This window comes from Sciurus vulgaris, assembly GCF_902686455.1.
Source record: "Sciurus vulgaris genome assembly, chromosome: 8".
NCBI classification, from domain to species: Eukaryota; Metazoa; Chordata; class Mammalia; order Rodentia; family Sciuridae; genus Sciurus; species Sciurus vulgaris.
The window spans coordinates 29,719,977-29,842,248 of record NC_136468.1 but is presented as its reverse complement, the minus strand read 5'-3'; the positions used below and the strand labels follow the sequence as shown (position 1 = coordinate 29,842,248).

The 122,272-nt window shown below is 36.4% G+C and overlaps 1 protein-coding gene across 1 annotated transcript; it reads left to right on the top strand.

Moving 5' to 3' along the window:
* Nucleotides 1–14,524: 14,524 nt before the first annotated feature.
* HYAL4 (hyaluronidase 4) lies at nt 14,525–99,495 on the top strand (the record flags this gene model as incomplete). The annotated part of the gene is given in 9 exon segments (XM_079150374.1): nt 14,525–14,850; nt 63,924–64,874; nt 66,907–66,996; nt 73,563–73,968; nt 73,971–74,001; nt 79,158–79,191; nt 91,292–92,293; nt 97,436–97,525; nt 99,094–99,495. Coding segments are annotated over 8 exon segments (2,976 nt in total). The 5' UTR covers nt 14,525–14,850; nt 63,924–63,953.
* Between the last annotated feature and the right edge of the window lie 22,777 nt (nt 99,496–122,272).

Sequence of the window (122,272 nt, the reverse complement as noted above, 5' to 3'; positions counted from 1 at the left end):
AAAAAAGTAACCAAAAAAAACCTATTTATAAAATTTAAAATTGGGTTTAGAAAGGTAGTAAACTGTAAGCCTGGGGTTCTCTCTGAATAACACAGCTAACAAAATAAATCCAAAAGTTAAATCAGTTTGTCTTTTTTAAAAATGCAGCTTTTACCAGTTGAAAGCACAGTGACAGCAGAAAGCATTACACATTCTTGAGAAATCACAGAAATTAGAACTTTTTTTCTATTTTCTTTTTTTCCTTGGGAGTGGGTACCAGCAATTGAATTCAGGGGCATCCGATGACTGAGCCATATCTGTGGCCCTTATTTTTTAAATTTTATTTAGAGGTAGGGTCTCAATTTGAACTTGGCAATCCTCCTGCCTCAGCATCCTAAGCCATCTTTTCAAATCTGTCAACTATAGTACCAAAAGCATAGGCTTCAGATAGGCCCAGATTGAACTTATGCCTCTCAATCTTGTGGACTTGAGATATGTTGCTTTTATCTGAAAATTGAAATAGTTTCTATTTTATAAAGGTATAGTATAAATAGGAATAGTCATACCTACTTCAAAGTTGCAAGATAGATGGCCATAACATATACCTGGTACATCATGGCTACTCAAGCTGTAGTTGTCTGTCATTTAACATCCTTGCCTGTGATTTGTTCTGCATTTTCTTACGTAAAAATCAAGAGTTGAGTTGCACTATGTATTTTTTTAACTTTGTTCTATCTAAGCCTTGTTATTCAAAAACTGTCCTCAAATTTAAAACTACATAATTCTCCAGATATGTGTTAGTGAATTTGGAGCATAATCTCTTAGTAAAATTTCCAGTTAGGCTATATGTTATGACAAATCAGCTATATGTATATCCCAGTATGTCAAGATAACAAAGCTTTTTTAATATTGTAAATCTAGAAATGTAATCCTATTAGATTGTAATCAATAAAAATTCAGGGGCTAGAAAAGTAGTTAAGTGCTAGAGCATGTGATTAGAATCTGTGAATTCCTGGGTTCAATCCCAGCATAAAAAAAAAAAAAAGTGGAATTCACTTAGGTGTTTTCCTATTTGGAAAAAGGAAAATTATGTTAGATTTAGTCTACTGTCTTGCCTAAACCTATCCCTCCTCCTTCCTTTCATTCTTCTTTGTCTAATGTACTAAACTTCTCTTCTTCCTCCCACACCCTTTATTGTGGTTTATCTTCCAAATATCAGCAAAAACATTCAACCTTTGGTTTTTTAGGATTGGCTTATTTCACTTAGCGTGGTAGTCTCCAGATCCATCCATTTACTGGCAAGTGTCATAAAGTTTTTCTTTATGGCTGAGTAATAGTCCATTGTGTGTATATATACCACCATTTCTTTATCCATTTCTTTATCTGTTGAGGGGCATCATGGCTTAACTATTGTGAACTGTGCTGCTATGAACATTAATGTGGCTGTATCACTGCATTATGCAGATTTTAAAGCCTTTAGCTATGTGCCATGAAGTTGGATACTAGGTCAAATGGTGGTTCCATTCCAAGTTTTTTGAGGAATCTCCATACTGCTTTCCAGAAAGGTTGCACCAATAAGATACTTGGGAGTCAATCTAACAAAGGAGGTGAAAGACCTCTACAATGCAAACTACACCAACATTAAAGAAAGAAATTGAAGAAGAACTTAGAAGATGAAAAGACATTCCATGTTCTTGGATAGGCAGAATCAATACTGTCAAAATGGTCACACTACGTAAAGTGCTATACAGATTTAATGCAGTTCCTAATAAAATTACAATGTCATTCTTCATAGAAGTAGAAAAAGCAGTCATGAAATTCATTTGGAAAAATAAGAGACCCAGAAGAACCAAAGTAATCCTTAGAAAAGTGAAGCATGAGACATCACAATACCAGACCTTAAATTATACTACAGGGCTATAGTAATATACTACAGGGCATAGTATTGGCACAAAAACAGGCATGAAGACCAATGGAACAATACAGAAGACACAGAGAGACAAATCCACAATTAATAGCAGTTATCTCATAGTAGATAAGGTTGCCATAAACATACATGGAGAAAAGATAGCCTCTTCAACAAATGATGCTAGGAGAACTGAAAATCCATATATAGTAGAATGAAAGTTAACCCTTAATCATCTCTATGTGGATCAAAGACTTAGGGATTAGACCAGAAACCCTGCACATTTTAGAAGAAAATGTAGGCCCACACTTAAACATATTGGCACAGGAACTGACTTCCTGAACAAGACTCCTAAGGCACCAGAAATAAAATTTAAAAATCAATAAATGGGACGGCATCAAACTAAAAAACTTCTTCACAGCAAAAGAAACAAGAATGTGAAGAGAGCCTGCAGAATGGAAGAAAATCTTTGCCACCCGCACCTCATATAGGGTATTAATTTCTAGGACATACAAAGAACTCAAGAATTTTAATACCAAAAAGTACAAATAATCCAATCAATAAATGGGCAAAGGAACTGAACAGGTATTTCACAGCAGAAGAAATACAAAGGGTCAACAAATACATGAAAAAAATGTTCAAATTGTTAGAGAAATGCAAATTAAAACTACACTGAGATTTCATCTCACTCATGTCAGAATGGCAATTATGAAGAATGCAAGTAACAAATTGTTGTCAGGGATATGGGGAAAGTGAATGCTTTCATATGTCGTTGGTGGGACTGTGATTTTTTCTGTTAGAAATGAAAACTTTTTGAACTTGCAGACCACCAAACTATTTTGAAAGTTAAATAGAGGTGGAAGAATGCTGTGGGGAAAAAAGAAGCTATGAGATGAGAGGTGAAGGACTAAGGTATGCACTGCAGAGTCTATTCCATGCCAAGAACAATTGAGTTCCAATCATTTTACAACCTTTTATTAGCCTAGACTATTTATTATTGGAATTGTATTCTTTCTTTCAAAAAGTTTCAAGTTTTGTCCAAGTGCAGCTTTATATTTGCTCTTCTTCTTCTCTTTCCTTTAGACTTGAAGGCTGAAAATTATGGCCATGAAAGACTTTTTTTCCTCAAGCCCCAAATACCTAGTTTTTTCTCAGAATTTTAAAGAGAGTACTTTGTTCATAAAAATCACAATTTAAGTTTTTGTCTTCCACGCTTTTTGCTTTTCTCTGGCCCTTTTCCAACTTCTTGATATTCATAAAATATGAAAAATGTAAACGTGAATATTTTTCTGGAAATATGATTTCCTTACTTGTTTGAGATTTTCCTCCTTACCATGCATAAAGGATAGTATTTTTCGACAATGCATCCTGAGATCTGTAAATACTGTGTTTCAAAAATTTAGCAAGTCCTTTCTGCCTTTCATTCTCGATAGCATATCCTCTCTTTAAGCTGAACACTAGACATCTTTCACTCTGTTTTCTTTGGCATTTTCTTATCTCAAATTCTTTTTGCCCAGTTTGAGAGATTGGATTTGATCCAGGAGCATTCTATTTCTCTTCAAATGAGAAGTTAAAGAGAAGTTTTTAAGTTTTTAAGCAAGGTTTAAAAGACTAGAGTTTTTATCTTCATGTATACATATAAAAATACATGTTCTGTATAAAAATTATTAAAATACAACAAAGGAAAAGACATTCCTTTTAATTTCTTTTATTTAGCTTTCCTTGCCACAAGTAGAATCTATTCTTGTCCTTTTATTTTCTTCTTTCTTTGCTATAATCCTCTAAGGTGAAGCCCTCATTTTGACAGAAAACATTAAGGGTAGCTTATTTATGGGAGAGTGGGCATATTACCAGATGCATTCCCTGCTATTAGCATTATACTTCTCAAATTTCTCTTGTCCTAGTCCTCTGTTATTCATTTTCTTTACAAATGTCATTGATTTTGTACTGTTATAAGTCCTCTGTTCCCCTTCCTAACGTTAATAATTTAAAATGTAGTGACACCCGTCCCTGTGGGGGAACATGAAAGTAATGGCACACCAGGATCTATGGCATTCAGCAGCCATTGTCGGCATAATTATCGGTACAGACCTACTGCTTGGCTATGGCAGATTGAATTATAGAGACAGAATAGCAGCAAATCTGGATACTGCAGGGGTGGCGAATGTCATTTCTCTCAGGCAACCTCCAAGTGTCCTGGTTTTAAAATGTTCACCTTGTAAAATAGCTCTGCACGTTTTTATGTAAATGTTGCATTTTAGCAGTGCTTAAGAGAATTTGTCCTAGTACATGTTCTTCCAAGCTAAATGTTGAATGCTTTATTTTTCACCAACAAAAATCTTGAAAAGTAAGCAAACTATATTTTTCTCCCTCTCCCTTTTAAATTCAACTTGACTGCAAGGCCCTTTGGCAGGGGTGGAGGTTGGGAGGCTTTCTCTTTAAGAATGGATAAGCTTAGTTACAACCCATTTAGATTCTAAAGATGTTCAATGTTAGTGGGAAATTGAATTCTTATTCATGCTAATGAATTACCAGTTATAGTTAATTAAAACTATATGGCCTAGTCTCCAGATACCTAATACACACCTTTCCAGATACTGAGTGGAAAAGCTATGGATGTTATTGTTCCCAAGATGCTTCTTACTGGTACTCTGCTGCTCTTTAACTTTAATGAATATTCAGTACATCTTAGTTTAATTATTCCAAATGAGAGAGGAGAAACATTGGCTTCTCTGTTGTAGTGTGCTCAAGGTTAACTTATAGGTGAGTAGGCAACTTGGACACTTGGGATAATTTGAAGATGCCACATATCCCCACTATTTCACTGATAGTATTGCTGTTAAGGATATAGTCTCCTCTGCCACATTACACTTCTAAAATCAATTTGTATTTTATAAAATTGATGAATTCACATAATTTTAAAAATTGCACTGTACTGCAGAACTTAACATGAGATAAAACAAATCTCAAGCTCTTTTCTCTACCCTGACTTACTCTCCTCACAGACATTTACTTTGAACTTTAAAATGTTTTTTTCTGGTGTTTATAGGTATATTCCTAAATAATATGCCAAGTTGCTGTTTACTGACTGATCAATTTAAAGTGTTACCTATTATCTCCCTTAAACTACCACTTCATTTCTCTTCCCCAAACATAGTAATAGAATGATGTGTTAAATCATTATCACACAAAAATGTGTTATTCACTGAATCAAGATTATTTTACATTCTTTTGAACTTTGTTATTATGTTCCTCTCAATAATTCCTCAAATTTTCTTCTAATTTTAAAAAATGACTATGAAATCACTCGCCATAGTTAATGTGGAAAATAAGATCCATCCGCTATGGTTTCATAATAATCTGGACTGTGTCTAGATTTCTGCTGTTTAGAATTTTCTTCAGTTACTATTCTTGGATTTCCCTTTATCTCCTTTGTGTATTGGACCCTCTGTTTCTTGAGACTTATATTATCTATCTTGGTTTATTCCCTCGTTTTGGTAGTATACATTGTTCACTGGATTCCTAAGAAAAACTGCATAGAAAATCAACTCTTTGAGACCTTGTGTATCACAAAATATGCTATTTGAATCTTTCCCTTGACTGATGGTTTAACAGTGTATAATACTTCAGGTTAAATATCAGCTTTCTTCAAAATTTTAAGGTGTTATTCCATTGGTTTCTAATTTTAAGCATCACTGTTGTAATCTGACATTCTGATCAGATCCTTTGTGCTATAATTTGTATCCTGACTGACAAAGGCCCATGTGTTGAAAACTTGGTCCCAAGCCCGTGGTGCTATTGGGAAGTAATGAAAACTTTCAGAGGTAATGTCTAGTGAAAGGAAGTTATGTCATTGGGGGCATGCCCTTGGAGGGTATAATGGGATCCCAGTCCCTCCTCTTCTTTCCAGGAACCATTAGGTGACTAGGCCTCCTTTTGTATATTCCTACCATGACATACTGTGCCAATATATACCCAAAACAACAAGGTCAAGTGACCTTGGACTGGACCTTTTGAAACTGTGAGCTAAAATAAACTTTTTCCCTCATTAAGTTATCTCAGGCATTTTGTTACAGTAACAGAAAACTGACTAACACACTTTATATGTGACTTTATTATCTCTGAAAAATTTTAGGATATTTTGTTTGTAGAATTCTGAAATTTGATGATATACAATTATGGAATCTTTTTCCATTTATCATACTCTATTCCATAGGCCCTTTAAATCTAAAAAGTCATATCCTTTAGTATTGGAAGTTTTGCTTATGTTATTTTCTTATCATTTTATTCCCTCCATTTTTTCTCTTCTTTTTCTGGAATGCCTTTTGGTCAAATTTCAGACTTCCTATTCATCCTCTATCCAGCTAAAAACTACATGAATAGGAAGTCTGAAATTTGACCAAAAGGCATTCCAGAAAAAGAAGAGATATGAATTACAGCTGTTGTCATCTTTGGGCATAGGCCACTGCTAAAGTTGGGAACTGAAACTAGAATTTCTCCTGAGCTTCTAAAAGCGAAATGTTTCTGCTGCTGCCCTTGCAGAATGGTTCCCTGGACCACCTACTTCATCACTTTATGTGCTTTGACATTACAGTTACCTATGGATGTGTCTAGTTAGACAAAGGCCACAGACTTGTGTCCCAGCTTCCAGAGAGCTTGAGATTTCATGTTCATTTTTAGGGATCTGTATTTTAATAAGTCAAAAATTCCCTGAATATAGGAAGTATATTCAAAAGTTACTCAACAGCTTGTTAATTCAGCTGGGGACAGTTGGAACTCCAGGTCAGTGGATAACTAGGGGGGAGGACTTTTGAAGAAAAAAATAATAATATAGATTATCAAACCTGAATAATACTTGCTTTCCAATTTTATGAAGATGATGATATTCTGTGTACTGCATTACTGGGTACTATATGCATAAAACAACTGTAAAACTATCTCTAGGAAGTAAGTGGTCTTATTTATTTCATTTTTTTTTGTTCCCATACAAAGTCTTTCATATGAACTAACAATGGCTTCCCCCACATTAATTATGTTACTTCTCATTGGAAAGTTAGTAATGGTCAAATGAATTCATATTATAAGTTCATGAATTTGCATGTTATTTATCTATGAATAGTTTTTTAGTTGATCTATTAAAGAAAATTAAAGTCATTTTAACATATCATAAGATATTATCAAACCCAAAGATGCAGGTTTTTTTATTTGCAAATTATAATTACTTTTTAAATATTCATTTTCTTCATTAGCCTAAAGACTCTCAGAGAGCTGATAGCATACTTTATTCATTTTATATCTTGTTATGAACATTGAACCTATACAATATTCAATGTATACTTGTAGACCAAATGACCATTCTGATTCAATGAAAATTATGTGAATATTTTTTTCATCACGTACAAAATTAGGCACACTTTCAGAAATCAAGTCGAGAACCTATAGTCTTGTTCAAACTCTTCTACACAGTACTAAGTATGTGGTATTCCTAGAGCTCCTGGAGAGAAACTATATACACAGGATCTGCAGTAGGATCAGGAGTATAGACTATCAGGTTGGATAATCTATATTATTATACACCCACAGTAGGAACAGGAGCAGGTGGTGTGACCAAAAGCAACAGAAAGGAATGACTGACCTCCACCTAATTAATTCGTCTAGCAAATTAATTTGAATTGAGAGGATGAAGGGATTGTTTCTTGATCAAATTTAGGGATTGAGGGGTCCAGTCAAACAGGAAAAATGTGGGTATGTTGTTAGGGCTTTCTGGGAATAATAGTTTAGCATAATGTGATTGTTAGAACAGTAAACCAAGGTTTGACTTGGAATTGGAAATTCTGGAAGCATCTAGAAGCAAGTTCAATACCCAGGAGTACTAGAAATGGAAGTAAAAGAACCAGAAAAAAAAGTCAATAGACTACCAGCCCACCCAGGAGCTTGGAAAATGGACCAGTAGCACTGAAAGTATGGTTTCCTAGCAGCATTAGCATTACCTACTTATTAGAAATGCAAATTCTCAGGTGCCACTCTTGACCAGAATCAAAATTTAACTCCAGGGGTTAAATTCATCAGTCTGTCTGTTAACTTCTAGGTGATTCTGATGAACTGAACTCTGGAACTCTGAGAGGACATCCAATGGATTGAATTTAGTTTACCAACAACAACAACCACCATCTTCCTCCCCAAGCACGTAAAGCATATCACATTACATCAACTATATCTAAATCACATTAATGTGGGGGGAAGGGAACCCATAATGAACCACTCCTCAGTCTAAGACCTAGATAGGGTAGAATCTGTAGGTGAAATGCCTGAGTTGTTCACATCATGCAAAACAGTTGCTAAATGTGCACAGGGATTCTAATCCAAGTCCTGATGGTAACTAGTCATGTAATCTTAGTAAAGTGATTCAACCTCTGTATGTTACTGTTATTCATTTGTGAAATGAAAGGAAAGAATTAATGTTTGCTGAAGTTGTTTTCAGCTCAAAATTACAACCAATTCCATTTTTTAATTTAATAAACAGGGCAATTTAAAAAGCAATGGGTAAAAAGTACTGCATAACAGAATATAAACAATGCTATATTTTTACTATTACAAATACCTTTTGGCAGCATGAAAATGAACATATAAGCTTTCTAAGTTTTACTATTGGAAGAGGTGTGGTAACAATTACAATCCACTAAACATAAAAATCCTTGTTTTAATTACTTCAGAGTAGAAGAAATGGGTAGTTGGTGGCTGTGATGTCATGGAATTATTGACCTAGTATGTATCATTTATATTCTAAACTAAATTGCATGATTCTTGATAATTAGTCATGATTCTCAATTTCTTGTGACTGCAGGTTAGCATAATTAGTTGTTTATTTTATTTATAATAGGTAAAAAAAAAAGGTTAAACACTAAAATCACTTAGCCAGCCAGTGTTCATGTTAGAACAAGTTCCTTATTCCTTTTTCAGGATTCAGTCATCTCAATATCTTTATTTAGAAACAATGTGTTAGATCTGGCAGAGCCCTTAGCAATTATGTCATTCAAACTACTCATTCACCTATATCTAAAAATGGAAAAGGCAAAAATGGATAAAAGAATATATAGATATATTTGGTTTATAACATAGCAATAACGGTTGATTAAATGTGTCTAAAATTTTCACTAAGAGGCAGAGTAATGTATTGACAATAATGCGGACAGTTAAGTCAAGCAGACCTGGGCTGAAGACCAGTTCTAAATTGCCAAAATTACCTAACTGCACAGTACCTGTTTTCCCATCTGTGCAATGGAAATAAAACCTATCTCACATGATTACTGTGGGAAATAATGTTGTAATAATGTATGTATTGCACTTGCTATGAAGCCTGGCACAGAATGGTTACTCAGTGAATAGTAACTATTACTACTAACTAGAACTAAAGCCTCACAGGTCTCCCAAATGCAAAATTTTCAAGAAAGCTAAGTCAAACCCTCAGCCATATTCATGTGTATTATAAACATAAAAGCCTGTATAACCTGAAGACCCTGTAGAAAGTCGAACAAATTTTAAAACTAATTTCCTTATTGTTTTCTCAGTTCTTGAAATATTATTTCCCCAAATTTTGCTATCTCTTCAGCAATTACAAATTTTAATGTTATTTTAAGATTTGCTCCCTAAATCCAAATACTAGATTACTGAGTATAATTTGTTGTTCAGTTTTTTTTATTATTTTTTAAATTTTTTACAGACTGCATTTTTATTCATTGTACACAAATGGGTTACATCATTTCATTTCTATAGTTGTACACAATGTAGATTCATACCATTTGTGTAATCATACATGTACATAGGGCAATGATGTCTGTCTCATTCCACCATTTTTCATACCCCCTCCCTCTCATTTCCCTCTACGTAATCTAAAGTTCCTCCATTCTTCTCTCACCCTCCCACCCCCACACTCCCATTATATATCATCATTTACTTATCAGGAAAAACATTCAGCCTTTGATTTTTTGAGATTGACTTATTTCCCTTAGCATGATATTCTCCAATTCCATCCATTTATTTGCAAATGCCATAATATTATTCTTCTTAAAGGCTGAATAATATTCCATTGTGTATATATACCACAGTTTCTTTATCCATTCATCTGTTGAAGGGCATCTAGGGTGGTTCCACAATCTAAAGCTATTGTGAATTGAGCTGCTATAAACATTGATGTGGCTGCGTTACTATAGTATGCTGATTTTAAGTCCTTTGAGTATAAATCAAGGAGTGGGATAACTGGGTCAAAAGGTGGGTCCATTCTAAGTTTCTGAGGATTATCCACACTGCTTTCCAGAATGGCTGCACCAATTTGCAATGTAAAAATGTGCCTCTTTCCCCACATCCAAGCCAACATCTATTATTGTTTGTGTTCTTGATAATAACCATTCTAATTGGAGTAAGATGAAATCTTAGAGTTGTTTTAATTTGCATTTCTCTAATTAATAGAAATGTTGAACACTTTTTCATGTATTTACTAATTGCCTGTATGTCTTCTTCTGTAAAGTGTCTGTCCAGTTCCTTGGCCTATTTATTGATTGGGTTCTTTGTATTTTTGGTGTAAAATTTTTTAAGTTCTTTATAAATTTTGGAGATAAGAGCTCTATCTGAAGTGCGTGTGGAAAAAATTTTCTCCCACTCTGTAGTCTCTCTCTTCACATTCTTGATTGCATCCTTTGCTGAGAAAAAGCTTTTTAGTTTGAGTCCATCCCATTTATTGATTCTTGCTTTGATTTCTTGTGCTTTGGGAGTCTTGTTAAGGAAGTCTAATCCTAAGCCAACATGATGAGGATTCAGAACTAATTTGTCTTATATTTGGTCTCTGGTCTCTGGTCTAATTCTTTAAGTCCTTGATCCATTTTGAGTTGAGTTTTGTGTAGGGTAAGAGATAGAGGTTTAATTTCATTTTACTACATATGGATTTCCAGTTTTCCCAGCACCATTTGTTGAACAGGATATTTTTTCTCCATTGTATGTTTTTGGTTCCTTTGTCTAGTATGAGGTGACTATTTATTTGGGTTCATCTCTGTGTCTTCTATTCTGTATCATTGGTCTGCCTCTCTATTTTGGTGCCAATACCATGCCATTTTTGTTACTATTGCTTTGTACTATTTTTGTACTATTGCTTTTCTATGAGGAATGTCATTGAGATTTTAATTGGAATTGCATTGAATCTGTATAATGTCTTTGGTAGAATGGCCATTTTGACAATATTAATTCTGCCTATCCAAGAACATGGGAGATCTTTCCATTCTCTAAGGTTTTCTTCAATTTCTTTCTGTAGTGTTCTGGAGTTTTCATTGTAGAGGTCTTTCACCTCTTTTGTTAGATTGATTCCCAAGGTTTTTTTTTTTTTTTTTTTTTTTTTTTTTTTTTTTTTTTTTTTTTGAGGCTATTGTGAATGGAGTGGTTTTCCTAATTTCTCTTTCAGAGTATTTATCACTTATGAATAGAAATGTGTTAGATATATGTATATTGATTTTATATCCTGATACTTTACTCAATTCATTTATTAGTTCTAGAAGTTTTCTGGTGGAGTTTTTTGAAACCTCTAAATATAAAATCATGTCATCGGCAAACAGTGACAGCTTGAGTTCTTCTTTTCCTATTCGTATTCCTTTAATTTCTTTGGTCTGTCTAATTGCTCTGGCTAATGTTTCAAGGACAATGTTGAATAGAAGTGGTGAAAGAGGGCATCCCTGTCTTGTTGCAGATTTTAGAGAGAATGCTTTCAGTTTTTCTCTATTAAGAATGATGTTGGCCATGGGCTTAGCATACATAGCCTTTACAATGTTGAGGTATGTTCCTACTGTCCCTATTTTTTCTAGTGTTTTAAGCTTGAAGGGGTGCTGTATTTTATCAAACACTTGCTCAGCATCTATTGAAATAATCATATGGTTCTTAACTTTAAGTCTATTGATGTGATGAATTACATTTATTGATTTTGGATGTTGAACCAACCTTGCATCCCTGGGATAAACCCCATTTGATCATGGTGCACAATCTTTTTAATATGTTTTTGTATGTGATTTGCCAGAATTTTGTTATGGATTTTTGCATGTACATTCATCGGGGATATTGGTCTAAAGTTTTCTTTCCTTGATGCATCTTTCTCTGGCTTTGGTATCAGAGTGATACTAGCTTCATAGAATGAGTTTGGAAGGGTTCCCTCCTTTTCTATTTCCTGGAAAGCTTTGAGAAATATTGGTATTAGTTCCTCTTTAAAGATCTTGTAGAATTCAGCTGAGAATCCATCTGGTCCTGGGCTTTTCTTGGTTGGTAGACTTTTGATGGCTTCTTCTATTTCAGTGTTTGAAATTGATCTGTTTAAATTGTGTACATCTGTTGTTTAGATTATTAATGTTTTTCTCTATAATCTGTTTGTCCTTCACTAGAGTTTGAAAAATAAAAATCACAAATTCATACTTGTACTAGATCTGGTTCCCTAGAAGTAGAATCTGAGACAGGGATTCAGGAATAAATGACTTACTAGCAATTCTTCAGAAAATAGAAGGGAATGAGAGAAGCTGAAGGGGAAATTGACGTGCAAATAATATGGACTCTGAATTCTTGCCCAGCCTGATCCACAGACAAAGCTAGGGGCATAAATCCCTCCATAGAAATATCATCTTGAGGCAAGAGGATCAGCCTTTTTTATATGTCACTGATATTACACACTCAGATTTTGGAGGCAGAGGAAGGAGAATTTTGGTGGTGGCTCCAATTAGCAAAGGCAATGCCCTATCTCAGGAGAAGGCAGCACCTGTGAGCCATTGGCAGGAAACTCTCCCAGCAATTGCGAAATGGGTTCTTGGACTGGTTAAGGGGATGGAGGTGGGACAGCAGCAGCAGCTTCTTCAATTGAAAGGCTTCTAAATGCATTCGTGCCTTTGTATTCACTGTATGCCAAAGAATTTCTGGACTTATATGAGTAGAAATATAGTTTACACTCTGTCAGTCGAGTTGTGGGCTGTGGCACTCTGAGGGGACACCTTTTGCTAATTACTTCAAATGTGACAACCCTAAACTGCAAGTGAAGGGCTCCAGCAATTTGTGCTCAGCAGTACATGAAAGGCAATGCCAGCCAACATTTAGGGAAAAATAACACCTGAATACAAACTGTCCTTTCGTCAAAGTCCAATTATTATATTTGTCTCTGCTTAGTCATCTCTGAATCTTGATTTCATTGCTATCAGGAATAAATAAAAACCGATCTTCTGTTCCTGAAACACTGCAGGTTTCTATTCAGTTTCAATTCTTGCATTCAATTCTAACACTGTAATGCCTAAGACTTCAGAGAAGCTTGGACATCAAAACCCCTCGAGGGTTATATTGATCAGGGTAAATCTAGGAAATTAGAGGATACTTAAAGTATTTAAAACAGAATGAATTTAATCCAGGAATTTATTTTCAGAGGCAAGACAATATTGGAAAGTCAAGAGACCATGAACAAACTCGGAGATCAGCAGTAGAAGAAAGTCACTACAAGCTTGAGGCTGGAGGACCAAAGGGAGAAGGTGCAACCAGAGTCACCTAGCAGAAGCTGGAAGCACAGCCAGTCAATTCAGTGGAACCTGGAAAAAGAGATGTACTCAAGGAAGAGAGAAGGGAGAAACTTCCTAATTGTCTTTTTCCACTCCTCCAGTGTCCTGCCAGTGCCTCTTGCTGGCTCAAACCTGCTGGAAGCCAGCAGAATTGGGAGCTAGGAACTGTGCATTGTAGGAGACAGGCCCCCTACAACACAGAACACAGCAGAAGGGTTATAAAGTGTTTTGAAGGCAAGTAAACAAGGACAGGTAGAATAATATTTGCTAACACAACCTTAGCAGGCTATATTTGGTCTTCTAAGTTTCCAGTGTCTGCATATCATTAAGAGCTAGCAGCACATGTGTCCCAACTCCAAATTCATTTCCTCATGCCTGTACCTTTCCCATTCAGTTTCTGTTTATGACTAGCTGTAAAATTATTGGCTGATAACAATTCAGTATATGATCTTTACTGTTCCATATTTTCCTGTAACAGATACCTACTCTTCTTCAAAGCTGATGTCCATGATTTCAAGAAGTAGTGCCCACATTTATATTTTGTGACCTTGCCCTCAGCCCATGGAAGAGTGGACCAAGAATGAGTACCTAATCTCAGCTGGACCAACTAAATTGGTCTTCTGAACTGGAAATCTTATATTTCTTAGATGTTATTTAATGCTAACTGCATTAGGTCACAATATGTAGACTTGCAAGAATGCAGGATGGCCATGTTCTCTACACACAAAAGAAAAGAAAAAATTGCAGAAAAAAAGCAAATGAAGTGTTCTTAGGGAGAGAAGCAAAGCTGAAAGATCTTGCCCTCAGCCCAGCCAGGGAAGGAGATTCACGAAGAGTAGCCTGTGGACCTGACAGCTTTCCAGTCCTGAACAGACTTTCAGGAAGCTCAGTCTCATTCCTTCTGTTGGATTCTGAGAAATACTACAGCATCCTATGTAAATTCCTCTTTTGTGGATTTTTCCAGGGGTTTTCTGTTATCTACAAGTAAACGGTCCCTACTGAGATAACATTTTAACTAATTTGAACAAGTAATTTAAAAATTAAATTACATACTCATTTTCTCACATTTCCATTTTTTTCCTCTTTCAAAATAGTTAGGAAGACACAGACAGTGGAATACTGGTGCTTTTTTCTCCTTGAAACTCTTGGTACTTAAACTCTTGTGTTATGTTCTGTTAGGCTTTGAATCGATGAGAAAGGAAAGCTCTAAGAAGCATCAGAACTGACTTGGCATGTTGACTCAGTTCCTGCGTGACGATGGTATTTACATGCGTGCGCATTAAAGTGCTGACACTCATGAGAAGAATGTCACTCTGTCACAATTTCCTGTTTTAATGCAAGTCCAGGCAACATCTCAGTCTTCTTCAGGCTTTCCCAGCAGCACTGGATTTACCGTGTCATAAGGTACAGCCTGAATTTGCTGGTCGGTTTTCTTTAGCTCTTGGCTCCACTCCAAGATGGACCAAGTTTATGATAATCAGAAAAAGGTTAGAAAAATGCACTTAATTGGTTCTATACCATAACCATCCAAACAGGCCCATCAAACCTCATTCTTATTGGAAAGACATGGAAGGAATACCAATATGCCCCTTCTTTTGAAGGAGATATATTTATGTGTCTCAGGACACAGAACCCCCAGAAATGTTCCTGAGGTACCAATCTCCTGTATTTGATGCTATTTATAGCCTATATCTCCCTGGCAATCATTTGTCTGACCAAGAACCAAATATACTTCCTATTTCTATTCTACAGATCATTTAAAACACGATGTTATTTTAGGCAGTGAACTAGTATGATATCAAGTGGAATAGGAAGATGATCTAGGGGAGCCAAACTCTGCTTGAAAAGAGAACCGACCTGACATGGATGTCTCACAATATCCTTTCAACAAATGCCTTTCTCCTTTAGATAGTGCAGGTCAGTTTCTGTTGTTTGCAACTGGAAAATCTAGATGATGCTGAAATTTGTACCATGAAAATTTCAGGCAATAAATCTTCAGGAAAATTAAGTTATTTGGAATGGGTTATCTAGTTGTGATGAAGTAAGAAAATCTTGACATGTGAAACTAGTATCAGTCAACAGGGAATTGCTTTATTTCCTCTGTTTATGAGAATCTAGAACCTACAGAGATTCTAGAAAGCTTTAGGGCAGGAATCAGCAAAGAGCAGAGTTGAGTTGCAACAGAAACTTTATGATCCACAAAGCCTCAAATATTCTCTGGCTTTTTACAGAGTTTCTCATCCCTTGCTTTAGGTAATTGCATAAGTTTCTGCCATCAAATAATAAAAGTATGAGGAATTCAAGAATTTAGAGATAACATTAGATAGACTAACCAGGAAGAATGACAAATTCTAATCTGTAGATTCTTGCCTCAGAGTACAGCTTGATATTCAGGGACATTCTATGATAATTCTTTTTTAAAATTTTTTAAAATTTGTTTTAATTAGTTATACATGACAGTACAATGCACTTTGATACATCATATATAATGGAGTATAATTTCTCTTCCTTCTGGTTATATGTGATTTAGAATCCCACCAGTCATATATGTACATGGGGTAATAAAGTCTGATCCATTCTACTGTCCTTCCTACCCCCATACTCCCTCCCCTCCCTTCAATCCCCTCTACCTCATCTAGAGTAACTCTATTCTTCCCTAGCCATTACCCCCATTGTGAATTAGCATTTGAGTATCCCAGAAAACATTTGGCTTTTGGTATTTTGGAATTGGCCCTGCTTGATAATAACGTAGTGTCCTTTTTCACATATTGCTTAATTCTGCTTTCAATATTCTGCTATGGATTTTTGTGTCCATGGCACATTGGTCTAAGAGGATAGATCTATTTTACCAGTGATACTGACTAAAGTTTTTTCTGATGTCGGTTTCCCAGATTTCCAAGTAATTCCAGTTCTGGCATGCTTTGATATCCCATTATTTCATGTTGAACTTCCTTATAACCACTATTCCAAGTGAACATCTCTCCCATGATTGGATCTGCCTTATGAAACAACTTTTCCATGGCCCCTGAAGTTGCATCCACCACTGACTGGTTCCTGTTTATTCCCAGTGGTGATTTATTTCTACTTAGACCCCAGGCACTCCTGTCTTCCCTATTCTTCTGCAGATAGCAGTCTGCCAGCATGGGATTTAGAAATCCTTTGAAAGCCTAGGGGATTCTTCAAATGACAATAAAAGTAACTCCAGCACCTGGTACATCTGGCATCTCTGTGCCCACTGAGTCATATCACTGCCATTCCTAGAGTCTTCTCCATTGCCATGCTCTGAATTCCTCTCTATCCTTGCTCTTTCAGTGATTCATGTTTTTTCCTTCCCTTTTTCTTTTTTCTTTTCTTTTCTTTTCTTTTTTTTTTTTTTTTTTTTGGTGCTGGGGTTTGAAACCAGGGCCTGATGCTTTCAAGGCAAGCACTCTACCAACTGGGCCATATCCCCAGCCCTTTCCTTCCCTTTTATATCATTTTTTTCCTCCATTGACTCTTTGTGATCAATGTATAATATGCTCAAATATCTTTTAAATTAAAATGAAAGTTATTTTCATTGGTACAAATAAGCAATTAAAATAAGTAAATGAATTAATAATCTACTTCGTTTAATTACTAACTTGAATCTTGCTTCTCCACAGAGAAGCTTCTAAAGAGTGACATGCCCTCATTATTTCCATTTTTTCTCCTTTGTCTATCATTAAGCAAGCAATATGAGCTTATTTTCACCCCTAACATTTCAATGACTAAGGGCACCAATGACTTAGTAATTAATAAGTCCCTGAAAACATGTGAATTTTTAGTGATGTAATATATTGGCAGAATTTGACATCTTCTTCTTTGCAGTCTCCACTATTCATCAATTTGGTGTCTATCTCTGCGTTGTATATGATCATTCACTTTGTTTTCTCTGTGGCTCTGCATCTTAAATATTGATTTCACCCAAAGTGTTATCATTTTTTTTCTCTTTTTTGACTTTGAATATAATAAGGGAGGTCCCCAAAAGATTTAGGGATTAGGTTAATATGTTAATACTATTCATTAGAATAGTATTACTGAGTACCTATTGTATATCAGACACCTTATTCAATGGTTTGGATACATTCTTATTTAATATAATTCTTTCTGGTTTATAAGAGGTATTACTAACAGCACTTTCCAAATGTCAACAACGGGTAGGTCAGCAAGAGAACAATCCAAATTTGGATCTTTTGAAAGCAGAACATATACCTTTATTGATGACACTAATGCTAGTGATTTTTATTGACATCTTTGTGATTCCCAAGTCTCTTTCCAGGCCTTTCTCCTGAGGCCTAGGACTATAGCTGCCAATGATAAGCTCTTCAAAGTCATCATGAATCTAAACTTTTGATCTTTGTTCCAAATCTTTCCTTATCCGGTGTTCTCTATTTTAGTGAATAATGAATATATCCACATACTGTTTTACAATTAGAAACCTTAAAATAATTCTGTTCTCCTGTCCCTCACACCGTTCTTGGCCTCTAATCTACAACCATCACAAACTGTCAAATTTACCTCCATTTAGTCCTCTACCTTTACCTCTTTTCAATCTCTTATTCTGGTGCCTTGCATCAAACTTTGCTGATCACCTAACTAGTCTCCTTGTTTTCAGTCTCCTTACCCTGCTCCCAAATCATCCTACACTTTTTGGCAGTATGCAAATCAGAATCTGATCCTGTTACCATCCCTAAGAACAATTCTTTAGCAGCTCCCCATTGCATTCAAGAAAAGATTTAATTCTTACCATGACATGTAAGGCCCTTTGATATCTATCTATTCCAACCTCCCCAGACTCTTTCTCTGCTAACTGCTACGTCAGCCCCCCAAACCCTCACTCTTAACCCACATCAGTACTTGCAGTTGTTGGAACAGGCCACTTTTCCTTACACTTTATTCCCTCTGCTTGGAGTGTCCCCTCTTTTGTTTCCCCTGGTTTGTCTGTGAGGCAAGCTTTCCTTCAATAATTAGGTCAAGTATTTACCACTTTTTGATACTTCCTCTGAATTTCCCAGAGGAGGTCACTCTATTTTCCTCTGTGCTGCCTTCTGCAACTTGCATGTGCTTCCATAACAGCTTCAAGTCAATTAAACTTATTTGTGTTGAATTGCTCCCTCATTTTACTGTAAGGAGATGGATACTGTATTTTTAAAGTATATGCCTCTGTGTGTGTACTTTTGATGAATAGGATCTGCCACTGCCTAGCACAGATTCTCAATAAGAATTCTGACTAATGATTAAAGAAACATACTAGGAAAGAAGAGAGGGGACAAAGGAAAGATGCTCAGAATTCCAAGAAACTACTCTGATTCCTTGTGGCTTTCTATCTCTTCTGCTAAATAATCTTGAGTCTCCCAACGTTAAAACTTTAAATCATGGCTGAGGCTTCTGTTCTCACCTATTTGGATATAAATATCAGTTATTCTCTGCAGTCAGTTAAGTCCCTTCAAAATTCTCTTCCTGGAAGTTCTTTTGGAAGCTTACCATCTTTCTCTACAATCTTGTTGCCTTTTCACTGACTCTCCTGATCCATAATAACGTCATAAGCAAAGAAAACAATATTTCTCTTGAAAATGTCAATGACTCTTAATGATGGAAATATATTCTATAGTGATGCCATATTGTCCAGGAACAATAGATATATTTCAATATTCTGTCTAAATATATTTCCGTTGCAAAAATGCAATATTAAATACTTAGAAGCTTTTTATTTTGAATATTGTATTCAATGTTCAAAAAAATGACCAATTTCTTAAGGAAAGATAAATATTTCTGGAGGTTTTTGTATTTTAATTCTTTTGAATTAGCAAAGCTATAAGAGATAAATAAAGAAAATAAATTGTTAGTCTGAAGGTGAAGAAAGTAACTGAGAGTAACTTTCTTGTTTTCTAAGCAATTAGAGGCAAGGTAGGTAAGAGGGTTCATGGCAGTGCAAATAAGGAGAAAAATTGACAGTATACAATTGACTGTGTCATAGGGACTTCTGCAAGTGTTTAAAGCATAACTACTCATAAGGTGGAGAATTCACAGTTTTGGGTAGTATTGGATATCTATTGATTCTATTGGAAATGTGGTAGAAAGGGACTTATGATCTGTTATTCTAAGAATTTGCCCTTACTTCCCTTCTTAGTTTTCATAAATTTCTCAGAAATAATCTCTGCTAATGAAGTGGGTTGTCTTTTAAAAATCAACCCTATAGAAGGTAAATATTTATTCGATAAAAGAAAAAGTAACCTTCAAATATTTCACTTATCAAAAACAATGAGTCAAAGAACAACTGCTTTTACAATCTATCTTTCCTGGTGAGAATTTCTTCAACCAATTCACTCCAGGGCAGGTCTTTATCTTAGTTTTCACATTTATTTAAACCAAGGCTATGACTGAAACAACTTTATACCTAAAAATAGCAAACAATATACTCTTCCTGCTTCCTTAGGAAGGCAAAACATTGTCCCAAGGACATTTATTCTCTACATGTGTTTACCCTCTGAAAATGCTCTATCACTCTCTCCTGCCGTGTAAGCTTCATTCGTTATCATTTTACTCTTCCTTAAGCGATTTTAGTTTCCTTCCCAGGATTTGCCTTACAAGGCAGACTCCTGATTTTTCTCTCCTTTGCCTCTTCTTCTTCTTTATATTACTTATTATTTTGGTAGTAGCTAGATTCTTATTTTCCCTGTCTTTAATTTTTGTTTCTATAATTCCAAATTGAAAAGACCAATTGCACTTGGATTTCTAACAACTTATAATCTGGGGGATATTGTGTTGATATGGTGCCTAATATGAAAAGTTTCTAATTGTTGTTGCTGGAAAACTCTTTGAATTACAAAAAAAGCCTTTCCTTTTTGTCATCAATAATGGTTTATTCCTTTGATTTTCAAAGCATCTGAATCTGCCCTCATTTATCAATATGGAACACCAGTATTCTAAGTTCTCTGCAGACAGCATAAACCCTAATTGTTTTCTATTCAGCTACTTTCAAAACCCAGGAAGAGATGAAGGATTTACAAGCATTTTCAATGAAACACTCTAGATTGAAACCCCTAAGTTATTTTTTATTAAATTAGGTCCCTGAAAAGCTGCATGGTTGTACTGTGTTAAGTCTCTGAAAGGACCAAATACACTAAGATATATTTTTAAAACTCTTGACTTTAACAGAAGATTGCTGCAAGATTTAAAAAAATAAGGAATTCACTTTCATACTGATTGTTTGATCTGATTATAAAACTATTACTAAGGGTATTTTTCTTAAGCAATGTAAGTTACTAATCTCTCTATAAAATGAGATATTGCTTTTGGAATTTAGTTGCAGAAAATGAGAGGCTTTCCAGAAGCATTGGCATGATCTTTTTTCCCTGATGATAGTTAAAAAGTGCTGTATTTTTCCCTCATTGCTTGCCCCACCCTTGGCTGCTAGGATACTCAAAGCAAAATCTGATGCACAATCACATCAATTATGTCAATGCTTTCAAAATGTTGGACATTTTTATATTAACTTCAAAATGCTTACTGTATCTTCATACTTCCAGAAGAAAAATTTATATTCTACTTTTAATCAGATTACTTTTTTCCTTTAACATCTTTTACAAAGATTACTTGGATTTGATGTGCCAGTGTCATTTTAAACTTATATTAAAACAATAAACTATTAAAATAAAAAATTGTTATTTGTGTACTATTTAACATGTTTCATATACTTTCAGTGGACCATATAGAACATATGTTAGAAAATATTAAGTTACATTAACCTTCAGGATGAATTTGTTCTATCCCTTTATATTTCATTTCATTTTTTTATTTGAAAATTCTTTGTGTATGTCTTTTGTTGCCTGAAGGGACTTGTAACTGTAGTTGGCAGAAATCTAAGTGCAACTAGTTTATGTTTAAAAAAAGTAAATTGAAAGTATTGGTTTGCATATTTGAAAAGTACAAGGAACACCTCTTCAGGATTAGCCAGCTCCAAGCTCAATGACTTCAGAAGGTCTCAACTATTTATTCCTCACCTTTCAGCTTTATCCTATGTAACTGGGATTCTTGGGCAGACTCTCTCCATGTGCTGGCTTCCTGCAGCTCCAGGGTTTATCACCAACTGCTTGGCAATACTTTCAAAGAAAAAACAAAACAAAACAAAAAAAGCTTGCTCTTTTCCCTAATTAGAGCAAAGGGCTTAAGTCTGGCTTTCATTGCCCTGAACAAGGTCACATGACCATTACTGATGCAATCGTTGTGGCATGGCATGGGCAATGTTCTGATTGGTAGTGTCTGGGTCACACGCCTTGGGAAAATGGGTTAGTTCCACCTACATCATGTATATTAATAGTAGGGTGAATAGTTTTCTAAAGTAAAAAGAGGCTGTGGTTACCAGAAGTAGGAAAAATGAGTGCCAGATAATAAAATTACCAGGTGTATATCACAAAGTCAGACTGCCAGATTTAGGGAAAAATAAATAATTAAAGCAGGGCACCCAGGTATGATTAAAATTCAAATAAACAATTAGTGATTTTTACTAGAAGTATGTTTTATGCACTATTTGGTACAGTTTATATTAAAAATTATTTATTACTTATCTGAAATTCAACTGGATATTCTATGGTTTATCTGATAACCCTACCATAATTGTATATAAATAAATTCAATTAAAAAGAATAAAACTTGTAAAATTGACTTTAATGGAAGAGGATAATAAGTAATCTCATATTAGCCACTTAATCCATTCAGAATCATAGGTGATATAAATATCACTACAGTAAAAATAAATAGCATGTTTATGACCAAATTTCCATTAACAACAACAATTTAATCTCAGTTAATTCAAGCAACTTGTCTTTATTTTGTTTTCATAAGTTTGGTTGATATGATTATCTATGTCTTACAGTTTTTGGTTTGTTCATCTGATAAAGACCTAGCTTGTTAAGATATTTCCACTGGTTTAGCATTCCTGAATATGTAAAACTAGATTAGGACATTTAGTTACATATATTGGGCCATGGCTGCCACAGTATTTGCTTGTCTCAGGATGTTTTATACTTACGTCACCTGATAGACTCCTGTAAGGCTGGCAGATTCATCACCGTGTACTGTGTATCTACACCACCCTCATTTTAATAATAATGTCAACTTCAGTTGACATTTGAGGACTGTCAGTCCAGGAATCTGCCCTCTTTGAACATGTAGGCATGTGACACAGCTCAGGTCAAGCAAACAATTCCTCCCTGAAATTTGAGTTTGAAGAGGAGTTGCTTTGGAAACAAAAAAGGAATTGATTCATTCTGATGTTGACTACCTGAGAAGACTGTCCATGAACTCATTTTGGCAAGATCCTAGGCAAACAAGACAGTTCTCATATTTATTCTAAGATTTATACAGGCCTCTCTATCCTTTTACTAATTTCCTTTTTACATGCTGCAGTCTGTTTTTGTTCTTAGAAACCCACAAACCTTTCTAAGTAGATGTCATATCATTTTGACATTTTAAATTGTATTTCTCATGTCAACCTAAGCATCTACCAATACTGTAGTAGAATTTCTAAGATAAAGTTACAGTGAGAGAAACACAAATAATGACTTTATTGTCTATATCTATTTAGTCCTTGTTTTCCCCTTTCCTAAGGAGAACAATGCATTCAAGTAAGAGGGTCTTCCTTACTTAACCTCTCTTACATCCTCAATTATCTATTATGTTCACATACAGTGTAAGGCTCTTGGAAGGATATAATGTTAAGAACATAGTTTGGGATTTTCGAGAGTCAATAAAGCAAGCTGGGTTCCATAGCAAGTCAGCTCTGTGATGGACTTAAGTGGTCAGGTTTTGTACAGGAGCGTTTAGGGAATCTATACCTATGAAAGAGAGGGAAAGGAAGCAGGAAGGAGCAAGAAAAAGGAAAAGTTGAATTGTGGAGCAGACCCAGCAATAGTTTTGGGCCACCCTGGAGAACCTGGTGCTAAGAGGGTCTTTCACAAGGTGGGGTCAATTGGCCATTGAGGAGAGTTGCCAAGACCTTCACCGAGATGGCTCTCTACAGAGGGAGCAATCCTGATGGCACTGGAAGTTGAAGGCTGTCTGCCAAACAGTCCTTCAATTAGCTGGGATAACAAGTTCTGCCAGGAGCCAGGTGATGTATCACAACATCCACTACAGTTAACCATCCATTGCAAAAGATTATGAGATGCAAACATCTGTCTTTATAATTTATACAGTTCATTTGCAGATGATCTCATAGAGAAATAATAGCTGTCTCAAACCCACAAGGGAAATAGATTGAAAAAACAAATAAGCAAAAAACCAGCCACCTGCCTATATAAGGCAAACTGTGAAATGAAGACTAGGTGTTTAGGAAAAAAAAAAAAAAACCAGTTATTAAAGAGACAGGGTCTTATAATACTAAAAGTTAGGCAGAACATAATATCAGAACAAAGGATAACTGTTTAAACTGAATAAATAGAACTAAAAACAATTCATTGCATTGTTCTTATTTATCTCATTTCGTCATGAACAAGAGAAAAGTTTGTCACCAAGAGTTTGTGTACTAGCATTTGGAAATCATTGCTCTAAGTGGAATGTTAAAAAAAAAAAAAAAAAAAAAAAAAAAGATAAAAAGCCACAGTGGATGTTCCAGGGACAACTTTGTACAAAGCGTGACATTGAAGCTGGACAGTTCTGGGAAGACAGGTAGCAGCATGAGTCAGGGAGGAGATTTCTGGTTGAATAGAGACCTTGGACAAAGGCATAGAGATTGGGATGAGCAGGGTGTGATCACGTGCTGAAGCAGAGTACTTCTGTTCAGGAGGGACTTAGTCATGCACAGGAGACTAATGACTAATTGAGAATTGGAACTAGATACTCTGACATCTAGAGGTGTCAAATCCGAAGACTGAGTACTTGTAACATGAAGACTGAAGTTTTTATAGGTACACTCTTCACACACACAAGCACACATCTTCATCTCATCTTAGTGGTGGGAATGAGTAAGCGGAATGTGACTTGTGGAATGGTAAATAAAACAAGTGGTAGGTAAGGTATCCTGGGGACAGATTTATAGAAACTTGGCGTAAAGCCAAGCTCTGCCTAAGAAAGTCATTTGGTGCTTTCTGCCTCCAGTGAGAAGGAATCCAGTAGGGTGGGCAGATCAAGGACACAGAGGGCTGCTTGCCAAGCAAAGGGCAACCAAGCTGATAGCTGATGTTGCAGTGAAGGAACTGGATCTGATGGCAGACTAAAGCACACCTGTGACAAAGAACTGTTGGTACCAACTATCGATGACACATCATGAAGTCTCCAAAGACTCACCATTGTCTTGTTTTGGCTTTCTTTATTTCCAATGCCATTGAAATGTGTATTCCCTAAGTAGAATAGTTTTATGATGGTTCAAGTCTACTCTTGCTTAGGAAGCTACTGGCAGTCTTTAAATTTCTTTCCTGATTCCTGATCAGATTTTTTTACTCACTTCTTTTCATTTTACTGTCAGTTGAGATGCTTGCTGTTAATGCAACAAATTGTCCCTGTGCCCTTACTTAAGTACCTGTTTGGGCTGGATATATAGCTCAGTTGGCAGAGTGTTTGCCTAGCAAGCACAAGTCCCTGGGTTCAATCCCCCGCCGCACCATTAAAAAAAAAGAATAAGAAAAACTGATTTATCTGATCTGAGCCTATTTTTTAAAAATTAGGCGTTTACTATTTCAGTTAATTCCTATTTACGAATAATAAGTTTGCTCCACTATTCTCATTCTTTGCCTCTTTTCGATGGAAGAGTAAAACAAGTATATATTGATCACTACTTAAAATCCCATTGTTTTAAAATTTTGTATAAGTTTTTACTAATTAAATTTTAATACTAGTTGTAAAGAGAACAACTACAATGTTCTTAGATACTTTGGGGATAAATATCCCATAGAATGTTTTTATGTAAAGTGCATTTCTTACATAGTATTAGCTTTCAACAATTCGGTTTCACCTTGAGGGGTGTGTGTGTGTGTGTGTGTGTGTGTGTATTGCATTTGTGGTATGTGTGTGGAATGTGTGTGTATGGCATGTATGTGTGATGCATGTGTGGTGTGTGTGGGGGTAATGTTGCATGTGGGATGTGTGTGGTGTGTACATGGGGTGCATGTATGTTATGTGTGGTATGTGTGAGTGATGTGTATGTGTGGTATGTGTGGTGCATATGTAGTGAGTGTATGTGGGATGTGTGGGGTGTGTGTGAGTGGCCTGTATATGTGGTGTGTGTGATGTCTGTGTATGTGTATGTGTTGTGTATGTGTGGTGTGTGTGGTGTGTGGTGTCTCTATGTGTGTGATGTGTATGAGTGGTGTGTGTGTGTGAAGTGTGGTGTGTAACATGGGGTGCATGTATGTTATGTGTGGTATGTGTGGTGTGTATGTAGTGTGTGTATGTGGGATGTGTGGGGTGTGTGTGAGTGGCCTGTATATGTGGTGTGTGTGATGTCTATGTATACGTATGTGGTGTGTATGTGTGGTGTGTGTGGTGTCTCTATGTGGTGATGTGTATGAGTGATATGTGTGTGTGATGTGTGGTGTGTGTGTGTGGTGTTTTTGTATGATGTGGTGTGTGTGGTGTGTGGAGTGTATGTGTGGTGTGTATGTATGATGTGTATGTGGTGTATGTGTGCAAAGTGTATGTATGATGTGGTTTGTGTGTGGTGTCTGTGGAGTGTGTGTGTGGTGTGTATATATGATGTGGGGTGTGTGTGTGTGTGTGTGTGTGTGTGTGTGTGTGTTGTGGGTCGGGGGCGTGGGTTTTCTTTATAGCAATCAACTCTTCCTTTAAGTCATAGCTTTACTCTTTGCTTTATTGAAATCCCTCAAATTCATGATTCAGAACTCAAAGAATTCTCAACTTAGATGGAATTTTTGGCAGTGTTCATGCTGTTTTATTCTCTCCCCTCAAGTTCCCTACTTCTTTTGAGACAGGGTCTCACCATGTTGCTGAGGCTGGTCTCAAACTCATGGGCTTGAATGATTCTCCCGCCTCTAACTTCCAAATGGTGGGGACTACAGGTGTGTGTCACAGTGCTGCCTGCTTTCTGATGAATAGATTCATTTAGTCTAGCAGTTGGTCGGTCAGTCAGTAAATCCATATTCATCCATTCACTCACCAACTATTTGTCTTGCACTCTGCTGTGCCTGGCGATCTCCAAGGCAGGGGGAATCAAGAGTGAATGAGGCTGTCTCACACACCCAGTCTTTGCCCCTGTGTTTCACTCGGGTGCTTCCATGCCTCCACCTCAGTCACCAAATCCTGTTAATTTCACCTCTTCTTCCTGCTAAATCTTTCCCTTGCTGCTGTCATCAGTCTTCATTACCATCATTCTAAATCAGATGCCTAATTGGGATAACTATGAATGCTAATTAATGAATCTCTCTTCTTCCTCTGATTCACAATCAAAGCTGCAGTCGCAGGATCTTCCTGAAATGCAAATTAGATTTTGTACAAGCTACAAGTCGCATCTTCCGTTCCCCTCTTGATGTGCTCCTGAACATTGACATTCCTCAAGGACCTTCCGGATCTGTTCATACAGATGTAACTTGCCTCATCTCCTGGTACTTCCTCCCTGCAATTCTTCAGTTCCTGGAACATGTGTGCCCTCTCACCATGGGGTCTTCTGACTCCCTTTCCCTCTGACTCTTCACTTCAACATTCTTTATCTCCCACCTCCTTCATCGCTTTTCCCCCTAGTTAATTCCAACTCATACTTCATGTCTACCTTAGGTCTCACCTCTTCAGGAGACATTCTCTGGGTTAGGTTTCTCTTCTAGGTATGCCTTTACTGCAGACAGTACTAAAATGATCTCTCCTCTTGTTTCTGGGTCTCTCCAGAAGCAAGTAGAGGGCAGGGAAAATGTCTTTTCTGCTCTGTGTTCCTATAACCTAGTTTACTGCTTGTTACATTGAAGGTCCTAAATGAGCACTTGAATGAATGAATGATTAAACAAGAGAACAGTTGTTTTAGTTAGATTTTCATTGCTGTGACCAAAATACCTGACAAGAACAATCTGGAGGAGGAAAAATTTATTTTGACCCGGAATTTCAGAGGTTCAGTTCATGCTCAGCTTACTCCATAGCTCTGGGAATGAGGTGAGGCAGAACATTACCTTGGAAGGGTGTGGTGGAAGAAAGCAGCTCAGGACATGGCAACCAGGAAGGAGAGAGAGAGAGAGAGAGAGAGAGAGAGAGAGTGTGCTCCACCAGGGTCAAAATATAAACCCCAAAGTCATGCCCTCAGTGACCTGCTTCCCCAAGGCACACCCTACCTGCCTATAGTTATCAGCCAGTTAATTCATTATCAGTGGACTAATCCATTGATTAGGTTATACTTCCCATAATTTAATCAATCACCTCCAAAAAATTCTAGCATTGTTTCACATATGAGTTTTTGGAGGGATACCTCATATCTTAAACCATAACAACAATTCATCAATTATTTTAAGAAAATACTTAATAAGTTACTTAAAATGCCACAAGAGTCCAAATTCTGTATCACATACCAAAGCTATACATAAAAAAATGACCAACGATTTTGTTGTTAGTCCTTAATCACATCTAGAATAAGACAAAAATATTGTAAATTAGGTGTTCTCGTCATGAATAAAGTGCGGAGTGCAGCTAATTTGTGGCAGGGACTTCAATTTAACCTCTTTGATTTTTATCTCTGGATTTTGCTTTGTCCTTTTTTTCTCCCCCCCCCCCACTAGATAAATTGCCAAAATAGCCCCCCTACCTTTGGTTCATCATTGTCCTGATGAATCTAAAATAGCAAACTTTCTTAGGCAACTAGTGAAATGGTACATACAGTGAACCAGAAATGGGAAGACCTGCAGTTATATGGAAAAATAGAGACCACATATATCTTAAGTTTGTAGGCTTGTACTGGTCAGGTCATTTTGTTCATCTGGAATTGAGCCTGAAGCGTTCTCCCAGACACAATATTTAGCCGTCTGTAATCTTTTTTAAATAGGATTTAATTTGCAAATTTTCAATTTGTATAAAGTTTCAAGAAAATATCTGTACTACATAAAGTAAGCTATATCTCCATATATCTCTGAGTTATCTTAACTTGTATGTAATTCTTATATGTTGGAGCTCTCTGTTTCAAACTGGACAAGGTCCACTGTCAGGACACAGGCATTATTGTGCATCTTTTAGAAACTGGTGGGACAAGCCTAAGGAGATTCTGATTTCCATGAGTTGATTAGCAGGCAGAGCTTCGTTTTGGGCTACAAGAAGTCTAAAGAAGTGTTGTGCATGAGAGTCAATGAGCTAGAAACAATTTTTAATCCTTAAGCTGCACATTTGAGATGTCCTGGGAGACATGGTCTCTGTCAGTAATGATGCATTCCTACAAGTGGTTTCTCAGTCAAAGTTGGTGGAAGGATTGGTTGTGGCCACATAGGAAAGAGGCCCCTTGTCGCTGGCTCTTTGTGGTACAAAATCCGTGGATATTTGTCACCGCTTGCAGCAACAACTTGCATGGGTCTTATGGGTGGTGGACTGGAAACTGAGCTACTTCTTTCTCTTTAGTGCACTGCTTTCTTGCTTGTTTATAGAGGATAGAGGAAATGAGGTTTACTTGCTTTGAGAGGAGAGAGAGAGAGACTTTGCTTATCAGAGAGAAAGAGACTTTGCTTAAGAGAGACTTTGAGAGAAGGGCAGGCTTTGCTTAGAGCTTAGAGGAAGAGAGACTTGCTACACCTCACTTAAGGTCTGCTTCTTCTTACTGGTGTGTCCTGCATCCTGTGAACTAAGGGTGTGTCTACCTAAGGTGCTTTAGTGATGCATCTCAGTTCTCCATTCTGCGATCTGCCTTCCGCCGCTGCCCCTACTCGCTGCTTCTATAGGCTAGCTACTTCCTTTCTTCTGGCTGCTGCTGCGTGTGTTTTGCTGCTTCGTGTGTCTCATTCTGCTTACGCTTATATCACCTCCAGGAGGTGGAGAGCAGGGCCACGCCTCTTATGCAAAGATTAGCAAGACGATAGATGGAGCAGGCACAATTAGGAGTGCTTGAGAACACATGCGCATACATTGTGTGCGTGGACGATAAATCACATGAGTGTGCTTCTGTCAATTAACCTCCTGGCTGCCGATGTGATCAGGCTCCGCCCTGGCGCGGTCAACATGGCATAGCCCCCAACAGCCCCTGGAGACTCTGAAAAAATATTTGTAGTGGATGGATATTGTACAACACAGTATTACCCCCCACGAAGTACAAAGGAGGACATAAGCTTGTCAAATTTGAGTAGTTAAGAAGCAAAAGTTCATTTGTATCCCCAAGATGATAAGACAAGGAGAAACTGGGATTAAACTTATAAAAGGACTGTATGAGTTTCTAAGTCAGACCGTCATTGTGTTATTTTTATGAGAGAAGTTCTCCCACCGTAGTTTACACTTGCTCTGTGCAAAGAGTAGTCATTGGCCACATGTGTGTTGAATACTTGAATTGAGATGTGCTTTAAGAGTAAAATGTATGCCATATTTCTGAGACTTAGAAAAAAAAAGGAAAGTTTTAATAATTTCTAAACTGATTAAACTTTGAAATAATATTTTGAATATATTGGGTTAAATACAATGTATTACTAAAATTAACTATACATTTTACTATGTTTCATGTGGCTATTAGAAAATTAAAATTTATACATGTGACATGTACTATACTTTTTTGTATAGGACTGACTGATACTTAACATTTGGGCATTAAGTCATACGCCACTTGTTTTCCTTTTTAATTTGTGCTTACAAATTTTTTGGTTTGATAAAATTATGACCTACTTATGAATAGGTTCTGTGTTTCTATTTTTTATTTTTTCAGGTGCTTAAAGCACTGTTAGTGCTTAATAAATTTCACTGTATACTTGTTGACTTGAATTTATTAAAGAAGTTTTATTTCCATAAAACTCTGAGTCAATTTTAGATTGTGTCCTAGATAAGTGTTTTGACTATAAACGGAACTTTATATTGTTATAAAAAGTATTCAGTTCAGAAAATGTGCTAATGAGTAACAGAATTATATTAATTCTATCATGTCATATTTCTATCTCTTGATTTTACATGTTTAAAATGGGAAATTGTAAGTTATCAGAGAAATTTCTTCATTAATGTTATTGCTATTTCTATAAGCATTTGTTAATTTTTGTAACTAGGAAAAATATTAGCAGAATTTCCAAACTTCCAAATTATTAGTTTTTATTTTGAACTACTTATTTTGAAATAATTGTTCTAGAGAAGACTGAGAAGAACAGCATAAAAACTTCTGTATACTTTTCAGGGAAATTCATCACCTATTCTATTATGACCACGTTTACTTTATTAATCCATATCTATCAATCTGTATACCTATCTTCCTATCTACTTATATATCTTCATATGGCTAATTTTTTCATAAGGTACTTAAAAGGTAGTTGCAGACATTAGACTTCTATGTCCCAAAATATATTAGTGTTTCTTAAGAATGAGGATATTCACTTACGAAATTATAATGCAATGTTCAAAGTTTATGGCAGAAGAACCTGCTTACTCATGGCAGCAAAGAGAGAGACAGGAAAGAGCTGGCATCTCAATATCTGTTTTAAGGGCACTCTCTTCCTGCAATGACCTAACTTCCACTAGGTTACAACTCCTAAAAAAGATCCACCTCCTCCCAATAGTGCCATTGACTGGCTATTAAACTTTTAGCATATGGGCCTGTGGGTGACATTTAAGATCCAAACCATAGCAATTTTTTATATTGATTATATGTTGAAATAACAATATTAAGAACATTTTGAATTAGGATATTATTAAAATTTATTCCACTTGCTATTTTAAAAAATTTTAAGGTGGCTACTAGACCAAGTAAAATTACATTGTGGTTCTCCACTGTGTTTCTATGGACAGAACTAGTTCTAGAACTTTGGTTATTTTATAAGTGGTTATTCTTTTATGAAGCTTCCCCCCAGGCTTGCCTCCAAGCCTGAGATAATTGATGCCTTTCCACAGTTCAAATCACTTACAATGTGGTCAGCAACCATAATATAAAACAGAGAAGAGATTTTCAATCTATGCAGTCTTAGCATTTTGTCTAGAGTGACTTTCAGGCAAGAAGATAACATTCTTTAACTTTCATCCTAATTGCTAAGTGAGAATTCCATTGTGTATTTTTCTTTCTCAGTGGTATAAACTTATTATTCAAATTATACAGTTTTAGGAAAAGAGCTGCAGAAATGGTGAGGACCCTTGAGTTAGAAAAACAAAAATATGTCATTATGTTTAACAGTTTTGCAATCTTTCTATTGCTATTATTAACATAAATACTAATATTAAATGTGGAGTAATAAAATAGTTTTATCCCTTGATAATATTAATGCAGATTTTTGTTTTCAGTCTGTTTCAAAGAAAACTAGTCCCATAGGAGTATGGTTACTTTACCCCTTGGTGTGTCTGGCACAATCCCAGTTTATCCCTGACACCCTGGCATAATTATTAACAGGTCTCCCTTTCACTTCCCTAAGTGACCCAGTTTGGGCCATAAATTATATGACCACCCTTTCTAAGATACTGCAGGATGACAGAATGCCTTGGTTAAATGAGTTTGGGAAATTAATCATATTCCATTACTCACCTAGAAATTTATAACACATATTAGCATAAAAAATGTCATATAATAGATATATGTAATTTAGTTTAAGTCAATGTTTCCTAAATTTATTTCATGGTGAAACAATTTTTTCCCTTGCAGTACATATCAACACCCCAAAGAACACAGTAGTTAATCTATACACAAAAATTTTCAAGATCAAATTTCTGGCTAATAGGTTTCTACCTTAGGAAGAGGAGGTACAATTTTTTTTTCTTCTCATTATATAAGTAAATATATAACCATTGCTTATTAAACTTGCTAGAGTGTAGCAGTGATGTGAACAGACACCTGATTAAGGAAATGTTTTTCTTTAATTCATGATCAGGAACTCTGAGTTTTTGCTCTGAAATTAAGAATTAATTCAATTAGCATCAATAAATATTCATTCTATGTCTCCTATACATCACCCCGGAGCTAGTACTGATGATGCAAAAATCAATTAGATATGATCTTTATCTTCGAGTTGCACATAAATTGGTTTGCCTCCTCTGTGTAGGGACTTTGTTCCTATTTTTTGGTTGATTAGTTGTTCATAATTGCATTCCCAATTCTTACCACATTGCTGACTATCTATAAATGGCAGTGAGTTAATCTATTGGTAGAGGACACCTGACTAGAATAGATATAAACCAAGTGCAGTTAAGACTCAAGGCTCAAGAAGCCTTTCCATCTGTGGTGGTGGGAATGCTCAGACTTCAGAAGAGTCTGGCCTTGGGATCTCTGGGTGGCCAGAGGAAGGTTTGCCTGGAGGGCAGGCACGTGACTTAGGGCAGCTCAAGCGCAGGGCCAATGCCCAGGCTGCAGAAGGTACCCAGGTCGAAGGGATGCAAGCTATGCACAGGCCACTCAAGACACTGTGCATCCAAGATCCATCACTTGTGTATCACAGCCCAAACCTAGGTGAAGAGAATCCTGTTAAAAAACAGACGAATCCTGCTGGAAAATAACACCAAGCTGAAGGCAGAAGCAAGAAGTTCCTGGCTGATCAGGATAGGCCAGCAGGTCTAAGACTCAGGCCAGCCATAAGAACCCGGCCACAACTGCAGGACTATCCAAGGAGAAAGAGATCAAGAAGGAAAGCTCCCCTGTCGGGCCTGTACCTAGTGGTCTCAGTGATTACGTGGGCCAATCAATGAAATACAACAGGTCTTTATCTGCCAAACCAAACCAAGCCAACAACAGAACACAGAGAGCAAATTGCTCGATTCTCCCCAGGGTCACTGAAAAAGATTTCCCCGAGGAGGTGCTAGATGAGTGGAGCCTTGAAGGAAACGGAAATGCTTGCACAAGGAAGAGATAGCAGACAAGTTCAAGTCAGCCCCTGTTCTGTGCCGCTGGGGGCAGTGAAGTGACAGAGGCAAACAGAAGTTTAAAGGCAATTGGGAATCACATGTAAAGGTCTTTTAAATGTTATTTAAGAAGATTGGTAAAATGAGTTATGATTTTAACTACCATGACTTTGTGACCAGGGTCACATGTCATACATTCTTTTCATACTGAACAGCTAACTCATTAAGAGCCTAAAGAGAAACTTCCATAGGTGTGTTATACCTGTACCAAAGAAATAAAGCATGCTGAATCACCACTCTGCACAATAGCTTTTGGACACTCCCTTTCAATAAAATGATTGTCAGAAACTATTTGAGCAAGAACTTCCGTCAGAAAGTACTCAGCCTCTGTGTGTGTGTGTGTGTGTGTGTGTGTGTGTATGTGTGTGCGCGCGTGTGAGTGTGTTCAATAGCAACAGAATCTTTTTGTAAATGGGAATTTAATTCTTTGCTACAAATATTCTTTGTTTTAGTATACTAAATAATTTCCCGGGTATTTTAAAGTATGTCCAGTTTTTTTTTTTTAAACATTTAGATTTCAGGCTATTTATGAAAATAAAATATATGAATGAGTTCGAACTGTTTCTAATTTGCAGAACAGTCAAATTTAGCATGGGCCGTGTGTACAACATAACAGCAACATCATAAACAGTTTTTAAAATTCTTGGAATGCAGATAATCTACATTTTTGCTTTTTTGTCAGTGAGAAGCTGCTCAGTTCAACTAGAAAATGTGACATAAACCACAAACTGACCTCACTTAGTGACTAGCCAAAGGAAAACAGAAGCTTAGAGGCTTCACAGCTGCTGACAGAGAGTCCTTGGAAAGAATTATTTTGGAATATTCTTACTGTTGCTAAATATGGGAATTAGAGAGGTCAGAAATAGGAAACCCAGAAGAAAACAAGCCTGTCAGCATTCAAAACTGATTACTAGGAAACTACTTTGTGGTTAAAAATCCACAGGATTTCAACAACTTTATTTAGTAATGTTTATCTGAAAGGACTTTCATTGTGTGTATTTTGCTACAAATAAATTTGCTTACCTTAAGTCTCTGATGAACTTTACAAACCACATGTGCTTCGATTTGCATTTGCCACTTTTCATGATGGCTACTAACTCCATTGAAAGCAAGAAGTCTTCCAGGATGTGGGAAGTCTTGGCAGTCCCGTGGTCAGAATATGTACTTTTTGCTCTTGTGAATGTACATATCTTAGAATAAATCAGATACTGAGCTGTGACCTCACCAATTAGCAAATAGAAGCCTGTTAATTGTGCTGAGTTCCAAATATTGAGTAAAGCAAAGGAGAAGTGGTGTTTTACTATCCTAAACCAATTGGGTAATTTATTTTCATTATTTCATTTGCTTTAGTACTTGCACCATAAACATTTATTGAAAAATTAAATGTTGATTTCTTTCAACAAACCAGAAAACTCTCACTGGGATTAGATAACAACTGTACCTGCTATGTGGAGTAGACGGTATATGAGTTGAGATTCAGAGGACATAGCCTCACATTCTTACTTATTTATTCTCTAATCAACCTGTCTAAGGCAGGTTAATTTCTGCAGCCTCAGTTTCATGATCTTTAAATTGGGAATGATGATACCTGTGTTGCAATTGTGTGAGGATCAAGAGAGATTGTACTTGCCAAAGTATTCATTGAAACAGTAATGTACTGTACTGCTTCTTTTCTCATCCCTTCCACAACATCTTTATTTCCCCTTTGCTTCTTGAAGTTCCTTGAATTCAGAGCTGGATGAAGGTGTGGGACACATGGACAGTTCAGCTGGATTCCAGTCTATGAAAGTGCTACACAGCCCTGGATGCATTGAATATATGTTGCCAGCTAATTCAGACTTTGATCTACGATCCATGGCAAAGTATAAATTTTCAGTTCCATTCCTGTCAAAAGGGGTAAGCCCTTGAGCAAAAATGAAAATATAAAACAATACCCTCTTTGCTAAAATCACCTTTTTGAGCTTTCTTGTGCACAAGCAGACAAAAACTTAAGGTCCAACAGAATACAGGCCATAACACTACTGAGTGGGAACACGATTCATCTTTATATTTAAAACTTTAATCTCCAAATATGTTTCCAGGGAAGTGGTCACATTTTTTATTTTCAGAGAACTGACTATGCTTTGGCCAATAGAAATCAATCAGTAATTTGTTCCTATGCAAAATTTTTTATTAATATAATTTTTCATATTCTCTAAGAAAATGCTCAACACATAATTTTGGTTCAGAGAGGTGCAGGATTGTTTGCTTTCCAGTGATGATCAGGTTTTCTTGCACTCGCTGATTTTTCGTGCATTTCGTCCTCCACACCGTTCTTACTCTACTTTGTCCTTACTCTTCCTTCTGTCCTTACTCTACTTTGTTTAATCTTCATCTTTTGAATCAATTAAAAAAAGCAATTCTTTATCATATCATCCTTTCTCCTTATTTCCAAACAGGGAGTTATACTCTTCTAAGATATCAACTTTTTTTTAAACCAAAGTAAAACAAATAGAATATTTAAAGTATATATCAGTTTTAAGACAGGTTCCCACTGAAAGACCCTAAGTGACTAATAAATTTTAAAATCAAGAAAATGTGTTGTGGCTGTCTTCTATGTAAAACTCCAGCACAAAGCATCTTCTCTAGTTTAGATTTATTTTACTAGGTCTTTATTTATGGATTGATAACTATTTGAACTATAAGGGGTTATGAATTTGGTGTATTAGACTTTCATGAGGCAAAAGTTGTATTACTGTATTTTGAAAACTCAGAATATGTCTTGCTCTGAACTCCCTTGTCAACATGTCTGGTGTTAATTACTAGAGAGCTGATTATTACTTGTTTGGCTTTGTTCAAATTTCCCAGGGGCAATATATAGCTGATACTGTATCATCATGGAGGAAGGGATTATTGATTTTGAGTTTGTTCTAGTTGCCTCATTGTCGTACCAGTTGCTCAAGTCCAGGTGACCTATTTGAAGGTAGGCTTTTCCTTGCTTGTACAGTACTCTTATGCATACTCAATGCAGCCTGGCATTCTCCACGAATCACAATGCCAAAACAATAGGGACCAAGTCACCGGCCCCTTAATGCATTTCTGGAGGTCCTCCATCTGTCAGTTTTTTTTGCGGTGCTAGGGATTGAACCCAGGGCATTGTGCATGCAAGGCAAGCACTCTACCAACTGAGCTATATCCCCAGCCCACCTGTTGGGTTTTTGAATGAGAATGAGACCTCTGAGTCCCTAACCACCTCAAGAAATCGCCAGACCTTCAGCAAGCAGCTGTAGTGGGCTCTGGTAAAAACTATGATTTATCACGCCAGTAATCCCAGAAATTTAGGAGGCTGAGGTAGGAGAATCACGAGTTCAAGGCCAGCCTCAGCAACTTAGTGAGGCCCTAAGCAACTCAGTGAGAACCTGTTTCAAAAATAAAAAAAATTAAAAAAGAGTCACAGATGTGGGTAAGCATCTGTGCGTTCAATCCTTGGTACCAAGAAAAAAAAAATTAAATCTCCTCTAGGACCCTTAGGACTGAGTTACTTCCCTCCTCAATTCCAAATAATAATCTCCATCCACTCTCCTTCTGAGATGAGAAAATACAAGCTTCCTCAATGGGCCCAAACCTGAAACAGTTGAGCCTTCTTTTTCTGAAGAGTTTTGTGTTTATTGAGTTGAAGAGGGGTAATTACCTATAAAGAGAGAATAAACTTTACCCTTTCAGGTGCAAGACAGGAAAATAGATCATATATTTTACCACAGTGAGTCAACAGCAGGGCAAACCAAAATAGCATTGACTAACAATCAGGACTTACCAGCTAGCTGGTTTGGTGTGTTTGGCCACTTCCTCCCAGCAGACACTGCTCTTCTTGAGAAAGAAGCTATTTCTTTGTAGCTGAGTACCCAGCAGTCAACACAGTATGTCATTTGCCAAAAAATATTAGCTGAATGTACGGAATATATTGTGGATTCTTTTTTTTTTTTTTTTTTCTTATATAATTATTCTCGTCATAGGAACTTGTAGATGAATGAAACTGTAAAACTAGTTGAACTGAACTCAAGAACACCTTTGTTCTCCAATCGTGACATGTCCATCCATTTTTCCCCAGATGTACAAGAAATATAGGCTATCAAACATGCCAAATTGGAATTTTAAAATTCTGGGATGTAAAATTGATCCTGGTTATGCTTTGTTCCCCTGAGAAGTTGTTCTGTCTTTTTTTTTTTTTTTTTTTTTTTTAGTGTAGCACTGTGTCTATTCACATATTGTGAAGTTAGTAAACTGTTCTGAATTTAGATGAAGAGTACACACTGTTCATTGAGTGCACAGAAATAACTTTGAAAGTGAAATGTTTGATGGGTACACAGATCCTTGTACTTTGCTTTTGTTACATGTTTAACAGTTGGTTTATATCACTGATAAATATCAAGAACATTTCATGTGAGTACCAGGAAGTTCCTGGGTTACTGTGAAGTTACCAGTGTACATTTCAAAGCCCGTGCTGTTTTATTACCTCTGTTCATAAAATTTCCTCAGTTAAAATGTCATTTTAAGATCATTTTAAGCCAATGCTCAACTCAGTTTTTGGCTAGCTAAAGCCCTATACTGCTATTTTAATCCCTTTGGTACCTAATCAATATTCACCAGACTACTACCACACAATAGATTATAGTCACTCTGATAGAAATTACTTATAGAACTTCTTATGGCACCAATTAAGGTAAAGAGCATAAACTTTGGAGACTGAAATGACTCATGAAGTTTATTCATTCAGCACATATTTATCAAGACCTTCAGCAAGCAGCTATAGTGGGCTCTGGTAAAAACTATGATTTATCAGTAAATGCTACCCTCCAAGGGATTATTATTTCTAGAGGTAGAAACAGCACAAAACACAAATAACTATAATTCAGGACAGGAGGTGAGGAGCAGCATGAGAGGTGCAGAGCTCAGAAGAGGTAGTGACCATGTTCAACCAGAGGAATTGGGCATCGTAGCTTAGAGGGGTCGTTGAGCCGTGCCTTAGAGAATGGGCTCTAGCCTTCTTGGACAAAGGATGATTGGGAGAGCAGGTTTTGTGATGCAAGGAACAGCTTGAGTGAAGACCCACACTCAGACCACCACAGGCAAGTCGGCCACCCCAGACAGCGGTGAAGAGGCTTATGTCATCAGATTTCCTACTTAGGTATAGTATTAAATGTGCAAACTTCATTGTGATAATAGAAGGCATTATAATGAAGCACATGTTCTATTATTTGCTACTTCATAAATATTTGAAGATTGACCAACAGAAAATATATTGAGAGTAAAATAATACATTTTGAAGTCCTTTTGATTGTTTTCCACATTTTTCTTATTAATCGAAGTTCTTACTTCAGGACAACTGTTGTACTAGTGTTCTCAGAAGTAATGAATCAAATATATACACATATACACATATGTATATACTCTGTGTGTGTGTGTGTGTGTGGTGTGTGTGTGGTGTGTGGTGGTGGTGTGTGTGTGTTATTGGTCAGACAGAGAATGAATGAGAACCAGAGTAAGAGAGGGAGAAGGATTGAAAGACTTTAAGGAACTGGATCCCGTGATTGTGGGGGCCGGTAAGTCTGGAATTTGGAGGACTGGTGAGTAGGCTAGAGATTCTGGTAAGGGGTCTGCATCACAGTCTTGATTCTGAAGCAGTCTGGAGACAGAATTCCTTCTTTGGAGGGGACCTCAGTCTTTTTTCTTAGACCTTTGGCTGATTGGATGAAGAGAAATCTACTTTACTCAAAGTCTACTGATTTTAATGTAAATATTATCTTAAAAAAACTCCTCTCACAACAGCATGTAGACTGATGTTTGACAGAGAGCTGGGAAAAATATTCTAGTTGAATGGACACATGAAATTAATCCTCACAGCTATTATGAATTGTAAAGACATGATACTAATAAAGAGGAGGAAACACTAAAATCTTTCATTTATTCATAGCTCATTATGTTTTGTAAGCATACATGCATATACAACATTAAAGAAAGGACCATATTACTACCACAGGTTTTATTTTATTTTTAAATTTTATCAACAGGCTTTAAATGGCATATCAGAGGTACAGAGAAATTAACAGTCTTGAAGTTTTGGAGTCAGAAGGGGGCACAGCTGGTATCAGAATTAGAACTGATATGTTCTGACATGTTATCTCAGGATCTTTTCATTGATTCACCCAAAATTCTGAGAGTATTTATTATTTGCAATTCTGGAAACTTAGTGCAAGGTACCTTTATTTATATATGTTCTATCTATCCAACTAATTTGAATACATACCTGTGTATGAATAGCTCTATTATGTCACACTTTTAATTGAATATCAATGAGTTTTTTTAAAGAGGGAATTCTGTTAGACATCCTGTTTATGCTGGGTAATAATTTGCTTATGTAGTTTGTGGTGACAAACAGTTTGAATAGTATTCAAGGTACATGAATGAGCTGTGTTGCAGAAATTTTCATGAAGCTGAAAAGTTTGAAGGCCTGAATTATTCATATTTAGAAAAGCTTATGAGCTGTGTGAACATAGACAAGTTGCTCAATTAAGGTCTGAGTTCTTTATCTGTAAAAGGAGGATGATAATAAAACTTGAGTAATGTGTTATGTGAGTAGCAACTGAGTTATTGTCTGTAGAAAGGTATGACTAGCTCCTTGGCATTCAAGATGCAACAGATGTCATGTTGCTTTTTCTAAATGAAACTATAAGTTGCAATGCACCAAGGTCAACAATAAATTCCATAGGAGCTGAGGTTATCCTCTTTGAAGCTTACAAAATTCCTGGATCTTATATACTCCTAAGAAAATGGGAGGGAGCCTCGTTCTTGGTCCATAGGAGTGGCCTTTTCCCTTTTGGCTCCATTTGATGTTATATACCAGGTCACTTTATACACAGCCTTCATAAAGGTGAATGGCAGCTCAGTTTTCTAAATGCTTATTAGTAGTTGGACACTGCTCCTTTGAAAGACTCCTTGGGAGAAAGGAGAAAGTCTCCTTCGGAGGGCTAACATGATAATCCCTCAAAATGTATCTCTCTGATGACTGCTTAGTCACAAATGTCTTCCACAAAATACCCAAGACACAGCGTTTTATGGCCAGTTAACTCTCACCTGCACCTAAGCATTCGTTCTCCCATGAGGACTTGCTATCTCCAGAATGTTGCGTCCAAGAACTTGCAGAAATTCAGAATGTCCCCATGTTTCTATCAGTAGAACCAACTCCAGGGTTGGACACAGTCCCAGAACTTCCATTTTTATCCTTTTGGGAGAGTTCAGTTTATTTATTCATTGCCTGATGGCTTTGAAATGAGTCCTATTAACTCTCACTGTGGATGAGGGAAATCCAGACATCCAGGGCTTAAAACCCTGGCATTGTTCTCTCACCGAAGAAAGAACAACAGGAAAAAAAAAAAAAAAAAAAAAAATCAAAATACTAACAAATTTCTGAGTAAATCATACTATTGCACAAGGAAATCACAAAGCATATAGCAACTGCTCTATTTACATGCTTTTTATCACTATTATTTGCAACATTATAAAGGTGTCTTGGTTATGCTCCGTGAAATCTTCTATATCTTGAGAAGCTTTAAGGTATGGAAGAAAGAGCCTGGCTATTGGTGTCAGATAGATCAGGTTTTGATTCTTGGCAGTGCCTCTTATTATCTCTGTGCACTTAAGTAAATTACCAAAGGTTTTACTCTTTAAAATTAAATGTGAAGATTAATTGTAAATAATCTCTCTAGCCCTAAGACATATAAATATTTCACAAATGTAATAACAGCATAAACCTTAAAACTTTGAGCCCAAATATGCTTGGTTAGTAAAAATTAAGTCCTTTGGTAGAAGTCCCTCTCATTAATTTATTCTGTCTTGGAGGTTCTAAGGGTGAGGTTTAGCCATAGTACTTGTATTCTCACGTGGTGTTTAAACCCTGGACTGCTGGTCTCTTGTTTAACTCTCTCTGGCCAGTTAGAAAACTTCTTGAGACTCTCATGGTCAGAGATAATTCTCACGAAAGAATAGTTAGGTCCCTAGAAACACGTCTGTTACTTATATCCTAGCCTTCTCCTTCCATTGCACATCAGTGCTTAGGAAAAAGGGACCTAAATCAGGGAAGGTCAAGTTCAGTCTCCTGCTACCACAATCCACTGTTCCATCTATTATTCAGTCAAGCTTTTCAGCTCAGGCCTACTCTTCCAGATCTTTTCTCATAGTCTCTGAGATCTCTTTCTCCAGACCAGCCTCTTTCAGGGGATCCCACTCTTCAGGAATGGTTTGTGGATGCCTGATAACAACAGGTGGAACAGGTTTGAATTCTCCGCTACTTATATGCTAGGATCCTGCAAACCAAAGTGTGTGTCTGGGTATGTCTTGGTGCTTCAGAACATTCTGTGATGATCCAGAAGCCTGTGGAACAGTCTACTACAGGAAGTTGTGCAATTCAGGACACACAGGACTGTCTCCAAACTAGACCGGTCCAAAATATTCCTTAAAGCAATGCAGCCTGCCACACAGTGAACTCTTAGTAAATGTAATTCCTTTTTGTCTTTTTTGCTTAAGAACATTTCAATGTATTTACTAACCAGCTGACTCTAAACATGCTTTGTTTTTATATCAACCCAAGTATTTCTATAGTAAGAAAATCCGAGACCCAAGGTCATCCGGGTCATGAAGTTACACATAGCATTTCAGAACTTGGGGACTCACTAGCAATGTGTCCTACACAGCTGTAAGCATGATTAGTTAATCAGAATAATTATTAGAGGGATGTTAATTTATCCAGGAAGAGTCGTGGTAATACATCATGATGAGAGCCACACAGCTTGAACACAATGAACAAGTGATTCTTACCAAAAATGGATCAGAATGAAACTGGTTCCTCAAGGACTGCGTGAGAGAGACATAACATAGGACACTTAGGTTAAACGTATAAAGCCAAGAAAACAGGTAAGAACCTTCCTCAGGGGTTATGAGAAAGCAGGAAGACAACTATTTACAAATCATATCACGAGGAAACGAGGCCTCTACAACACTTGTATTTAGGTGAACTTTGAACTTCTGACAATGCAAAGATAAGGACTATTTATAAATGCCTGTCAGGCCCTGTAGGCAAGAAGCAGTTGAACTACAGGTCAGAGGGGCTCAACATCACTGAAGAACAGAAAATGCTTCGGAGCTGGAAGAGCGCAGGAGAGTTGTCCAGACCTGACCAAATCTGAGAGGATTCCTTTCATGCCTCCGGTTTCAGGATTCTTGCAAAATCTTTCAGGAAAAGAATCCAGTAGTTGCTGTTGTTGTTGTTGTTGTGTGTGGTGTTTTTTGTTTGTTTGTTGTTAACAAACATATATATGGTATTTAGAATTATAAAATGAGTTTTCTAAATAATAACTTGTTTAACCTTTTTTACAGTCATATGGGATGCTGTTGGTATCATTTTAGATAAAGAAACTTGAGGCATAATTTGACCAAGCATATAGAGCAAGGAGCAATAATAGAACCAGGATTGAAAATTAGGTAGTCTGATGCTGGAGTTTGGTTCTTGAATGTCCCCCAAAGATCAATGTTAAAAACTTGGGGCACAATTGGGAGGTGGAGGAACCTTTAGGAGGTGGGGCCTAGTAGAAGGACACAAGGTCACTGGGGATGTGCCTTGGGAGGGGATACTGGGACCATGACCCCTTCCCTTCTCCCTTTGCTTCCTGGCTGCCACGGGGTAAACAGCCCTCCTCTGCCACACACCCTGCCATGATGTGTTATGCCACAAGAGCACTGAGTCACCATCGACTGAAAACTCTCAAATGCAAACCAAAATAAACCTTTCTTCTTTTAAGTTAATTTATCTCAGGTATTTTTCAGAACAGTAGAAAGTTCCCTAACACATAACATCTAGTTACTGTATAACTGAATAATTCTATTCATAGGTTCAACAGAAATGAAAACATATCCACGCAATAACTTGTGTATCAATGTTCATAGTGTCATTATTCATAATGAGACTGGAGTTTCTCAGCATCTGCTTTGCGTAAGCTTAGGTCTCTGCAGCCGAGAAAGCTCGTTTTAGTGTTAGCAGTTCATCGAGGTGGGGAATGCCTGCCAGCATCAGCTCTGAGGGTGGCAGCTGGCAAAGCTGGATTCTTCTCCACTACAATGAGTGGCATATTGAGACTCTTAATGGTGGGCTGCGCACGTCAGTGTCACAGCAGATTCCAGCAGCTCACTTTCTTCTTTCTAGGTTCTTGTCTAGCAAATTCAAAGAATAAAATTCACAGAGAAGGAGAGATGAGTGTAAGAAAGTAGGACTCATTTAAGTGGGAAGAAAAGAGACAGAGTTGCCAAAGGGAGAGAGGGAGCTGGAAGAGCACAGGAGAGTTGGGATGGGATGGGGGCTATCCCTTGAGTGTGCTAGTCTAAGGGTTTATATGATTTTTGAGTCAATGCTATTGGTTCAAATTCATGCTAATCCACATTTGAATAATGTACCAATGCCCCTATAATGTGCTCTCCATTGTAAGCATAAGTTGGTCCCAACTTATGCTGATCGTTTCTTGGAAAGTATCTTTGATATTGGTTAGCCATTGAGTAACTTTCCTGTAATCCCAAGTCTACCCCCACTTCCATTTTCTCAGTGCTCATCTGGCCCAGGCAAAACCCCCAAGGGGGTCACAGGTCAGTTTGTCTTGGCTCCCCTCGGCTGGCTTAGTTGCATCTCAGGCCTGTGCTGGCCTGGTGGGCTCCACGCAGTCATGGCCTGTGCATCCAGACTGTCTGCACTGCTGCTCTGGGACAAGGGCTTGGTTTCAATAATAACCGAAAGTCGTAGTAACCCAAATGTTCATCCAGATATGAATGGATAAACAAACGTAGCATAGACACACACAATGGAATACGATTCAGCCATCAACAGGAATGGAGTACTGATAAGTATGACAATATAGATGAAACTGGAAGACATTATGTTAAATGAAAGCCACGTCAAAAAAAGACCACATATTGTATGATTTTATCCATGCAAAATGTCCCAAATAGGCAAATCCAAAGATACCAGTAGATTAGTGGTTGCTCAGAGTGGGCAGGATGGCACATGAGATGTGTATGTGATAGCTAAGACAGTAACAAGATCTCAAAACTAAATGAATATGGAAATAATATCAGGGAGTCTGATTCAAGACTCTGGGCTCTCCAGCTCTGGGCCATGCCATCTTTCTTGAGCTCCCAAGCCTACTAACTAGAACTTATTGTTTGGATACTATTAGACACACATGGTTTTGGTATTCACATGGAACAAAGTCAAAAGTACCTTTCAAAGTAAAATGGTAAAATAAGCCTGCTGAATGAAGTTCAGTGATAAAACAGTGGATAGCACATTATAGGAGGCTCCTGCATTTACTTGCTGTACCCTGCCCTGCCTGTGGAAAAAGGCCTGTATTCTTTCTTCACTGTTGAACAGCGCAGGAGAAGATCAGAGAAGGTGTCAGGGAGAGATTCCAGGATGGGTCCATTATGTTGCTGCTCTGTTAACCTTTCAGAAATGGCTACATAAAACTCCAAACTTAATTTCTCAAGGAAGTAATGATAAAATTCTGATAAAAATGTCAGTTAAGTGAATGGAACACAGATACGTTAAAAACTGAAAAGTCAAAAACTCATTTTTCTTGCCTTTGTTGAAAATCCTTGCCACTGGTTTCTTTTTTACATCAGTGCCTATGAACTCCATGGGATAGCGGGTTGCACTGTGGCACATTTGCACGTGCATGTAACATTTTGATCATTTCCACCTTTCCATTACTCACCTTTTCCCTCCCTCCCTACTCCCGGATCCCCTTCTTCTTCCCTAATAGTCTCACTTATACAGTCATGTCATCTTCCCCACCCCCCAGATTCTTCATATGAGAGAAAACATGTGATACTTGTCTTTTTGAACCTAGTTTATTTCAGTTAATGTGATGATCTCTATTTTCATCCATTTTCCTGAAAATGTCATGATTTCATTATTTTTTATGATGGAATAATACTCCATTGTGTATATGTACCACATTTTCTTTATTCATTCATCTGTTGATGGGCATCTAGGGTTACTCCATAAATTGGTTATTGAGAATCATTATGTGGTAAATGTGGATACACAGGTATCTGTGTAGTTTGCTGACTTTAATTCTTTTGTATAAATACTAAGAGGCATTATAACTGGATCATATAGTCATTCTATTTGTAGCTTTCTGAGGAACCTCCATACTGATTTCCATAATGGCTGTACTAATTTACATTCCCACCAAAAGTGTATAAAAATTCCTTTTTCCCACATCCTCCCTGGCACTTAGTGTTATTTGTATTCTTAATGACTATTATTCCAAATGGATGAGATGGAAGTTCATTGTATTTTTTATTATTGATGCATTATAATTATACAAAGTTGTGGGATTCATTGTGATATATTTGTGTATGCCCATAACTAATTTGGTCATTTTCTTTGCCTAGTACCTCCCCTTTCTCTTCCTTCCTCTCTACCCCATTCTCATCCTCTATTCTACTGGTCTCTTTGAATTTTGTGAAAATCCCCCTCTCTTTTTTCTCTCTAACTTCCACATGAGAGAAAATATAGGACTTTTGACTTTCTGAGACTGGCTAATTTCACTTATATGCTATCCTTCAGTTCCATCCATTTACCTGAAAATGACAATTTCCTTCTTTTTAATGGCCATATAAAATTCCATTATATATATATGATATTTTCTTTATTCGCCCATTGATGTGTACCTAGTCTGCCTCCACAACTTGGTGGGCTATTGTAAATCACACTGCTATAAACATGGGCATGCATATATTGCTGTAGTATGTTAACTTTAGTTCTTTTGGATAAATGCCCAGGTGTGATATAGCTGGCTTATATAGTAGTTCCATTTCTGGTCTTTTGAGGAACCTACCTACTGACCATAGTGGTTGTACTAACAACACTACCAACAGTTTATGTGTTCTTTTATCCCTACATTCTTGCCAGCATTTATTATTATTTGTATTCTTGATTGCCATTCTATCTGGAGTAAGATTAAATCTCAGTGTTGTTTTGAAATACAAAAGGCCAACAGATATATGAAAAAAATTTCATATTCTTAGCAATCAGAGAAATGCAAATCAAAAGTACATATCCTTGATGTCTTGCTATTTCTGAATGCTGGGCAACAAATAGATGTGAAGGGCCTAAAGTGCTAAGGGCTTTGGTGTAGCATACATAACTTTCTAAAAGTATCAAGGCACTTGTCTCTTTGATGTAAATGGTCTCAGGTTGTAAATCATCATCTCACCATTAATAGAACCTGCTACAGTTTACCTGGGTTTCATCTTTATAGCTATCAATAAGAAGTGGTACTTTGGAAAATGATGCACCTTCATTTATCCTTATTTTTGAGGAAATGGTTTAATCTCTCAGATTCCAATTCCAAAGCTCTCAAAAATCTTTTATTTGGAAACTTAAACTTCATCAATGATAATAACACTAATTTTAACGAATGCCTAAAATTGCAGTTTCCTCAATCAGCAATTCCTTAAAATCTTCCTTTTTAACCACCAGATGGTGCTACTTCCTTTCATTTCCTAAAGACAGCACTTAATCTTGAAGGGAATTTTTAGAGTGAGTTTTAAGTAACCTTAGTTAATATTCAAAGTCCCAAGATTCTGCTATTCAAGACTCTGTGATGCAATAGGAATTTTGAAATTGGAAACTCGTTGCTGGTAGTGGAGAGCTAGTTGTGACACAGTCAGATGTTTCAGTTCCTTTTGTATATTTAAACAAGAAGTAAGTCCAGGCAATTATAGGCAGGCTGTGGTTATAGAAACTACAATCAACAGATCCTCCAACCTTCTATTGCTTGGTGCCCTATTCTTAAAAGGTGTAGAGGTAGGTATATTTCTTCATCCCATAAATACTACTTCATTTAAAAAATAACCCACAAAGATCTTAGAGCCATAATTTGGTCTTTAATAAAGATTTTGCAATATTCTTTTCCAACCATGAAGTGTAAAGAATAATAATATTTATGTTGAACCTAAAAGCAACCTTGGAAAAGAAAGCTGAAATTAGGTGCATGGGTATGTGAATCATGTTCATGGTGCTATGACAGAGGAAGGTCAAATCTTCCATTTACTCTCCTACATTCTTGGTCCCTTTGAAATTAGATAGGTCCACACAACAAATTTTGATCAACGAAATACTAGTGCATGTAAAGGTACCATTTTCAGGTTGAGGTAGTGAGAAACTCAGGCAAAATTCTCAAGTTTGTTTCTCTGTGCAGAATTCTGAGGAGGCTGGATGCTCAGGATGATGCAATGACTAGATGGCAGCTCCATTGGCCTGGGTCTCTGAGAGGCTGATGGAGCAGAAAGTTCTGTTGATTCTGTGGGAAATGTAATGTGAACAAAAATAAACTTCTGACTTCTACTGTAGTAAGATACTAACATTTTAGGATTAATGGATAAAGTCAGTTTTCTCTCTGCAAGATTTTGCTGCTCTCTCATGCCATTCCCAATGGATACATTACTTGATTCAGAATATTTGCCTTTGGAGCTTCTGGTAGCATGCAGATTTTAAATCACTTTGTATTTATTTGCATCATGCATTGGTTTTAAATCCTTGAGTTTTGTTTTCCACTCTTTATAAAGGATTAATTGCAAACATTTTAAGAAAAGACATTTTAGCAGGAGTTTTCTAGACAGAGCTGGCAGGAGTCCCAGTAATGTCATTTTATAACATTATATAAATCCATAAGCATAACTTTCCTCATCTCTAAAATGGGAGTGATATTAAATTTGGCATGAGGGTTGATTTCATCATATAATAAATATATTTTGAGTAATATTTGAAAAATTAATAATATCATTTTTGCTGCCTTCCTGAGTTCATGATTTTTATGTTGGTTTTAAGAAGGCTTCTATTTGTACAGGATGAATTTAAAATTTGTTATATGCAGAATGCAAACAGAAAGAATAAATACAATTTCTGCACATATATATGTGAGTCTATATGTCAAGACAGTAACTCTGTCAGCTTGTAGACATCAGTTCTCCACTGATAGAAGGATGTCACCCCTTCTGCCTGTGACTGTCAGAGCCTTTCTGGGGCAAAACCTGTTCCTCTTTGCACTAAGGTGAGCTATGGAAACCAGAGGAGAGTGAGAGAGAATGAGGGAAGCTGATCTTTCCCTGTGCAGTTTTCCCTCTCTGGGTTTTTGACTCTGCCAGTGCTGGACATTCTTCAATTAAATAAGAATACAGGGAGTGATGAGGCACAATTTTACTCTCTCACTCAATCTTTGAGACTCCGGAAGGAAGCAAATATGCTGACTGAAGTGTGCTAGTTTGGAGCACAGTCACATAAAAATGAACTATGATTGGGCAGAAGAAGGCCTGGAGATTTAGTTTTCCTGGCCTGTGGTATAGACTGACCCCAGGTTTCTGAGCACCTAGCTGGAGAGTTTGCTGGAGGGAGTCCCCACAGCGTTGTAGAAGAGATTGGTATTTTAGAAGAAAGTTACCCTACACTGGAGGCACAACTAGACTTAGGACACTTCTCTGGACCAGCAGGAGGTAGTACAAGACCTGAATAACCTGAATACCAGGCCATTGCTGAGGTTGGAAAAATAAAATTGCAGTCATACCATACTTAAATTCAGTCTTAAATATCACCAGGGTAAGTAACAGCATCCAAGTGGCTAAAGGACATTGCATTAAAACCCTAGTCTGAGGACATGACACTGAAGACCACTTACTTTTTCCTGTTGCCAGAAGGTTTGATTAGCAACCCCACCTTGCCCCACACTAAAGGACACCATCTTTAGGAAGAAGAGATAGAAGAATGGAGGAGACTGTTTTTCTATGAGATTGAGCATTTTTATTACAGAAAAAAGAACGTCATTTTCAAATGTTAGATTGGATTAAATTTAAACATAATTGGACATTTAATTTATTTTTTTTTCCTACTCAGTTATGGGAAATTCAAACTGAAGACTGGAGTAGTTGTAAATAAAGTAAAGAAATGACATTTTATATATTCCAGTATGAGTTAGCTTTATGATCCTGCTACACATACAAAAGAACATAAATGCTTAATAAATGACTTTCACATAAGTTCTTAATAAATGTAAATATCAACTTAAAACTTCCAGAATGCCAGACATCTCCTTTAGAATATTTAGGAAACATATCAAATTCATTATGTTCAATAAAGAACTCTTGATTACCCATAATTCCTATTTCTTACTTCACCATATCTTTTATTTCAAAAAATGTCCTCACCATTTTGCTGGTTTTCTTGGTCTTTAACTCTTCCCTTTTCTTTCATCTCTATTATCTAATGCAGCAGGAAATCAGCTGTATCTCTTACCAAATATGTGTTGAGTGTTCTGTTTTCTGCCTCTCCATTATTTAAATTTAATAAAAAAACCAAATGCATTTCTGCAGTTAGCATCCTGTCTCCTGTGTGTTCTATTTTTTTCACCAAGAAGCCAATATGGTCTTTTAAAAGCATAAAATAAATCTTTTCAGTATCCTGCTTAAAACTCTTTAATGACTTTCTATTGTTCTTAAAACCCTAAATCCATTACTTTCCTTCACCAAGCCCTGTGTGGTTTGATTTCTGATTGTCTAACTCCACCTCCCACCACTTTCTTCCCTTCTTCACAGCTGCAGGCAACAAGCCCTCTTGATATTTCCGTTATGCCAGGACTTTTGCATGTGTTCTGTGTCTGGAATTCTCTTCCTCTAGATCTCAGCAAGACTTGCTCCTTTACAGTCTTCAGATCTCAACTCAGACTTCACTATAGAAAGGCTTTCCTGACTATTTTTCTTATTCTTATCAAATACTTGTCTCCCTGATAACATTTATCAAATTCTATGACTTGATTTTTTAAAAAATTGTTACCTTTTGTGTACAGGGTTTCCTGGCGGACTGTAAGTTCTGCAGAGCAGGAATCTTGTCTATTCACTCTTATATTTCCATTACCTAGAATCTTTAGAGTTCCATAGAAAAGGTCAATAAATGTTTGCTGAAAGAGAAAAGAAAAACAGAAGAAAGGAAGGGAAGAGGTAAGGAATGAGTGAAAGTTGTCAAGTGTAGACCATTAATGAGGTTCATTATGAGAATGTGACAAATCTTAACCATTTTTCCTGTATAAGTCAAGAATTCATAATGAATTAGCATTTATTTACTTTTTTCATAATCGCTATTCTGAATCACTTTTCACAAGGAATTTATAAAACTATGTTAAAAATTGTATTACCAAATTTGAAACACAACTGCAGCATGTAGTAGAGTTATTAATCGAGTTTTTGTAGCTTTTTGTCTTCAGATAAGGTAAGATTATATTTGGGGTGTCTTTTTTGGTTGTGTGGGGCCATATGGACAAGTTTTAACTAATGAACTGGTGTATTTCTTTCAAGCTGTAATATATAATTACTGGTACAAAACCTTCCGAAGTATTTTTCTTCAGATAAAGTTATCATCATATTGCTTTTTTACCATTATATATACATATTGACATATTAATATGCATAAATATAAACATATAAATATGAAATACATACCTATGTAAACACTTAAGCATTTTCCCCAATTATTTATTACATAGTGTTAATGTATGTATTGCTTGTTTTATTTTGTAACGTCATGGCTTCAACATGTTTTGGAAATTTTTAACAACTCTTTTTCATCAACTCTTCCTCATTCATTTGTCCCACAGTGCTGTATATTAGGCACTCTCCCATGTGCTTGGGAAATGTCAGTGAGCAAGACAGACAATTTACCCTTTGAAGCTTGCATTTCCTATCATAATTATAATTGTATAGCCTGTTGGGAGATAATAAATGTCACAGAAAAGAGAAAAAGTAGAGCAAGGTGAGGGAGAGTCAAAGTCTGGGATTTGAAGAACTCCCAGGGAAATGCTTTGACTTCATATGTCTTTTCTTTTCTTTTCTCTTCTTTTCCTTCCTTTTCATTCCTTTCTTTCTTTCTTTCTTTCTTTCTTTCTTTCTTTCTTTCTTTCTTTTTTTGAAAAAAAAAAAAAAAAAAAAGAAAAAAGGATAAAGAGGTGTTATTTCTTTGCTAGCAGAGGAGAATACACAGTGGACACCAGACTTACAGGCAGTGATTCTGACCACCTGTGGGAACAGTGTGGTTTGAAAGAGGGAATGCAAAGACTACATTCTAAGTGCACTTGGTTATCAGTAGTTATAATTCATTTGTGGCCTTGAGAGAGATATAGTCATTTCTCTGACCTGCTGGTTCCAGTCCCAAAGTCTGGATTCCTTCATTTCTGGGGTCCATGAACCAAAGGACAAATAACTCAACCTGTTGCTTCACTTCTCTCTTCTGGATCTTTTGTCAAAAGGGATGAAGAGGTGATTCCAATCTTGGTGGTGACCTGTTTTTCCATGATTATGACATATCCAGCTATCTGCTTGTCCACGAAGTTGCTCCCATTAGTGAAGAAGTCTCAGTCCAGATTCATGATGGATCAGAGAAGTCCGACCTGTTTTTTAGTACACCTCTAGCAGAGCAGGCTTACTTTCCTTTCCTTGTTGGTAAATAAAAGGTTTCAGATGTTCAGTCATTGGTTGGCCAATTACATAGTTCTGGGCCTGATGCGAGGCAGAACATCATGGCAGAAGAGCATGTTGGAGGGAAGCAGCTTAGTGTATGACAAGTAGGAAACAGAGAGCCAGATTTTTCAATTTCATTATGATGGAGCAAAAGTGACATGCACTCAGTAGAAGCCATACTTAGAATTTTGAACTTTGGTCTTTCCCCAGGCTAGCAGTATGCCATTTGAGTCTTTCTTGCCATATTGGGCAGGGCCAACTAGCTTTTGTGCCTGGTCAGTCATGCTGTCACAAGAGTCAGCAACAGACACTCTATAAGTGCTTTGGGATGCTAACCTATGATGTTCTGTAGGTTAGATCCATGCAAATGTAGTTGATGCATTTTCAAATTGGGATATTTCCACTCTACCATGGGTTCAAAAGGATGTAACACCATGGTAAGTCAAGGAACACCTGTGCAAGCCAATCTTCAAGAAAGTGTGAAAACAGTCCAACAGACAGCTGAGGGCAGAGCACTCTGAGCTGAGTGAACTTGCTAGAGAAGTGATTCTCAATATTTTGGTCTCAGGACTCTTTTATATTCTTGTAATACAAGAATACAAATAACCCAATCAACAAATGGGCTAAGGAAATGAGCAGACACTTCACAGAAGAAGATCTACAAGCAATCAATAGATATATGAAAAAATGTTCAACATCTCTAGTAATAAGAGAAATGCAAATCAATACTACCCTAAGATTCCATCTCGCCCCAATTAGAATGGTGATTATCAAGAATACAAGCAACAATAGGTGTTGGCGAGGATGTGGAGAAAAAGGTACACTCATGCATTGCTGGTGGGGTTGCAAATTAGTGCAGCTACTCTGGAAAGCAGTGTGGAGATTCCTTAGAAAACTTGGAATGGAACCATTTGACCCAGCTATCCCACTCCTCTGCCTATACCCAAAGGACTTAAAATCAGCATACTATAGTGATGCAGCCACATCGATGTTCATAGCTGCTCAATTCACAATAGCCAGATTGTGGAACCAATCTAGATGCCCTTCAATTGATGAATGGATAAAGAAACTGTGATATATATATATACACATACATATACACACACAATGGAATATTACTCAGACATAAAGAAGAATAAAATTATGGCATTTGCAGGTAAATAGATGAAATTGGAGAATATCATGCTGAGATAAGCCAATCTCAAAAATCCAAAGGACAAATGATCTTTCTGATAAGTGGATGATGACAAATAATGAGGGGTGGGAGGGGGGCAAGAATGGAGGAAGGAGGGACTGTACATAGGGAAAAGAGGGGTGGGAGGGGTGGGGGGGAAGGAAAAAAAAAACAGAATGAATCAAGCACCATTACTCTATGTAAATGTATGATTACACAAACAGTATGCCTCTACTTCATGTACAACCAGAGAAACAAGTTGTACCCCATTTGTTTACAGACAAAACAAAACAAACAAAACAAAACAAAAAAACCCTTACTGATCTCCTAAAGGGTCCCGGGCCACCTTTGAGAATCTCTGAGCTGGAGCCAAGACTCTGTGGGAGACACATGCTTGGTCATTTGTAGGGACATTAAAGGGAGGGAGATAGGAAGGACATCAGAAAGGTAACCATGCCCCATCATGTGAAACCTTGAGAGAAATGGGAAGCCATATAAAAGCTGTGAGCAGAGAACTTCCATTTTCTGGCTTAAGTTTTCAAGAAGACACAGTGCTAGAAACTAGATTGGAGGGAGCAAGAACACAAACAGGGAGAACTGTAAAAGGCTATACAATCACTCAGGGGAAAGACTCCAGACATCAATGTTAGCCCTGGAGATATCAGTAGACTGTTACAGAGTCTGTTAGGGTTAAAGTAATGCTTCTTCCCTTTGACTAAGTTACACTCAATATACTTTCCTCTTTCTTTTCCTCATTGCTTTACACGAAGACACCATTATTTCTTCATTTAATTTCCTTTTAGTTTTCTTGTTAAATGCAATCTGTAAAAAATTAAAAGCTAAATAAAAATAATTTTAAAAAAGGCAATACAGAAAAATATTATTTTCATAGATCCCTTTTAGCCAACATTTTCAATTCCCTATCCTTAGTATCCTTTTGATAGAGTTTTAAAAAATATAGTAACTTGAAAGACAATCAAAAATCTTTTTGCTAACATTTTTGTTAATAGTTTTTCATTTAATCATTTCGGCTCCACGTTATTTTGTTATTTTTGTTCTTTTTATCAGATAATTTTTCTACCAAAGGTATGTCTTCTTGTATTTTAATGTAGGTCTGTCTTTAATTTCTATACCAAGGTAGTTTTGTTTATTCTGAATACATTTTTTTGGTACACAAATTCATTATAAAATAAAAATAGAACTTTCCTTTCTTTTGGTACTGGAAAAATCAAATATGCACATCATCTGCTATGATTTAATTAGAATGAAATCACTCTCTTTCTCTGCATGTTTAAAGTTCCTTCTGGCATCAGACCCATTTGAAATCTCAATGTTGTTTTGAAATAAAATGTTTTGTGCAACATCATCCTTTAAGTCTGTTTCATCCAAAGGCCTATAAATTCCTTACAGTGTAGAGTTCATGAATCTGCCTTCACCAACACCCATCTCCTTGTCCCTCTTTGACCCATGAGAATATGATTCATTTAAGCATTTCTATGTTATTTCTCATCTATTTGGTTTCCTTGTTGAAGCATCTAAAGAAATCTTGTTAAATATACTAAAAATGTAAAAAAAAAAACAAACTATTTTTTGAAACTTAAAGTGGGGAGTGAGGGTGGCATTAGGAATTATTTATCCTGAAAAGTATTTTCGTCTATTTGGTATCCACATACCTTACTATTCTCTCAAAATGAGATTAAATATTTCAGTGTACTCATTAGCTTGAATCAAAGGTTATCTGAAACTTTTGCTCGCATGAAGAGAAGGAATGGAATGGGACACATTGGTTTATTGAAGATGATTAACAATTTCACAGTTAAATTTATAATGGGAAAAACCTATTCTTGTTTCTAAGTGGTTTAAACTCTCAGAAATGACAAATGAAGTTAGTAAATCAATGTATCCTATTTGATGTCACCACTTTTATTCGATGTTTGATTTTGTAATCTTTTTCCCCCTTTGATATCTTATTTCTCCATTTTGTAAGCGAAGTAGAAAGTATTAAGATACTTGTATTTTTGATATCATACTTCTCCTGAGTCTACACAGGACCATTGCTACATATGTATGATGCCCATATAATTTATTGCCTAAATTGGGACAGATTTGAGGGTTTCAAGATGCACAATGAATCATCACACTAGAACAACCAATGCAAGTTGTAACTGTCCCTGGTAAACCAGAATGTCTGGCCACTCTGTGGATAGGTGTGAGGGGAAGACATTTTTTATTTTGTGGTTTCTGTATCCTAGAGGGGAGGGAAGAAACACTTTCATCCACTTTTTATCTCTTCTCTGATTCTTTCTCAGGGGAGGGGAAGTGACTTTGTTGATCAACGACTCTGGGAGAAGAAACTGAACATACAATCTCCAAGTTTATCTCCTGTCAAAGCAACAAGTGCGATGCCCCATGCTTCTGAAAAGAAAGCTTTCTCCAGATGCTTGTTGTAAAAATTTCCAATATTGTACAAAAATACCTTTTGTTGACTTCAGAATTCTAATTTTATATGTCCACATGAGCTTTTAGAAAATTAAATTTAAACAAATCCCTTTCCTCACCACATCCTCCTCTATTGTAAACCTTGTAATAATCTTGGGATAGAATGTTCCTTTTAAAAGAGAGCTTTCTTCTCATTTTTATATATGAAAGAATGCCTTCTTTGTTCCTGAGAATCTCCTGTTTACTTGTTAATAAGTAATCAGATTTAAATTTAACTCATGACTTTTGGAATGCTTTAACAATGCATTTATTAGAAAATAAATCAAGTTCCACCTACTTTATTCTGTATATTTTTTACTTATGTTTATTATCAATATAAAATTTAAAAACCCAACCCAAATAGGAAATCTTAATTGGGAGATATTTTTTAAAATAATCCTTTTAAAGACTTCCCTACAAAAGATGACAATGTGAGTATATGTTACTTTTTAACACCTTTGAATTATTGAATTTTCACTTTAAGGCAGAAACAAAATACACTAAAGGCAAAACCAAATATTAAAAAATATCTATTTTCAATTTCTTGAAAAAAATAAGATAGCTTAATAAATAGCTGTAAGAGATGCAGCACAATTCCAAATAAGATATGCCTTTTCGATGAAACATATGTGATTGCATATCACTGTGTTATTCAGGGTTACTTTATGTCTGGAATCGGTCATAACTGACCTTGCTGGTATTTCCAGCCCCAGGCACCTGGTTATTTACTACGACTAAATCTGGTGTCCCTCTGTCCTGCCAGTCCTTCAGGGTAAATTCATTGAGCACCTGAAGTTGAGAGGCCTGTGCCATCCGAGCCTCCATTCTTGGGAATGAACCCTCCCTCGGCTTCTGCTGCAGGATCTCCGGGGAGAGGGATGGAGAGGCTACAGGGCTGCTCTTGAGTGTGAGGGAGAATGCCGTCCTGGCTGGTGGACTAGCACTACCTCCCATCTCTGCTGTAACCCTGCCGAGCTGGAGGTCTTCCTTCTACATCTGCTCCCCTTGGCTAAGTTGCCTCTTCTTGGTCCTCATCTCCACAGTTCACCTTTCTTAAATGCCCCTTATCTTTAGGTTCACTGCGCTGTCCTTCATTTTTTTTGTACTGTTTATTGTTTCCCTGTTTATTGAACAAAATGTAGGTGAAACTCAAAATCCTATCGACTGGTCTCATCTCTTCTCTCCAGATGTCTTCCTTAGGCCAACCCTCACCTCAACCCAGAAGATGTTCAACTCTACATTGTAGAAAAATTCCTGACCGCCTGCTCCACATGTCTATTTGAAGATACATCCACCTCAGAAATCAATGTCTGTTACCACTGGTACATGCACTTTGTCTTTCTTTTTCTGCATCTTGCCTTTTGTCATTCCCTCCATCTGAAGTACCTTTGAACTGTCAACCTATTGTGATTTCTGCTTATGTATCGAGCCGTAGGTACCACCTCTGGCTTGAAGTTAGTCTAGATCTTCTTAACCACATCTGACATCTTCATGTTTTGAACTCATGCAGCATCTTAGGGAACTGATTTTACTCCATAGAACATGTAGGCTATTTCTACGATTGCCCTTATCCTTGTACTGCAGCCTGAAGTTGCTTACCACTCTACCATATATATATATATATATATATATATATATATATATATATATATACACACACACAAAGAAAATGTAGCTTGTTTTCCCTGCACAATCAAGCTGATTATTCTCACAAACCATCACCCACCTGATGTGAATAAACATAGTAGCAAATGACATTTTACAGTGTGACAACGTTGCATAAAAATGTATGCTAAGTGGTTATTCACATGTGTTTCCTGACTTACTCTCCATATAGGATAAATGATTCTCATTTGTAGCAATACTACCAATCCCAGTGTCCATAGGCTTAATCTTTTGCCTTGGTTACCTCTCCAAGTTTTACCTAGAGGAGTATAAAAGGAAGGGAGAAGAAAGGTTCTCATTTAATTAGCACCGTTGCATCCCTTATGCCCACTCGTTTTACTTTATGACCTATGATCATAGTTTGCCAAATGATTTTGTCCCAGCCCTTTTCTGTGTGACTGCTAACTTACTCCATCCCATGAATATTGATCCCCTTCTCTCTCTCCAGGTAGCTGGAAAACTTGCTGTTTTTCACAGTTCCATGGGGGAATTGTTGGCTCTCTTACTGGAGTGCTCAGGCTCTTGAAAGGAGGAGGCCGGGAGTGTCAGGAGATGATCAAACTCAGCCTCTCACTCTACCTGTACCCATTCCTTCTGATCTTTGGACACTGGAACTCAACCGACCTCTTCTTTTGCGTGTACTGCATACCATTTGTATTACCCTCCACTACTCTTCAGAAGTCTGAATTTCACGTAACAGATTCTACACACTTGGAAGCCTATCCACAGGCCAGATTCAGTTTTTCTCTCATCATTCTGGTCTCCATACAGATCAGAAGATGCATCTGGACTTCTGTGTTAGTGCTCTGAACATTCTCTGATGTTAAGGGGTTGCTTCTCTGGGAGCTCACAGAAAGCCTGCGTGTCTGGACTGATGGACACTGTGCTCTAGAGACTCTGCTGTAACCCAGGAGAATAAGGACTTGCATGCAGAGGAGGGCCTGTAAGGGTGCCCAGAAAAATATTATCTTTTGAGTAATGAGAATATCATTAATCTTAATTTTGTCCTTTTATTTTCTGTACTTAGTGCAATGATCATATAATATACCAGCTTGTTTTTTTGTTTTTGTTTTTGTTTTTTGAGGGGTTAGTGGGGATTGAACTCAGGGGCACTCAACCACTGAGCCACATCCCCAGCCCTATTTTGTATTTTATTTAGAGTTGCTTAGTGCCTTGCTTTTGCTGAGGTTGGTTTCAAACTCAAGATCTGCCTCAGTCTCCCAAGCCGCAGCAATTTCAGGCATGCACCACTGCACCCAGCTACCAACTAGTTTTTGAAAAGAAAAAAATCACTGCTCATCTCATTCTCCCAGATATCTTAAACACAAAGTGTATTTCCCCTGCCTCCCTGTCCCTGTCTCATGCACATGCATGCATCCAATGTGCATATACATTCCCACATTCTCCTCACATATTAGACTGAATTTCTTAGAGGTAAATGGTTTTGTGTCCATCTTTAGCATTAAACAGTGTCATCAGTATGGTAAAATAATGTTCACCAAGTTCAATCCAAGTGTCAGGATCTCTAAGAATCTTGGCTACGAATGAGAAATTATGGATCTCTCTCTCTCTCTCTCTCTCTCTCTCTCTCTCTCATTTTAATCAGTGAACTCTTACTGGGAATTTAAACTATTCTATCTTAAACACAACCATTCTACAGTTTTTAATCATAATTGCTTCTCACTTTGCATGGTGGAGGTAGGGTCTCCTAAGTAAGATCTCAGACAAGCTGCTCCTAATCCTTAAGTGTTTAGGAAATGTGGGAACCTCTTAGGTCAATGCAGGCAGTACAGCTTGGTAATGGCAAGGGTGAAGAAGCAGAAGTCCATCTATTGTGGTTTCCCAAAATATATCCTGATACATATTCATAACTGTCCTCTACAGAGGTCTTGTCCATGTTTTGAATCTTCTCTTTCTTTGTTCCTCTTTAATCATGTCAGTGACTAGACACATATCAGACTTTTATACATAATTGTATATCCGGCTCCCTGTTAAACTTGCCTACTGTTTCAAATTATTTGTGAATTCTTGAGTTTAATATGTAAGTCAATTTGAGTTTTCTGTATAAGTAGTAATGCTGTTCAAAAGCTGGGCACAGCAGCAGCATATTTGTAATCCCAGCAATTTGGGAGGCTGAGACAGGAGGATAACCAGCTCAAGGCCAGTCTCAGCAATTTAGCAAAACCCTCAGCAACTTAGCAAGACTCTGTCTCAAATAAATAAATAAATAAATAAATAATAAAACTAATAATGTTTCCAAATCACTGGGGAAATACTAAGGACTATGATTGGTGGATCCAGTGGTAAGAGTATATTCAGTTTTATAAGAAACTGCCAAATTGTCTTGCAAAATGGTGGTGCCATTTTGTATTCCCATCAGCAAGAATTAGCTTCTGTTGCTCAATTTCCTTGTCAGCATTTGGAGTTGGAGTTGTTTTAAAATTTGGCTATTCTATGGCTATTATCAAGAACACAAGCAACAATAAGTGTTGGCATGGATAGGGAAAAAGGCACACTCATACATTGCTGGTGGAGTTGCAAATTGGTGCAACAACTCTGGAAAGCACTATGGAGATTCCTCAGAAAACTTGGAATAGAACAACCATTTGACCCAGCTATCACACTCCTCAGTTTATACCCAGAGGACTTAAAATCAGTATACTACAGTGACACAGTCACATCAATGTTTATAGCAGCTCAATTCACAATAGCTAAATTGTGGAACCAACCTAGATGCCCTTCAGTTGATGAATGGATAGAGAAAATGTGGTATATATACACAATGGAATACTACTCAGCCATAAAGAAGGATAAAATTATGGCATTTGCAGGTAAATGGATGGAGTTGGAGAATATCACACTGAGATAAGTCAACCCCAAAACACAAAGGTCAAATGTTTTCTCTGATAAGTGGATGCTGATACATAATGAGGGGTGTTGGTGGGTAAGGGAAGAATGGAGGAACTTTGGATTGTGTATAGGGAAATAGGGAGGGAGGGATGGGGGGGGAAGATAGTGGACTGAGACAGACATTATTACCCTATGTACATGTATGATTACATGAATGGTGTGAATCTCCATTGTGTACAACAATAGAAATGAAAAGTTGTACCCCATTTGTGCATAATGAATCAAAAGGCAGTCTGTAAACATCAATCAATCAATCAATCAATCAATCAATTTGGCTATTCTAATAGGTACATAGTGGTATTTCATTTTTTTTTTTTTTTTTTAGCTTACAGTTCCCTAGTGGCATATGATGTTGAACATCTTTTCATATGCTTATCTATTATCAGTATATTCTTTGGAGAGTTGTCTGTTCAAGTCTTCTGCATATTTTAAACTCTTGTTCTTCGTTTTTTTATTGTTGAGTTTTAAGAATTCCTTTTACATTTTTGATAAAAACTCTTTGTTGGATGTGCCTTTTGCAAGTATTTTTTCCCCGTCTGTGGCTTGTCTTCTCACACCTTTAAAAACAGTCATTTTTAATGTAATGTTAATGAAGTCCAGTTTATCAACTGTTTCTTTCGTGAATTCTCCTTTTGGTATTATAACTGAAGTCACTGCCATGCCAAACATAATTTTTAGATTTCTCTTCTATTTTAACTTACAGTAGTTTTATAATTTTGTGTCTTACAATCTGTAATGTTTTCAATGTATAGAATCATGTCAGTTTTACCATGGTATTCCTTTACCTGAGTCACTGCCTGAAACTACCAGATAATCAGTAAATTCAAGTGCATGAGTACGCATATGTGTTATAAATTGGATAACTTAGATTAGTTTTATACTTTGAATAGTAGAGATGGCTATAAAAAGAATGAAATCTCATTAAACATAATGTGGAAAGAATTCATTATATTGAAAAACTCATAAAATTCATAATTCACAATTTTATTACTGTAGTAGAAGTTTGTTATAAAATGCATAATGGGGACCAAGATAGTATTCAAATAATAAGTTTTCCATAAACTAGTGACAAAGATAGATTGTGCATCATTTATTTATTTATTTTTATTATTTGTTCTATTTTGTTTTGTTTGACAGCAGAATGCATTTCTATTCATTGCATACAAATGGAGCACAACTTTTCATTTCTCTGGTTGTTCATGATGTAGAGACATGCCATTTGTGCAATCATACATGTATATAGGGTAATGATGTTTGTCTTATTCCATCATATTTCCCATTCCCTGCCTCCCTCTCCTTCCCTCATTTCTTTCTACACAATCCAAAGTTTCTCCATTCTTCCCTTACCCACCAACACCCCTCATTATGTATCAGCATCCACTTATCAGAGAAAACATTTGACCTTTGTGTTTTGGGGTTGACTTATCTCAGTGTGATATTATACAACTCCATCCATTTACCTGCAAATGCCATAATTTTATTGTTCTTTAAGGCTGAGTAATATTCCATTGTGTATATATACCACATTTTCTCTATTCATTCATCAATTGAAGGGCATCTAGGTTGGTTCCACAATTTAGCTAGTGTGACTTGAGCTGCTATAAACATTGGTGTGGCTGTTATCACTGTAGTATGCTACTTTTAAGTCCTCTGGGTATAGGTCAAAGACTGGGATAGCTGGGTCAAATGGTGGTTCTATTCCAAGTTTTCTAAGGAATCTCCATACTGTTTTCCAGAGTGGTTGCACCAATCTGCAACCCCACAAGCAATATATGAATGTACCTTTTCCCCCACATCCTCACCAACATTTATTGTTGCTTATATTCTTGATAATTTATGCATCATTTATATATACAGAAAACATGATTAAAATCTAGAAACTTGAAATTGGATTTTATTAAAGCACATACATTGAACTTTTAGCTACTTTGTCACTGAAAAGTTCAATGTGATATGACATTTAACAAAATTTTCTTTCCAAGGTGTCACAGTATATTAGGTGTCTATAGCCAACATGTGTTCATGAGAAAAGGGGAGTAAAGAATAGTATATACGGAGAGTAGGCACTGTTCCATTCCCCTGAACAACAAAGATGAAGACGAATGTCTACTCTTTTTTGTGGGGTGGGGGGGGGGGAGTCAGTCACACTTAGGTCCCGTGTTTGGAGAAGAATGCTGTAAAGACATATGTGGTGAGAGATTAATTTGGTGCCATTATACAAATTCCACACGAAGTCATTGTCTCAGTAAAATCCAACCGATTTAAGAGTAAATTATCAGTCTCATATGTTGATTTAAAAAGTCAATGTATAGCTGGGAACAGTAGCTGTAATACCAGTGACTCGGGAGGCTGAGGCAGGAGGATCACAAGTTCAAAGCCACTTAGTGAAGCCCTAAGCAACTTGGAGAGACCCTTTCTCAAAATAAAAAAAAATAAAAAGTACTGGGGATGTGGCTCAGTGATTAAGATTCTCTGGGTTAAATTCCCAGTAACTAACTAAATAAATAAATAAAATAAAAAGTCAGTATTCACTCAGATTTCTTTGCAAACTTGGAGTACTAGGTTTTGCAGTTTTGATTGGCATCTTTTCTTGCACTTGCTACATCAAATAAAGACAGTAAGAGCAACATGACAAGTAACATTAGCCTCCTAAAGACAATGATTTTAGTTACATCAGAAACAAATCTGTGATTCCTGTATTTAAAGACTGTATAGTACATGATAAAATAAATTGGAAACGTAACCTCAACCACATTGCCTGCCAGGTGAGATACTATTGATTGGAATGCATCAACTATTAGACAGTCCTTATATTCTGGGAAGATTCTTTGGCAGTTTTTGTCCCAACTGACTTGTTATAGGGGACTAAAGAGCCAAGTTTCATTTGGAATTTAGCTGCTGAAAATAGTCCAATTTCTTCATGGAAAAACAATGAAGTTAAAGAACTAACAGGTTTTTAGGCTTATTTATGTCAGAGAAGATGCTGGCACCAAAATCCATAATCAACAACAGACAACTAGCCTCACTGTTTTCTGTTTTGCCTGGGCTGGTTCTAAGGGGTAACTGCTCTCTGTCTTAAAAACAATTGAACGAATCTTTGAGGTCAGTGCATTTCAAATTGCATAAAACGTATTCTTTGCTTACTGTTTAGTATGGTTTGTTATATGAATCAAAACGCAGTCTGTAAAAAATAAAAAATAAATAATTAAAAAATAATCTGCTAAAATGTAATAGTTGTTAATTATTAATTATTTATTAATAATTATTAGTAAAATGTAATAGTTGTGGGCATGTCTTCCAAGTCACTTTTCCAGACATTCATAAGGTGATGTGGCAATCCATCCAAACTTTCTTTTTCGGTTCCCTAAGAGCAAAAAGCTTGTCAGTACAGGATGGTTTGGGTTAAATACTCAGTGAAAGGAAGTTCAATTCAGAACAAAAAGCAGGTCAAATTTCCTTAGTTGAGGGTTTTCATGAAGTCTTTCAGCATTTTTATTCACTGGATCATTCCCCCTCACATTTCAAGACAAAAAAAAAATGAAATATTTCCTTTTCCTTCCTTTATTCAAATAAAAGTATAAATGAGGCCCACATTATTACTAAACCTCCTCTTTTAAAACATTTGGTTTATTGTACGCCATCTGACTCCATCATGTGTAATTTTCTTTTTAAGGGACTTCTGTGATGCTGAGAACAACAAGCCATGCGTAACACGTGGGTGGCCTGCTCAGGGGTGATGCTGCTTTGCGTCACGGTCACTCCGTCAGCCCTCAAACCAGCACTGCCTCCCGTGATCAAAGACCAGCCTTTCAACATCTTCTGGGCAGCCTCCACCATTTACTGTAAGGAATTCTTCAAGGTGAATATGAATCTTCAATTGTTTAACATTATATCAAATCCTTTAGAGACTCACAGTGGATCAACGATTGCCATATTCTATCCAAATGAATTGGGATATTACCCTTATTTCTCCCAAGATGGAAAATCCTTTAATGGAGGAATACCACAGAATATGAGCCTTCCTAAACACGTTAAGAAAACGGCCGAAGATATTGCTGAAACTGTCTCTTGGTGGCAATCCGAAGGACTTGTTATTATTGACTGGGAAGGTTGGAAGCCCCAGTGGGAGAGGAACTGGGGCAGCAGAATAATATATAAAAACCACTCCGTAGCCTTCACGAGACAACACCACCCTGAGTGGCCAGAAGCCAAAGTGAACACAGTCGCCCAGCAGGAATTCGAAAAGGCTGGAAGGAGTTTTATGAATGTCACTCTCACACTGGCTTCAGAAATGAGACCAAAACATTTATGGGGCTTTTATCTCTATCCAGATTGCTACAATTATGACTACAGGATAAACCCAGAGTTCTACACAGGTAATTGCCCAGCTGATGAGATTGTCCGCAATGACCAGCTCCTTTGGCTGTGGAACAAAAGCACAGCACTCTTTCCTTCAATATATTTGGATAAAATACTCAAGTCAAGTTCAAATGCATTGAAGTTCGTTCATTATCGAATTAGAGAAGCCATGAGAATTGCTGAAAGGGCTAGACAAGATTATGCTTTGCCAGTTTTTATTTTTTCCAGACCATTTTATTTGAAAAGTATTGAAGTTCTGTCAGAGGTAAGAAAAAGTAAGTTTACTGACATAAAAAATTATGAATTTAGTAGAATGATTCAAAGTCTAGAAAGAAATGTTTCAGGATATTTTCCCCTTGATAAAGGAATGCAATTCTATTATTAGAGAAAGATATTTCTTCAAATGTCAACCCACTGAGACAGAATGATAGCAACTAGATGTGTGCTTGGAGATTTTGGATAATGATTCTTATCAGCTTAGAATTCACAATGGTTTCTTGCAGAACAGTTTTAAACCTGGAGTTAAATAATGGAACAGATTAATATTAATCAGGGATACATTTTGGAATCAGCTTCTTAATATGAGAGCATACACAGCAGTTTTCCAAATCAGATACAAACTAAATGGAGCTCTGGGTAAATTCTGAACCAGTTACATTTTTCATTGCATTACATTTTTTCTCTTTTAATTTATTAGGTTAATTGAAAAACTAGCATGGATTTTGCTGATTATTTCTTTAAGAGTGTACAATGTGAGCTAATAGTGTCACGGGGTTAAAAGTAGATATTGTCTTTAGGCTTACACCAAAGCAGGAAGCACAGACATCAGGGAATGATCTTGTTTGGAAGATAATGAGTTTGTAGACACTGCAAATGTTCAAGTGTTAACTGGATCGTCACTTAGAACATTATTGTAAGGATGCAATCATTAGATAGGTAGTTACATAAAAAAACTATTAAATCTCCATCCATACCTGAGAGTCAAGAGCTCTGTAATTTTAGAACCCTACGTAGAACTGTTGGAGATAATACACAGCTCACTTTCTTAGACCACTTATATTTCAAAACAGTAGTAATTCTTCCTAAAAAAAACTCAGACTCAAATCTATTGACCTGAATATTATTGACTAGACATTTTATCATTGCAGGACTACTAACTGTCACACAAAAGGGGTGGGGGTTAATTCAATACATTTAGGAGAGAAAGAATTTTAGCATCATGGAAGTATCGTATCTAAGTTACCTCCTACTCACACACAGAATCCCTTCTTTCCTGGCCTCTGCCTTTGTACTTTTTGGTGGGATGATTCCTGTATCAGAAGGAAAACTGCTTTTCAGGGACAATATTACTTTCTAGAAAGTTCTTGAGTATGTTGAATTTACTTTGCCTGTGGCTAAGTTCAGATGACTAGTTCTAATTCTACCTTCTGCTCCAGCGTAGAAAAAATCAAATCCTTCTTTCAAAAGCCAGTTCTCTGGATATTTTAAGATATTTTATTAGGCCTACCAAAGTCTTTTCGCTAAGGTATTACTTAAGTGACAGATTTCTGAAATCATGCCACTTTTTCAAATCCTGTTGGGAAAAAGACTACATTATATTTATTCATTTAAAATTATTTATTGAGTGTCTATAATATGTCAAGAATAATGTTATTAACAAGAACAGTAGAATATAACAATACTCCATGAAGCCTGATTTGTGTTTGGATCCTGCTTATATATCAGGATTCATATGCTTCACTTCTTCCCAAACCCATGTGGTTGACCACAAGGAGTTACTGGCAGTTCTCCCAGTGGATCATGCTCTTGCTTGCATATGAGCCTCTACCCTTGGTCTTACTTCTGGGCATGAAACTCCCTCTTTTCTGCCGCGTGGATTCATTCTTGTTCTCAAAGACCTGCTTGAAAATTTACCTGTTCAAGGAAGGCTTCCCAGACTCTTCCATGCAGAATCAAGCATTTCTTCTCACCCATCTATGCTTTGTGGGAGTTATTAATGTAGATATTAATTTATTATATTGCAACTACTTGTGTCTATGTCTGTCTCAAACATCACTCTAAAGAATTTACTCAATAGTGGGAACTGGAATCTAGTTTGCTGTTATGTCCAGTGTCTCTAGTGGTGTTGCAAGACAGAATCACGTTTTCCAGTTCTGCTGTAGTGTTTTGCTTTAGAAACAAATGACATTATTAATGTGTTCTTTACCACAGTGAATGGGTTGGATCTTATTATTATTCAGTTATCAATGACTAAATGTGATTTGACAAAAAATGCTCCTGATACTTGTCTTTTCTAGGAGGACTTAGTGCACACCATTGGTGAAAGTGCTGCATTAGGTGCAGCAGGAATAATATTGTGGGGAGGAAATGAATATTCAACTTCAAAGGTAAGCAGCTATTTCTGTCCGCATCTTTAATATACTCTACGGAGTGGCTTAAAAATATTTCACATCAGGTCAGATGGTGGCTGGCTGATTGTCTGTTCACCTGACTGAAATGAAGTTCAAAGAGTACAGGGATTAACATTGTTTGAGCACCTACTTTATACCAACCACCATAGTTAGCAGATGTAGAAAGAGCACCTTCCTCATTAGGCTACCCAAAGTGAGAAACTGATTATTTCATTCTGCAGGCATAATTTGGGGGCACGTTAATTAACCTCTCTGAGTCTTGGTTTCTCCATCTAAAATCAGTACTAGAATTAAGCCTAATTTTAGCGAATTAAGGAATTTTAGTGAATTAAGTGGCATTATATACTATAATATATTATCTATCACATATAATGCCATTATATATAGCATACGACAAAGAAAATGATATTTATACATATAACAATGAAAATGGTGTACTGTTTAAATAATAAATAATTATTTCATCTACATTGAGGATGAATGCTCCCTAAATGATTCTTTATTTTTCTGATTACTTTGATAAAATATGCATGGGAAGTAAATTATTTTTATGTAAAGGTTTATGGACAATCTTCTCTTTTCATTTTGTGGTAAGAACACTTAACATGAGATCTAGCTTAACAAATTTTGAAGTGAAAATATGGTCTTGTTAACTGTAGATGTTGTGTCATACAGCACATCTCTAGCACTCATTTAACTAGTCTGAGTGAATCTTTGAATAACAACTCTCCATTTTTCTCTCCTTCAGACCTTGACCACTGCTATTGTATTCTCTGCTTCCATGAGTTTGAATATTTAGATTCCTTATAAAAATGAAATCATGCAGTATTTGTCCTCCTCTAATTGCCTTATTTAAGTTAGCATGATGTTTTTTGGAGTCATTCTTGTGTTGTCTTATTTTATCTTGTTTTGTTGAACAAGATTGAACCCAGAGGCACTTAATCACTGAGCCACATTCCCAGGCCTTTCTTGTATTTTATTTAGAGATAGGTTCTCACTAAATTTCTTAGGACCTCTCTGAGATGCTGAGAGTGGCTTTGAACTTGCCATCCTCCTGCCTCAGCCTGCTGAGTTGCTGGGATTACAGGCATGTGCCACCATGCCCAGCAAGATTTCTTTCTTTTTAAGGCCGATAACATTCCATTATACATATATGTCACAGTATCTTTCTCCACTCATCTGTTGATGGACACTTGGATTGTTTTCATACTTTGACTATCACGAAGAGTTCTGCAGTGAATATGGGCATGTAGATCTCTTCAAAATCATGAATGGATCATGATTGGATATGTACCCATAAGAAGGTATGCATGTATGTATGAATCATATCGTAGTTCTATTTCTAATCTTTTGCGGAACTCCCATATCTTTTCCCATGGTTCCTCACCATTTTACATTCCTACCAATGGTATGAAAGTGTTCTATTTTCTCTACAACCTCACGAACACTTATTATTATTATTTTTAAGCCACCCAAACAAGTGTGAGCTGTTATACTACTGCAATTTTGATTTACATTTCCCTGATAATTAATGATGCTAACATATTTTTATATGTCTGTTGGCTATTTGTATGTCTTATTTGGGGAAATGTTTGTTAAAGTTCTTTGCCTAGTTTTTAAACTGGGTTATTTGGATATGTGTGTGTGTTTTGTTAGCTATTGAGTCACTGTAGGAGTCCCTTATATGTTTTGAAAATTAGCACCTCATCAGAGATATGGTCTGCTCATATTTTTTACCACTCCATAGGCTCTTTTCATCCTGCTAGGTGCTTCTCTGTCCCTTTGTAGAGGCGTTTTAGTTCAATGTTGTCCCACTTGTACATTTCTGCTTTCCTTGCCTGCGCTTGTGCTGTCTATCCAAGAAATAATCGCCAAGATGGATACCAAGGAGTTGTTATCCTATGTTTTCTTCTGGGAGTTTTACTGTTTCAGGTCTTTTATGTCCAAGTCTTTAATCCATTTTGAACTTATTTGTGTGTATGGTATGATGTAGAAGTACAGCTTCATTTAGACCAGTTTTCCCAACTCTATTTGTGACTAAATTGTCCTTTACCTATTGCATGTTTTAAAGGATCAGATGTTCATATATGTGTGGACTTACCGCTGGACACTATACTGTTCTTTTACTCTAATTTCTTTTATAGAATTCCAGTACTATAGTGTTTTAATTACAGTAGCGTTTTAATATATTTTGAATACAAAGCATGAGGCTTCCAGCTTTGTTCTTTGTGAAGAGCATTTTGGCTCTTCTGAGTCTTTTTGATTCTAAAAGATTTTAGAAAATTTTTTCTAAATCTGAAAAAAAAATACCATTGAGATTTTGATGGAAATAGCATTGAATCTGTAAATCACTTTGAGTAGTATGGGCATTTTACCAATATTTTATCTTCCAATTAATGAACACAGGATGTCTATTTATTTTTGTGTCCTTTAATTTCTTTAATTAATGTATTGTGGTTTTCAGTGTAAAAATCTTTAACCTCCTTGGGTAAGTTTATTCCTAAGTATTTTGTTCTTTTTGAAGATATTTTATTTTTTAATAAATAGTGTAATGGTTCTTCTTAGTCGTACATGGCAGTACACACCATTTTGATAAGATTATACAAGCATGGGATATATCTTATTCTAACTAGAACCCCATTCTTGTGGGTGGGCATGATGGTGGGCTTCACGTAGGTATTTTCATGTTGTGGGGCACATCTTAAGAACAGACCTATCATCACTGAGAAGTCCAAATTCGAGAGTCTTTATTAGTCAGCTGGCTGACTGTGTCACACAATGCCCCAAAATGGTTATTAGAAGGACAGCCTTGAGTGTAGACTTGAACGGGTTTTTGTACCCCAAGTCAATACGTCAATCATAAGTGTCTGTTGCTATGATTCAAAATTATACACTAACATCATGAGATCTAAAATCATAAACAGAAGGGGAAGTGGGTCAAAATGACCTTAGTCGTTATAAGTTAAAGAATGGTTACTAACATCTTTACAATCATTCTCTTACAAGGAAAAATAGGAACCAAAAAGAGAACAATTTTACATTACATAAGAATTGCCATTTTGTGTTGCCAAACATGCTATGCTAAGCAACTGTTGATGGTACAGAGATGGGATTTTCCCACAGCAGAAGCATTTCCTACATGACATGGAGTCTCAGGGTAAAATGGAGTCTGTTTGGCCATTGCCCATAGAGCTTAGGCCCATAACATACATAGGAAATTATGTTAGATTTATTCTACTGTTTTTCCTATTCTTATTCCCCCTAAATGGGATTGTTTTCTTAATTTCCTCTTTAGATGATTCATTATTAGCATATAGAAATTGAACTGATTTTTGTATGTTGATTTTATAGGCTGCAACTTTACTGAATTTATTTCTATCACTATATTTGCGTGTGTGCAAGTGTGTGTGTGTGTGTGGTCTTTAGGGTTTTACACATATAGGATGTTGTTCATCTACAAATAGGGATAATTTTACTTATTCGTTTCAAATTTGGACTCATTTTTACTTTTCTTGCCTAATTATTTTATTTATGACTTCCCATACTATGTTGCAAGTGTGAACATTGTTATCCTGTTCCTTACTTTAGAAGAAAAGTCTTCAAACTTTCACCGTTGATGACTTTAATAATGGAATAGTCATATGTGGACTTTATTATGTTGAGACTTATTTTTTCCTAGAGTTTTCTATATTTTTTTTCCTAGTTAGTTGAGAGTTGTAAAATCATGAAAGAAAGTTGAATAAATGTAAACAGATGAATAAGTCAACGTATTTCTTTAAGGATTTAAAATTAGAAGTTAAAAGCAGATACACTGAAGGTCAGCTGTGTTTGACATAATGGTGAAATTCCACTTGTTGCGTCCTAGGAAATTGGTGACCAGCTACTGTGATGAGATGGAGATAGGAAATCCACTCATCTGATGAAACAAGTAGCAACAACAGTGGAGCTTCCAAGAATAGAAAAGTGACTGAGGGTGCAGAGAACTGGAGGAGTAGGATCCCAGAGGCGAGCATAGGTAGGAAGGGCACCCCTTAGGACCCCATCAACTAGCTATCCCTTCACATGGCTGCACAGCTGAGTGGTTCAAGTGAAAGGCCGAGCCACAATGCCTTGTTTCCTGTTGGATGACTGAATTGCCTCTTTGACAAAAGCATTTATGATTAGGCTTATTATGCAGAAAATTACTTTGGCCGTATCAGTAAGCTTTAAAATGTAGTGTTACAACCGCTATCTTATAATTTGTTCGGAATTATATTTAAAACTTTTTTCTTTGCCCAAATTATTACTTGGGAGAGCATTTTTAATCTACCCAAATCTAGGAATTTTCACTTACCTCATTTATTATTAAGTTGCATATACTGTGTTTTGAATGCATTGTGAGTGATGAGTCAGAAAGCTTATTGCAATGTTCCAGGTGAGATTTGGTAGTGACCTGAACCAGGGTGGTAGAAATTGTTGAATTCTGAATATGTTTTGAAGGTATACTGAAAAGGATTTGCAGATGGACTAAATGTGGAAGGAAAAGCAGTAAAGAATGACTCCAAGGTTTTGTTCCTGAGCCATTGGAAAGAAGAAGTTGGTATATGCAGAGACGAATAAGGCTGCCAGAGTTGCAGGCTGGGAAGAGTGTTAGTAGATTGGATTGAAGTACACTGAGTTTGAAATGCTTGTGAGACATCCAAATAGAGATGTCAAATAAGTAGTTGAGTAAACAGTCAGTTCAGGGATAAGGTCAGGGAGATTTGGGAATTACGTTCAAAGCAATGAGATAGATGGGATGAGTTTATCTAGAGAAAGGGCACAGTTACAGAAGACAAAATGTTCAAGAATTGAGCAGAGGACATTTCACAATTAAAACATAGAAAAGATGAGCAGAAGCTGGTAGAGAAGACTGAGAAGAAGCTGTTAGTGTGGTTGGAAAAAGAAAAACAGGAGAATGTCATATTCTGGAAGTTAAGTGAACAAGGTGTCTCCAGGTCTGGGACAGAGAAAGAACAGGAAATGCCCAACTTGAATTTGGTTGTATTTGTTTGTGTTTTATGCTTTCTTAATTATAGTTCCTTCAACTCCTTCTTTCTTTCCCCTACCTCCCTTCTTTCTTTATTTACTCTTTCTCTATTTTTCCTCCTCTGTCTTTAGTTCAGGGTTTTCTTGTTTTATTTTATTCCATCTTAGAAGCCTCTTCAGATGACTCAGAAAGGGAATCTTATCCTAATTAAAAATAGCATTTGTCCCTAAATAAAGTGTAAGACTGGCTCAGATCGATTGTATTTGAAACAAATAATATCACTCACAGGGTTTTCAGAACTTGCTATTGCCTCAAATATTACCTTGTTTTCAACTAACTATCATTAAGAACTTTGTTCTGTTTTATGATTCTTCATTAGAATTCCCAAGTCCTTTATGGATGGATTCACAGTTCTGAGGCCTCCTTTCATTGGGGAAATTCCCTGCTATTCTAAATTAATTGGCCTTTAATTATCCATTAGTGTTAATATTGATAGAATGACTTCAATGCTAATGAAACATTCAACTTATGTTATCAATGAATCTACTAAGTTTTCCCCATATTCTTTTTTACATATCAAGGCAGGTTTTATCAAGATTCCAGAGAGACTCTCTGGATTAGCTGATGATATCATTTCAAATAGGCTTGCCAATCCAAGCAACGTAGTGATCATCAGTATGTAGAAATGTGTCTTAGTGCTAGAATCTGATGTGACTATATCAATGAAACACCCAATGGCAGAATTTTGGAATGATAGACTTACTATCTTTGAACCCTATATCCTAGTACAAGTAACTTAAGCATTTGGTTTTAAATAATGATCTTTAATATTCTACTGCCTACAGATTGATACAAAAGAGTGGTATGTTTATATTATGAAATACTGAATAGCAGCTGCAATGAAAGAAAAATCAGAGTTAAATACATCAACACTAAAATTTTTTCTTGATTGCTATATTTAAAAAGTTGCAGAAAATATACACCACATAATCTAAATGTTTAAAAAGCAAAAGGCTACAAATTATCCATAATTATATATATATAGGTATACATAAAAGTTGTAAAACATGGATGTAAAGACCACCCACCAACTTCAGAGGAATTATTATCTCTGCAGAGAACAGGATAATTTGGTTTTCTTAGAAACATCCAACCTAATGTAAATATATTGTGTACCAGCATTGAAAATGTTTTACAATTAAAGTTAAAATTTAAAAAATCATTCCATATGAATGATTATTTAAAGAGTCACTGCACATATCGGTTTACCTTAGAGAATTGTCTCCAGATGATCTAAATGTAGAATCATCTCCTAGAAATGATATGAAATTTTGGGGGTTATAATCTTCCTATTCAAAGGCAAGGCTCATCATTTCTGCGAACATATAAAGCTTATCCTCATTTAAATGGTTAATCAACTGAAACACTCTTTCTCTTTCGCCTTACCAATTGAAAACTTCAGGCATTAATTCCGCCTGGATGACAGAACCACATTTTGAGAGTACTTTAAGCAGATTTCTATTTTTTCCTACAGGACACCTGCTTATCTGTGCAACAGTCTATTCAAGGGCCACTGGGTCACTATGCTGTTAATGTGACAACTGCAGCCAAGCTCTGCAGTCAAAGTCTATGCAACAGTCATGGAAGGTGTGTTCGAAAAACACCTGAATCTTCCTCTTACCTGCATATGCCTGAAAGCAGCAGAAAGAAATATGTCCCCCAGAAGAGCTTCAGATTTGACATTTCTGAGAGGAGTAAACTGCAGACAGTAATGGACATGAAGAATGGATTTGTGTGTCACTGCTATTACAGCTGGGGTGGAGAGTCTTGCCACCTTCCCTCCTCAGATCTCTTGAGTTGGAAGAACAAGGCTCCTGTCACTAACTTTAATTTCCCAGTTTTTCTTGGCATAACCTTATCTGTGATTCTGATGAAATTCTTTATTCCCTACTACAATGTCAAACTTTTTTCTTGTAATAATAGAGAGTAGTAAATGTTGACTTTCTTCAACTCAGACCTCTTCTAAAATATTTATTGACTTTAAAATAAAAAATATACAAAGGCATCATTGACTCTATTTATTGATGTAACAGGCACTTCTGGGATGCTTTCTTTGTTCATGATAGGTGATAGGGTTAAGGAAATGAATATACCTGTATTTGGGGAGCTTAAATTCTTGTGAGAAAATGAATAATAATGAAGAAACCATGAATACATTAACACACATATATCTGGTGGTCGTAAGTGCTGTGAAAAATTGGAAAGGAATTAGAGAATGTGAGAAAGCACTGGGAATTTACACAGGATAGTAAAAAAAAGACTCTCTAAGATAATGTTCAGAAGGCAGGAGGAATAGGTCAAGAATATATCTGGGAAAGCTTTCATGGGGTAAGGGACAGCAAATCAAAAGAAAACAGCTGTTTGTATTCCAGGGATTGGGAATTCTGAAGCAATACAAGTGACCCCAGGATACCAAGTTAGAGGGATAAGAAAGACTCTATAAATGAATGCCATAGTATCTAACTTTATCTAAACTATCTTAGATATTCATTGGGCAATCATCAATATCAGAAGATGAGTCCTATGAGATTGATGTGGAAAATTCTTTCATTTGATACTTGGTCTACTAAAGTCTACTGTTCCTTACCAGTTCATCAATTCTCAATGGATAGAAATTCAATTCATTTGAAAAAGTCACATGGTCATTTGATTTGATCAAATCATAGTCTAAATAATTTTCTCTCTCAAAGACTCAAAAGAGATTATAATATTCCAAGAGTTAGATCCCACTTTAGGTTAGAAAAGATATATTTCTGTCTGGCACTTTCCAAAAATCACACTTTGATATGTGCTCCATGCTGACAAACACATAGAGCTTTGACAGGCAAATCACATTTGAATTCCTATTTCATTAGTTCATGTACTCATTAGTTATTCTTTCACTCATTTTAGGGAGAAGTAAAAGTTAAAGAGGCAGTGAAATACAGTAAGCTAAATTTGAGGCTATGTGATAAATTCCTGTGTCTTGTGGATATCCTATTGCACCAAGACTGGATTTCTAAGAAGTAGATTCCTATACCCAAGCATGACATGTTTTTATAATTATTTAAGTTGATGCTAAGCCATTGTAAATAAAAATAAATGGTCTTTCTATCCTTCCAGTGATAATAAGTTCTTCAGATCAGGGTTTTGATAGTAAACATATTCCAATGAAGTAGGAGAAGGCAAATATTATTAAATATTATCACTATTTTGAAGATGAAACATATGAAATCTTCCACTCACATGATCTTCCACTCACGTTTCATGTGAGTGGAATAGTCAATTTTTTCCAATATTCAGTGCATACATCAAAGGTAGAATACACATCAGTCAATTTTTAAACTTACAGTGCAGTCACAATAATTAGGGTATAAGAAGGGTCGAGGTAGGAGAATGAAAAAGGGAAATAATAAAAACATAAAAGAAAACAGGAAATATCCCAATTCTATCACCTACAGATAATCATTTAAGTTTGTCTAAGAAAATATTGTTAGATTTATTCTACTCAGATTAATAGGCAGCAAAAGAAATCAAAATGGAAGGAACCACCACATTTCTAATAATGAATTCTTCAAATTTTGGTGTGTGGAAATACAATCTGCTTGAGTTAAAAATAGATTAAAAAATGAAAAATTTTTGTTGTAATTTATTTTGACTTGCATAAGTTTAGTAAATGAAGCATCTCCTCTAATATGTTAAGTAAAGCATGTTAAAAACCTGAAGGGTGCTTGTCTTGGTCCTGAAGTACCTAAGGACAATTTGCTTACGTCTACGGCAGCATTTTTTTTTTTTTTAACCTCCCATTAGTTGTTAAAACATCACAGCACACTTTGTTCAATCACAAACTTTTTGATCAGACAGCCATTTTTCCCAGTTGTGAAAATGTGATTGGTCCACATGAGTCATTGCTTTAATTAGAAGGAATGTTTGTCTTCATCTCACAGGTAGAATGTTATAATCAGACACTTAGGTCCTTTTTCCAATTTGTGTCAGGTTTATTTTCATATTGAAGACATTCTTTACAAAACTTTTTGGTGTTATAATTTAAATTCTCATCCTTAACTGAGGATAATTTTCTTTCAATATTTTTTCAGAAGACTTTTTTCTTCAATTTTTCTGTTCATTTATGAAATTACCGATAGATGGATCTTGATCCTTCTACATGAGTTCTTTGTGTTGCTTTCCAATCAACGATTCTAAGTCTTTGTCTGTTTTTGTTTTTTATTATGGATTTGCTTACTTTTTTTTTCTCAAAATATTAGTCCTGTCTCCACCATATTTTGATATTCGTTATTAATTCCAAGGAACTCTTTTTTCAGGGAGTACTGGAATTACTCTTTTCTCATAGTAGCCTTGTTTGGGTTTGTAGATTTAACAGCTTCTTAAATTTCTTTGAACATACAAATTAGATTTTTTTTTTTTTTATTGTTGCTGTCATACGTTTTACACTGTTCCATTTTATCTGGAATCAGCTGTTTCTTTGTTAATTTATTTTCTTTCACATTGTTGGGCAGTATTAAATGTCTGGGAATCTTTGATCATTATTTGTATTTATTGAAGGACTAGAGAGATTGACAAATACACTGGAGGGATTACCCCCTTCCCGCCTTTGTTTGAGAATAGTTACTTATCAGAGTTCCTGTGTGGCATGGAGGGTGCCCTCTGAGAAAGGGGTTTGGGCACACTGAAGAGTAAGATCTCATCTGGAGCTTGTAAGTGGAAAATAGGCAGGTTGGTAGGACCCCCATAATTATCAAAGCAAAGAGAAAATTATCATGGGAGAGGAGTATAATTCCCTTATGAGTTGAACCGCCTTTTTCATTTGTATCTCTTCTGTGCCCAGCAGGGAGACCCAGCTATATCCATTGTAGCTCTGTTTTTGGATTTGGTCTAATATATATAACTGAACGATGTATAGGAAGGGATATCTAAATATCCTGAGGTCAAATGTCTTTGCAACTTGCCATTATGTGTACTCCTGGAAAGTTGATGCTCTGACTTGTTTTGCTATATTGGAAACAAAATTTTAATTGATTGCTCCAATAACTATCTTTCCATCCACTTTCATTATTGGTGTCTTAGGATTTCTCTTTCAGTGGAAGAACAGCTTGTACCTTTAAAATAATCTTGTACTATGGTCTTTTTTCCTCTCAACTTTAAAAAATTTTCTGTTTTTTTTCAACTTCACCAGTTTCAGTGTTTGATTCATGTCACCCCTTCTCGTTTTCAGCTTTTTATTGTATTTTGTCTAATGACACGTGCTGAAAATAACTCAGTAAATAAACGTATGTGCTCAGCTCACCATCTTGAGCCATTAGTTCTAGTAAATTTACCTTGTATTTTCTCAGGATGACAATGCCCCACTAAGTCAACTCTTCTGTTATCTTTATGACTAGTATATTAGGATCTATTCTTACAATAACACATGTTGTAGTACATAAAATACTTGACCCCCTTTTTCTCTTAAATCTGGAAATCTTCAATATATGGTTTTCTTTGCTTCCCTATCATCCGACTGAAGTTTCAATCAGTATTTTCTTTTCTTCCTTCTTATGTCAGTGAATTTAAATTGGGTATTTTCAGAAAGCAATGGTCACTTATAACAAGATGCTTTTAAGAGAGTCTGACTTCAGTTATAAAGAGATTTAATGCAAGCCTCCAGTTTAACTTGGAGGACTGAGTCACCCCTGTAATGACATGTTTCTCTGAACCGGCTGGGCATCCTTTGCCACTCAACCTCTGCTTTGCCCCAGGTGACTAGAGGAACAGCAGCAAACAAAAGCAAAGGTAAAACATACTTTTCATTTTTTTTTTTAAAAAACTTTAAAGATTGTTTTAGAAATATTAGTCCTAAAGCAGTTAGAAAAAAACAAGTTTTATTTTCTTGGACTTATTCCTATTTCTTGTTAAGCTTAACTTTATTTACTGTTCAAATGTAGTACCTTTCAAAATGTGAGTTTGCTTTTATGAACCTAGAACCCTAAAAAAACACATTTGTCACTGACACGCGTAAGTTAAATTTTAGTTAATTTTGAAATTTACTATAAATTTATATTTGCAAATATTTTCACTTTAATTACTATTGAAGGCTTGCTTTCTCTTCTACAAGTGCTGTCTACCTGAAACACAGATTTTTGTAGTATGTTGGGTTGTCCTAGCCTGATACTTAACTGGTGATCATTGAAAAATGTATTATGCACAGCGGGTTAATAAACTAATTGCAAAGAAGTCACAGGGACATGTGTCTTTATGAGAAAGCCACCCTTGAATGTTTTTATTATGACTGTTATCAGTAAAGAATTACTTAAGCGAAGGTTATAGACACAATTGTGTTCCATTAGAGAGCATTTATTTGATAATGATTTTATATTTTTATACAATTTTTAATGAAGTATGGTTTTCACAACTCATTCCATAGTTCTTATACTTACTGCGATGGCGAAATGCTAAAACAAATATTGCAGTTTTAAGGGAACATGCAACATTTAAAAGGGTTCAGAAAATGGGTATTTTTTGGTCCGAAAAATCAGTTTAAAATTTTCTTTCCAAATACTAATAAAGTAACTCAATATTTAGAGATGATAGTCAATAGCACTTTTCAAAAGAAAAATCTCTGTAATTGGTAAGAGGTTAAATGCATGCACATACATACACATAGATAGGTTTTTCCAGAAAAGAAGAAATCAGTACTGAATCAGTATGAGAAATATAAATCTTAACTCATTTAATCTGCTGGAGAGAGAAAAATCTTAGAGTCAAGAACTTTCCTAATGATGGGGAAAAGAAAGCTGTTTACTTCAATGGTTACATATATACAAAATAAAGATTTGAAAAAGATAGTTTCAACAATAAAACTTGGTATCTCTCACTCCTTCATTCCCAGATTGTTAGTAACTCATCTGCAGACTTTCCTTCCCCCAAACACCTCCCATTAAAACAAAACAAAGTAGAAACCTTATAAGGCAAAACTTTTGTGTTGGCAGAGGCTTATGTTGATTTGAATTACCTTGCAGTCATTTTTATTCTCCATTTCTCCCTTACACAAAACCTTCATTTCTATATCTCTCCTGGGTTTTCTCTTCCTTAGGAGTCTTCAACTAATTGGATTACATGTCAATCAGGTAGCAGAGTGACAGTGGGTTGACCTGTTTGTCTCATGGCTTTGGAATTCCTCCATTAGATGTGACACGTGTTAGAGTCATTGTTCCTTAAGAAAGTTGTTGATGAATATGGTGCTGTTGAAATCTTAGCCACATGATTTATTTCTGTCTCGCTTGTAAATTAGAATTCAGCTGGAGGATGGGAAGATTTCTCATTGACATACTCAGATTCTTTTTTTTTAAATTTGTTCTTTCTATATATACATGACAGTAGAGTATATTTTGACATATTATACATACATAAAGTATAACTTGTTCCAATTAGGATCCCATTATTGTGGTTGTATTTTATGTGGAGTTACATTAGTTGTGTATTCATATGTAAGTATAGGAAAGTTGTCCAATTTATTCTACTGTCTTTTCTCTTCCCATCCTCCCTCCCTTCCCTTTATTGCCCTTTGTCTAGTCCAATGAAATTCTAATCTTCCCCTCCCTTGTTGTGGGTTAGCATCCTCATTTCAGAGAGAACATTCTGCCCTTGTTTTTTTTTTTTTTAAATTTTTGTTATTATTTTTTATTTAGTTTTTAATTTTTTACAGACTGCATTTTGATTCATTGTACACAAATGGGGTACATCATTTCATTTCTATAGTTGTATACAATGTAGATTTATACCATTCATGTAATCATACATATACATAGGGTAATGATGTCTGTCTCATTCCACAGTTTTTCATATCCCCCTCCCTCTCATTTCCTTTTACATATTCTAAAGTTCCCCCATTCTTCTCTCACTCCCCACCCCCCCACTCCCGTTATATATCATTCTCCTCATATCAGGGAAAACATTCGGTCTTTGGTTTTTTGGGCTTGGCTTATTTCACTTAGCATGATTGACTTTTTCACTTAGCATAGCATGATAGTCTCTAGTTCCATCCATTTACCTGCGAATGTCATAATTTCATTTTTTCTTAATGACTGAGTAATATTCCATTGTGTATATTTATATGCCACATTTTTTCTATCCTTTCATCTGTTGTAGGGCACCTATCTTGGTTCTATTCCTTGGCTTTTGTGAATTGAGCTGCTGTAAACATGGATGTGGCTGCATCACTGTAATATGCTGATTTTAAGTCCTTTGGGTGTAGACTAAGGAGTGGGATAACTGGGTCAAATGGTGGTTCCATTCAAGTTTTCTAAGGAATCGTCATACTGCTTTCTACAGTGGTTGCATCAATTTGCATTCCCACCAGCAAAGTGGTGGGAAACTTCCCCCCACCTCTTTGCCAACATTTATTGTTACTTGTATTCTTAATAATTGGGGTCAGATGGAATCTCAGTGTAGTTTTGATTTGTGTTTTTCTAATAGCTAGAGATGTTGAATGTTTTTTATATATTTTTTGGTTATTCATATTTCTTCTTCTGTGAAGTGCCTGTTCAGTTCCTTAGGCCAATTTATTGATTCAGTTATAGTTGGTTTTTGTTTTGGTTTTGGCATTAAGATTTTTGAGTTCTTTATATATCCCGGAGATTAGTGCTCTATTTGAGGTTGCTGCTGGTAAAGATTTTCTCCCATTCTGTAGGTTCTCTGTTCACATTCTTAATTGTTTCCTTTGCAGTGAAAAAGCTTTTTAGTTCAATAACATTCCATTTATTGGTTTTTGATTTTGCTTCTAGTGCTTTAGGCATCTTATTGCGGAAGCTGGTTCCTAAGACAACAAGGTGGAGAGTTGGGCCCACTTTTTCTTCTAGTAGGTGCACGGTCTCTCATACTCAGATTCTTCTTTTTTTTTTTTTTTTCATTTTTATCAGTTTTTAAAAATTTTTTACAGACTGTATTTTGATTGATTGTACATACATTTTTATGGTTGTGCACGATGTAGATTCATACCATTCATGTATGAATGGTAAGTAGAGTCATGAGAAAAGAGCTAAGAGGTTGAGACATGGAGAAATTTAAAGAAATAAGTTATAAAAATCATGTACAGGCATTCTGGGTTCATTCTTTACGGTCTTTTGAATCATAATATATAGCATTTTCTTAATAAATTATATGAGCATGCATTTTCTCAGGGAAAACTTTAACAAATTCAGTAAAGTTATATTTATACTTATATCATCATCTATGGTTACTCTGTTGAAGTCTTAGTCTACTTAGTTTATCACATTCCTTGAATTTTTCTACATTTAATGGAATTGCAGATGCTGTGAATTTCCAGCAGGAACCACCTCTAGTTGTCTTTTTCACAGAATAAAGCTTCTTCTTCAAGCACTAAGGACAGGTCTAATGTTCATGATAGATCCAAAAGAATGAATCCATGTTCCCTCTTACCGTATATATTTGAAAAAAGAAACCACATCCAATTCTGCAAAAAGCAGTATTTCTTTAACATGATATATTGGGTGTTCACGAACTGGTTGTTATTCTAAGCTGAAACTGTTCTCTTTTGACATAGGCATTTCAAAGAGCAAACTTATTCCATTTTTAATCCAACTCAGAATTTGTAATTTGAACATCTTTTGAATTTCCTAACTGTATTAGGAGGCTCTCTCAATATTACCATTAGAAATTAAAATTTATTTTTAAGTGTTTTCCAGTGTTTTATAGAGATTTAGTAATTAGACTGCATATAATTAGCCCGGTTTTGGACAAATAAAATTATTTCTTAAAGATTAAAAATCATTTTTATGAAAAAAAAGTATTTTTGCTTTGTATTTATGGTTAGTACTTGTTGCTATGCAGAAGTCCAACTTTCTTTACTAATATCTAAGTGTAGATCTCAAATGGTGTGAGTGGGCAAAGTGGAGATCAATTTTTCTACAAATGCATACAACTCACTGCTTTCTTAACTACTATATATGACATTTTCACAAAGTTTATAGTTTTATAGAAACAAAGCATAATTCACTTGATTGTTATATAAACTATTTGTTCCTAAAACTTTGTGATAACCAGGCTGACCAGCACCTTCAATTGCAACATAAAGAACATCATTCATGCAGACGGTACACCTGAAGTGAAAGCCCAGGGCCTGTGAAATATCTGTGTAACTAATCATACAAGATCTAACCAAAAAAGTGGAGAACAATACAGTGTTTCATCAGCTTTTCCTTAATGTGCAAAACCTTTTCAGATTGCTTGACTTCAAAGGGCTTGTCAGCTTATAGACAAAGTTCACTGAAGGTTGATAGGGATATTTCAAGTAGGAAACATTAATAACAATGTCAAAGGGCATTGCAGACTCAGGCCTTTATCAAATACAGGAGTTCAGAGAATGGTGGTAAAAAGTACGTAGAGTATTCTAATTCAGTGGAATTGACTTCTGGGTTAGAAAATCAGTCCAGTGTCAACCAAAGAGGGCTAACAGAGTTTCAAGAGCACAGAGGGAAGGGTAGTAGGCAGACCATCCCATATTCACAATTGAAGAAGTTAAAATTTACGGTTCAAGTTCATAAGGATCATTTTTAAAAGGTGAGATTTCATTTGATAAGCAGGGAATAGACGTGAGCACTGTGTTTGGATGTATAAAACGCAATCATTTTATATAATTGTAACCTAACTTTCCCTTCAAAAACCCAGTATTGTGATAGTCTGAAAAGGTAATTTAAAAGAGTAGAAAAACTTGAATAGAAAAGACAATGAAACTTTTTCTAGTGTGTTGATAATGGCAACTGGATCCAGAGTACAAAATTTTAACCTCTACTCTCTGCTGGCTAATGCACATTGCAGAGATTTTTCTCATTTTGCGTGGTAAACATACTGGCATAGTTGGACAGAATTCAAAAAAAGCAATGAGATCTGAGACAGAAGTTATAAGAGGAAAGTGTGAGAAAGAATAAAAATCCAAAAAATAATGACATGAACATTAAAAAATAAAAAATGAGGTCAGAAGCTAAACTTCATCAAAAAGCATAATTAGACGATATAATGGAATTGAGGTACTTTAGGAAATCTAAGAAAAATGATCTGAAATTGAATAGGTGGTAATATAGATACTCAAGTTATTTAAAATTATATTAACTAAATCACTGAAAGTCTTATACAACCCGGGAAATGAGAACAAAGTAGGAAAGCCTTTTTTCCATGTTTAGTTTCTCCAATTACTTTTGTTTGTTAGCTAGTTTTGCATGTTTACAATCAATCCTCTCCACCATATTTTTCTATTGTAATAAATAATATACTGGTGTTGTGCCCTACATTTTCCAATGCCCATCATAAATATTCCTAGTGAATGCCCACTAACCCGTTACTGCTAGCTTTCCTGTACCACAGATGCCATCAAAAAATAATGGTGTCCCTCTATCTGACCAAATTTTTAGAACTACTATGCTATCTTTTTTCCCTATATTTTTATTGGTGCATTATAATTATACATAATAATGGGACTGATTGTCAAATAATCATGCATGCATAGGATATAACAACATAATTGGATCAATGTTGTTTCCAGTATTTCCACTTTTTTTTCCCCTCCACTCCCTTCCTCCCTCCACTTTCCTCTATTCTACAGGTCTCTCTTTTATATTCATGAGATCTTTCTTCCATATTTTGTTTCCCCTTTTTCCTCCCTAGATTCCAGATATGAGAGAAAATACATGATCCTTGACTTTGGCATATTTCAATGAACTTAGTGCTCTCTACTTCCTTCCATTTTCCTGCAAATGACATAATTTCATTTTATGGCTGAATAAAACTTCATTGTGCAAATATACCACATTTCTTTTATTCATTCATATGTTGATGGACACCTAGGCTGGTTTGATAATTTGACTATTGTGAATTGTGTTGCTACAAACATGGGTATGCATATATTGCTATAGTAAACTGACTTTAACTCTTTAGGATTAATACCTAGGAATGGTATAGCTGAGTCATATGCTTCCCTTCCTAGTCTTTTGAGGAAACTCCATACTGATTTCCATAGTAGCTGTATGAATTTACAGTACTATCAACAGTGTAAACATATTCCCTTTTCTTCTGAATCCTTTCCAACATTTATTATTGCTTATATTCTTGGTGGCTGCCATTCTAGCTGAATTGAGATGAAATCCCCATTCCCTGATTGCTGAAATGTTGAACATTTTTTCATATGTTTATTGGCCATTTGTATTTATTCTTTTGAGAAGTGTCTATTTAGTTCATTTATTGATTGGATTATTTGTGGGTTTTTTGGTGGTCTGAATTTTTTTTGTATTATGGATACTAATCCTCTGTCAAAAGAGTAGCTACAAAGATTTTCTTCCATTCTGTAGGTTCTTTCTTTATGTTCTTATTCCCTGTGTGGTGCAGAAGCTTTTTGATTTCATGCCATCCAATGTATTAATTTTTGGTGTTATTTCCTGAGGTTTAGGTGTCCTAGTCAGGAAGTTGTTGCCTGCACCTGTATGCTGGAGTGTTAACCCTGTATTTTCTTCTAGCGTTTGCAATGTTTCTGGTCTAATGTGCAGGTCTTTGACCCATTTTGAGTTGACTTTCATGCAGGTTGAGAGATAGGGATCTAGTTTCATTCTCAGCACATTGATAACCAGTTTTCCCAGCACACTTTGTTTAAAAAAGCTGTTTATTCTCCAATATGTGTTTTTGGCACTTTTGTCAAGTATCAGATAGCTGTAAACATATGTATTTGTCTCTGTATCTTCTATTCTATTGTACTGGTGTATGTGTCTGTTTTTAAAACAGTACCATGCAGTTTTTGTTACTATAATTCTGTTGTAGAATTTGAAGTTGTGTATTGTGGTGCCTCTGGTATTGTGGATTTGTTGTTGTTGTTTGTTTATTTTTTGCTTACTGTGAATTTTTCATTAGTTTGTATGAATTTTAAGGCTTTTTTTCTAGCTCTGTGAAGAATGTCACTGGTATTTTGATGGGTATTACACTGAATCTGTATATTGCTTTTGGCAAAATGGCCATTTGAACAATATTAATCCTGCCTTTCCATGAACATGGGAGGTCTTTCCATCTTCTAGTGACTTCTTCAATTTCTTTCTTTTGTATTCTATAATTTTCATTGTAGAGGTATTTCACCTTCTTGATTAGATTTATTCTTAGCCCTTTTCTTTTTTCTTTTTAAAGTTATTGTGAATGGGATTGCTTCCTGAGGTTTTATTCAGCCAATTCATTATTGGTATACATAAAAGTTATAGTATCATTGTGCTATTTTAATTGTACAAAATTGCCTCCTTTTCTGTCTTAAAATAAGCTTAAGTTTTGAAAATATATAAAAATGACTATTTTAGTGGCATTTGCTAACAGTAAATTCATGCTTAAATTTAATGTGAAAGGCCACATTTTTTCCTGAAGCAAGAACATTTTACATTTTAAAGAAATGAAATCTGAAAGAGAATAAAATTGCTTTGTATAAAATTATATACTTAGTCATTGTCAAAAAAGTATTTATTTTACTTTGGGGTTTGGAATTTCTTGCAGCCGAGATCAACAGCTTTCTTGGAAAAGCACACAAAGTCTTAGGACCACATTTTGAATAAAATGTTCCCTCTGTCAACCTGTTTTTAACTAAGCTCCTTAAAATAACATTAAGTTGATTTAAATCTTCAGCTTTCTAATTAAAGCTTTTGAACTCAAAAACAATCTAGTGGTCTGTGAAATGTTACTCAAGTAAGTTCTTTGATAATGACATGAAATAGAGGTATAATAAAATTCATTGCCTAATGGGAATTATGGGCCTTTAGAGAGATACCATCATAAAGTAGATTATATCATAAACTGATAGGTACTGAGATTTTTAAGGAAAAAAATACAGAAAAAATTAAGATCTCTCTACCATTGAAATATTTAGTTTGTTCTTGAATACTTAGAGTCAGCTTGTAGAATATTGACATTGTAAAAGAGAAAAAAAATCCATCAGCCAAAAAAAAAAAAAAAAATGGGTGTCTATTTTGGCTGTTGTTTTAATGAGCTTTTATGAGAAACCAGGTTAACAGTTCTGCAGTACTGAGGACACAGCTTTTAACTCAGTGACTGCTGTGCTTTCCATTCTGATAAATATTTATGAGTATATTTTTTATTATTGGCAATAAAATATCACTTTAGTTAGTACTTTCTTTGAAGGTTCGGAAATAAAGGATTGCATTTATTGAATCCTTAGGGATGATGACTTTTGGTATATCTCTTATATCTCTTTAAACCTTTATGGATTTAGATGCCTTCAACTTGATATCTTATCGATTTTAGAAACAGAATCCCAATATCATGAAAAGAGAGGAAATGTAGATTTGGAAAATCAATTTTTTTCTGCTAATATGTTGACATTAGGTGTGTGTGGGGGCCTATGCTTTTAAAAGCTTTTCCAGAGTTTGGCTTTAAAGATCAGTGCCCATGCTTCAAGAATGTAAAACATTACACTGTGTACATGGGAATTTTTGGGTTGGGGTCAAAATTAAAACAAAATTAGCAGGATAGATTTGTTGATTTATAATATAATTTTTCTATGTAGTGATTTTTAAAAATATTACTAAGATCTTCTAAGTAACTCATCTGAGTTGTTCTTATTTCTGTCTTAGGTTATTCCTTACAGTCTTCCTGTGGCTTCTCTCTTGTGCCTTTTTCTTTCAGCATGGCCTAACACAGCCACCCCAGGAATCCAGTTAAGCCTGAGAGAGATCACACTCCTTTCAAGTCCCCCAAATCTTTCCCATCTCACTGAAAGCCAGAGTCCCTCCAAGTCCCAACAGGATTCTTTCTCTTACCTATCTGGCTTCTTTTAGTTGCTAATCTCTTTTAAATTCCCAAACTCTGGTAGGGATGTTCCTTCCCCAGGGCCTTTATACAGCTGTTCCTCATGTTTCCAGCCTAACATCTCTTATCCTTTGTTTTCCTTTGCTATCCCCATCAAGTGTACTGCATATTTTATTTATTTTTCTTGTTTATTATCCCTCTTCTCCACAAGAATTTAAGCTTTGTGAGGCCAGTAGCTTTTGTCTGTTGTGTTCACTATGGTGTTTCCAGTGGGTAGAATGTAAGCCTGGTACACAGAACCAGGCTCATTTTAGCTCATTAAAAATACTCTTACTGGGTGCAGTAGCGCATGCCTGCAATTCCAGTTGCTCAGGAGGCCAAATCAGGAAGATTGCAAGTTCAAGGCCAGCCTTGGTAATTTAGCAAGACTCCATCTCAAAATGAAATTTTGAAAAAGGACTGTGGGTTTAGCTCAGTGATATATTGCTTGCCTAGCATGTCTAAGGCCCTGAATTTAATCCCTAGTACTGGAAATGAAATCTAAACACATATGAATGAATAGGAAGTGCCTTTGCTTCCACTTAGTGTCCCAGAGACCACCAGGAGCATGCCTGCACTAAATTAGTGGGCTCATCACTTGTTGCATCAAGGGAGAAGGCACTTGTACCTCTAGGAACCATGGGAGTCACCACCAGAGGGTGTTGGAAAGAGCCATGACAGGATTTAGGCTTTGGTTCAGTGATAATGGGCAGGGTCTGAGGAGGACTGGATGCTGTCAGAAGGCAGAGGCATTTGGATGTCGGTGCAGGACAGCAGTCATTCATTTTGATTCATTCTCATTTGAGAGGGATATTTGGTACTTTGTGAGTTTCACAGTGACCTTGTTTTATTTATTTTTTTAATTATCTGTGCTTAGAATTTAAAAGCGGCTTTTTAATCTGCCCAAGATTGTATTCTGTGAGGTTGCCCATGTCTGATAAGGAGCCACACAACCTGAATGTGAACAACGTGAACACCACCAGCTCTTGAATGACAAGGCTGCTCATTTTTAAAATTTACCATAAGCAACTAAGCATTTATAGGAAAGAGGTGAGAAAAGAAAGAAGAATGAGTAGGAGAGAGAGGCTTCTTTGCAGACTCTTCAATTTGTACATGAACCCCTTGCTCACCTTGTTCCCGTTCCTTCACTGTAGGAAGAGGAGACAGTAATGAGACTAGGTCCCCCTTTGCTGTTCCTTTGTCCCATCTCCCTCTCAGTGGGGCAAGATCTGAGCTGGGAAGCAGAGGTCAGTGTTCCAGCAACTAAGCCTTCCCACAGTGGCTGGCTCCTCTCTCAGGGGAGGGTCTGGAGAAAGCTACTCCTCTTCTCCCAGTGACTTTCATCCATGTTGATTTCACTGGCAATAATCATTTGTCCAGGGGACTTCAAAGGGTCGTCACAGAAGATTCCCTATTGAAGGAAGGGAACAGATTCTTCATGCATGTTCCCTGACAAACTTTCCTCCTATGAAGATAAATATGAGTGATGAAATTTAGGGGACAAGTGGGATTACACACCCCACTCATCCCTACCCTCCGTATCTTGCCAGCCCTTCCTCACTTCTACCAATTAGAGATTTGTTTAAAGAAGCAAAGCTTCCTAGAAAGATTTGAGGGGGAAGGGAGAAACAAAGGCAGGTTGCCCCGTAACTCACGGTTCAGTGTGGGCAAGGAGGCAGGCTGCCAAGCTATACCGGCTGGACCAGATACGCCTGCACCCAGCACTGGGGCTGTGCTGGTGTGGGTGGGGTGCAGGGAAGGGGTCTTGAAGAATTCTGAAGCAAAGGAAACCTTGGAAGGGCGGGCATGGGGAGGTTCCCCGGTAAAGGAAGGAGGCAGAGCCTCAGAGGGCTAGAGGGCTGGTGGAGACAGGGGCTGAAGCAAGTGTCTGGGAGGTACCATAGAAGGGACCATGTCTCAGCAAGCTCTGCTTTATTAGGAGGGTAACAGGATGCACCAGAAACCAGAGACAGCACAAACAGAAGAGCTCACTTATATAATTTGCCTGTATTCACTTTTCAGGAACTATGTTCACCATTGATCATGAAATATGCACCTCTGTTGAAAAGGAATAAGGAGAATAATAATATTCCAGAATATGAAAAGAGAATTTGTTATAATTTTGTAACAAAAGCTTACAGATATTCTGTGGCAAAGATGAGAGGGAAAAAGAATCAGTGGAAAGCTTTGTTTTAATGGATCTGAAAGCAGAAGACAGAAGAAAAAGCCGTTTTTGATAGATCTTTGTTTACATCTATGTGATCTTCTCAAATAGAACCAAATTTAAAGTTTAGAGAAAAGTTCCTCTTCCTCTAATGAACCCATATGCTGATCTCTCTCTCTCTCTCTCTCTTTAATGCTGAGGTAGAATATAATAATAAGAAGAAGAACAATAATAATAAAAACCCAAGAGAGTAGGTAGTTTTGAATACCACAATTATTTTTATACTCATAAAATTAGATTCTCTTCAAAACAGGGTTCTCTTCAAACCACAATTTAGACCATTGAAATAATATATTTCACATCAGTAAGTTAGGTAATTTTACTGATCTTTGTGTTGTAGAAGACATGGATATATATTCTATGAATAAAAACTTTTACCTCTAAAGTCCTTAAAACTGATAATTTGTATATGTAAGTTTACTTATAACTTCTTAAATGTTTTCAAATAGTGTCATAAACTATAATTTTAGTTGTGTCCTAGACCTGAGAAATACTATAAGGTTTGGCTGCTGACCCCTGGTGGTTAGAAATGATAATTACATACAACACTGGCATGGAGGAAGAGTTTGCTGGAGGAAATAGAAGCCATAGCTTCAAGGGTTCAATCAGAGTTCCTGGTTGTAAGCAATCAAAACAAAACCTAGCTGCTTCAACAGTAAACTGCAGTCCCAAGACGACAATGCTTTCACTTAACATTAACACCATGGACATCAGATTCTGAATGCCCCAAGGCTAGCTGATTCTCGACAGTGGAATTTCTCTCACCACTAGCAACACCACCTCTTCGAATCCCAAGATTTCAATCTAAACTCTAGAGTAGAATGCATCTAATTGGCCAGGCCAACGTTCACCCCAGCCCTCAAACTAAAAGGAAAGTTGGCAAAGCTTTTGGAAATTTTGACTTATGTATTGAAATCTGGCCTCCACCACTCACCAAGACACATGCAGTGCAGAATTCACTAAAGAGGAAGGGACTCTATGTCCTTAGCATTTAGTTAAAGGACACATATCTACTATGGACCCTAATATCTGTGTGCTAGGCATACCCACAATTCATTTTAATTTTTTTTGTAGAAAAATGCAAAGTTTTGTTGTCAAATCCTTTGATGAGTTCATTAAAAAAGAATCTTTATGTAGTTCTTTTACAAACAGATGACTAAGAAGGAAACTTGAGAAGATAGTTGCTATCCTTTCACTCTCTTAGTATCCAAGGTTTGCCTTCTCATCTCCATTCACAATGAGTTTCACATCTTCTTGGGGCATTTCTTGTCTCTCAACCACCTGCTCCCTATCCCCAAGGTGAAGTAATTGCTCTAATAAATTAACGTGTAGTACTTGTTTGATTATTATAATTTTACAATTGCCTTATTTTTTATGCAATGTGATATCAGTCAAGCGTTTTCATCTCCCCAGGCCTCCATTTCTTCACTTGTAACCTGCAAATGCAATTATAAACCTTACATAGTTGTTACAAGATTAAATGAGATACTATTCAAGAAGCACTTAAGCTTAGTGCCTGAGATTTGGTGGGTTTTCCAAAATGATGTAAAATATTCTTTTACATTTTTTTGATCATGACATCCTTGAAGACAAAAGATATATCTCATCCATTTTTATTATGGATATGAGGTCTGCTGTTCCATAAATGTTTGTTGAATGGCATTGCTTGTTACTGAATAGAAACCTGTTCACTGTACTAGCTTCTAAATTTGAATTTATTCATGGGTCCCTTCAAGACTTTTATACTGGGAAATTATATTGGCCAAATTATATTGTTATGTTGTATACATGTATAAATATGTATACAACCACATACATTATATACAATCCTACCATTATATATAATACATTAAAAATAAATAAAAGGAGGGAGGCAAGAATGGAGGAAGGATGGATTGTACAGAGGAAAAAGAGGCGGGGGAACTAACAGAATGAGACAAACATCGTTACCCTATGCATATGTATGATTACACAAATGGTACAACTCTACTTCATGTACAACTAGAGAAACAACAGTTGCACCCCATTTGTGTACAATGAATCAAAATAAATAAATAAATAAGAGTTCAAATAAAAATGCACTTTTAAAAATATAAGTATGCATTCAATATTTGAGTCTTTTTTTTAAACTAATCACTACAGAAAATTAAATCTCTTCACAGACCTTCCAGAGTGCATTAAAGCAGAAGATCACAAGTTTCTATCTTAACATGAAACTATTATCTGAAGGACAATTAAGGTTTTGTGTTATTCAGCCAATACATCTTACATCATGGGTGCTACTATTTTTTATTCTGAAGTCTATTTCTTCTCTAAAACCTGCCAGACTCCCAATTTATCAAAGGAAACCCTTTATAGCTGCTTGGAATGCTCCAACAGATCAGTGTTTGATAAAGTATAATTTAAGACTGAATTTGAAAATGTTTCCGGTGATTGGAAGCCCACTGGCCAAGGCCAGGGGGCAAAATGTCACCATATTTTATGTCAACAGATTGGGATATTATCCATGGTATACATCACAGGGAGTCCCCATTAATGGGGGTCTCCCCCAAAACATAAGCTTACAAGTGCATCTGGAAAAAGCTGACCAAGACATTAATTATTACATCCCGGCTGAAGACTTCAGTGGACTTGCTGTTATAGACTGGGAATACTGGCGACCACAGTGGGCCCGGAACTGGAACACAAAAGATGTCTACAGACAGAAGTCAAGAAAGCTTATTTCTGATACACAAGGGAATGTATCAGCTACTGATATTGAATATTTAGCCAAAGTGACCTTTGAGGAAAGTGCAAAAGCTTTCATGAAGGAAACCATCAAATTGGGAATTAAGAGCCGACCCAATGGCCTTTGGGGTTATTATTTATATCCCGATTGCCACAATTACAATGTTTATGCCCCAAACTATACTGGGTCATGCCCAGAAGAGGAAGTTCTGAGGAACAATGAACTCTCCTGGCTTTGGAATAGCAGTGCTGCTTTGTATCCTTCCATTGGTGTCAGGAAATCCTTTGGAGATAGTGAAAATATTTTGCGCTTCTCACAATTTCGAGTGCATGAATCCATGAGGGTCTCCACCATGACATCCCATGATTATGCTCTGCCTGTATTCGTCTACACAAGACTCGGGTACAGAGATGAGCCTTTGTTTTTCCTTTCTAAGGTAAGAGGTTCCTTGCCCAATGGTAGGGAATTTTCTCCTTATCTCTAAAAGGAACATTTCTTTGCTAATCATGAGAACACCTCACTGATGGGCTGTTAGATCATCATTCCTCTTGGTCTATTGATCCACTTAGACTTTTCATTTGTGCAGGCTGAGTTTGGATGATCTTACCTATAATTACTCATTTAGTGGATGCAGTATGGCAGGACGGAGTTATGTAGTATGGCAGGAATGTGCTATGCTTCCTGAGACCCAGCTTTGATTGTACTCCCTTATGACTAGCCCTTGTGGAAGGTTGCTGAGATGGTTGCTGGCAAGGAAGTTAGAAACGCAGAGACGGTGTTTTAAAGTGGAGGAGTTTGCTCATGCATGTACAAGTGGATGAAAGACATTCCTGCTTCTATTCTTGTCATTGCAAATATCAAGAGAAGAAAAATGCATTTTCTGTTAAAGGCATAATACTAGCTTTAATGAAAGGTATAAGGGAAGCACAACAATGTCAATGTAGTTAATGCTTCTGAATTGTACACTTTACATGACTAAGATAGGAAATTTCATGTTATGCATTTTTATCACAATTTAATTTCTTTTTAATTTTAAAAAGGTATGAGGAATTGCAGATCTGCTAAATGTGAGTCTATGGATTTAGCCCTCTGGGTTACTGTTGCCTTTTTAACCACAACTCATAGAAAGTTAGTAGAGAGTGTGGGTTTCTAAATTCAACATTTAAAACACTAGTAGATAGTTCTGTAACTTAGGCTAAAACTTACAGATAAAAGTTTTATTCTGTCTGTTTCCCACACATACCTTGAGAGTAATGTTCAAAACAGGTAGAATTTCGTCCAGACTTTCTCTCCCTTTACTACTCCAGTTATTTAAACAAAAATGTCTAGGAAAAGCAGTGAAAGTTCTGACCTTTGGATTTGGACAATTATGTGCAAACTTCCCACTTTGAGAAGACCTGGAACTCTTTTAGGTCGTCCAATTTGTGATGCAGTGGTGTTTAAAGCTATTACTGGATAACAGGAGTTTGATATATTTCACCAGAGGCATTTCTTTTTTCTCCAGTATTACAAATCTCGGCTTAATAGCCTGTGTTAAAATACAAACACCTCCTCAGTGTTAGGCATCCTAAGGAGGAGTCTCAAGAAACACCTGGTGTGGGCTTGACCCTGACCTATGGGTATCTGTGGAGCATATAGGGGGAAACTGTGTTCACCAGAGGGAGAAATGTTGCATATGTGTGAAATATGAACAATGCTATGTCTCTGGCACTTTTCAATGCAAACTAATATTCAAGCTATAATGTAATATAAAGCTGCTCCCCTGCCCCCTATGCTGCATTCATTTCCCCACCTCCCAACTTCTTGTTGCTCCCCCCACCCTTTCCGCTGTAGCCATTTCCCCGCCTCCCAACTACTGTCAGTCTGTGAACATCCTAGCTAGCTATTGGTTCATCATTCAGCTGGCAAGTATCTTTCTCCATTATTGGTCCCCTGTTAGCCCTGGAGAATTCAACTGCTTAAGGGTAGCTTCCCCGCCATCTTGTTCTCTCTCTCCTACTCACTGTCTCCTTGCTTTTCCACTCTCTCTAGCACGCACCCTTTTCTCTTTTCCTCTCATTTTCTCTTACTCTGCAGGGAGACACTCTGTTTGCTTAATAAACTCCCTTATGTGATTTCCCGTGTTCAGTGTGGTTTTTGTGGGTTTCTTACACAAGCTACCTGTAAAACTCAGTCATAAAAATAATTGAATAAGAAATAAGAGGCCAGGTGAGTCGGCACATGCCCCTAATCCCAGAGGTTCAGGAGGCTGAGTCAGGAGGATCATGAGTTCAAAGCCAGCCTCAGCAAAAGCAAGGTGCTAAGCAACTCAGTGAGACCCTGTCTCTAAATCAAATACAAAATAGGGCTAGAGATGTGGCTCAGTAGTAACGCAGGAAAGCACCCTGGGTTCCATCCCTGATACCAAAAAAAAAGAAAAAGATACAAGATAAGTACTGTTTGAAAGGTTTAAAAAAGCTATCTCAATTTTTAGAAAGTAATCTTGACTCTGGCATTGAAAGCTCAATAGAACCTTCTGTGAAACTTTTATGTTTTGCTCAAGCAAGTTCCTTTCTTTAGTGATAATAAATTTACTTTTGCAAGAAACAATAAACATTACAGTACAAAGTGTTCATTTCAAAAACATAGTTTAGACTACTGGTACATTCTGCACATTCTGCCAGCCTTAGGTAAGCTTCTTTCTTTAGTAGCAATAACTTCAGAAATGCTGCTGCTTTCTTTCACAGGAAAGAAGAAACAGCGGTTTGGGTCTCATCTCATTCCACACCCTTTTCCTTTCTGAAAGGCAGGCTATTTGCCAAGTGTTTTAAGCCATAAGCATACACACCTTTGTTCTCTAGCCACCATAAAAATCTGATATTCATTTGTATCAAACTATGAAGTGCTCCCAATTATCCCATGTCTGCCTTTTAGAAAGCACACACACACATACAGGTAAGGTTAGAAACAAGATTTACCAGTAAGTAGCAAATCTCTTCATCTTCCTGGACCTCAGTGACTCAGTGTCTTAATGTAAAAAAATGGGAAAATATCACCCACCCTGCCTGCCTAGCAGAAGTATAATGAAAATTGAGTGCAGAAAAAGTATATGAGGAATGGAAGCACTATAGAAATACATGTCGCTTTTTTTTTTTTTTAATATGCTCTGGCTACCAGGTGATTCTTTTTTTTTTTTTAATTTAAAAAAATTTTTTTTTATTGTAAACAAATGGGATACATGTTGTTTCTCTGTTTGTACATGAAAACCTTAAACTTAACCATGGTGTTTCAGAGGGAATAGCTTGAGGGAATAACAGGAAGGCAGTAACACCTTGTTTCACACAGAAGACTGTCTGCTCTACCTACAGACAAATGCAAGGCAACCTTTATATTACCTGATGGTGGAGTTTAGAAAAATAGTGACAGGAATTTCCTTGGCTGTAGGTAAAGATGATTTATGTAAAGATGTAAAGATGATGTAAAGATGATTATCCCCGTAATTAATTAGAGCTCTCTTGTTAATGGGAGCTCATTAGTAAGGCTCCAGGTCCTCAGGGTGGGCACTTACATGCACTCTCCTAAGCTTCAGGGACTGAAACTCTCTTGAGAACTCTGGGTGTCCTTCTCCTACCTTTCTGAAGCCTTGATTTGAACTCAAGAATCTAAGGAAGGGGAAAAGCAGCCCTATGCCACACTGGGCCCCAGGAAAGCTCATTTTTACTACCTTGGTTTTATTCCTTTACTTCCCCTTTCACATGACACCTTAGTGTGGCTCTTGCTCTTGGGTGGTCCCTCCGAAGCCACCTTTTCTGTGTCTTTCCTAGCAGAGTAGTGCTCTTGCTTTACTGACTTCAAAGCACAGCTGCTCTGTGATTCACTTAGCATCCTGCACTTAGCCAGATGACAGTGAGATAATTTGGTGAGAAATTTTCGATAATATCTGCTCTTATCTTCTTATCTCGGTCAACGTGTGCTCAAACACTTGCCATTTTTAATTGGTCTCAATAAACTGTCTCTGATAATAACCCCCTTGAAGGACACATTGAGAAGAAACCCACATCAACCTTGGATGGTGTGGCTGTCGCCAGACACAGTCGTCATTTCTATACTTCCAGAATGTGGATCAATAAACCTATAAATGAAAAATGTTTGACGACAGTGCTTTAACCTGGAGGAAGGCTGTGGGGACTTCTGCCCCTCTAATCATGCCATGTGACTATCACCTGCATCTCAGGAATGTTTCTGAGTGAGTCAAGTAAGACGTTTTGTTAACTTGTGTCTGCCAGAGCCAGCAGACAAGGGCCCTGCCGAGTCTGTGTTCTGGGTGCTGCATGGCTGGCTCTTCCTCTGCTCCTCTTCATCATACGACTGACAGTCTTCAAAATCCTTGCTTTTGCAGGACCTCATTTGAGCTTGAGCCCACCTCCTCCCTTTCCTTTCATGCTGGCCCTGATCTGTTTAGCTGAAATGAAGGTCTGAGGAATGGAAAAGGATGTGAACTCAAAAGGAAAATTGGTTTAAAGCAAAATTTCTTCCCTTTTGAAAATTATCAGAACACTTTCCAGAAAAACTAAAACAGTTTAAAGACTGACATTGGAAAACATCATCTGAGTGGTGGGCTATGAGGTGTCAGGGAGTGTTGATATCATAATAGAGTGACCAAGGCAAAATAAAATTTAAAATTTTTGTTTTTGTTTTCCACAAAATCACCATTTTCTATCATTTAATTGGTGGAAATTCATCTTTGGAGTAAAAGATCAATATTTGGTATTCTAGGGAGTGGGAGAATGTATTATAATTTTAAAAAGTAGGAGAACTACTATATACATTCAATTCTTATTCTCTGCCTCCTCAAATGCCCTAAATCCACTTAAACAATAATCTTTCAAGATTACAAAATTAACATCTCTTTTGCTAAAATTTTGTTTTTATCTTTCTTAACCATACTGAGGAAAGTCCTGGTGGCTTTGCCATTGCTACATGAGTCATAAATCAAGCTCTTAAGTATATTTTAAAATTAAACATAGATAATTTCAGGGCCCAGATGCAAAGGATGGACAGAATCAAAATCCAGGAGCCTTAACACTGTCCCCTTCTCTGTTTTTAGAAGTGAAACTGAAACCCATCTGAGTCACTGTGGAGGTAAAGTTCCACAGGGGCAAAATGAAGAACAGAACTTGCTAAGAGAATTATATTCGGAGAAGGAAAAATTTGGATTCTGTCTCTGGATTATGTACACATAGTTTGTGGGTATATGACCCTAATCAACTTCAAATTAACAACTCTTGATGACTACTTACAGCTAAATGTCCACAAAATGCCCTGCTACAAAATGTAAGGTTTTTAAAAAAAAAAAAATGTTTATGTGCTGTTTCATAAGATTATAGAGTAAGATTTTGAGCAGGTGTGATCATAGAGTGTGATTTTTGAAATTTGGTTCATTGCACATTTGTGTTACTTAGCAAAAGTGAAGAATACTTTCTACAGTGTTTATGAGCTCAGTCCCAGTCCTGTTATGTTGAACACAGCCTCTAATCCTAATCCCTGGAGGGTTGTTTCACATTCAAATTAATAATGAACTCTACTTTCTTCAATTTAGCAAGATCTAATTAGTACCATAGGAGAAAGTGCTGCCTTGGGAGCCGCAGGCATTGTGATTTGGGGAGACATGAATTTAACTTCCTCTGAGGTAAGTAAGTACCTTAGACCTAGCCCCTTTCTGGTCTGAGGTGCCTTGTGGGTGTGCATTAAGTATTTGTTCTGTTTTCCTGCAGAGTTCATTCTGACCAAAACTCTTATAACTCCCATGATAAACCTGTTCTAGAATAAAAATCAAATCAGTGTCTGGTACATAATTAGGGCTAAGTAAATATCATTAGCTTTTGTGAAGATAACACTGACGTTTGTTGAATATTTGCTATGTACTAAGGGTGCAGCTAAGAGATTTGTGTTTTATTTGGCTTTGAATTTGTTCACTTACTGGTCATCTGAGGTATGGTGAATCATCTTCCTTTATAGATGAGAAGATGAGAGGAAACTTCACCAGATAACAGCTAGTTAGACTAGTTAGTGGTGGAGCTGACATTAACTACAGTTGGTTTGATTCTAGAGCCTTTGCTTTTAACCACTACATGAAACATATTCTATTTTGGGATGTTGAAACAGATGGTAAGTTTTTAATCTTCATATTGAAGTTATTTTTTCTCTATAGTGAAATCAACTGAAAATTAATAGCACTTAAAATAAGATATAAATGTCTCCTCAAATTTCTCCCAGCTGAGATACTATTTACTCCAAGAAATCTTCCTGGTTTCCCCAATTCCTATTAATCACAATCTCTTCTGTATTTCCAGATGTCATTTGCTTATATCTCTATAGAATAACACATGTTGTCTAGAATTATACTAATTGAGTTTTTTTTTTTTATTTTTTGCAATTCCATGATGATCTGATATCATCCTTGGAATTTTACCTGCTAAATTGGTTGCTACTGAGACATGTACGTGAAACTATTTATAACCACATCCACCTATGAGAGTTAGATACAAACCAAATGCTCAACTCCTGACTTCCCTGGTTTGATATTTCCACTCAAGCCCCTATGTGGCTTGTGAGAAGGGCTTCATCAGGAAATTGTGTGCACCACTCAGGTGACCTCTGTTTAGAACACACAACAGTAACCTCAGGCACACAAATTACCTAGTCAGTCTTATAGGCTTTCCTGTGACTAAATTATATGTAGATGTATAGAACCCTGAACAATTGATGTTTAAGCATAATTAACAGGAGAATCCAGAATGCTATAGGTGGATGTTCTGCAATAATTCAGTGGAGCTATAATGATTGAATTTAGAATCTGAATCACATAGAAAGGGACCACATACCTGAGGACAGCAGCTTGGTATGATTTCTAAATTGGGTTTGTTCCTTTTCTTTTTTTTGCAGCCATTAACTTGGGAGCTAGAAGGAGAGAAAAAGGGTTTAAATTGGAGGAAGGCCAGGCCACCTTTTACTCAGGGGTCCGTTTGCAAGTTCAGTTGCTTTGTCCAACAACAGCATATTCTTCATATCCTGTCCCTTAGACCTAGCCCCTTTCTGATCTGAGGCCCCTGTGTTTTAGTGCCCAGGGGCCTAGGAGTTCACCAGCTGGATCGATGCCACCAGGTCAAGTTCAGAGAGATGCCTTGTGGGTCTGGAAGCTCTAACCCTAACGCTACCGGGAGACACACTGAAATCCATTTGTTTCTACATTACCAGGGCAACTGTACAAAGGTGAAGCGGTTTGTGAGTTCTGATTTGGGGAGCTATATAGTCAACGTGACCAGAGCGGCCGAAGTGTGCAGCCTTCACCTCTGCAGGAGTAACGGGAGGTGCATAAGAAAGATGTGGAAAGCTCCGGATTACCTCCACTTGAACCCTGAGAGTTACTACATCGAGGCCTCCGAGGATGGGGACTTTACTGTGAAGGGAAAAGCATCTGATGCAGACCTCTCAGTGCTGGCAGAGAAATTTTCCTGTCATTGTTATCAGGGATACAAAGGGGCTGATTGCAGAGAAATGAAGGAGGCTGATGGCTGTCCTGGGGTTTCCCCCTTTCCTGGCTCACTAATAACACTATGTTTACTCCTTTTAGCAGGTTATCAAAGCACTCACTTGTGAAGTAATTGAGCTTAAAGGGAATTGTGTGACCTCTAGAGTAAACCCTTAGGGAAGAAATGAAATCTATGACAATTTTTTCTTTCATAATTTCCTTTAAGAGTTATTTTGGAGCAGACGTTACGTATGTCACTTAACAAAAATAGAAACATATTACTTTTTTTGTGACCAATCTAATTAGAAGCCAGATCTGAGAGTACAAATAAGTGCCCTCCTCTCCCTTACTGGAATATTCAAATAGTATTTAAATTAAAGTTAATATATTCTAGTCTTTTCAAGAATGCATGTACATGAAAGTGTACATATAAATATTCAATTATTGATTTCAAAGACTGTTTTTCTAACTAGCAATTTATTTAAGGATAGATCACTAAGTAATCATGTGATTCACCTGAAGGGTCACCACCTCAAGGCATGACCTGGTCAACTGATCCATCAAAGAAGACCAAATGAAGAATTTCCATTCCAGCCTCCAGTCTACCCTAGGCTTCTGCTTTCCACCTAGACTTTCCGAGTACAGAATCATTCTTTTTTTTTTTTTTTCTTGACATGGATTCTCATGAGGAGGTGGGAACTGAGGCCAGGGGAGCTGTTCTCAGCTCAGTGGAAAGGTTATCTCTTCAGTATGGTATCTCTCTCTCTCACAGGAGTCCTTTCTTCACAGATCCTACAGTCCGAATATTGTCAAAGACTTCAGGAAAATACTCCTGCTTGCCTAGACTGGTGATGATGTAGACTCAAAAGCTGAAACTGTGTGAATAAGAATGCATTTGGTGACTTTTGCAAGCAAAAATCATTATTGAAAAGAGATTTAATAAATGACATTTAAGGGACCCAGAAGTACTGTTGAAATGAAGGCATATAAAAATATTAAAATATTTTTGCCTGGCTTCCTTTCTTTTCCCAACATCTATGAGTTTGAAGTTGGGGATTTAGAGTCACTTTGAATCTAATTTGAATCATGGCTTCACTACCTATCTGGTTATATGACTTTGGGCAAATTATTTAGCTTCCCAATTTGTCACCTGAAATTTTGGATTCTTGCCTCAGTAAGTTTTTCTGAGGAGTGAATGCGATAATACATCACTTGCATGCTTGGACTTTTAGCTGTTAGCACATGTTGCTGATTCACAAGGATCTCTTGATCAATAAAGTAATGGAAAAGCTCAGGATAAAACAAAGTCTTAAACAATTTCCTGTTTCTGGTGCTGTGTTCTGATTACAATCACTTGTGATGTGTGTTGCGCTTGTGAGAGACACCTTCAACGGATGGGATTTCCTTCCCTGAAGACAATCTAATTGGAAGATAAGCTTGAGATTTCACTAGTCATCAGAAAAAAACTTTCCAGGTCACTACTAATTCATGAATTTATTCATCGACCAATTCCTTCATTAATCAATTTATTGAGCATAGCCATTGTCTAGGCTTTGGAATACTTCCTTGAAAAAAACAGACAAAGGGTACTGTGTTCTTTTAACTGACACTCTAGCTGAGACAGACAGACATTAATTACACAGATAAGTGATTTACATCATATGTTAGAAGGAGTAAGACCTATGAGAAAGAAAATACAGCAGAGAGCAGGGTGGCAACGGGTGGAATTCCCATGTGTTGGGCCTTATCAAGGAGAAAGTTAGCAGAGAGGATACTTGGAGGAAGTGTTCCAGGCAGGTGAGACAGCTGGTGCAAACTTGGGGATGGGCCTGGTGTATTCAAGGAAGATCACCAAGGCCCCCGGGACTGGAGTATTTTCCTTCACCATCAATTTCCTTTGCTTATTCTTTGATCCATGGCACTACTGCCATCTGACACAGAATATATTACGTATTTGTTAATTTTCTGTTTTTGTTCACAAGAATGTAAACTAGGAAAATGAACTTCATTGTGTTCACTACTAGAACACTATTTGTTAGTGCCTGGCACATAGTCGATGTTTAGGAAGTATTGATAAGTGGAGGAATCAATGAATGATGCAGAAACCTGAATCAGTGGAATCTATAAATGTTCAATGATTTTAAAAGAATTCTTTACTCTGCACATTAATAGTGAGTTATTGCAGTCATTCTTAAGCATTACTGTTTTGCTCCTATTCTAGAGCATTAATTGTGAAATCACAGTCTAGCTTGTGAAGAGTTCAGGCCCGAAGAGAATAAGTCACATGGCAAACTCAATCAATCAGTACACAGCCCAATCTAGAATCCTGATTGCTAAGTTTTCTTTCCATTATAACTTTGTACTCCTTGCCTTGTAATTAAATCCAGAACATTTGTTTGGTTTCAGCTATGAATTTAATGCGTTTTAATTTTTCTTAATTTGGGCCACTCCTACTAGTTATGTTTAATCCATTTCTGGATCTTTCAGCTGTAGATTCTCTGTGGATTTTATTTGGCTCACTGCTCCTGGATAGGAGGATATCCACCTTCTAAGGTGCTTCATGACCTTTGCTTCTTAGGAGCATTCTAACTTCCCTTTATGGAAACAATAAGATATTTACTCAGTCTCTCCACTTTTTTTAAAATAAAATATAATAATGGTATCTTTTGTTCCTTTATAAGGATTTAATGACATAAACTAGGAAACAGTATAAAAACCAGCACATAAAAAACCCTATAGAAAACGTTAACTATTATCAAGTGCTTTGAATATTGGTCCTCATCAAAGCTCTGGTAGGCAATATCATATTTATTTGAAAGTAGAAGAAATTATGTATGACTCAAGAGCAGTGGAATGATCTTCATAATATCACACAGGAGTACCCAATCCTTGAATCTTTTCTTTTGAATCTCAAGTGAGTTATCTTTCAATCACATCTCAGCATAAAATGCAAAAGATGTATTTGTATTCATTTAATCCTTTAACCAAATTATGGAGAAATGTGAATCACAAATACACTGTATTATCAGGCATTCAGGGTGTTTTTTTACCCCCTTGGAAGAAAAACTTTTAAATTAACCAATCTACTAACAATGCAATAACTTGATATACTCTAAATTTTATTTACTGATAATACTAACCAGGGCATCTTAGCAAGATGTCCAGTTCAAGACCTAGTACTGGAAATATACTGATGAGTTGAAATATATTGTTATAATATAAAGCAAGACCACAACAGTGATCAGAAGGATTATATGAAAAGTACTCAGGAATCAACTTAAAAAGTCTCCTACTGCCAAAGATGAGAAAATTTGAAGATAGTTAAAGAAATAACTGCAATAGAATGAAATGGTTCTATATTTAGGAGATCAAAAATGCTCCAGCAAGAGACTTTTAGAGGCAATACACAAATTCAGTAAAGTGTAAGGATACAAAAGCAACATAAAAAAACCACTAGTTTTTCTATACATTAATAACAAATCCACTGAAAAAGAAATCAGGAGAACAATTCCATTCACAAGGACCTTTGAAAAATGAGAAATAAAGCAACCTAGAAATAAATCTAACCAAAGAGGTGAAAGACAGCTAAAATAAAAATTACTAAATAATGATAACAAAAATAGAGAAAGACACTAGAAGATAGAAAGACTTCCTATGCTCATGAATAGGCAGAATTAATATCATTAAAATGAAAATATTACCCAAAGTGAAAATGCTATTAGTATTTTGGTGACCTCCACCAAATTACCAATGACATTTTTTTTTAACAGAACTAGAAAAAAAAAGTCCTAAAATTTATGCAGAAGAATAAAAGACTCGGAATATCCAAAGCAATTCTAAACAAAAAATTAATAACAATGGAGTTATCAGAGGACTCAATTTCAATTTATACTACAGAGTTAGAGTAACAAAAAACTGCATGGCACTGGCATAATAGATACATAGACCAATGGTACAGAATAGAAGACACAGAGACAAACCCATACAGATACAGTTATCTGACATCTGACAAAAGGAATCAAAAACACATGTTGGAGAAAAGACAACCTTTTTAACAAATGGTGCTGGGAAAACTGGATATTTGTATGTAGAAGAATGAAATTAGATCCTTATCTCTCACGCTATGAAAGTCAAATCAAAAGGAATCGAAGACCTAGGAATCAGATCAGAAACTTTGTAGTTGTTATATAGAGGTTCCAACATATACATGCAAGCAATGACTTTCTCAACAGGATTCCTAAGGCTTAGGAAATAATGCCAGGAATTAATAAATTGAATGGTATCAATTTTAACACTTCTTCATAGGAAAGGAAATAATTAATAGCAAGAAGAGAACCTGCAGAGAGAAAATTTGCCAGCTTCTCTTCTGACAAAGGATTAATATCTGGACTATATGAAAAACTTAAAAACAAACAAACAAACAAACAAACAAAACCCCAAAACAACCAAACAAAAAAAAAAAAATCCCAAAAACCTTAACACAAAAAAAATCAGTAAATTGAACAAAGAACTAAATAGACATTTCTCAAAGGAAGGAATTCAAAAGGCCAACATCAGGGAAATGCAAATTAAAACTAAACTCAGATGTTTTCTCACTCCAGTTAGGATGTCAATCATCAATAACAAAAATGATAATAAATGCTGGCATGGATGTGGAGAAAAAGGAACACTTATACATTGTTGTGGAATTGTAAATTAGTTCAACCACAATGAAAATCAGTATATAGATTCCTCAAAAGACTAGGAATGGAATCACCATATGACCAAGGTATACTACTTCTCAGTCTTTATACAAAAGAACTAAAGTCAGCATACTATAGCTATATATGCATGCTCATTTATAGCAATGCAATTCATAATAGCTAGGTTATGGAACCAGTTTATGAGTCCATCAAAAGATGAAAGGATAAAGAAAATGTGGTATATATACACTGTTTTAGTCAGCTTTGCATCACTGAGACCAAAGACCTGACAAGAACAACTTAGAGGGGGAAATGTTTATTTATTTTTTTTTATGGTCACTGACTCAATGGCTCTGAGCCCAAGATGAGGCAGAATATCACGATGGAAAGGCATGGACAAGGCAAGCAGCTCAGGATGTGACAGCCAGAGAGCAGGGAAAGATCTGCTAGCCAGAGACAAAATATAAACCTCAAAGTTATATCCTCAATAAACCTACCTCCTCCAGCCATACCCCGCCAGCCTGTAGTTACCATCCAGTTAATTCATATCAGTGGATCAATCCACTGATAATATTATAACATCTCTCAATCCAATCATTTCACCTCTGAATATTCTTGCATTATCTCACACATGAGCTTTTGAGGGATACATCAAATTCAAACCCTAGCATACACAATAGAGTTTTGTTCATAAATTAGAACAAAATTTTGTAATTTGCAGGAAAACATATGAAACTAGAAAGCATCATATTAAGTGAAATAAGCCAGACTTAGAAAGTTGAGGGTTGTATATTTTCCCTCACATGTAAAAACTAAAGAGGAAAAAGTAAAAATAGAAACCTCATAAAACTAAAAGGGAGACTAGAAGAGTAGAGGAACAGGATCTGGGTGAGGTAGGAGGAGAGGAAAAGAAGAGGTACTGGGGCATGATATTGATAAAATTATGTTGTGTATATGTAAAAATATGTCACAGTGACTCACACTATTATGTATAATCATAATGCACCCAAAAAATGAAAGAGAAGGATAAAGGAAGCAAGGAAGGAAGGAAGGAAGGAACAACTATAGAGTTGAAATACATCAGGTATATTTAAATTCATGAGGTCAAAATTATACTATTAAAAAAACCCCTTTCTTGTCCACTCTTAAAAGTGTACCAGCTTACATTAAGGGACCAACTCATTATTCTGAAAATTAGTAATAAAGGGAAAGAATCACTTTATTTTGTATTTCTATCTGAACTTTACCCAATAATAACCACGTGGTGGAGGAAAGTAAATTCTTTTTGCTTAAACCAATAAATTAAGAAGGTATGATAAATTAAAATATAAATATTTTGCAATGACTGATGAATTAATGAATAAAACATGAATCCTCAATGGCTGCTAACATCACAAGAAGAGCTTCAATGTATGCCAGCAAGCCAAGTATGAAACATCCACCCAGAACAATCCCTCCAGAAATCAAATTTGATCTTAAAAATCTAACTGTCATTTAATCTGTCTGCGAATCTAGTGATGAACCAAGTAAACTCAAGGAAATGGTAATGCCATGAAGGAAAAAGGACCAAGAGAAACCATCATTGAAGCCATATACCCTGAATAAAAAGTAAGATACAGTGTTGTTAGCTGTTTTAGATTTTGCTTATTCTAATTATTTTTATTTGTAAGTATAAATATATGCATATACACCTGAATGGTTCCAAGTGCAATACTCTAAATACACTAATAAATATTTTAAATGATTGCTTCTTCACACAAAAAGTCTATGATCCACTTTGATAAACTTAAGCATTAATTACATTGCCTTATAGTGAATAAGTTTGAAAATCATAGTATCTTCAGTGTATCTCTATCAACAACTAATATTTTATTAATCTTCATTTCTATATTTTATGTAATCAAATAATTTTTATGAATTCCAATTATAAGATGTGTATTTATTTTTATTTTATTCCCTGAGTATTGTGGTATGCCCAGAGTTCTGGTGGCTATTTTTTACCCATCTAGTAGATAGGTTAAATGCCTAAGTATGTCAACAACAACATGAGAATAAATGAATTCCATAAAAGTAAGATCATTTGAGAGGTAAGTGGAATCTAAAGATAAGATTAATACAGGTAAAATTAGACCTGAATGAGATAATAAATTGATTAACCATTTGGTAACTTTTTTTTCTTTTGATTCATTGTACACAAATGGGGTACAACTATGTGTCTCTGGTTGTACATGAAGTAGAGTCGCACCATTTGCATAATCATACATGTATATAGGGTAATGATATTTTCTCATTCTATTATTTTTCCTTTCTCCCATCCCCTCCGCACCCCTTATTTTCCTCTATACAATCCATCCTCCATTCCTTCCTCTCTTCCACCCCCGTTATGTATCACCATCCACCTATCAGAGAAATCATTCGGCTTTTGTTTTTTTGGGATTGGCTTATTTCACTTAGCAGCATATTCTCCAACACCATCCATTTACTTGCAAATGCCATAATTTTATTCTTATTTATGGCTGAATAATATTCCATTGTGTATATATACCACAGTTTCTTTATCCATTCATCTATTGAAGGGCATCTAGGTTGGTTCCAGAATCTAGCTATTGTGAATTGAGCTGCTATAAACATTGATGTAGCAACAATAGGTGTTGGCGAGGATGTGTGGAAAAATTTACTCTCATTATTGCTGGTGGGGTTGCAAATTGGTGCAGCCACTCTGGAAAGCACCATGGAGATTCCTTAGAAAACTTAGAATGGAACCACCATTTGATCCAGCTATACCCAAAGGACTTAAAATCAGCATACTACAGTGATACAGCTACATCAATGATTATTCTAATTCTTTAACAGCATGACAATTGTTACAGTATGACAATTGTGAATTATAGGATATAGATTTAATAATTAGAAAAATAAATCATGCACCAAACTGAATTCAGTGTATATTTTTTCATTTCTACCAGAGAAATAAATGCATAAAGACATTGCTATTTTTGTCTTTAACACTGATCTTCAAACCTTGAAAAAACTGAAACTTATTGAAAATTCAAACGTGAACTGGGCACACTGTTTCCTTCTGAGGGTCCAGGTGCATTATTGGTTTTCTTCTAGCATCACTTTGTGCAAACTTAAAATAGGGCATTTTTACCCTCTGTGACTGGAAAGTAAAAGCTCTTTGGTTGTCATTGGGACTACTTACTGCCTTCTGCCCTACTAAAATGCCTTGTGTCATGATTCCTTTGATGAATCAACTTGACTGAGCCACAGGATGCATAGATATTTGGTAAATATATTTTGGTAAATCATTCTGGATGCATCTGCAAGGGTATTTCTGGATGAGATTGATGTTGGAATCAGTAGATTAGATAAAGCAGATCATCCTTCCTAATATGGATAGGCCTCATCCAATCTATTGAAGGCCTGAGTATAACAAAAGGCCAGAGTAAGGGACAAGTCAATTCTTTGTTCTAGGACATTGATCTCCTGCCTCAGACTAGAACTATACCACTAGATCTCCTGTTCTTAGACCTTTAGATTCAGATTGGAATGATCACCATTAGCTCTCCTAGGTCTCTACCTTGCTGACTGCAGCTCTTTGGACTTCTCAGTCTCAATAACTAAACACTTAAGTATAATAAGTCAATCTCAGTCTGTTTTACAAATGCGTGTCTGTCCCCTATGGGCTTCATTTCTTTATAGAATGCAGAATAATATATTGAGAAAAGCAATTTTTTTTGCTCTCAAATATATTGCTATTCAGAAAAGATAAGCATTGGCAAGGATGCAGAGAAATTGGAGCACTTACTCACTGTTGATGTAAATAAGAAATGGTGAAACTGCTATAAAAAACAGCATGGAAGTTTCTTAAAAATTAAAATTAGAATTACCTTACTACTCAGAAATCTAACTTTGGGGTATTTATCCAAAAGAGTTTAAATCAGAGGGCTGCCGTATAGCTCAGTTGTATGGCACTTGCTTAGGGTGCTCAAAGTCCTGGGTTTGATTTCTAATAACACACACACACACACACACACACACACACACACCAGAATTGAAATCAAAATCTTAAAGAGATATTAGCCCTCCCATGTTTAGTGAAGCACTATTTACAATAGACAATATGTTGAAATAACAAAAAGATCAATCAGCAGATAAATGGACAAATTATGTTTCTAATTATGCTGCATCTGTACACTAAGTACAATAGGATTTTGGCCCCTCCACTAAAGAACATTTTCTGATTTTAATTTGTGTGTATTCTTACCATTTATATAGTTAAGAAATCTATCTTCATTTTCTTTTCTACTTAAAAAGGGAACAAGATAGAAAAAAATGATCTTTCTCTGCCACCCCTGTATCCTGCACAAAGGGCACATCCTCATTTCTGTTTTGTCTCCCCAGTAAACTTCTTCAAGGGTGGAGACTGTCTTACTCACCCTGTCCTCCAAGGCCAACCTCAGACTAGGTGCACAGAAGGTGTTTTAAAAATGTTTGTTGGCAATATTAATTCGGCCTATCCAAGAACATGGGAGATCTTAAATCAGCATACTACAGAGACACAGCCACATCAATGTTCATAGCTGCTCAATTCACAATAGCCAGACTATGGAACCAACCTAGATGCCCTTCAATTGACGAGTGGATAAAGAAACTGTGGTATATATACACAATGGAATATTACTCAGCCATAAAGAATGATAAAATTATGGCATTTGCAGGCAAATGGATGAAATTGGAGAATATCATGCTAAGTGAGATAAGCCAATCTCAAAAAGACAAGGGATGAATGATATCGCTAATAAGTGGAGGATGACACATAATGGGGGGGAGGGAAGGGTTAGTGTTAGGGTTAGAGTTAGGGTTAGGGAGGGGGGCAAGTATGGAGGAAGAAAGCACTGTATAGAGGGTAAAGAGGAGTGGGAGGGGTGGGGGGAAGGGAAAAAATAACAGAATGAATCAAACAACATTATTGTATGTGGATTTATGATTACACAAATGGTATGCCTTTGCGCCATGTACAAACAGAGCGGCAACATGTATCCCATTTGTTTACAATAAAATAAAAAAAAAATGTTTGTTGAATAAAACAGAAAATAATAATTCAGTTATTCCCGATTCGTAGTACAGCAAGAAGCACTTGGAGAATGATCACAAACAAATATTTCTGGGCCTACCACCTACAGTGGAATCAGTCTCAAGGAGATAGGCCTTCAATTCACTATAATATGAATTTCTACAAAAATATGCACATTAAAATAAATAAAAAGAAGAGAAAGTAATGTGAGGAGCAGTAATTAGAGTTCAGGTTCACATATGAGCAGTAGCAGTAGAAATAACTAGGATGTCTTCAGGAGTCATGAGAATCATAACAAGGTGTTAATCTTTCTACCGTCCCTCTTTTTCCTTCTTTCTCCATCTTTCCTTCATTATTTCTCCACTCCTTCCAGTTAAATTGAGTTTCTGTCTCATATTTTAGTTCTTTTATTTTTTTAGCCTCCCAAATTAAACACAATGAGTGTATTTAATGCATGAAATCTGTTTAGATTTACAAGCATAAATCTTTTGCTTTTATCTCCTCAGTCTACCTTTTTATTTTTATATATCAAAATGTCTTTCTAGCTTATTTTTCCCATTTTTTTTTTTTTCTGTTACTGGGGATTGAATCCAAGGGTTCTTTGCCACCGAACTGCATCCCCATTCTTCTTCATTTTTTATTTTGAGGTAGGGTCTTGCTAAGTTGTTGAGGCTGGCCTGAAACTTGTGAAACTCCTGCCTCAGCCTGCTGGGTTTCTGAGATTACAAGCATGTATCATTGCTTCTGACACTGTCCTTCTCACTGAAGGTCATCTTTTAAGTTCCATCACGACAATACATTTTAGAACATTTTCATCAACCCCTAAAGAATCCCTTGGGCCCATTAGTGGTCACTATACATTTTCTCACATCCCTCAACAATCTTATGGAAATACTAAGCTACTTCTGGCTCCGCAGATTTGCCCGTATTTGATATTTCATACAAGTAAAATCAGAAAATATGTGACTTTCTGTAACTGGCTTCTTTCACTTAGCATAATGTCTTCAAATTTCACCATTTTGTATCATGTATTAGTACTTAATTTCTTTTTATTGGGCTATTTTTAGTTGTTTGCTATGATTTTTGTTTCATTTTTGGGATGGGATCCCAATATGTTGCTCAGGTTGGTCTCAAACACCTAGACGCAAATGATCTTTTGGGCTCAGCCTTCTTGGTAACTGGGACTACAGGTACACAGGTATCTGGCTTATCTTTTATTAACAGTGCTACAAGCATTTTTGCATGTGTGCATGTGTGTTTGTGTGTGTGTGTTATATTATATACTTAGAAGTAGAATTGCTAGGTCAAATGTAACTTTAACTGTTTTCCAGGGCAGTGTTACCATTTTGCATTCCTCTATGTATGAAAGTCTGAATTTCTCCTCATTCTCACTAACAGTAGTTATTATGCACTAGTTATTTCATTATAGATATCTTGGTATGAAACGGCACCTAATTTGGCTTTGATTGGCATTTCCTTAACCACTATTAATGTTGAGCATCTTTTCATGTGTTTTATGGGTGGAATTATCTGCCCTCATTCATATATTGTGTCCTAACCCCTGCACCTCAGAATGTGACTGTTTCTGGAGATGAGTTCTCTAAAAAGGTAGTTATAGTTAAATGATGTCATTTACTTGGCCCTAATTCAATATGACTGGTGTCCATATAAGAAGAGAAGATTAAGACACAGACACAGTGGGAAGGCCATGTGAATATAGAAGGAGAAGATGGGCATTTATAAGATAAGGAGAGATTTGCTCAGAATAAACCAACTTTGTCATCATCTTGGACTTCTAGCCCCCACAATGGTGAGGAAATAAACTTTCATTGTTTGATCCACCTAGTTTGTTTTAGTAGCTCTAGGAAACTAATCAATGAGGTTTCCTTTACCATTGGCATATATCTTCTTTTGAAAACTATGAACATTTTTCTCTCATGTTTCTTTTTAAACTATTGAGTTGTAAGCCTTATTAATATATTCTAAATAAAAGTCCCTTGTCAAATAAATGATTGACAAAAATTTTCTCCCAATCTCTGAGTTTTCTTTTTGCTTTCTTGATGATAGCCTTTGAAGCACAAAAGTTTTAAATTTTGATAATCAACTTTCAACTTGCCTAATTCCCTTAATTTAATTTACTATTTTTTCTTATGCTTTGGTGATGTCCTGAGAGGATCTGCATTCATTTTATCTGTGAGTCATAGATGCTGCTAGAGGAATCACTTTGGTTCCATTTGAGAGTCCCAAGTTTTATGAGAATTATGAGGATTGGATGGGAAAGTGGTAAAGGTCTTAGTTCCCCTGTAACAACATCTGATAGGTTAAGACTTGATCTCTTGAAGGCATCAGTGATATTACTATGTGCCCTCAAGAAATCCTGTCAAGAATATTTGTTTGCTGTTTGAGCTCACACTTCATAGTTCAGTCTGAGTTATTCTTCTGGGGCAAAAGATTGTAGATTTTCCCATCTTTCCTGTAAAACTAGTGTTGCATTAGAGCATGTTTTGTCTAAAAATCTAATAGTTTTGTAGCACAAGGGTCTTTTAGAATATCAAGTCATCACCATTTTATCAGAAGGCAAAGCCAGAAAGCAAAATATCTTTCTTACAGTTGACCTGAACCAGTGTTTTCTGAATGCTAAACGTTGTTTGTTGTGTGCAATATTCATGCAGTGCTATGAGAGGCACCACAGAGTTTTGCAAAACTACAAATCGACTATAGAAATACTCAAATTTTAGATTTAACCATCCTTCTGTTAACATGTCTATGATTTTGAATGTTCAACTCCAATCAAAGGTGATATAAGTAGTTCTTTGTATGTTCAAGATAAAAAGATTTCTTGGGTTATAAAAGAAGTTCTTCCTTAATCAAGTTACTGTGGTAGGTCAAGTGCACAAGTTCTTTTTTTTTTTTTTTTTTTTTTTTTTTTCAAAAAAAAGATGAGCAAGAAAAGGATAGTTCTGAAACTTTTCTTCAGGCCCAGAATTTCACTAAATAGTTCTAACTGAATGTTAGTATACATATAGATATCTCAATATATTTTTTCTCTATTTCATTTTGAGTATGTTTTACTCTTAGTAATATGTTAGCTCTTAGTTATCTAGGTCTTTACTGAATATGTCAAGTAAGCACAGGTACAAAATATTAAATGTGTCCTGGCAAATGTTGCTTAAATAATTCTTGAGAACTCTCGTCTTTCCTGCTGTGACTTTTGTTCTAGTCTTTCAGTAGCCTAATTGATTATAATTCTGAAAGCTCCTACACTTAATGGCAATAACTAACATCTCCTTATAGATTTAATGTAAAGTACAGCCTTCAGTCATCTATGAAGAATGACCATGCATAAACACAGAATACTAAAAATCTAAAGTCAAGAAATTCCTTCGAAACATTCTTTTTTAAGAAGAGATAAGTGAAACCAAGAGGATTAAGGGATTTCTCTTTTCAAGTTCACAAATACAGTTATTATTGGACCTAAGACTCTAGTTCTGATCTTTTGGTTACTGGTCCAGTGCTTTACCCAATGTCTCTAAGTCTGCAAAGCAAGCAGGTGATGAACAAATGCAAAAGAAAAAAAATACTAAATGAAATTAATTAGAATGAATTTAAGGTAGTAAAATTGGGGTAAAATAATCTCAGGCCAAATTTTGGAAAAGACTCATTACGACTCATTTAAAAATTATTATAAATTGAAAATGTATAGTTATACATATTTATGGTGTACAAAGTGATGTTTTAACTTTATGAATACAATGTGGAATAATTAAATCAAACTAACATAGGCATCATTTAAAATACTTTCTGTGGCGAGACCATTTGAAATTTACACTCAATGATTTTGAAATTTATTAAATACATTACCATTCACTACATTTATTAGCTGTTCAATAGAACAAGAAAAGCCAATTACTCTTGAATGAGATTTTATGTCCTTTGATCACCAGTTCCCTATATTCTTCACCCCCTTTGGTCTCTGTAACCACCCCTCTATTCTCTGCTTCTGTGAATTTGTTATTGATCACCAGTGTAAGTAAGAACATGAGTTATTAGTCTTTCTGTTCCTGGCATATTTCACTTGGCATAATGATTTCTGATTCCACCCATGGTGTCACAAATGACAGCATTCTACTCTTTTTTAAGGCTGAATAGTTTTCCATTGGGCAAACAGATCATATTTTCTTTATCCACTCACCTGTTGGTGGATACTAAGGTTAGCTCCAAAACCTGACTGTTGTGAACAGTGCTTCAATGAACATGGGAGTGCAGACATCTCTCCAACAAAATGATTTCAAATCATTTGGGCAAATAACCAGAAGTGGAATTGTTGGATCATATGGTAATTTTATTTTAAGTTTTTAAAGGACTCACCATAAAGTTTTCCATAATGAATGTACTAATTTACATTCTCAACAGTACATAAAGTTTTTCTTTCCTCCACATTCTTGTCAATACTTGTTATCTTTAATAATATCCATTCTGTTAAGTGAAAGGTGATGTTTCAATGTGGTTTTAATTTGAATGTTCTTAAGAATGAGCTACATTGAACAATTTTTATGTATTTTTCTTTTTTAGAAATCTCTATTCAAGCTGGGTGCAGTGTTGCACACCTTTAATCCCAGGGACTTGGGAGTCTGAGGCAGGAGAATTGTAAGTTGGAGGCCAGCTTGGGCAACTTAGCAGGAGTCTGCCTTGAAATTAAAAATAAAAGGAGTTTAGGTTGTAGCTCACTAGTAGAGTGCCCCTGGACTCAATCCTCTATACCAAGAAAGAAAGGAAAAAAAGAAAGAGAGATAGAAATGTCTATTGAGGTTCCCTGTTAATTAGTTAATGGGGTTTTTTCTTGCTATTATGCTGTTTGAATTTTCCTTCTATATTTTGGTATTAATCCTTTTCAAAGTTATAACTTGCAAATATTTTGTCCCAGTCTTCACATTGTCTCCTGAAACTCTTGTTTCCTTTGTAGCACAGAAGCTTTTTATTCGGGTATTATACCATTTGTCTCTTTTCTTTTTATTGCCCATGCTTTGGGAGTCATATTAAAACAGCCATTGTCCAGAATGATATTGTATAGTTTTCCCCTAGCAGTTTTACAATTTCACATCTTAAGTTTAAGTCTTCAGTTGAGTTTGAGTTGAATGGTGTACATTGTATGAGATCACAGTATAATTTTATTCTTCTGCATGTGAATATCCTGTTGACCCAACACCATTTATTGAATATTTTTTCTCATTGTGTATTCTTTGTACCTTTGCCAAAGCTCAACTCACCACATGGGAGTGGGTTCATTTCTAGGCTGTTTTTAAGCTAATTAACCCTTTAGTTAATATGTTCATTTTTCATGCCAGTGATTTTTTAAAATAACTATAGCTTTGTAGGATACTTTGAAATCAGTATGATGCCTCTAATTTTGTCCTTTTTGTTAAGGATAGCCTTGGCTATTTGGGCTACTTTGTGTTCCCCTACAAATTAAATTTTTTTCTATTTTTATGAAAAACAACATTGAGATTTCAATAGAGATTGCATTGAGTAGGTAGATAACTTTGGGTAGTATGGAAAGCTTAATATTAATTCTTCTAGCCCATGACATGAAATGTCTTTCCACCTATTTGTATCTTTTTCAGTTTATTTCATTAGAATTTTATTTTTTTTAGTGTACAGGTCTTTCACTTCCTTAGTTAAATATATTCCTTAGTATTTTTTTATAGCCATTATAAATGGATTGTTTAGTTGATTTCTTTTTTCAGAAAGAAAACAAAGACTTTTCTTAGCCTTTCTTAGACTTTCTTAGTGTTTGGAAAACCGATTGATTTTTGCATGTTAATTTCATATTCTTCACATTTACAATATTTATTTCTATAGCTTTTTAATGGAGTCTTCAGAATGCTGTATACATAAGATAATGTTGTCAGTAGACAGTGACAATTATACTTAATCTTTTCTATGTAGATGCCTTTTATTTATTTATCTAACTGCTTTGGCACAGACTTCTAATACTTTTTGAATAGAAATGATCATAGTAGGCCTTGTCCTATTCCAGATCTTAGGATAGGCTTTTAACTTTTCACCGTTAAATATAATGTTAGCTTTGGGCTTTTCATATGACCTACACTATGTGGGCTTACATTTGTAGTATTACTAATTTGGTGAAAACTTTTTATCATGAAAGGATGCTGAATTTGGTCAAATGCTTTTTAATTTTTTTTGCATCTAATGAGACAATCTTATGGTTCTGTCTTTTGTTTATGTCAAACATCACATATATGAACTTGCACATATTGAACCATCCTTGCATACCTGGGTGAAGCCCAATTAATTATGGTGAATTATATATATATATATATATATATATATTTTTTTTTTTTTTTTTTTTTTTTTCGGTACTGGGGTTTGAACTCAGGGCCTTGTGCTTGGGAGGCAAGCACTCTACCAGCTGAGCTATCTCCCCAGCCCTATATTTTTAATGTATTGTGGAATTCAGTTTGGTAATATTTTCTTGAGAATTTTTGCATACACATTTATCAGGAATATTGGCCTATAATTTCCTTTTTTATAATGTATTTGTGTAGCTTAGGTGTCATGATAATTCTGACTTCCTAGAATGAATTTGAAAGTATTCCTTCTTCTTTGATTTTTTTGAAGAGTTTAGTAAAGATTGGTATTAATTCTTCATTAAATGTTTGCTTGAAGATGGCAGTGTAGCCATTAGGTTCTGGAGGTTTTCTTTGATGGGATACTTTTTGCTACTTATCCAATCTCTAATTTTTCATGTTTCAGTCTTGGTAGATTGCACGTATCTGAGAAGTTACCTATTTCTTCTAGGTTTTCCAATTTGTTAGTCCTAACTAGAATGAATGAAAAAGTACAATATAGACTCATAAAATAGAAACTTCACAAGATGAAAACGTTTCTGTTTCTGCTGTAGGTGACTGTACAGGGACTCCTATAGACTTCCCAGAACCCATACAAAATTTGAAGAGTTGCCTGGAGGTCATTACCACAGAGTAGGAGCCCATATTGGTATTACCCCCCACCCCATTTACTTGTGTCTTAAGATGCTGCAGCTCAACAAAATCTTGAAACCAGACCCATTGGTAAAGTATGTTCCAACCTGAGCTAGTAGTCACTACATATCTCTTTTCTGCTATCATTTCGCTATACTCACATGGGTCACTATAGCACCACAGTCCTAGCTGCTCAGGACACAGACACAGGACAAAAGCTGATCTCCTGCTTTCAAACCTACCCAGCTCCAAGGAAGAGCCTGACTCATACGGAAGGGATCTAACACATAGATGACAACCTGCCCTTCCTGGGCTTGGCAATGCAGTCAGGTAAGTATTGGCTCTGTAGCCCTAGGGAGTCTACCACACAGCCGGCCAGCCAACAATGTCCATGTACAACTGACTGCAGCCTGATAGCCAGGCAGAAAGCAGCCCACAGTGAGTCTATCAGAAGTGTGGGAGGCCCACAGTGCTGTGTGCATGTGAATCTAACCTGGTATACTTTTAGGAAGGGGCCTCAACCCCTAATGAGCCCATTGCACAGCTGACTGGCCCATCATGCAACTATATGTACCTGTGACCAGCCCTAAAATCCATGAGAGGGTGGTGCCAGCAACTTAGGCCTCCGATGGAATTGGAGCAGAAGAAACTGAATAGTGAGTGACAACACTACTGAATCTACCTACAATCAAAATTAACGTCCCTCAAACCTCCTTCACACTCATTTGCAGGCAGAAAACCACTTCCCGTGAGGGAAAAACTCCATAAAATTGGAAAAGGTCACTGTTAACACTAGATGCACAGTTATCAATATAGAAACACAAGAAACATGAAAACAAAACCAGAGTTTGAGATGAAACTTGATTCTTCACTTCTGTTGGTGGATGGAGTCTGTGTAAAGTGCCGACCTCTGTAGTCAAGAAAGCCTGTTTTAGGGGATACCTACCTGAATCACCTGAGGGTCACAGTTGGCAAAGCCTGATTCTTCTCCACTATACAGCTCTAAATGACAGACTATGCCCTTCATGTTGCAATAGACCCTGTCAACTCACTTCCAACGTTTTTCCAAGTTCTTTTTTTTTTTTTTTTTTTTTGCAGGGGCGGGGATGAACTGGGGATTGAATTTAGGAGCACTCAAGCACTGAGCTACATCCCCAGCCCTTTGTTGTATTTTATTTAGAGACAGTGTCTCACTGAATTGCTTAGCACCTTGCTTTTGCAGTGGCTGGCTTTGAACTCGTGACCCTCCTGCTCATCCTCCTGAGCTGCTCCAGGTTCTTGTCTCACAAATCTGAAGAACGAAATTCACTGGACAATGGAAGGCAAGAGTGAAAGAAGTAGGATTTAGAAACAAAACTCTTTCAGGGCAAAAGGGATCAAATAGGGGTTACTGCCTGAGTGTGCTAGTCTAGGGGTTTAAATAGCATGTGGGTTAATCCTATAGTTCTAAATATATGCTAATCAGGGCTTGGGAAAGTACTAGTGCTACTGGATATCAATTGCTTGAGTCTGAACTTCCATTCAGGTCTGCCCTACTTCCAATTTCATGCAGTTGATTGAGAAGTGGGAGGTTGAGGTCTTCCAATCATGGATGCTCAAGGGTTCTGGCTCTGGTGCTGTGTGCAGCAGGCCTCCTCACTGGGCCCAAGCTAGGATGCCACAGTGTGACAGGTTGGTGTTCCCTGGCTTCCATCATCCTTGGCTTGCTGTGCCTGAGGCCTGAACTGGTGTGGCAGGATCCATGTTGCTGGGGCTTATGCTCGCTGCCCATACTTCAGTCTGCAAAGGCCACCACTCCAGGAAAAGGGCTTGACTTTGAAAAGGTGACATCCCAGCAGAATAACAAAGCAAGTGCAATACCCCAACACTTTGCACCTGGTACTTGATGCATGGGAAGGAGACTCCACCCTGGGGTGGGGGTAAAAGTTAAAGACAAAGAGTCACAGTATGTTGTGGAATATTGCACCCTACAGACAAACAGCCGAATAAGTAACAAGCTAACTTTAGAGAAAAAAATCACTGCATCTCTCAGCAAACTCTGAGGGCTAAAGCCAAGAGCCAGCTTGAGAGGGGTCCTATTTTCTGAGTCTACACTGCACCAGGGGACAAGAAACACAGCATAATCACAGTTCAGTGTTCCTGTGGACACCACATTGCATTGTCTGGGCAGGCAGCCACCACACGAGACAGGCTTGGCTCGGGGAGTGTCTCTGACACAAATCCTCAGAGTTTCATGGTGTGGGGAGCATGGGCTGTGTCAGGGAAGGGAAAGGAGGAAAATAAACTGTAGAATTAACAGTTCCGTGAAGCTGACTTCAAGGTCTTGTAGTGAAACCAATCTCATTGGGTTTGCTGTAGGTGCTATGGGTAGGAGATCACTTGGATTCTGCAACCCCACTTTCAACACAGAACTTGGTGGTTCACTTGCTCCCTTGGCCCTCCAAGGCATCTGAGGTATGTAGACTAAAAATTTCTAGAGCAAATATACATGTGGAGCAGCTTGCATTTCACACAAATTTGGTCAGGGAAAAGTTCTTGCTGGGTTTTGACCTTTGCCATCCTCATCCCCCAGGTGCACAGAACTAAAAATTTCTGGAGAGACTGTACCCATGGCATGGCTAGCATTCCACCTTAACTCATTCAGTGAGAAATACCTGACACAGTATGCATTCCTTCCTAACTCATTTGGCAGGAGCTAAGAGAAATTTCAATAAGCAGCATCCTGGACCATTGCTTCCTTTCCCTGCCATACCTGGCAGATTTCAATCTTAGAAGATCTGGGAGAAGAGTAGGTTGGCAGAGCCTGATATCATCCACCCTTGCTTGTGTTTCTTGGCTTGGAGTAATATTTGACTCTTTTTCCTCCGTCTATTCTACCCACCTCCTGCTTTTGTCTTATGTTTTCTATTTCACTTTTATTATTTTCATCCCCATTTTCTCTCTTCTCTCTCTCTCTCTCTCTCTCTTTCTCTCTCTCCCTCCCCCTCTGCAAGTGTTGGAGTTGGGCTGGCTCCGGGCCTTGAATATATTGGGAAGATGCTCTGTCTCTCAGGTATAGACCCAAATCAGCTGAGAGGAATTAAGCCCAGTTCTGACCAAATCTCCATCTTTCTCAAGATAATGGTGAACACTTCTACTTAAATAAAAGTGGAGACATAAGCTCCCGAATGTGAACCTATTACCAGGAGTGCACAACTAGAAGGAGTCCGAGGTTCTTCTCTTTTGCAGATACCCCACAGTAACTGCAGAAAGTAAAAAACACAACGCTTGCTGCTAGTGCATCTTGGGTCCTCTATACTGATCACAGCTGTACTTGGTAATGTTATGTAGGGCTGATAAGAATGGAGGTGAGTCTCACAGAGGGGGAATGTAGGTCAAGCTCCACTCCTCCCTATGATGCCACCTAGATCTTCAGTTTCCAAAGGACAAGAGCTTCACACATGGTGAGAAATATGGGTTTAGTTTCATTCTGTTGCATATGGATTTCCAATTCTCCCAGCACCATTTGTTGAAGAGGCTATCTTTTCTCCATTGCATATTTTTGGCACCTTTGTCTAGTATGAGAAAATTGTATTTATTTGGGTTTGTGTCCGTGTCCTCTATTCCGTACCATTGATCTACCTTTCTATTTTGGTACCAATACCATGCCGTTTTTGTTACTATTGCTTTGTAGTAGAGTTGAAGATCTGGTATTGCAATACCCCCTGTTTCACTCTTCCTGCTAAGTATTGCTTTAGCTATTCTGGGTTTCTTATTCTTCCAGATGAATTTCATAATTGCTTGCTCTATTTCTGTAAGGTACATCATTGGGATTTTAATTGGAATTGCATTGAATTTGTATAGCACTTTAGGTAGTATGGCCATTTTGACAATATTAATTCTTCCTATCCAAGAACATGGAAGATCTTTCCATCTTCTAAGGTGTTCTTTAATTTCTTTCTTTAGTGTTGTATAGTTCTCATTGTAGAGGTCTTTCACCTCTTTTGTGAGATTGATTCCCAAGTATTTTATTTTTTTCGAGAAACTAAACTCAAAATGGATTAAGGACCTCGGAATCAGACCAGAGACCCTGCAGATTATAGAAGAAAAAGTAGGTCCAAATCTTCACCTTGTTGGTCTAGGATCAGACTTCCTTAACAGGACTCCCATAGCACAAGAAATAAAAGCTAGAATCAACCACTGGGGTAGATTCAAACTAAAAAGCTTTCTCTCAGCAAAGGAAACTATCAGCAATGCGAAGAAAGAGCCTACAGAATGGGAGAATATCTTTGCCAATAATACTTCAGATAGAGCACTAATCTCCAGAATCTATAAAGAACTCAAAAAACTTTACTCCAAGAATTCAAATAATCCAGTCGACAAATGGGCTAAGGAAATGAATAGACACTTCACAGAAGAAGATCTACAAGCAATCAACAAACATATGGAAAAATGTTCAACATCTCTAGTAATAAGAGAAATGCAAATCAAAACCACCCTAAGATTCCATCTCACCCCAATTAGAATGGCGATTATCAAGAATACGAGCAACAATAGGTGTTGGCGAGGATGTGGGGAGAAAGGTACACTCATACATTGCTGGTGGGACTGCAAATTAGTGCAGCCACTCTGGAAAGCAGTGTGGAGATTCCTTAGAAAACTTGGAATGGACCCGCCATTTGATCCAGCTATCCCACTCCTTGGCCTATACCCAAAGGACTTAAAATCAGCATACTACAGAGACACAGCCACATCAATGTTCATAGCTGCTCAATTCACAATAGCCAGACTGTGGAACCAACCTAGATGCCCTTCAATTGATGAGTGGATAAAGAAACTGTGGTATATATATACAATGGAATATTACTCAGCCATAAAGAATGATAAAATTATGGCATTTGCAGGCAAATGGATGAAATTGGAGAATATCATGCTAAGTGAGATAAGCCAATCTCAAAAAGCCAAAGGACGAATGATATCGCTAATAAGTGGAGGATGACACATAATGGGGGGGAGGGAAGGGTTAGTGTTAGGGTTAGAGTTAGGGTTAGGGAAGGGGGCAAGTATGGAGGAAGGAAGCACTGTATAGAGGGAAAAGAGGGGTGGGAGGGGTGGGGGGAAGCGAAAAAATAACAGAATGAATCAAACAACATTACTCTATGTAAATTTATGATTACACAAATGGTATGCCTTTACGCCATGTACAAACAGAGAAACAACATGTATCCCATTTGTTCACAATAAAAAAAAAAAAAAAGAGCTTCACACAACTGAAGCAACAAGCATGACAGTCACTTTCAAGTATCAGAGCTACTATAAACAGTGCCTGTGGAAATCCTCAACTCTTGGCTACCACACTTATAGTAGGAGTAACCACAGAGGGCACATTCCATGTGCTCTGATGTCTAGGTCACATCTACCTGAAGTATCAGTGTCTCCATTCTTACAATACTTTAAAAAACATTAGGTATCTCCAGCTCTGTTATGATGCACTCTGTGCCCCAAACCATGAATCATAACCAGAGAAGCCACAAGGAGGTACTTTGGAGTCCAGTAGTTTGGAATAAACTCAACATTACACAACAAATTGATACCCTAAGCAGAAGAAAGCTGCATACTTTAGAAGGCCATCACATAAAAGCACAAGAGATATACACCCCATCAGATGCACAAGCCCTAAAATAGAAACACAAGAAATATGAAAAAAACACCTTGATATGTCACCTACTAAAGTTCATAACTTTGTGACTACAGTTCTCAAATATATAAAAGCAGAAATGCTGGACAAAAAATTCAAAAAACAATTTTTGAAAAGCTCAGTGAGGTCCAAGAGAATGCAAGTAAACATTTGGATGAATTAAGGAAGAAAATGCAGAATATGAATGAACATGAGTAATTCGCAAAGAGATGGAGGTTTTGAAAAAGAATCAAACATAATTCTTAGAAATGAAAAAATAATTCAGATTTTTTTCTAAAACTCAACTGAAAGTCTCAACAACAGACTAGATCAAACACAATAAATATTAGAACTTACAGACAAGTCTGTCAAATTATTGCATTCAAACAGAAATAAAAAGAATAACAAAGAATAAAAAGAACATGCAACATCTTTGGGACGCCACTAAAAGACCAAACATCTACATAATTGGAAGACTGAAGGGAGAAA